At 41.8% G+C, this 144,179-nt stretch overlaps 6 protein-coding genes across 6 annotated transcripts in view; 4 read left to right on the top strand and 2 right to left on the bottom strand.

Annotated features, from left to right (window-relative positions):
* The window catches only part of LOC124280923 (forkhead box protein K2-like), a 23,923-nt gene extending 11,981 nt beyond the window's left edge, over nt 1–11,942 (top strand). Inside the window, exons 5-8 of the mRNA XM_046716916.1 lie at nt 1,938–2,146; nt 2,903–3,103; nt 3,681–3,964; nt 5,996–11,942. Coding sequence (XP_046572872.1) covers nt 1,938–2,146; nt 2,903–3,103; nt 3,681–3,964; nt 5,996–6,112 — 811 coding nt within the window. The 3' untranslated portion in view covers nt 6,113–11,942. The remainder of the gene's footprint in view (nt 1–1,937; nt 2,147–2,902; nt 3,104–3,680; nt 3,965–5,995) is intronic.
* Nucleotides 11,943–17,405: 5,463 nt separating this feature from the next.
* On the bottom strand, nt 17,406–47,536 carry LOC124280922 (coiled-coil domain-containing protein 33-like). Its single transcript, XM_046716915.1, is given in 22 exon segments — nt 17,406–18,403; nt 19,250–19,369; nt 19,700–19,804; nt 20,273–20,349; nt 20,988–21,147; nt 21,149–21,172; nt 21,752–21,840; nt 22,430–22,668; nt 23,348–23,520; nt 34,879–35,088; nt 39,091–39,162; nt 39,384–39,517; nt 39,828–39,960; nt 40,518–40,638; nt 40,990–41,081; nt 41,459–41,563; nt 42,238–42,347; nt 42,529–42,662; nt 43,776–43,942; nt 44,333–44,841; nt 46,245–46,556; nt 47,434–47,536. Coding segments are annotated over 21 exon segments (3,084 nt in total). The 5' UTR covers nt 46,504–46,556; nt 47,434–47,536; the 3' UTR covers nt 17,406–18,352.
* Nucleotides 47,537–53,186: 5,650 nt separating this feature from the next.
* LOC124280921 (tether containing UBX domain for GLUT4-like) lies at nt 53,187–84,393 on the bottom strand. The gene is made up of 18 exons (XM_046716914.1): nt 84,308–84,393; nt 83,855–83,913; nt 73,058–73,270; nt 72,524–72,605; nt 72,114–72,187; nt 71,266–71,749; nt 70,032–70,187; nt 69,569–69,615; nt 69,360–69,384; nt 68,866–68,938; nt 68,220–68,295; nt 59,662–59,810; nt 57,988–58,050; nt 57,096–57,148; nt 56,623–56,674; nt 56,134–56,206; nt 55,734–55,876; nt 53,187–55,465 (listed from the first exon to the last, which is right to left on the bottom strand). Exons 1-18 carry the CDS (start codon nt 84,383–84,385, stop codon nt 55,455–55,457), a joined length of 1,911 nt encoding a protein of 636 aa, XP_046572870.1. The 5' UTR covers nt 84,386–84,393; the 3' UTR covers nt 53,187–55,454.
* A 107-nt stretch (nt 84,394–84,500) lies between these two features.
* Nucleotides 84,501–114,907, top strand: LOC124280940 (centrosomal protein of 95 kDa-like). Its single transcript, XM_046716946.1, is given in 26 exon segments — nt 84,501–84,671; nt 85,120–85,180; nt 87,594–87,716; nt 92,819–93,040; nt 93,821–93,968; nt 94,215–94,288; nt 94,561–94,722; nt 95,238–95,332; nt 101,417–101,591; nt 102,449–102,614; nt 103,499–103,705; nt 104,244–104,361; nt 104,851–104,948; nt 105,233–105,415; nt 106,539–106,688; nt 106,729–106,774; nt 110,884–110,976; nt 111,255–111,360; nt 111,956–112,045; nt 112,170–112,342; nt 112,578–112,652; nt 112,902–113,054; nt 113,331–113,399; nt 113,401–113,465; nt 113,769–113,853; nt 114,027–114,907. Coding segments are annotated over 25 exon segments (3,090 nt in total). The 5' UTR covers nt 84,501–84,671; nt 85,120–85,131; the 3' UTR covers nt 114,192–114,907.
* A 1,100-nt stretch (nt 114,908–116,007) lies between these two features.
* On the top strand, nt 116,008–116,877 carry LOC124280939. Its single transcript, XM_046716945.1, has one exon. The coding sequence runs from the start codon at nt 116,008–116,010 to the stop codon at nt 116,875–116,877; it is 870 nt and encodes a 289-aa protein (XP_046572901.1).
* An 8,684-nt stretch (nt 116,878–125,561) lies between these two features.
* On the top strand, nt 125,562–143,371 carry LOC124280920 (DNA excision repair protein ERCC-6-like). The gene is given in 24 exon segments (XM_046716913.1): nt 125,562–125,591; nt 126,844–127,132; nt 127,541–127,640; nt 127,758–127,881; nt 128,038–128,143; nt 128,672–129,121; nt 129,687–129,855; nt 130,407–130,553; nt 130,703–130,855; nt 132,556–132,691; nt 136,576–136,746; nt 137,085–137,261; nt 137,828–137,944; nt 138,084–138,179; nt 138,584–138,736; nt 138,739–138,801; nt 139,221–139,331; nt 139,725–139,939; nt 140,077–140,278; nt 140,281–140,581; nt 140,880–140,999; nt 141,253–141,439; nt 141,995–142,079; nt 142,372–143,371. Coding segments are annotated over 23 exon segments (4,011 nt in total). The 5' UTR covers nt 125,562–125,591; nt 126,844–126,897; the 3' UTR covers nt 142,765–143,371.
* Nucleotides 143,372–144,179: the final 808 nt, after the last annotated feature.

The following is a 144,179-nucleotide window of genomic DNA, read 5'->3' as shown; positions in this document are numbered from 1 at the left end:
CAAAGGTAGATCTTCCAGTCCTGACAGTACTGGTCCCAGTGAGATCATCTGTCCCAGACAGCATTGGTCCCAGTGAGAGCTTCAGGTCCAAACAGTACTGGTCTCAGTATAATCTTCAGGTCCAAACAGAATTGGTCCAAGGTAGATCTTGCAGTCCAGATAGTTCTGGTCCCAGTGAGATCGTCTGTTCCAGTCAGTACTGGTCCCAGGTAGATCTTCCAGTCCAGATAGTTCTGGTCCCAGTGAGATCGTCTGTTCCAGGCACTACTGGTCCCAGGTAGATCTTCAAGTCAATATAGTACTGGTCCCAGTGAGATCGTCTGTTCCAGGCACTACTGGTCCCAGGTAGATCTTCAAGTTAATATAGTACTGGTCCCAGGTAGATCTTCCAGTCCAGATAGTTCTGGTCCCAGTGAGATCGTCTGTTCCAGGCACTACTGGTCCCAGGTAGATCTTCAAGTCAATATAGTACTGGTCCCAAGTAGATCTTCCAGTCCAGACAGTACTGGTCCCAGTGGGATCTTCAGGCCCAAACAGTATTGGTCCCAGGTAGATCTTCAAGTCAATATAGTACTGGTCCCAGGTAGATCTTCCAGTCCAGACAGTACTGGTCCCAGTGGGATCTTCAGGCCCAAACAGTATTGGTCCCAGGGAGATCTTCCAGTCCATATAGTACTGGTCCCAGGTAGATCATCTGTTCCAGACAGTATTGGTGCCAGGAGAGCTTCAGGTCCTAACACTTGTGGTCTCAGTGGGATGTTCAGGTCCAAACAGTACTGATCCCAGTGAGATATTCCAGTCCAGACAGTATTGGTCCCAGTGAGATCTTCTGTTTCAGACAGTATTGGTCCAAGTGAGATCTTCCAGTCCAGATAGTACTGGTCCCAGTGGGATCTTCAGGTCCAAACAGTATTGGCCCCAGGGAGATTTTCCAGTCTAGATAGTATTGGTCCCAGTGAGACCTTCTATTTCAGACAGTTGGTCCCAGGGAGATCTTCCAGTCCAGTTAGTACTGGTCTCAGGGAGATCATCTGTTCCAGACAGTATTGGTGCTAGTGAGAGCTTCAGGTCTTAACAGTACTGGTCTCAGTGGGATCTTCAGGTCCAAACAGTACTGGTCCCATGTAGACAGTATTGGTCCCAGTGAGATCTTCTGTTCCAGACAGTACTTTTCCCAAGGAGATCTTACAGTCAAAACAGTATTGGTCCCAGTGAGATCTTCTGTTCCAGACAGTATTGGTCCCAGTGAGATCTTCTGGTTCAGTAAATTTGCGTAGTAATAACCGTCTTAGATATATGTACTGATTTGTGTCCAAAACAGAAACCATCTTTAAACATTATGATGGCATGCTGTGGTTGTAGTTGTTGAATCTCAGCCATAATTTCCCTTGCCATTCTGAACAAGCATTTACACAAGTACACCTGAAGCAGCTATAGGGCATTGTTATACAAACAAATAACCAATTATCATTGTTATAGAAAACTTGGGATTTGGGATTAACAGGTTCAGAATTATAGGGTTATCAATGATGTCTTATCAATGGAATATTCCAGAGAACAAGCATGTCAGCTTTGTTGATTTTTGGTTAAAGTCTGTCACAATGTGGCTCTCAACGTGGATTTTTACTTGTCTTAGCACAGTTTTGTACCCTATTCTATCAGACTAGCCTGAAATTCAGAGACTGTTTTGATAGTAGATAGTGCCCTGTTTGAATGCCGCATCAAGATAGGAACTGAATATCATGCTGGTTACAAGGGGTACCTGAAGATGATGAGTCTTTGCGTAAGACATGCTTACCTGTTTTCATCTCTGAAGGTGTAAATTGTTCTTCATGCTGTGAACCATTGATCTACCCTACCTCGTCAGGCCTTGATTATTTACAGACATGTATGATGTAGCCTGACTAACTTACACACAGACTTGTTCTCACTTCCAGGTCAGCGCCAGCTTCCCCAAGCCACATGTCAGGTGCATTCACACCCGACTCCATGTCTCGGGAAGGTAGTCCAATACCTGAGGCAGCATCAGAAACTGAAGTGGCTCAGTCAAGTCATCTCCAACCACCTCATCAGCTGCAGCAGCCAAATCTTCAGTCCATCGCTGCTGAACTTAGATTTACTCAATCAGCACCAGGCTCTCCAGCAGGTGTGTGCAGTAATAAGGTCCTTTAGATTCAAGTAATAACACCACTCACCCCAATCAAACGTAATGTTGATATTTCATGAAAAGTTTGTTTGTCAAGCTAATGCTATTTCATAGAGATGGATACTGCTGGTGCTGCTTTTGCTTTTGTATGTTTATCTGACCTTGCTTTCACTCAACTCTCCCAGAGTGGAGATATAAAGATATATGCCATTAGAGATGTTCATTGTGAACATCTTGAGATATTAATTCTGTTATATATTTTGGGGTTTTCTATAAAGATTGAATTGATGCAAGTAGATAAAATAGTTTATTAAACTTGCTATATTTGTATATTTTCTCTTCTGAGAATCTAGACTGTAGTCACTGCTGAAAACAACAAACCTTTATGAACCATAACATATCTTGTGGCTCGACTTAGTGATGATAAAACAAGACATTATATACCAGTAGTTTATGAGTTTACATTGGATTATTTGACCTGAGATTGTACCCTAAAAATATCATTATGACTCCTTAATGTGAAAAACTCCTAGGAATCCTGGGTACAAGAGGTACATGCACAAACATTGTTTAGTAAATTTGAATCACTATAAGAACATGCAGTTCATTTTGTTGGATGCACAACCCCATACTGTTTTATCACAAAATATTTAGTGCTCCTAATCTCAATGAATCTTTGCACCCTACAACATTGCCTTTGTTTGCATTTACCCTGTATTCAAGACCCATGCTTAAGAGTGTATATGCATATTTCAGGGTCACGGGTGCTGTCACCAGTGACAGTGACAGCCAGCAATGGCACAGCCATTCACCAGCTGCCTCCCATCATCACCAAACCTCAGATCATTGTCTCCAACCCTGGACAGGTTATCCTTAATGGCCCAGCCATCGCAGGCACCACCTTAACAAATGGGACACACTTAGAAATTAAGAAAGAAAATGCTGACTTTTCTCAGGGTAAGGAAGCCATAGTACTTGGACTATGTTCATAAATGTAGGAACAGCATTGTTAGAGAGTGTTGAGATATGTTATCTGAGCTTTTGATGTTATAACATGGAACTCACGAGAGAAGACTATTGGTCCATCTTACACTTACACACAAATCTATCAGTGAAGTTTATTCATATACGCAATTTAAGCTGTCAGGATCTTCTAAATATTATTAAGTAACAAATATGTGTGAAACGTCAAGACTGATTTAGAGGAAATTCCACATTCATGGCATATTTTAGTATAGCAGTATTGGTCTAGTTAGAGTTGTTGGTTGGTTTGTCTGTTGTTTAACACAGCACTCAGCAATATCCCAGCTATATGGCCGCAGTCTGTAAATATTCAAGTCTGGACCAGACAGTCCAGTGATCAACAGCATGAGCATGGATCAATGCAATTGGAATACAATGATACCACCCGATCCTGTTAGTCACCTCTTACGACAGGCATGGGATGCTGACGGCCCATTCTAACCCTGATTTCGGGTTCTAGTTAGAGATTTCGGATAGTAATATATTCACTTAAATACCTCTTATTTTCCAGGTGCATCAAAGGCAGCATCACTGGTGACGCCCCAGTATGCTGCTGCTCTGAAACCTGTGAAGGTAATGGCTGGCCAGGTGGTCACAACTGGTCAGTCTGGGGTGGCCATGGCAGCAGTGTCTCAGGCTACATCAGCTGCCACATTGATGTCAACTCAGCCACTCACCCTGATATCACAGCCAGCAGTGCAGCTGGTCCAACCAGTTACAATGCAGGCTATGCAGGCACAGGGCAACTACACAGCGGGAGCACTGGCCACTGAGGTCAAACCTGGACAATATGTGGTAGGTAACACTGACTGCTAGGGCAAGCACTGGCCACCGAGGTCAAACCTTGACAATATGTGGTAAGTAACACTGACGGCTAGGGCAAGCACTGGCCACCAAGGTCAAACCTTGACAATATGTGGTAGGTAACACTGACTGCTAGGGCAAGCACTGGCCACCAAGGTCAAACCTTGACAATATGTGGTAGGTAACACTGACTGCTAGGGCAAGCACTGGCCACCAAGGTCAGACCTTGACAATATGTGGTAGGTAACACTGACTGCTAGGGCAAGCACTGGCCACCAAGGTCAGACCTTGACAATATGTGGTAGGTAACACTGACTGCTAGGACAAGCACTGGCCACCAAGGTCAAACCTTGACAATATGTGGTAGGTAACACTGGCCGCTAGGGCAAGCACTGGCCACCAAGGTCAAACCTTGACAATATGTGGTAGGTAACACTGACTGCTAGGGCAAGCACTGGCCACCAAGGTCAAACCTTGACAATATGTGGTAGGTAACACTGACTGCTAGGGCAAGCACTGGCCACCAAGGTCAAACCTTGGCAATATGTGGTAAGTAACACTGACGGCTAGGGCAAGCACTGGCCACCAAGGTCAGACCTTGACAATATGTGGTAGGTAACACTGACTGCTAGGGCAAGCACTGCCCACCAAGGTCAAACCTTGACAATATGTGGTAAGTAACACTGACTGCTAGGGCAAGCACTGGCCACCAAGGTCAAACCTTGACAATATGTGATAGGTAACACTGACTGCTAGGGCAAGCACTGGCCACCAAGGTCAAACCTTGACAATATGTGGTAGGTAACACTGACTGCTAGGGCAAGCACTGGCCACCAAGGTCAAACCTTGACAATATGTGGTAGGTAACACTGGCGGCTAGGGCAAGCACTGGCCACCAAGGTCAGTCCTTGACAATATGTGGTAGGTAACACTGACTGCTAGGGCAAGCACTGGCCACCAAGGTCAGACCTTGACAATATGTGGTAGGTAACACTGACTGCTAGGGCAAACACTGGCCACCAAGGTCAAACCTGGAGGATATGTGGTAGTAACACTGGCTGCAAGAACTGGCCACCAAGGTCAAACCTGGACGATATGTGGTAGTAGCACTGGCCACCAAGGTCAAACCTGGAGGATATGTGGTAGTAACACTGCCTGCAAGAACTGGCCACCAAGGTCAAACCTAGACAATATGTGGTAGTAACACTGGCTGCTAGCACTGGCCACCAAGGTCAAACCTAGACAATATGTGGTAGTAACACTGGCTGCTAGCACTGGCCACCAAGGTCAAACCTGGACGATATGTGGTAGTAACACTGGCTGCTAGCACTGGCCACCAAGGTCAAACCTGGAGGATATGTGGTAGTAACACTGGCTGCAAGAACTGGCCACCAAGGTCAAACCTAGACAATATGTGGTAGTAACACTGGCTGCTAGCACTGGCCACCAAGGTCAAACCTGGACGATATGTGGTAGTAACACTGGCTGCTAGCACTGGCCACCAAGGTCAAACCTGGAGGATATGTGGTAGGTAACACTGGCTGCAAGCACTGGCCACCAAGGTCAAACCTGGAGGATATGTGGTAGTAACACTGGCTGCTAGCACTGGCCACCAAGGTCAAACCTAGACGATATGTGGTAGTAACACTGGCTGCTAGCACTGGCCACCACACCTAGGCGATATGTGGTAGTAACACTGGCTGCTAGCACTGGCCACCAAGGTCAAACCTAGACGATATGTGGTAGTAACACTGGCTGCAAGCACTGGCCACCAAGGTCAAACCTAGACGATATGTGGTAGTAACACTGGCTGCTAGCACTGGCCACCAAGGTCAAACCTGGAGGATATGTGGTAGGTAACACTGGCTGCAAGCACTGGCCACCAAGGTCAAACCTGGATGATATGGGGCAGGTTACTCAGGCTGCTAGGGCAAAAACTTGACATTCATTCACGTCATTTTTATTGTTTGTTACTCTGTGAAGCTGTTTAATGTTAAGATGTTGGGCTTTCTTTTCTTCCAGGTGACCAGTGTTGCCCAAGGAGCACGAGCCATGAAGAGAGAAACGGATTCAGCTGATGGAAAATCTGAAGATACTGAAATTAAACGCGTTAAGATTGAGACCAGTGAAGCAAGCTAATAGAATAATCACAGATGGTGATTCAACTGTTTTACTGCTGGAAGTGGTTTTGAGGGACAGAGGATGAAAGCGATGCCATAGTTGAAGTTGTGCTTTTTGTTGGACTTGTGATAGGGACACTGATTGAACTGTGCAGTCAAGACTAGACAAGTGTCCTTTAAACAAATGTTTAGGTTAGGACAGGTTTTACTGTTGGGTAAGTCCACATCTTAATGAGATATGACTGAAAAGCTATTTTAATATGTTAGGAAGTTTGTAGAAGACAGTGTCACAAGTGATTAATGAGAAGGTAATATGATGACTTAGTAGCATTATCATCCAAACATGAACTACGCCAAGGGCTGACAGTAAAGTTGATTTTAAAATTTGGACAATCATGATAATAAAATACTTGAGCTTATACTAGAAGAAGATCATTTAGGTGCTTGCAGGGCTCAAAACTATCGGTATCAAAATTGCCATGTTTTGCTGCTTGAATAATAGGGTGAACATTGCGGCCCATTTGTTGGACTCCTCTGACAATTGTTAAGATTTTATTTAATTTGTGCTACATTCTATCAATAGCTTTATTTTATCAAGCTTGTTATGGCATGTTTGTATTTCGGCATCAGAGAAATATATATAGCTCTCTGAAGATAAACTGGCAGCATATTATTGCTCATTTGCCAAAAAGAATATTTTTTGCCCTGGTTTAATTTGAAGCTCTATAGTGACGGTTGCCCAGACATAGTCATTAAACTCTCGTTAGTTATGGTATGTGTAGCTTTTGAAGCTGTGATAATGCTTTAATACTAAGTTGAAATGGCATTTATTATTTGTTTCGTCCATTCTTAGGACAGTTGAGATAATAAGGTGTAGTAATAAACAGCTGTTTTGCCATTACCTTCATCACACATCTGCATTGATCATGTATCATGAGAAATATATGAATATATACATATATATACATATATATATATTATATCATACCATTTGTGAACACATAATCAGTGTAATCATCTCTCAACATTAGTCTCAGACGAAAAAGAAATGCTCTCTATTTTCTTGTCAAAGGATCAACGCAGAGATGTTGTCCTAAACTATTCTAAGACAAGACGCTTGGTTGGATTAAGAGTGTAGTTGAGAGTGAGTTGAAGAGAATTCTGCCTTCCGAAGTATTCCATAACTTAAATCTATTAATGTCTTTGTTGCCTGTTGATATTTGTTTTAGTGTCATTTTCTCCTTCGAGAAATGTCACTTTAAATTGTAAATTTTTTATCCTTACACTTTTGGTTGTTGTTTGCGCATGTAGTTTTTGTAAATACGACATATTACATGACAAACTACAGCTGATTGTTTTCTGTGAATTTATGACAAGAAGGTATAGATTGGTTTTGTTGCACACTGATCATTGCCTGGTGTTGAAGGAACGTTATTATATATTGAATTTCAATGATGACGGTACTGACGATAGGCTTTTTTAAAAATGAATTTGAAGACAGAAATTGATCAGTAAATTGACAGGCATGATATTTTGTCAAGTCTGTTAGCAAACAACATCAGGTGCGCTTGTCACAGGTCTGTTAGTGTTAGAACTGTTGTAACTCTTGGAGTGACATAACCTTACAATAGTCTTAGCACCAAGATCACCTTGTGCAGTGTGGATCCAGAAATGAGTAGTGACTGCAAAGATTGTCGTTTTGTCTTGCCAGCGATAACAATGTGTCAAGACGATATTTGATATGGTTACACATTTGTCACTCAGCTCTCATTTCACTTACTTCATACTCATCTTGCAAGTCTTGTACACACATGATCACAGTTCATTGTGGAACTGTGTCAACAGTTAGAATAATTAATTCATTCATGGGCATCACTGATCGTTCACCCAGTTCATGAAACTAGTGGCCCATAAGAGGTGTCAGTTCTCAACTGAAAGTCCTTATTGTTTGGCCTTGTGTCAAATAATATTTGTGAAGTGCTATTATGGTGTTAGAACTATTGTAGTTATATGTAGTGTAGAATTTCATTTGTTTATATTTGCCACTTAATTACCTGTCTGAAAATTCTGGTATCACATGCAGCAATTGTTGTGAACTTGTAGACAAGCAAATTTAACAGCTTCAGTAGTGTTTCCTGCTTTAACCAGAAAGTTCCGTGTAGCTGTTGAACATTGTAAACAGCAAACTGTATGTGCCATTCTGTCGGTAATTCTTTTATTTCATGGTTACTAACAAATTTCTGTTATGTCATCTGCTCTAGTAAGGGTTTGATGTTAGCAATAAGATGGTAAGTTCTTTTCTTTGGGGGATTTTATTTCAATTGTTTTGTTTTTTTAAAGACTAATAATTTTGAAAAATGGTCCTGTGGAAACATTTGTGTTTGTTAGTGCATGGTTATTGTATAGGGCTGTGTATCAGTTGTAACTGAACAAGTGTGAGGTAATCATATTTCCTTGCTGTTTCCAGAGAATTTTAACTTGTCTCTTAGATAATCAGCTTCACTCATTCTTGTTCTCTAAATCAGTAATCTGTTTAGATGGTGAACGAATTAATTTTCTAGAACTATCAACAGATTTTGCTTTGTTTTCTCAGGAAATTGATAATCCTTAAATTGGTTTGTCTCATTTTAAATGGAATTCAGTCTTATTTGATTCAAAATTGATGTAAACATGCCAATTGCCAGCTTTTTTTTTAATAGAAATCCTAACTTGTTCCTGATTTAGTGTTTTATTGTATTTTCATTATATTGTTACCTATATGACATTTATGTGTCTCTGATCAAAATTGTCCACACATGTCCAGTATGGTTTTAGTATGAAATATATGTGTATTTGTGTATACATGATCTACCTGCTTATACAGTGAAACCTTGTTATCTTGACACCTGTTATGTGCAGGTATGTAATTAGATATACATTGTTTGGATTGGCAAACAGTGATTACAAAACTCTTGATTCTCTCTGTTATTACTATGTCCTGGCTTGGGTTAGCATCTAACTTCATTCAAAAATGTGGGTGGTGCCATATTTACCCTATCAGTCCATCAATATGCGTTTTGATTGTCCATTCTGTTTGAACCAAGTTTATGTATATTAAGCCATTTTGGTCAGTGATTGTGTCAATGTTAGGAGACTTGTGTTTTCAGACATTTTCATAAATGTACTAGGCAAAGTATTTTGACTGAGGGTGTCTGGATAATTAAGGTCTCACTGTGTCAAGCATTTCCATTTTGTATTGACAACTGAATAATAAGATTTATGATGGAGAGTTTTCACATGTGCTTTCTACAAGGAAGATACAGTAAAAAAACCAAAACCAAATGCTTAAATATAGATCAAATAATAGTGGAATAATTGTTAAGAATAGACCTGTATTAGGAATTCGTTCAGATCTGCAAAAGGCATTTGTTTATATACCTTGGTAACCCAATATTTTAGGACCATGAAAAATTTAATAGATATTCTGACGTTTGTTCATCAGCAAAACTCCAGATATTATTTTATATTTTGCAGGGTGACCAAATCAAAACAGTTCTTTAACGGAAATATGTTCCTAACTTTGAAAGTTTTATCTAAATTGTATGATGCTCCAAGATTATTTATTTTCAACTGTGAGGAGACTTGGGAAAGGTTCAGTCATTGAGTGAAAGAAGACATCATTTGGTTCAAACCATTGCTAGTGTGTGTAAAGTCTGAAAACTGTTATTGACTGTTGAGTGTGTAACCCCTCGTTGAATACATGGCATAATATTACTGGTCATCTGTCACTCGTTAATGTGTACAATAAAAATTGACTTCCCACGTGCTGAGGGATTTCTTTTTTACTGGAATACATCTATGATGGTGATATTAAGGACACCTGGACCCATTTCCACAACCCGGTCTGAGAGTTAAGACTATGGTACTCTCATACACTACATACATACACTAGTCATAGCAGCACAAAGAACGAATGTGGAGTTGGGCCCTGGCATTTGTATTGTAATAAAAGGTTGACGCTGCAAAACTTGTGTGTTTCATGTTCAGGAGTTATCGTAGTACAGTTGTATAAAAGCATTAAATATTCATCCACAGGACACAACATATCCGTTCTCATACTGTTGAAACTTGTGAAGTATCTCAGTGTTTATTGTCAGTCCAAATGTTGATTTCATGCTTTTAGAATGCTTTTTTTCTATTTTGAAAAAAGATATCCTAGGAAGACGGGGTTTGCCCAGAATTTGGCATAATGGCAGTGATAGGAATGTGTCTGCAACTGCATTGTTTTCAGTTTACATAAATCACTAGTATTTACTCACATACCAGAACTGTTTACATAAATTACAAGCATTTGCACTCATACCACAACTGTTTTAGACACCTTGTTTGTTGGCTGTATATTATCTATGAAAGTGTAACTCTTCCTGTCTCGTTCGGTGTAGTATGGTGGCCTTCCCAGCACAGTTCTTGTGGTGTTACAATTGTTGCAGTTTTGTTGTTGTTGCATTATGACCAAGATGCAATAGATAATTGAATAGATACAACTGTCTTTGATGTTGTCGCTCAGACCCTTGCTTTGACAGCAGGGGAGATAACTCATGCCCCACCTAGGGAAGTTTGTTGATTGTATTTGCTAGTATCAAAGCTCACACAATATTACATAGAACAGCAGGTAGTACAACTGATGACACAAGGAGTTTGATAAACCAATGTTGTGTATCTCATGTTTTACTGGGTATGTTTTTAGGTTAATGTAATCAGGTAATGATTGAATCAAGATATTTCTCTCAAATCCAAATTCAAAGCAGTAAGGAAATGAATGGATGTTCTTTGAGGGATAAGTTATGTCATTTCTACCTTACATGTGATACTTATTTAATTCATTTTGGTAATAAATATGAAATATCATATGTGGGATTGTGTTTTAAAATTGTGGGGAAAAATACAACATTGCCTTTGTATTTCATGAGTTGGAACTGAAATAAGTTTGATAATATGGTCTTTGCTTCAAGAGATAGGTCTGAAGTATGTAAACATGAGCTTGTTGCCACACAGAAACAAGATACTGAGGAACTTTGGCTGCCATTTGGCACATCACAACAGCTATGTCCTGAATTGTGTTCAGTGTGTTGTGTTCACTTCACTTGTACATGTAGAAACTATTTACCCATCTCCCACTCTATACTTTGTAGAACATACAGACGTTCATAAGGACATTACAGACTGAGTAGTGTCACCATTTGATCAATCATGTATTCAACTCTTGACCATGAGAGTAGATTATATGGTAATAATGCATATAATGATATTTAGCTTTCAGTTGAACTAGACATTTTGATGTGATTTAATTTTCACATTACAGTCATATGGGATCGTTTTAGAAATGGAAACTGATACTTATCTGGAATCATGTACACACATTCGTTATCATTTCATTGTCAAATTTTGTACGAGGTCATTATGATTGACCTATTGTTTCATTTATTATTTTCTGTCAGTCTGTGATTTAGAATATTGTATGTGTTAACCAGTACAGCTGCCCACCCCCAGTTTCCAGTGTGTATAATGCAGATAGACTGTACATGATCTTTGTGTTCAAACATCATGTGGGGAGATTTGAAATTGTTCTAAATTTTCTACTACATCTGTGGCTATAATGTGTGTCAGCCAGTCTTTCTGTAACTTGCTTTCATGTACATAGACCCAACGCAGTCTTTGCATGTAGTTTCATAGCACCTCATGCTGATGATATGTTCAATACTGTATGTGTTTTCTGTTGCAAGTATGTGGAAAGTCAACTTAGCCATTTATTCAGAGCTGCCTATTCACAGGTGGCTTGTATAAATAAAAGTGTATTGTTTTAAAGTCCATACATGGGTTGTGTTCTTATTCTGGATAAAAACAATGAATCATCCTAATTGATGGGAGACTGGTCCTGTATATGGGATGGTTGCCATTGACTCAGATGAGAACACAGATATTGCAACAAGGTAGTAATCCGATGAGGAGGAGCAAGAGCCAAGCCTAAACCAGTCTGTCTTAACTTTTAACATGGAATGAAATGACCAGAAACAGGACAGGCTTTGATCAATATTAATCTTGACAAACAAATGGCTTTTGTTCTGATAAAACATTTATATTGTCCTAGAGGATGTCATGACAAGGGATCCTAGGTTATAGGAAGCCTGTGTGAAATCTTCAAGTACATGTAGTCAATACAACTAACTTTAATTGTACGGTATCTTGTTTTAAATGGATACTACAATTCGGCAGTGTGAAAGAACTAGCTTGTTTAAATCCAGAGATTTTAATTCAATGTGGAATGCCTGGCTGTTGACCTTGAGACTTCTATTTGGTGACGTCTCTAGGTTGCCTCTCCTGTGAGGTTGTGGAATACGTTCATTTAAAGGACTCACATTTTAACATAGCTGAAAAGGATATTTAATTTTTCTTGAGCATCAGCAGGTATCCAGGCCATGTTAGCATCCCATGATTCAGATTCCATGGCAATCTATTGCTGCAACCAAAACAGGTGAGGTAAACTGTCTCTGTAATATATGTTTCATTGCATGATTGTTGCTCAGTCCCTGACATGGTTATAACACAACACCTGATTTCATGGTTCAGACATTGTTATTACATGTCACCTGACTTCATGGTTCAGACATTGTTATTATCCACCACCTGACTTCATGGTTCAGACATTATTACACACCACCTGACTTCAAGGTTCAGACATTGTTATTACACGCCACCTGATTTCATGGTTCAAACATTGTTATTACACACTACCAGACTTCATGGTTCAGACATTGTTATTGCACACCACCTGACTTCATTGTTCAGACATTGTTACTATAGACCACCTAACTTCATGGTTCAGGCACTGTTATTACAGACCACCTGACTATGGTTCAGACATTACAGACCACCTTACCTCATGGTTCAGACACAGTCATTAAAGACCACCTAACCTCATAGTTCAGACGGTTTTTACAGACCTGGTTCAGACATTGTTATTACAGACCATCTGACTGAATGGTTCAGACATCATTATTACAACCCACCTGACCTTATGGTTCAGACACAGTTATTACAAACTACCTGACCTCATGGTTCAGACACAGTTATTGAAGACCACCTGACCTCATGGTTCAGACTGTTATTACATGCCACCTGACTTCATGGTTCAGACATCGTTATTACAGACCACCTGACTTCATGGTTCAGACACAGTTATTACAGGCCACCTGACTTCATGGTTCAGACATCCTTATTACAGACCATCTGACCTCATGGTTCATACATCATTATTAAAAACCACCTGACCTCATGGTTGAGATAGTTATTGCAGACCACCTGACCTCATGGTTCAGACACAGTTATTACAGACCACCTGACCTCATGGTTCAGACAGTTATTACAGACCACCTGACCTCATGGTTCAGATGGTTATTACAGACCACCTGACCTCATGGTTCAGACAGTTACTACAGACCACCTGACCTCATGGTTCAGACACAGCTATTACAGACCACCTGACCTCATGGTTGAGATAGTTATTACAGACCACCTGACCTCATGGTTCAGACAGTTATTACAGACCACCTGACCTCATGGTTCAGACACAGCTATTACAGACCACCTGACCTCGTGGTTCAGACAGTTATTACAGACCACCTGACCTCATGGTTCACAGTTATTAAAGACCACCTGACCTCATGGTTCAGACACAGCTATTACAGACCACCTGACCTCGTGGTTCAGACAGTTATTACAGACCACCTGACCTCATGGTTCAGACACAGTTATTACAGACCACCTGACCTCATGGTTCAGACACAGCTATCACAGACCACCTGACCTCATGGTTCAGACAGTTATTACAGACCACCTGACAAATTTGATTGTCTAATGCAATTCCCTATTTTGAGATGTATCATGTTCTCAGGCTTTATTCAGGTAAACAATTGACTGGACTTCACGTGTGTTTATGATGGGTACTACAAGTTGTGCAGTATACACGCCCCATTTTCAACCACCTGGTATCATCACTATTTGAAAGTGATTCATAAACACATGCTCATGACAAAGACACTGCTTTCAGCAGAGGTTGTTTATGTATGTGGAAAGGGTGCTGTTGCTTCTATTTCCCTGATTATGCTTCTAGCTTTGTTAAAACCACACTTCAGCCAAAGTGAGTAACTTCCACTAGCAGTAATGTCTACTCATTGCCCAATCCCAACACTCAGAAGCTTGTATCTTCACCTTTTGCTGTAGCCACACAAACAAGACAAATCAAATGGTAAAAATAATTTATTGAACACTGTAAGTAGTGTTTGCTACAAAATGTATTTGTTTAAAATATCTGCAGTTTGACAACTGGGTCCAAGTATACATGACTCGGGAAGATCACTGGACAGCCTTTCAGCCAATATGGATCCACCCTTTACAATCACTGAGTACTAGATATACAAATAATTATCCTTTAGCTGTTCTTTCCAAGGAGATTCGCTACCACAGAAAAGGATACAACACAGTTTGAAGCTATATACATTTAAACTATGAACAATATACATTAACAGATTCAGACTTCCTTAGCTAGACTTACCCACTGAACTCTCTATTCTTTTGTGTTTTGTAAATTCTTTAGGATTAACACATATCCTCTCAGGGAAATGTGTTGTTAATTAATATAGATGATAACAACCACTGAACTTTGTCCTGCCACCAAATATCCATGACAGGATACATCGGACAAATGCACATCGCTTGGAATGCCATATATTGTACATACATAGTTAACGTGCTTTCAAATCACTAAAATAAATTTCAAGGAAACCTATATCAATACTTTGTACAATGACAAATTCAGTTATTCAGATTGTTAACAGATATGCCATGAAAAAGTTGCTTGAGAACGGTATAAGAAGCTATACTGAAACGTCGCATCATAAGAAATAAAGAAGTTGTTATCCATAAAGTATTATACTTTTCTATTATCCATCAACTTCTAAAATGCCAATCAAACAGATATGCCATGATTTTTTGTTCATTATTAAATATTTATTATTATTGTCATAAGGCAGAGATACATCTGTGCACAACACATGATAAATCCATAGATTCATCAGGTTCAGCCATGTGTTACATTTCTACGTATTTACAACATATACAAGGACAATGTATTTACATAAGCACTCTATCATGCAGGGCATTAATGTACTACCAATAAATAGCGTGGCTGTACAATTACAAAAATATTAAAAATTAACAAAATAAAATCTGAAAATGATTCTCCAATCTAAGGAGATAAGTGTGTAAGAACATTGGACTATTTCTAGCTTTTGTTATCTGTTTGGTTTGGCAGTTGTTTTGGAGTTGGCATCTCTACTGATGTGAAACAGAATAAATACTGCAAGTATCAAGTATTATCAAACTGTCTGTCTGCCCTATAGCTATGACCCTGGCAATGGGTTCTTGCTACACAACAAGTAACAGTAAAACACAAATGTGAGTTGTTAGACACAGCATGTACCAACAGAACACAAATGTGAGTTGTTAGACACAGCATGTACCAACAGAACACAAATGTGAGTTGTTAGACACAGCATGTACCAACAGAACACAAATGTGAGGTGTTAGACACAGCATGTACCAACAGAACACAAATGTGAGTTGTTAGACACAGCATGTACCAACAGAACACAAATGTGAGTTGTTAGACACAGCATGTACCAACAGAACACAAATGTGAGTTGTTAGACACAGCATGTACCAACAGAACACAAATGTGAGTTGTTAGACACAGCATGTACCAACAGAACACAAATGTGAGTTGTTAGACACAGCATGTTCCAACAGAACACAAATGTGAGGTGTTAGACACAGCACGTAACAACACAAAAAGAGTTATTTTAAGGTACTTGTGGGACACACTGTCACCCAACGTTCCTCACGCAATAATATAAATGAGGAACACACTGTGTCACCCAATTTTCCTTACAGCACAACATCCCCAAGACATGGAGCAGCATGGGATTACATAAGTCATGTGACTAGGTGTGACATCACAGATTCCTTGTATTTTGATTGGACACTATTCACATATGTACATCTCCACATCTCCAATATAGACTAATGGCGGATGCTTATAACCTATCTATCAGACTCAAGCTCAATTGTCAGCTGTTTGTTTTCAGCTGTCATATTTTCTAATTCCTATCTTACTTCTTAAACATGAGAGGTGGCTTATCTTTCAGACTGTCTGGAAATAGCTACAAAAATACTTCTATAGTACTGTTGGAAATAGAAAAAAACTGTTTTTAGGCTGTTACTCTGTATCCCTAAAATTGACACAATTGCAAATAGCATATGTCGAAATAACCCACTTCGGCCTAACTGGGCGTTCAGTGGGATGCGTAATACGATATCCAGAAAAGCATGTTTACTCGTAAAATCGGGCAAAACTTAGAAAAAATACAAATAGCTGCTGAAAACAATAGATCAGACTATAGATGGCAATTAGGTTGCTCAGCCAGGTATGACGACGGACCGTCGACTCACCTGGCATGAAATGCACGTGCTGCCTACAGGCACAAGGGGTCATCTCAAAGATATTTTGTGCTTTTTCATGTGTGTTGACTATGTCTCATCTACTGATTAACATCTTACGTGTCTTTCTTTCATAAAGTTTATGTTGAGATATGTAAGAGAGTATGATACCCGAAAACCATAGAAACGCAACGTAGTATATGGGTGGCATGACCACCAGAAGATCGACAGGATTGGATATTATTTGTAAATTGTTATGACATGCCGTGTACCTCCCCAGTATAATTGCCCTAAAGGATTATCTTATCTTAGCTGGTATATCTATCCCCAAGCCCAACCCAAGGTTTTGCTTTTGAGGCGACCCCTCCTATCTGTTTCTTTTTATAGTGACAGTGAGACTGCATGGTAGCTACATCCTTTATAGTTTCGGCATAAAAGTTATTATTTTTTACGTCAGCTATCGTTTATAATGAATCTACGTCTAATTTCAAATTGGGCATTTAAAAAGTGTCTTTTGTAATACAATATCGTCGCACACTAATTTGCATAAAGCCATGGTCTGTTCCACATAAGTGTTTTTGGACTTAGGAAAAAAACACATTGCTCATTTCTGCACTAATTTCCCCTCAGTAAAGTCCTTTTTCTCCGTTTCCTATCTCCCTACCACTGAGACTGTAGTTTGGTAGAACTTAGTTTAACAGATATTTCACATTTTCACATATCAACTACATAAATTGTAGAGATAAATGAGAAAATACATTTTTTTTCTATTTCCGCCACCGACAGTACTATAGTTACATTTCTTCTCATGAAAGTTGTATACACATCCATACAGTTTATCCACCACACACAGTTAGGGGCAGACCATACAGTTATGGAGGGACCACACATTCAGGGATGGAGCACACCGTTCGGGACCCACCACACACAGTTAGGGGCAGGCCATACAGTTATGGAGGGACTACACATGCAGGGATGGAGCACACAGTTCGGGACCCACCACACACAGTTAGGGGCAGGCCATACAGTTATGGAGGGACTACACATGCAGGGATGGAGCACACAGTTCGGGACCCACCATACACAACAGACCATTTGTTGATATTCTTTGTACACAGACTATCAAATGAGCAAATAGCTGTCAGTTGTTAACGAGGAGAGATTCTGTATATTTCCTGTAGCAGACAAATATCATCTTCACTTGGGGTCATTGACACTTGCACTGGTCACCACAGCTCCATCCCCTGAGAGTGATCCTTGGATCAGTATATACTATCTGACCTGCACATGTATGGCACAGATGACAGCAAGTGTCTGATCCTGACCTGAGACTGATCCTTGTATAAGTATATACTATCTGACCTGCACATGTATGGCACAGATGACAGCAAGTGTCAATGGATACAAAGTAGCACTATAATGATAATAGATCAGTTTGGTGCTATTGGCAACAGCAGCTCTCCTTCTCTGAGACTCTAGTTTTATATTTAGAGGCACTGTATATTACTCCATTGGTCTTCTCAGCTTCCTGGGGAGAGTACACTGTGATGCTATGTCCTTGCATCAAATAATTCAGATGTCCACACCAGTTTTCTGCTGGATATTCTTCTTGTTGTTCCTAGCTACTAATCGAGGGAAAGACTCTGGTTCATAAAGTAAATTGTTTGAAATGAGATGAAGGAGCAGTGCATCTACACTCTGTACTCTCTGCTGGGACTGTCTGGATTCATCTCAGGAGCGGGTCCAACCGGAGCGTGCGCTGCAACCGCAGTTCATCCTAGACACAGAAACCAGGATACATGTAGACAAAACAGCAAGTGCTGCACCTTAATTACTACAGAACAAACTCAGCGTTTAGGGGGACTTATATATCGTGAAATATATATGATAAGGGACCGTTCATAATTTATGGCTAGGGGGGTCACCCATTTTGTTCTGGCGAGCTAGGGGGGTCATCAATTTTGTTCATAAAAATATGTTTAAAATTATGCTTAGAAATTATGGGTAGGGGAGGGGAGTCATTGATGTTGTACATGACATGCAGAGGGGTCACTTATTTTGTACATATATTTTAGGGGGTAGGGGTGGGGTGTCATTCACATTGTACATATATTTTAGGGGGTAGGGGTGGGGTGTCATTCACATTGTACATATATTTTTAGGGGTAGGGGTGGGGTGTCATTCACATTGTACATATATTTTAGGGGGGTAGGGGGTGGGGTGTCATTCACATTGTACATGCGTCTCCATAAAAATCATCATCACCCCCACTAGCCATAAATAATGAACGGTCCCTAAATGAACAGTCCAGTTGAATATAACACACATCTACAACATGGAGGCTGTATAAACCATGACCAACATGTAGCATTGTCTCAGCATAGCCAGGTGACTCTCAGTAAGGTGTGTGAGTGAAAGTATATTTCCCTTTTAGCTATATTTAAGCAAAGACAGCAGGTTTTACCAGGAAATGGGCTTCACTCATTGTACCAATGTAGGGAATCAAACCCAGGCCTTTGGCTTAATGAGTAAATGCTAAAACCATGATGCTACTCTGCGATGCTGTTTGTATGTCAAGACAGGATTTACAGAAACTGTTAGATATTGTTTAAGATTAACGTACAAGTGTGGGGTACTCATGGGAGACCAATGTAGCATTCCTCCCCAGGCCATGCTCTGCCTCATTCAGTTTGATAGAAATGTCTGCTCGTTCCCTTCCCCAGTTCCGAGAGTTTTCCGACAGCTGTAACAACAAACAAACAACTCAGGACCACAGCATGGGAACTTGTTGCCGCCGATCATTCCAGTAACTGTGACGTTAAGACAGAATGATACAAGTCTGACAACATATCTGAGAATTATTTCCTGTTCTATTAAAGTGGGCTAGTAACAGGTCTGATTGGTGGTAGTCAACTTACACTCAATGAAATTTTGAAACTTTAACTCAAAATCAGAAAAGATTTTTGTTTTTCTCAAGTCCATATCAAATCAAGTAGACTGAAGTTTCAGTAGTGTAACAGTTTTAGAAGTTTCAGTATTGAAGGATCTAACCTGTTCTCAGTTACAGTCTCACCTGCTTCTCAAGCGCCATGATGCGGGCCTCTGCACGTTCTAGGGCTTGGTACAGCTCCAGCTTCTCCAAGTCATCCCCACCACGGCCCGAGTTCTTCAGCTGCTCCTGGAGAAGAAGAGGTGACAGGAATGAGTGGGTAGTTTTGGAAGAACATCATGTATATGTTCACCATGTACTCAGAACACTGAACATGTGGTTGAGGAAGATAAAGATATCCTCAATATATAGTCTTTTCAGCAAAGGTTACCTGTAAAATATGGAGCTTACAAACCACAATAGATACGATAATTCATGCTCATCTAGGTCACAAGGGTTTACAAGTGAGTCACCCATAAACATACTCTCCACATTCAATCCCCAGACGGCTGCAAACATGTGGTCGATGGCATGAGCAATAATCAATGCCATTTGGCTTGATGACACTCAAGCAGCCTCATGATCTTAACTTTAGTTGGCTTTTATGATGAACTTTGGGTACTGACCGTTCTAACCAGAATCCCCACAAGGTTGATGCACGAGGAACTCATGATGTAGTTTCAGCATGATGAATACACAAAGAAGTTTTGTACAAACCTGCAGATCAAGTATCTGTTGCCTCAACCTCCGGTTCTCCTCTGCCATTGCACTGTTAAAGTCACCAGATACACCCTCTGGTTGAGGAAGAAACAAAATAAGTGTTTAAAAGTCATGAGTGATGTCCCTTTTTGATCACAGAGATTTTGGGTTAACTCTTCAGTTGAAACATTCTCTAATCTGTCCATGCTACAGGATTATAGCACCAAACATGAAACTGTTGCAGCCCCTTCATGAGGGGGCCAACTCACACAGTGTTGTAGACCTGACTTCATGGAAGGATAATGAGAACTCTATTAAATGCCTTTAGCACCCTGCTCCCTAACTGTCCTCCTGACCAACGTTTAGATACATGTGTAAGTAATGAGTACCCAAACTGAAAATTTACATGATGACAATCCAGATTTTCTTGTGTATATAACAATCTACCCAGTTAGATTAGATTTATTCACATTGGAACTAATTTTGTTCACTACCACTCTGTGTCTGAAAATGAATTAAAGGTTTTAATAGCTGATCCTATCAGTCAATATTTTAAGTCCAAAGGGTTCTTATTATGTCCAAATGGTAGCATTTATCTCTTATTCATAGATTCATAGAATAATCTGTTGCTAATGATTTAATATACTGTACACCATCAACTTGCAACTTGCAGCTTGTGCTATGTGATGACTATTACATGACTGAAGGATGTATGGTTTTCCAGATGACATACCTCCTTTACTGTTCCTGAGTTTGTATATGATACGTTCCAGCTTCTCGATGACGCGTTCCTGTTTGCGAATGGTCTCCTCCAACCTCTGCAGCTTTTGGATCTTCTCCTGCAGCCTCTGCAACAACTCCTGCTGCCCCGAGTGGGCCTGAGACATCCTCAAAGTACTCCTTCTCTCGGTCATTTTTCTACAACACACAAAACCACATCAAGGTTCCACCCACCTTTATAGCCAGTTTAAATATTCAGGTCACATACAGAACAAGTTCACCAAGTGCATGTTTGTATCGGGAATCTCTCCACCAACATAGTAGTATCACTGTGTACTGATGAAGTGCTCATGGGTCTGTCATATGACTTGTTTTTCATAATTCCAAAGAGCATTCATCAAAGTGCCATTAACAAGGTTCACCTGAAGTTCATGTTTTGTGAAGCAGTCTCTTCACTTTAGTATAATCTATGTATCTAAGTCACAACACACTGATAACAGGAGTAGGTGCAGTGTCATGCTTTAAAATTATGTTGGTGCAAAGACATCTTAATTCTATGGTACAGGTAAGTTGATACATCTTAGAGCTGAGTCTACTGTAACTCCATTACGTGTGATTAGTTAATGAAAGTTGTCCCCTGTTTCATGATCCTATAGTGAACAGCACAGTTTGTGTATTGATCACACACTGTAACAGAGATGTGTAGACGTTAGCCAGCTCTCATTCATAACAAAGAGACCAGAACAAGACAGACACTGCTTGTGTGGTACTACATACCTTAATGAGTTCATTCTGCAGCTGCTGCACCTTGTCCTTGTATGCCTTCAAGGTGGATGTCTGTGACACAAACTTCTCTCTCAGGGAGGCTGCCGAAAACAAACAGAAGTATTCAAACAACTATCACACACACACAATCAACACATGTTGGTGACAGACGATAAACTGTTACTTTTGAAGCATACCATTATCAGTTTTGATACAAATTTAAGACAAAGGGATATCACTGCATCACTTTGGATAGAATTATCAAATAAGAAAATAATACTAAAGCTGTCTTTAACAACTGGGGCTATTTGTCATAAAGTATGAGAATCAAAATAGTCTTGTTGGTAAGAGGGGCAGTGGGGTAGTCTAGTGGTTAAAGCATTTGCTCATCATGCCGAAGACCGCGTTCGATTCCCAACATCTGTAAAATGTGTGAAGCCCATTTCTGATGTCCCCGACCATGATATTGCTGGAATATTGCTAAAAGCGGCGTAAAACTAAACTCACTCAATCACTCACTCATAAGAATGTAGTGTGTTCACATCACCATGTGACCAGATATAGACACCCTCCCAGCGCTAGTGGAAATAGGCATTCTTTTTTCTGAATTTGGGGGGGAAGTTCCAAATAGTTCCCACATGGGCACATGCCACTAGTAAACATTGTGTAATTATTCAAGTCCCTCCTTACTATATCTAGATGTAAGGTCATTTTTGCTGAGGTTGTCCGTCACAGTAGCGTCTACGATGAGTTCTGTGGCATCGTTGTAGGTCCTTCCACGGAGCTGACTGTTCTCATTCTCCAGAGACCGCACCGTTTGCCTCAGAGTGACAATATCGTGACCCATACGCGTCACTGCCGACCGATAGTTGTCCACTTCACGCATCTGTGCATCTACCACTGTCACAGTGGGGTCATAGTCTGTCCGTCTTTGTAAAAGAGAGAAAAGTGTCATCTTATTATATCACTCTATATATTTATCCATCTTATACAAAATTAATGAACAGGTAGGAATTGGTTTTACCAAATATCTCTGAAAAGGCAAAATAAGGCATAAAACATTTTTGTTTTGTAATTGATATTTTATTACTGAATCTCTGTTACACTAGGTAGGGATAAAGGAACCAGGGAATTCCCTGCCCTCTTGGAGAATAATAAAAAATCATGAGGAAGGTTTCAGAGTTTTAACAAGATAGAACTGTCACACACACATGCATACTGAAAGAACACACAGTATAAACACACAGTACAAAAGATCCACATGAATAGTGATAAGCTGCTAGCAAACCTAAGATAGAATTTTCTCACAACTTTCATTCACACTTGACCTATGGTAAAAATTTTACCAACCATCATAATATAACATTATAAAGGATGGACATGGCTGAAAAGAAAAGAAGATTCAGTATTCTGAAATGAGTTAACTGCAGTCTTGAAACAATGAGTGGTAGGACATCCACTGCAAATAATAAGGCATAAAACTGGTAGATCAGATAAAGAAATAGTTTGGTCATAAGGGAGTTTGGTTACTGTGATCTTGATAACCTGTAAAATATGATGTAGATAGAAATGTGTTCAGATAGCAGGAGGAGGTTGAAGTAAACGCACCTGCTGGGGCCCACTGTTACTGTAGTACGCTGAGTTTGATGCTGAGTGCGATTAGACTGCGGATCTTTGCGATATGTACGAGATGATTTCTCACCCTCTTTGAAGATGTATTCATACTCTGGCAGAATGGATTCCATAGCTTCATAAGGGGGCAACTCACCATCACGGATTGGCTGCAGGAAAAAGAAAACATTCTGTGCATTGGCAGTGAAGAATAATGTGACATACTACCAAGTGTAATAATAACTTTCTGCATTGCTTCAATACTAGAAGTGCCCCAGTTCCAGAAATAGGGACTAGATGCTTGCCAATGGCACTAAGGTTGCTATTGGTGACAGTTAATAGTGCCTAAGTTCCTGCTCATTATGCAGAGTTTCTGATAATATTGCCCAGGTTCCTGATAGCTGACAAGACTACTTATTGTTCCCAAGTCCACAACCCCCACTCTAAATCTGCTCTTGGAATATGACATCATATTCAACAGGCCATATAATCTTTCATGTATCCATAGACAGCATATATCTATTTTACTACTCATATTTTCCAATAAGAGATTCTAAATATGCCTTTGCTGTTTCTATAAGGTTCCTCCAATGAGGTGATACATCAAGGGTTTCAATAACATGTGGCACCTACCCAAAATACCACAACAACAACAGCAGCAGCAGCAACATTACTTGTGTTTATTCACTACTTCTACCGTAGCTGTGGCTGGGTGTGATATGATCAATATCTCCCTGGTATAACATTGCTCGTAATTCCCTACTGCCCTGCCAAGTCATGTGTTTCTAATCATGCTAAGGCTCATTGTAGCCATATTGCGTGATGTACTGGGTCAGACACAATGGAGCAGTCACTAGGAACGCAATTAGAAATCTTATTGCCTGGGCGCCAAGAAGCTAATCAATGATGCTAGGTGATGTGCATAATTAATCTCTCATTTACACTTCATACTTGAAGAACTGCATCATGAAATTGTTATCTGACAGCACATCAAGCAAGGCTTTCTAAAAATATCATTTCAAACAAAAATGTAATAATGGACTGTTTTTGCCATGACAGCAAGTTGATATCTTCAGGTAAAACTATGTATTGAACTGATAAGTTTGTTTGTATAAACTTCATTCAAAGTTGATGTGGAGCCTGCTAACTGACAATTTATCCTTTCATCAGTAACTAAGAATTCACTGAGAACTAACACTGACTGTGAACAACGGGAGAGTCAACTGTCGCTATAAGTGATAAAACTATCATAACTGTCATGTGTATCCAATACATACAGCAATGGCTGGAGCTACCCATGGAATATTTAAAATGGCACAATAATTCCTTTCCAGCAAGGCAAACCAACACCACTAGAAACAAAGCAGTCAGTATTTAATATTATTCTACACTATCAGGTCAGTCATGTAATAACAATCACTTTAATTGTTATGTCAATTAATTCCCTTTTAATTGTGACTTTATATGTATATAATCCCAACTGCATATACCGGTATGTCATTCTCTATCTGACATTCACCTGATGAAGGGTCAATAAGTAGCCCTGAAACATTGTTCCATGATAACATCCAGCTTTGTAATGTGTATAAACACTCTTCTTATTTAACATACACATGTGGCGACATGACCAGTATAATCGTGTTAGCTGATTAATCCTCTTATCAGGTTAATGCTGTTCCCTTCAACATCAGATCAGTTGTATGTTTACATCACACACAATGGCAGAGCCCAGCACTGCTCCTGATAAGGGCTGGCAGAGAATGAAGATAATCATCTCGATGCATAATCATGTAGTTTTGATTGAAACTGAATCAAAATTGATAAAATTTCCTTTCTATAGAAAGAGAATAATAATGGCACTTTGCCATGGCTTATAAAACAAGAATAGCAATTAAATAGCAGTCATTCACGAAAGGTATTGGTTATGTCAGAGTGCTTTGAAATAAAAATAGATTTTGCGACAATATTCTTTAAAGACCATCACCAAACAAATAGAACATCATTTCATTTTCATTTAAAAACACTGTAGAATTAAATTCAGGGCAAATTTTTGTCTATCAGAATAAAGGTTCTGTACATGAACATGCAACACCAATACATGTTTAAAAGCAGACTGCTAAGAATGTAATAGAAGACAACGTACGACTTCATTCTAAAAGTTCAAAACAGTTTTCTTAAAGAAAGTACCATATCTTCAACAGTTATCAGGTTATACCCAAGATGTTTCCAAACTGATACATAAGAAAGCAGTTGGTGGACACGAACATTCCTGAAGAGACTTACCTCTGCTGTGTACGGTCTATAATACATGGTAGCCATATTGCCTAAGGTTGGTTACTGTCACTACACAAACACGACCCTCCCTCCCTCAGTCCGGATGGTTTGCTGCTGTACTGTCACAGTAGCAGACGGACACAATGGAGGAGGAAACACTAGCTCACATGTTGCTCAACACTACAATACCTACTTCCCACAAACAATTGATTGATTGCAGCGCAGTTCGCCTAATCTTTAATTAGATCTCTTCATGACCCATGAACTCCGGACTTGTTTACCCGGTTCCCCCTGGCAACCACCAGCCCTCACTACCTATGCAACAGGTTCCTGTTGGCTCAGTTCTGGCGAAGGACAATAGGGCCAGGTAGGACAGTGACTGGGCTGGTTAGGACAGGTGGGTACATAGTGACAGGTAAAGGCAACAACCAGGGGGAGCTTTGTTGGGGGACAAGGAATGTGTGTATCTGGACCATGAAAACACTCCAGCACAACTGTCCACTCATTCATGGATCACAGTGCTGGAGTATTCACATAATTTCAATGTTATAATCCAGAAATAGAAATGTTTCTTACATGAAGGTTTTGTCATGAATCTGTTGATCATGGAGTGCCACAAAATATGGTATCTGTGGTTACATAAAGCTTATGTGTTAATAAAACTAACTGGCTGATGAGCATTTGCAATGGCATTTATTGCTGTGCAAATATCAATGATATTACCTTGAAATAAACATGCTTATCACGCAGATGTTTCGTCATGAATCTATTAAGTATTAGTGCTATATACTGGCAGATACAAAGTCAGTATTATGGGAAATAAATAATAAAACAAATATTATTCTGATGTCCAGAGAAACACAGATTTATCATGACATAGTAACAGCTGCCATCTGAAAACATCAAATCAGGCTGAAACCAAGGCCCCCTGTAGCATTTCTTCAACCACACATTCAGTGGAAGACATATTGGGTGAAGCAGCACTCAAGGGAGTTCGGGGACTTTGTGCATCCAGTAAAGTCCTTGACACATGTGACACAAGTGATGTGATGTCCATGGGTCATGAGGATGAATAACTTTGACACAGTATAGTATACGGCATCAATGACACGGATAGAAATGCAATTTTTTCAAAGGGTGCCATAGGGCTCCAGACAGACAATGTAGGTGTGCCTTTGTGATGATCCAGTTAAACTTTAACAACAAAACAACACTTATGTCATTTCAATTTATTGTTGAATAAATCAGTAAAAATCAGGTAAACCTGCAAGGGACCGTTCATAATTTATGGCTGGGGGTGGGGGGATGGGGGTGATGATGACTCTTATGGAGAAGTATGTACAATGTGAATGACCCCCCTAAAATTTATGTACAAAGCAAGTGACCTCCCCTTCCTCGCATGTAACGTACAAAATCAATGGACCCCCCCTTCCCATAAACACTATCAAGACTGCAAAAATAGTTCAGCTTAATTCATCCCAGACTCACTACCCCACAAACTATGCTATCATCCAACACAGATGTCCTGTTATGCGCACTGGCATTCAAAATGGCCACATCGATGTTTGGCGGTGAGACTGCCGCTGATAAATAGTTTGATGGTGGCATATATTAAACTGTTATAGTGTCTGTGCAACATCACAGCTGTGTTATTGAAAAATGAGTGAATAATAATATCTTTACAATGTTACTTATGGCTGGATCATGGATTATTATATTTTAAACAGTATTGGCAGTAACAGACAATTTTTAAGTGGATGATAAAGAAATATTACTATAAAGTTGAAAGGTCTTGTATACACAAACTGTGTTATCAACTGACCCAAGTTTGGATGCTGATTCTGTATAATTTTGTGAGGAAGACCACTTCACCAACCACTAAGGACCCTTCCTTATGCGTATAACTTCTAAATGCCATTCAAAGATCAGCACATTGTGTGTGTTTACAATCAACACCTTCCACATATCCTGGGTTGACTGCACAAACACATTCTGTTTGAACTGGTCCTTAAATCAATAAACATCTTGCAGTGTGAGTTAATAGTTGTGTGGTGAAAGTCCAGTGCAGAACACTGAGGTAATAGTTGTGTGGTGAAAGTCAAGAGCAGAACACTGAGGTAATAGTTGTGTGGTGAAAGTCCATTGCAGAACACTGAGGTAATAGTTGTGTGGTAAAAGTCCAGAGCAGAACACTGAGGTAATACCAATGTGGTAAATAGTCCATTAAGAGAACACTGTGGTTGACAGACACACCGGTAAAAAGTCCAGTGAGAACACTGAGGTACCAGTTGTTCCACGAAAGTCCAGTGCACAACACCAGTGTAACAGTTGATTGTGACACAGTCCCAGTGCACAACACTGAGGTAATAGTTGTGTGGTAAAAGTCCAGTACACAACACTGAGTGTAATAGTTGATTGACAGACATCCACCACCCAGTGTGACAAGTGACTGACAGACAATACCACCACCCAGTGTGAAAGTCCATTGACACACACACCACCCAGGTAATAGTTGTGACAAAGTCCAGTGCACAACAGACATACCACCACCCAGTTGTGTGGTGAAAGTCCAGTGCACAACACTGAGGTAATAGTTGTGTGGTGAAAGTCCAGTGCAGAACACACTGAGGTAATAGTTGTGTGGTGAGATATATGATCAAAAATGAATTGGTGAGGTGAGTTATGTCACCAATCAAAATAGTTGCGTGGTAAGAGCTACAAGTGGTTGACAGACACACCACCAGTGGTTTTAAGTGAGAAGCATTAGACAGAAGTACCACCACCTTCCATGACAGACACATCACTACCCAGTGTGACAAGTGATTGACAGACATACCACCACCCAGTGTGAGACATGATTGACAGACATGGTTTTAGTGTGACAAGTGATTAACAGACATACCACCACCCAGTGTGACAAGTGATTGACAGACATACCACCACCCAGTGTGACAAGTGATTGACAGACATACCACCGCACATCCAGTTGACAGACATACCACCATTTGTGACAAGTGATTGACAGACATACCACCACCCAGTGTGACAAGTGATTGACAGACATACCACCACCCAGTGTGACAAGTGATTGACAGACATACCACCATCCAGTGTGACAAGTGATTGACAGACATACCACAGCACCACCCAGTGTGACAAGTGATTGACAGACATACCACAATCCAGTGTGACAACATGATTGACAGTGACATACCACCACCCAGTGTGACATACCACATTGTGATTGACAGACATACCACAACCCAGTGTGACAAGTGATTGACAGACATACCACCAGTGTGACAAGTGATTGACAGACATACCACCATCCAGTGTGACAGTGTTGACAGACATACCACATTGAAGTGATTGATTAGACATACCACCACCCAGTGTGACAAGTGATTGACAGACATACCACCACCCAGTGTGACAAGTGATTGACAGACATACCACCACCCAGTGTGACAAGTGATTGACAGACATACCACCACCCAGTGTGACAAGATTGACAACATACCACAATGATTGACAGTGATTGACAGACACCACACCCAGTGTGACAAGTGATGACAAGTGATTGACAGACATACCACCACCCAGTGTGACAAGTGATTGACAGACATACCACCACCCAGTGTGATTGACAGACATACCACCACCCAGTGTGACAAGTGATTGACCACATACCCAGTGTGTGACAAGTGATTGACAGACATACCACCACCAGTGTGACAAGTGATTGATTGAAGACAGTGTGATTGACAGACATACCACCACCCAGTGATTGACAGACATACCACCACCCAGTGTGACAAGTGATTGACAGACATACCACCACCCAGTGTGACAAGTGATTGACAGACATACCACCACCACCCAGTGTGACAATTGACAGATTGACAAGTGATTGACAGACAGACATACCACCACCACCCAGTGTGACAAGTGATTGACAGACATACCACCACCCAGTGTGACAAGTGATTGACAGACATACCACCACCCAGTGTGACAAGTGATTGACAGACATACCACCACCCAGTGTGACAAGTGATTGACAGACATACCACACCCAGTGTGACAAGTGATTGACAGACATACCACCACCCAGTGTGACAAGTGATTGACAGACATACCACACAAGTGATTAACCAGTGTGTGACAAGTGATTGACAGACATACCACAACCCAGTGTGACAAGTGATCTGTTGGAAATATCACCATCTAGTGGTATTAATTATGTGTCAGAGGTACAGAATCATACTTACAAGTCCTTTGACTGTTTTACCATCTTCCTTTTTCACTTTCTACAGACACATGATTGATGTCAACAGTGAATTTGTAGTACCACAATAAACAGAACTCAAGACAAGTAGCATGCCTTAGTATTACATAGCCAATGAACCAAGATCCCAGTGCTGCTTGATTCTGTAATTCTTATGTTATGAGGGTGTGTGACTACATATACTGAATAACTTTGAAAATGCGTAATTTATTTTAGTTCAGGACAAGAAAACATCTTTATGTACTGTTTATTCACATGACACAGAATGGCACTGTTGTATTTGACTATGTCATGTTGAATAACACGCAACACAAATTGTCCAACATTACCAAAAATGTGAATATGCATTTTCAAAGTAGATTATTTTAACATACATGTGGTTTGTTCAAAAGAAACATCTGCAGTACATCAAAGTTTGACTTGGAGTACTGTCATCAGTTATGTGTTATATGGCCTTCTGTATTTGTCATCATATGATACTCAGTACAGGCCACCACGTAGACCCAGTACAGGTCACACCATAGTCCTCAGTACAGGTCACCAAATAGTCCTCAGTACAGGTTACCACGTGGTCCCCAGTACAGGTCACCACATGGTCCCCAGTACAGGTCACCACATGGTCCCCAGTACAGGTCACCACATGGTCCTCAGTACAGGTCACCACGTGGTCCCCAGTACAGGTCACCACGGGTCCTCAGTACAGGTCACCACATGGTCCTCAGTACAGGTCACCACATGGTCCCCAGTACAGGTCACCACATGGACCACAGTACAGGTCACCATGTGGTCCTCAGTACAGGTCACCATGTGGTCCTCAGTACAGGTCACCACGTGGTCCACAGTACAGGTCACCACGTGGTCCTCAGTACAGGTCACCACAAAGTCCTCAGTACAGGTCACCACATGGTCCCCAGTACAGGTCACCATGTGGTCCACAGTACAGGTCACCACATGGTCCACAGTACAGGTCACCACATGGTCCTCAGTACAGGTCACCACATGGTCCCCAGTACAGGTCACCACATGGTCCCCAGTACAGGTCACCAAGTGGTCCTCAGTACAGGTCACCACATGGTCCCCAGTACAGGTCACCATGTGGTCCCCAGTACAGGTCACCACATGGTCCACAGTACAGGTCACCATGTGGTCCTCAGTACAGGTCACCACATAGTCCACAGTACAGGTCACCATGTGGTCCCCAGTACAGGTCACCACATGGTCCACAGTACAGGTCACCATGTGGTCCCCAGTACAGGTCACCACGTGGTCCCAGTACAGGTCACCATGTGGTCCCCAGTACAGGTCACCACATGGACCTCAGTACAGGTCACCACATGGTCCACAGTACAGGTCACCATGTGGTCCACAGTACAGGTCACCATGTGGTCCCCAGTACAGGTCACCACATGGACCACAGTACAGGTCACCATGTGGTCCTCAGTACAGGTCACCATGTGGTCCTCAGTACAGGTCACCACGTGGTCCTCAGTACAGTTCACCACGTGGTCCTCCGTACAGGTCACCACATAGTCCTCAGTACAGGTCACCACATAGTCAGTACAGGTCACCACATAGTCCTCAGTACAGGTCACCACATAGTCAGTACAGGTCACCACATAGTCCACAGTACAGGTCACCATGTGGTCCCCAGTACAGGTCACCACATGGACCACAGTACAGGCCACCATGTGGTCCTCAGTACAGGTCACCATGTGGTCCTCAGTACAGGTAACCACATAGTCCTCAGTACAGGTCACCACATAGTCCTCAGTACAGGTCACACCATAGTCCTCAGTACAGGTCACCACATAGTCCTCAGTACAGGTCACCATGTGATCCTCAGTACAGGTCACCACATGGTCCCCAGTACAGGTCACCACGTGGTCCTCAGTACAGGTCACACCATAGTCCTCAGTACAGGTCACCACGTGGTCCACAGTACAGGTCACCACATAGTCCCCAGTACAGGTCACCACATAGTCCTCAGTACAGGTCACCACATAGTCCTCAGTACAGGTCACCACAAAGTCCTCAGTACAGGTCACCACATAGTCCTCAGTACAGGTCACCACAAAGTCCTCAGTACAGGTCACCACAAAGTCCTCAGTACAGGTCACCACATAGTCCTCAGTACAGGTCACCACGTGGTCCCCAGTACAGGTCACCACATAGTCCTCAGTACAGGTCACCACATGGTCCCCAGTACAGGTCACCACATGGACCACAGTACAGGTCACCATGTGGTCCTCAGTACAGGTCACCATGTGGTCCTCAGTACAGGTCACCACGTGGTCAACAGTACAGGTCACCATGTGGTCCTCAGTACAGGTCACCACAAAGTCCTCAGTACAGGTCACCACATAGTCCTCAGTACAGGTCACCACATAGTCCTCAGTACAGGTCACCACAAAGTCCTCAGTACAGGTCACCACATAGTCCTCAGTACAGGTCACCACAAAGTCCTCAGTACAGGTCACCACAAAGTCCTCAGTACAGGTCACCACATAGTCCTCAGTACAGGTCACCACGTGGTCCCCAGTACAGGTCACCACATGGTCCTCAGTATAGGTCACCACATGGTCCACAGTACAGGTCACCACATAGTCCTCAGTACAGGTCACCAAGTGGTCCTCAGTACAGGTCACCACATAGTCCACAGTACAGGTCACCATGTGGTCCCCAGTACAGGTCACCACATGGACCACAGTACAGGTCACCATGTGGTTCTCAGTACAGGTCACCACGTGGTCAACAGTACAGGTCACCATGTGGTCCTCAGTACAGGTCACCACATAGCCCTCAGTACAGGTCACCACATAGTCCACAGTACAGGTCACCATGTGGTCCACAGTACAGGTCACCATGTGGTCCCCAGTACAGGTCACCACATGGACCACAGTACAGGTCACCATGTGGTCCTCAGTACAGGTCACCATGTGGTCCTCAGTACAGGTCACCACGTGGTCCTCAGTACAGTTCACCACGTGGTCCTCCGTACAGGTCACCACATAGTCCTCAGTACAGGTCACCACATAGTCAGTACAGGTCACCATGTGGTTCTCCGTACAGGTAACCACATGGTCCACAGTACAGGCCACCATGTGGTCCTCAGTACAGGTCACCACATGGTCCACAGTACAGGTCACCATGTGGTCCTCAGTACAGGTCACCACATGGTCCACAGTACAGGTCACCATGTGGTCCTCAGTACAGGCCACCATGTGGTCCTCAGTACAGGTAACCACATGGTCCACAGTACAGGTAACCACATGGTCCACAGTACAGGTCACCATGTGGTCCTCAGTACAGGTCACCACATAGTCCTCAGTACAGGTAACCACATGGTCCACATGTACAGGTCACCATGTGGTCCTCAGTACAGGTCACCACATAGTCCCCAGTACAGGTCACCACATAGTCCTCAGTACAGGTCACCACATAGTCCTCAGTACAGGTAACCACATGGTCCACAGTACAGGTCACCATGTGGTCCTCAGTACAGGTCACCACATAGTCCTCAGTACAGGTCACCACATAGTCCCCAGTACAGGTCACCACATAGTCCTCAGTACAGGTCACCATGTGGTCCTCAGTACAGGTCACCAAATAAGTCCACAGTACAGGTCACCACATAGTCCTCAGCACAGGTCACCACGTGGACCACAGTACAGGTCACCACATAGTCAGTACAGGTAACCACATGGTCCACAGTACAGGTCACCAAGTGGACCACAGTACAAGTCACCATGTGGTCCTCAGTACAGGTCAACACATGGTCCACAGTACAGGTCACCACATGGTCCACAGTACAGGTCACCACGTGGACCACAGTACAGGTCACCACGTGGTCCTCAGTACAGGTCACCATGTGCTCCTCAGTACAGGTCACCACATAGTCCTGAGTTCAGGTCACCACATAGTCCTCAGTACAGGTCACCACATAGTCCTCAGTCCAGGTCACCACGTGGTCCTCAGTACAGGTCACCACACGGTCCACAGTACAGGTCACCATGTGGTCCTCAGTACAGGTCACCATGTGGACCCCAGTACAGGTCACCATGTGGTCCCCAGTACAGGTCACCACATGGATCCCAGTACAGGTTACCACATGGACCCCAGTACAGGTCACCATGTGGTCATCAGTACACGTCACCATGTGGTCCTCAGTACAGGTCACCACGTGGACCACAATACAGGTCACCACGTGGTCCCCAGTACAGGTCACCACATGGTCCCCAGTACAGATCACCACATGGTCCCCAGTAAAGGTCACGACATGGTCCCCAGTGCAGGTCACCATGTGGTCCCCAGTACAGGTCACCACATGGTAAGTGTAAGTACTTTTCCATGACTGTGGAAATATGCATGTGGTCCCCAGTAAAGGTCACCACATGGACCCCAGTACAGGTCACCACGTGGTCCCCAGTAAAGGTCACCACATGGACCCCAGTACAGGTCACCACGTGGTCCCCAGTAAAGGTCACCACATGGACCCCAGTACAGGTCACCACATGGACCCCAGTTAAGGTCACCACATGGACCCCAGTACAGGTCACCACGTGGACCCCAGTTAAGGTCACCACATGGACCCCAGTACAGGTCACCACATGGACCCCAGTTAAGGTCACCACATGGTCCCCAGTACAGATCACCACATAGTCCTCAGTACAGGTCACCACATGGACCCCAGTACAGGTCACCACATGGTCCCCAGTACAGGTCACCACATGGACCCCAGTACAGCTGACCACGTGGACCCCAGTAAAGGTCACCACATGGAACAAAGTACAGGTCACCACATGAACCCCAGTAAAGGTCACCACATGGACCCCAGTTCAGGTCACCACATGGTCCCCAGTACAGGTCACCACATGGACCCCAGTTATCATATGGTCATCTGTACTGGTCACCCCATACTATCTGCTGTAATGGGCCTGTTCACACTGTATCTGTGTCTGGGACTTACCAGTATAGATTTTAGGGGCCTCCGCCGCAACACCCACTCGCCATTAGGTCCTTGGTCCTCTTCCTCCTCCTCCATGTTGTCAGGGGATTCTGGGAGGTCCAGCTTCAGCTCATCAGGGGAGTGTCGGTAGTACGTCATGGTCTCCGTGGGATGCAGATCAATCTCTGGCAGAGTGTTGATATTGCTGTAGGACCCCATGGAGTCAGGGTGCTGCAGAGACATATTCACTGTGTTACCACGACACATATTCACTATTACCACGACACATATTCACTATTACCACAGACACATATTCACTATCACCATTGACACATATGCACTATTACCACTGGCACAATTATTCACCGTATTACCACTGACACATATTCACTGTGTCACCATCAACACATACTCACTGTGTTACCACAGACAAATATCCACTGTATTAGCACTGACACATATTCACTGTATTACCACTGACACATGTTCACTGTATTACCACTGACATATATTCACTATTACCACCAATGCATATTCACCATTACCATCAACACATATTCACAGTATTACCATCAACACATATTCACTGTATTACCATGACACATTCACTGTACTACCACACATTCACTATTAACACTGACACATATTCACTATTACCATCGACACACAGTCACCATAACACGATTGACACATGTTCACTGTATTACCATGACACATTCACTGTACTACCACTCACACACATTGACTATTACCATAGACACATATTCACCGTAACATGATTGACACATGTTCACTGTATCACCATGACACATATTCACTGTATCATTGACACATGTTCACTGTATTGACCATGCATTCACTTATCACCACTGCATCACTACTGACACATGTTCACTGTATTACCATGACACATATTCACTGTATCACCACCGACATATATTCACCATATCATGATTGACACATGTTCACTGTATTATCATGACACATAAACACTGTATTATCATGACACATAAACACTGTATTATCATGACACATGTTCACTGTATTACCACTGACACATGTTCACTGTATCATGATTGACACATATTCACTGTATCACCATGACACATGTTCACTGTATCAACTAGTGACCAGCATATTCACCGCATCACTACTGACACATGTTCACTGTATTACCATGACACATATTCACTGTATTACCACTGACACATATTCACCATATCATGATTGACACATGTTCACTGTATTACCACTGACACATGTTCACTGTATTATCATGACACATGTTCACTGTATTACCACGACACATATTCACCATATCATGATTGACACATGTTCACTGTATTACCATGACACATATTCACTGTATTACCACTGACACATATTCACCATATCATGATTGACACATGTTCACTGTATTACCATTGACACATGTTCACTGTATCATGATTGACACATGTTCACTGTATTACCACCGACACATATTCACTGTATTACCATGACACATATTCACTGTATCACCATTGACACATATTCACTGTATTATGATGACACATATTCACTGTATTACCACTGACACATGTTCACTGTATCATGATTGACACATGTCCACTGTATTACCATGACACATATTCACTGTATTACCTTGACACATGTTCACTGTATTACCACTGACTCATGTTCACTGTATTACCATGACACATGTTCACTGTATTACCATGACACATGTTCACTGTATTACCATGACACACATTCACTGTATCATGATTGACACATGTTCACTGTATCATGATTGACACATGTTCACTGTATTACCATGACACATATTCACTGTATTACCACTGACACATGTTCACTGTATTACCACTGACACATGTTCACTGTATTACCATGACACATATTCACTGTATTACCATGACACATGTTCACTGTATTACCATTGACACATGTTCACTGTATTACCATGACACATATTCACTGTATTATCATGATGACATGTTCACTGTATTACCACTTCACATTGACACATGTTCACTGTATCACCACCACACACATTCACTGTATCACCATGACACACATTCACTGTATCATGATTGACACATGTTCACTGTATCACCACACACATTTCACTGTATCATGACACACACATGTTCACTGTATCACCATGACACATGTTCACTGTATCACCATGACACATGTTCACTGTATCACCATGACACACATTCACTGTATCACCATGTTCACTGTATCATCATGACACATATTCACTGTATTACCATGACACACATTCACTGTATCACCATGACACATGTTCACTGTATTACCATGACACACATTCACTGTATCACCATGACACATGTTCACTGTATTACCATGACACACATTCACTGTATTACCATGACACATGTTCACTGTATTACCATGACACACATTCACTGTATCACCATGACACATGTTCACTGTATCACCATGACACATGTTCACTGTATCACCATGACACACATTCACTGTATCACCATGACACATGTTCACTGTATCACCATGACACATGTTCACTGTATTACCATGACACATGTTCACTGTATCACCATGACACACATTCACTGTATCACCATGACACATGATCACTGTATTACCATGACACATGTTCACTGTATTACCATGACACATGTTCACTGTATTACCATGACACACATGTTCACTGTATTACCACTGACACATGTTCACTGTATTACCACTGACACATGTTCACTGTATTACCACTGACACATGTTCACTGTATTACCACTGACACATGTTCACTGTATTACCATGACACACATTCACTGTATCACCATGACACATGTTCACTGTATTACCACTGACACATGTTCACTGTATCACCACTGACACATGTTCACTGTATTACCACTGACACATATTCACTGTATCACCACTGACACATGTTCACTGTATTACCACTGACACATGTTCACTGTATTACCGTGACACACATTCACTGTATCACCACTGACACATGTTCACTGTATTACCATGACACATGTTCACTGTATTACCATGACACACATTCACTGTATTACCATGACACATGTTCACTGTATCACCATGACACACATTCACTGTATTACCATGACACACATTCACTGTATTACCATGACACATGTTCACTGTATCACCATGACACACATTCACTGTATCACCATGACACATGTTCACTGTATCACCATGACACATGTTCACTGTATTACCATGACACACATTCACTGTATTACCATGACACATGTTCACTGTATTACCATGACACATGTTCACTGTATTACCATGACACATGTTCACTGTATCACCATGACACACATTCACTGTATCACCATGACACACATTTCACTGTATCACCACATGTTCACACATGTTCACTGTATCACCATGACACATGTTCACTGTATCACCATGACACACATTCACTGTATTACCATGACACACATTCACTGTATTACCATGACACATGTTCACTGTATCACCATGACACACATTCACTGTATTACCATGACACACATTCACTGTATCACCATGACACACATTCACTGTATCACCATGACACACATTCACTGTATCACCATGACACACATTCACTGTATCACCATGACACACATTCACTGTATCACCACACACATTCACATCACCATTCACTGTATCACCACCACACACATTCACTGTATCACCATGACACACATTCACTGTATCACCACACATTCACTGTATTACCATTCACATGACACATTCACTGTATTACCATGACACACGTATTACTTCACTGTATTACCATGACACACATTCACTGTATTACCATGACACATCGTTCACTGTATTACCATGACACACATTCACTGTATTACCATGACACACATTCACTGTATCACCATGACACACGTTCACTGTATTACCATGACACACATTCACTGTATCACCATGACACACGTTCACTGTATCACCATGACACACGTACACTGTATCACCACCAAGCTGCGATCAAAGCGTTACTCTTGCTAACAACTGAAACTATTTTGCAGATGAAAGTTCTGCACTCTGCTAATTATATTTATGAAAAGAAATCGGAATCTATAACGTAATGCAAGTAATGCCTGGTTATCCCAGGACATGCTAATCCACAGGTTACTGCTGCCAATGAACTATGGTATATTATTCCTGTTTGTTCCCCATATCTTATGCACTTACATCAGTTGTAATCAGTTTGAGGATGAGGCCAACAGTTGGTGATCTGCCATCTTCTGTTAACATATCAGTGCCCTGGAAATAAACAGAAAATACATCAGATTTTTTTGTTGAAAACAACTGAGTTTCAGATAATCACATATGAAAATTGTGAGATTTCTACCATGAGCATGAGTTTTCTCTTTTCTTGGTATCAGTATATGTTGGTTCTGACAACAAGTTACTCATATGGATAGTACATGTTTATGCTGTAAATATTTAGTGACACTGTAAGGTTGTTTGTAATATGTGAGCACCTGTATTGGGAGTCCTTCAATGCGAAGCCCGTTCCGTGCCCGGTCTGCTGTAAGATGTGTGTACATCTGCTGGTCCAGCAGTAGGGAGGAAAAGCCAACCGGCGACTGAATCTTCCAGTAGTCATCATTCATAGCTGGAATACAAGCACACTGCCGTGAGAACAACACTCAGCCCATTATATAGCATTATATAGACTCTATGAACAATCTGCATATAACATATATATAATCACATGTCAGATATTAAAAATTATAATTGGCAATGAATCACATGAGAATATACACATATATCATGTGCATAATATATTATTACAAATTATCAAGAGAATATACACCTATATCATGTGCATTATATATTATTACAAACTACTTCAACCTTTTTCTAAAGAACTGCAGAAAACAAAGGATGAGTGAGTGCAGAAGACAACTCATGTGACAACTCACTTGTGTCAGCAACATAGTATTCTATGACAAGAGCAGCAGATGGTGTAAACATGGTGGCCTTGTCCTTCTCAGCAGAGAACAAGTATGGCTGGTTCCATGTTGGCTGCTTCTCTGGATGCCCTGGGAGGCTCACCTGAAGCAATGACCATCATGCTAGTGACTACTGGTGCTATTAAGTACAATACTGCCCTACACTACAGCACTTTTCTATATACTGTAAAGAAAAAAAAGTATACACCTAAAAACTGGATTTGACATCAAAATTTCACTAGGCTTAAAACAGTCGCTGAAACTGCACAAACGTAAATTCCAAAACACAAACTATGATACCCGTAACAAAAAGACACATTGAAAATATACATTTCCTCTTTGTTTCATTAGTTGTAACATTAAAACACAGGCATGTACTTTCTTCTGCCCAGCAGTTTTGACTGGAACCATTCTAATGTATTTATAGCCGATACTTGATTTGGGAAAGCAGTTGTCTTTACCTTTCATTATCATCATGCAGTACACGGTAATTAACAGCATGAACTTGAATTTGATTATACATATCGAGTATAACTCTGATAGAAAGGTACAAATTCAAACCATGAACATCTGTAGCTCACCAGACCTTTAAGTCATCTGTGATAAACAAAGACTTTCAGAAAGTCCTAACTATTGACAGAAATGGTGCCCTGAGCTGACCTGTGGGTATCCATGTTTAGATCTGGGGACCACACTAAAGGAGGACGGATGAGGGGATGGGAAGGTCACACTCGTCATACTGACACCAGCAGTCCGAGGGTGGGACATCAAGTTGTCAGCTCTTGAAACCAAACAAAATCAATATGAGATAGATTCAAAACCAACTTTGAACATTTCAGAGTTCTTTCTGATTTTCTCACCAGCGTGATAAATAAAAGCTCTCCATTATGTTAGGAAAAGAATAAACAATAAACTTGGGAAGCGTTCTTCTCAACCTTAAGGTTATAGATATGACAAAGTTAAATCCACTTGTAGCTCTTGCCTACAGTGGGTTGGATAAACACAAACACAGAACATGCTGCTTCCTAACCACCATTTTCAGCTGCAGATATTTTTATGGGATTACTCTCAATACTGACATCATTCGACAGGTCTCATTCCTATTTGTTTAAGTGTGGAAGGTGAGACTCACTTGTAGTTGTAGTAATCAGGCACAATCCTGGCCACCGCAACCAAGGGACCCGGGGGGTTCTGCACTGACCTCTGAACGGACCGCAGATATACCTGGAATAAATATACCATGTTCCATTCAATTTCAAGCCAACATCAATAAATTAATATTCTCAAATGATTTTTTTTTAAAAGAATTAAAATTAAGACAATTTATGGTAAATTTACTAAAGCCTTGGCACTTTTGTTGTCCTGTTTTCGGTGAATAACCAGTAATACGAAAATCAAAACCATATTAACATGCGCTCACATTTTGTATTCTGATAAATGACCAGATTTGTTTGCGATTTTTTACCCAATATTATGTTGGTCTTAAAGTAGGTATAGGCAAATCACTCTCTAGGATTTGTCCTATTCCTTAAAGTAGAGATTGCTATGTCTGACATGAGGCTGTGTCCTGCATGTGTGTGCTCCTGCCCTCCCTCCCTCACCTCCAGGCCGTGGTAGTTCGGGGATGACATCTCCTTGGGCAGCTTACTTAGCTTCCTCATCACAGAGGCGTACACCCTCACACCACTTGGGCTGTCTTTAGACGGCTGAAACATGGAATTGTAGACTGCATCATTTAAGAACAAGCACTGTAGCCCTTGAGAGTCATTCTGATCACAAACAGTTGTAAAATGAAATGATAAACTAGAGTATTAGCATGTAGGAATCAACTGTGATTTAGCAACACATCATGATCATCAAATACAAATGTATCTGCACTGAATTTCCTCAAAGCTTCATAGATATGCTGGGCTTACGCTAGGCCCTGCAAACACAATGATCTTGCACAACAACTCCAGTAAATCTGGGTTAAATAATGGACAGTTATAGGACAGGTTTCTCTCTAACTCCATTAGTTGGTTTCAGTGTCAAGTCTGTTCAATGGCAGAGGCCAACTGAACACCATGGTTCATCAGTTGTCATAAAGTTATGTGAAAATACAATATGATGAAGAAAGCACTATTAACACAGGGTAACCAGTAATTGAAAGAGTGACTGTTTCTTTAACACCGTATTCGTCAATATTCCAGCTACTGGGGTGGCCTGTAAACAGTGGAGTATTGACAAGGCAAACCTATGACTAAATGCATGAATAATGATCCGGGATGACAACATGCAGTCATCTGTTTCACTGGGATGTATTCTACCCCGGGGTCCCGACAGTGGAGTGAACTAGAACCTGTAGCTGGGTTACTACAGTGAGTGGATGGCTGCTACTCACCACCACCATCTCCATGTGATACTGGTGGAAAGGATGCAGGTGACCCACAGGGATCTTGTAGTTGACCAGGGTCTGCTTGCTGACACTGTCTCCAACCGACAACACCATGGCTACAACAAATAACAGCAGGTCAGCCTTTGTAATTTCTGCAGACTCTGATGTAAGAAAAGGGTGTGCTTTAATTAAATCAGCAAAACTGGTACCTACTCTTGATCAAAATCATTAAATGGGAAGACTGTTTTATAGTTATGTGGACTCCCAAGTTCTTGAAACTGCAATACATGGACCTACTTTCATCAGGAGCTTTATTCTCATCCAGCTCTAAAGAGAGACGCTCTTCCCACGTCGGGGCACTTGTGGGACGGATGGTGGCATGGGTTCTGCCCTGGGCTCGGACATGCCGGTCATCTTCAGATTTGGTCTTGCTGGAAAATAATTTAATTATTACTCTGGCTGGCAAGATGTACCTGGGCCTTGTATGTAGATTTTAACACTAAAACAATTTTATAGGCCAGTGCATGTGAAGGAAACAGTTGACGGTATTCCCTGCGTGCACTAACATTCTGCAGCTACCCTGTTGTATCTTATGTTGACTGTCATGCCACAGAATTTCTAAATTGAAAAGACATTGAGGCATAGAGCACAACATTACTGTACTTCATTAAGGCATATTAAGGCACAACATACATTGTAGCTGTTCTCATATTGTGGCATAAAGCACAACATAACTGGTCTCACATTGAGGCATAAGTCACAACAGAGGTGTTTTCACATTGAGGCATAGGGCACAACATACTAGCTCCACACACTGTACTCACATTGAGGTATAGGGCACAACATACTAGCTCCACACACTGTACTCACATTGAGGTATAGGGCACAACATACTAGCTCCACACACTGTACTCACATTGAGGTATAGGGCACAACATACTAGCTCCACACACTGTACTCACATTGAGGTATAGGGCACAACATACTAGCTCCACACACTGTACTCACATTGAGGTATAGGGCACAACATACTAGCTCCACACACTGTACTCACATTGAGGTATAGGGCACAACATACTAGCTCCACACACTGTACTCACATTGAGGTATAGGGCACAACATACTAGCTCCACACACTGTACTCACATTGAGGTATAGGGCACAACATACTAGCTCCACACAGTACTCACATTGAGGGGCATAGGGCACAACATACTAGCTCCACACACACTGTACTCACATTGAGGTATAGGGCACAACATACTAGCTCCACACACTGTACTCACATTGAGGCTATAGGGCACAACATACTAGCTCCACACACTGTACTCACATTGAGGTATAGGGCACAACATACTAGCTCCACACACTGTACTCACATTGAGGCATAGGGCACAACATACTAGCTCCACACACTGTACTCACATTGAGGCATAGGGCACAACATACTAGCTCGAGGCATAGGGGACAGCATACTAGCTCCACACACTGTACTCACATTGAGGCATAGGGCACAACATACTAGCTCCACACACTGTACTCACATTGAGGCATAGGGCACAGCCCGGTTGCCTTTGTTAGTTGGGGGCACACTGGAAGCCCCATGGAGGATCACATCAATCTGTTCCTTGCCAGTCTGAGACACATGGCGCCACCCCGGTCCCATACTGAACGTACTCTGGTCTCGGTTAGGCAAAGGGGACTCGGCCATCTGGAGAGTATGAGCTATTGTCAATTTTGAACTAAAAGGGGCTATAGTTTTTGTGCCCTGTGGAATCAGGACATATTTTGTATGGAAGCTAATATCTACATTTATTTGAGTTAATATCTACATTTATTTGAGTTAACTCATATTCAGACAGGCACTGCACTTGGCCTGTTGCTCCACAGTACTTACACATATAACATACACATGTACAGCATTAGCAGCCTTCCCCATGTACAACCCAAATACTTCATGTCATTATCACAGACAAATTTACAGTGTGGAAATTGCATTGGCAATAATCATTGCAGAAGGCATCCCAATGTTTTGTCATCAATAATGTCAATTACAGTAATATATTACTTGCTGTTAATCCTGAATAAGCGATTAACTCACTTGTCTTCCATCGGAGAGCGGTGGGGGTGGGGGAGACTGGGGAAGTGTGATATTGAGAGAGAGATTGTCCCCCCAGGAACTGACAGGGGAAGCACGTCTCGGAGGGGGAGGCGGTGGTGTTTCAACTTTCACTGGCCGGGGAGATGGTCTGACTACAGGTTGAGGGCGTGGAGTAGGTCTGGGTGAAGGGGTAGGCTCTGGCGACGGTCGTCGATCGTTTCTCTTTGGTGTTGTCACTGACTCTTTCAACGCAAATGTGCATCGTAACCTTCCACAATGCATCTGGATATTGTCTGTTTTGACGGTTCGGAGAAGTGACACAATATCTGTATAATTGTACATATCGTCACCAGTCTTGACCTTGAGATTGATCCGAGGAGCATTAGTGCGAGGGTAGATGGCAAACTTCCCCTCCCCCACCTTTTTCCCCATGTCATTGTCTTTCTCTGGCAGACTGAATGCCTCAATGAGCAGATACACATCATGGTTCTTATCATTCTTACAGAAACCTAAAACAAAGAAAACAAGAGAGGCAAATAGACATAAATACCAGATCTGAACTGATCATGCATCAACATACATCTTATTAAAATAAAAGCAATTATGACTCTCTCATGGAAAAGTTTATGCATCATTTTAGGCAGGTACCATAATAGTGATTTATACATTTATTATGTTCACTCGTGATATTTTCCGGTTCTCATTAATATTCACTAGGGACAGTGTAAACTCTGAGAGAAGTAAAGCTAGTTTGGGACATTAATGGTTTGTGGTTTACACTATGTTGGGTGTAGTATTATTGGATGACAGCATAATAAAAAATCACATTAACAAAATAACACCATAACCAGGCAGGCAAAGCAAGGTAACACTTGAAAACTGGATTTGACCCAAAAAAAGTTACAAACCTTACCAAAACATTACTAGGCTCAAAACAGTGACCAGAACACTGATTATTCTATGTTCAAGTTTTGGCCACGATCAAATATGGGGTTGTACTTTCTTGTTACTGTCAGCTTAGTCAATACAAAAAATGAGTTTTCAAATAAAAAATACATACAAATTAGGGCTTTGTTATCTTATGTTAACTATATCCAGACAAGCAGGGTGAAGTTTTAAGGATTTGTATTTACTTCATTAGAGTCATTGATTCAACTTCCATTTGACCATACCTTCAACTGACAGTGAAGCTCTCCAACACAATCACTTATGTTTACCTTGCTCTCAAGCTGTTCAACTAAAATATCTTGTGATCAACCGGTGGGTGGGTGTCAAGAGCATATCAAACACACACACAGCCAAACACATGCACAGCATTAAGGCAATATTTATTGCAAAGAGTTCCCAATATTAACAGGAAAGCAAACCACTCATGACCATGTATGTTTTCAGATCTGCTCACATCACTCATGAACAGTATTCATTAGAAGTTTTCCATCTATCTCAAATTATCCTTTTTCCCAAACATATATAAATAACATGCATCTTGGTTGTGAATGTCTATGAACGTGATAATGAGACATCAAGATAATTCAACAGACAGAATTTTTCTTCCCTGTATTTTGAATTTAAATGTAATTGCCTGATCTCATGTAACATAAGTTATATTTTGGATTACACTTTCTTAGTAAAGTACAAATTCTAGTACTTTTTTTAGTTGAGCCCCATCCGGATTCGAACTCACTGCCTGATCTCAGTTCTTACTGAGAGTAACAAATATGCTCATCATACCTCCATTAACTGTAATAATTCTTTCACTGGGATTAAATAAAATCACTTTTTAAATATAAAATCTTAGATGTAATATAACCCTGTGTTTATATTGGTGAACAGGAAATGACAGACATTATGCCTTTCACCATGTTCACTACCATTATCTAGTGTTTGGTTATTCAGAGAACATAACACTCACCTTTAGGAAGCTTAAATGAGAAGAATCTGTCATGGAATGTACAGAGTTCAGCATCTGCAGTCTGCTGGACCACATCTGTTAAACCCTCGTTTTCATAAGTGTAATCATCATAGGGTGGCTTCTTAATACGGATCTGTGAAAAGTTATGTGTATGAAGACTCTGAATTCTCAGCTTGAGGAAATATTTGCCCATATGGTTGAACTGGGCATCATGAATCTCCACATCGAATGTCAACTTCTTCTGTTCGATGGTTGCCATTTTGTTCCTTGTTTTTACTTTGCAATCTTCAGTTCTCTGCTCTCACCATTGTACTAGAAATGGTAACAAAAGCAATGATAAAAGCAGACGATCTTCCCGATGTGAAACCGAGGCATGACGAACCCGAACCCGTCTCTATGCACATACATATTCCGTCATAAACACTGACCGGCCTATGTAAACGTCACTGAAGAATGCTCGTTTTTCAAAAGAGACACCAGTTGAATGGTTCAGTTGGTTTAGCTTCCACTCCAGCATACAAATATAGTTATCAGTACGACTGCCTTTTACTTCACATGTATTGCAAGGAGCCTATCAGATTGGGTTTCTCAACACCATAGAAAGTTATGTGAATGCAGACAATAGCTGGTGCTCAAAAGCAGCCTGTTGTAGGCATGGAACCCAATCATTCAGATCACTGTCAATAGAGCCCCACCTATTCATCAGAAAATTAAACCATAAAACATATTGTAGGGTTTGTATATTGTGACTTCTTCATGGATCAATGTTTATCTCCACAAGGAGCGTATTGAATCCTCAATCAAAGTCAACAACGCTATCAAAAGTGATCAATAGGCACAGCACGTTCCCCTTGACTTCGATCGTGAAAGGGAAGCCCAGTCATTCTCGGACAGACAAAGGAATAGGCTTGATCGAGGACATAACGGCATCATACAACCAACTCATTTATCGACGTATTCGGTTCGAGGTGACACTCAGCTCATTAAATTACAAAAGGTTATTTTGTATCCACAAATCAGTATACATTTTTTGTACATATTACTCCTGTAAAATTTAATATTTTTTCAGCGTCGTAATATTGCTGAATCGTGAAAATTTCGATATATACCCTGATATGATGGTTTACATGCGTTTAATTTACCATGAAATTAACCATATAAGCCAAAAGAGGGCTATGAAAATACAGACCTTTCTCATTTTCAAACTGCTACATATATCACTGTATATTATTTCAATCATGAAAGTCACAACTTGAAGATGGCAGAGAGCTTTGACTCCTGGTAAGACTAAAGTTCCGTGGCGCGCCATTTTGAAAACGTCAGGTGACTGTCACGTGTTACAACAGTCTGTCACGTGCATACTTTTACTACTGCTGACTAATGCAAGTTTTACAGTGGGTTTACTCACTTTTTAAAAAAAATGTGAAGGTAAAACCCACCGATCTAATACAAGTACTGCTTAAAGAAATGCTGAACTGTTTTGACGTTAGTCACTGGACACAACTCCTCCCCTCAGTTTAATTTAATGTCTCCAATCGCAAAAACTGAAACAGTGGAAGGCTTCAATTCTGTGAACAAAAATGAACCATATATAGGAGTTCTGTTCCCGAACAAAAACCTGCCTACGATACATTAAAAAACATCTTATATTATTATATTGGACACGCCAAAACATATCAGAATACCACGACAAAACAAAATGGTACCAGATCAACATTTGTCTAATTTGTATGCAAAGTTTCACAATGTCATGTACAGCTTATGAGCTAAAGGGAAATGGAAGCGAAGCTGGCCATATTTAACCTGAGGAATCTTACATTATATATCGGTTCAAACGAGATATCGAAGTGCGACATTTGAAACAACAGCTTGGATATCCAACGACTAAACGGACATTCCGAAAAGCAGGATCCCGTAGTTTCATATTTCATGTACATGGCGACAAAACGCTGCGAAACATCAGGAAAAGCTCAGGTGGGACAGAGAGTGAGTGATATATCATACAGATACAAATATTAAAGTGTCGCTCGTTTCAACAGCTACATAAGAATACACCATGTTTTCACTGTTAAAAGTGGTGTCCAGCCTACGACTTCTGTACCCTTTCAACCTCATATACAAACTATGTCAATGAACGTTTACTCTACTGCAGTACCATTTGTATTTTCTGTAGTTTGAGCGATGGGGTATTAAAATCTCTCTCTCTCTCGTCACGCGATCGATGCCGCACATGGCCTGTCCTGGTGTCCCTTCGCCCTTCCTGGAGTAAAACTCACTCATTCACTCGCCTCAATAGTCACTGAAGCGTATGTAAAATATACGGAAGTACAAGAAGTGGACGTGTGAATAAATGTCTTCAGCGATAAACATCAATATCTGTTCGTCAAAGGAATATGTAGAAACATTATTTGTGTTTGCCCTGGATTAGGCTTATATACTGAGTCAAAAAAGAAACATCACATTCTTTCTTCAGGGCACTATAAAATAACAAGAGATGGTAAGATGGTTAAATTGTTATTATTTCATTGCTGAGATCTGTGTGATGTACTCGATACACTGACAGTGCCATAATCAGTTCCATTAGGCTACACCGCCGTTCCAAAACATGGGTATACAGAATGTCAAGTCACAAGAATAAAAATGCGAAATTTCTCAGTTCAATATCGTGTATGGCCGCCCCGCGCATTCACCACTGCCAAACACCGTCTCCTCATCGACTGCCTGATGCTTGTGATTACGTGGTTGGGGATTCTGCGCCATTGCTCTTGCAAGACAGCGCCAAGTTCCTGCAAATTCTGAGGTTGGTTCCTAAGACCACGAAGCCTTCTCCCAAGTGCATCCCAAACGTGCTCTATTGGATTAAGGTCAGGGGACCTCGATGGCCACCAGTCCATGACGTTGATTCCAGCGTTTTGAAGGAAATTTCGTGTCAACATCGCAGTATGCGGCCGAGCATTACCATGCTGGAACTGTAGACCTGGGCCATGAGCCGCCATGAAAGGAACGAGTTCAGGGGTGAGCACCTGGTCGCGGTAAGCAGCAGCTGTGAGGTTTCCACGGATGACCAGAAGTCGGGAACGGTTGTTCCCACAGAAATCACCCCACACCATGCAACTTCCGCCCCCGAATCTGTCGACTTTCTGTACACAACATTGGGCATACCGTTCACGACGTCGTCTCCAGACTGCCGTCCGCGAATCTGAGGGTAAACCTGGATTCATCGCTAAAGACGACTCGATTCCATCTCTCTGGGTCCATCGGAGGTGACGTTGGGCCCACAGCAGACGTTGACGTTGATGAAACGGCGTCAATATTGGCCCACGATATGGACGTCGAGAATTGAGATTGGCAGCCTGCAACCGATTTCGAATGGTCTGTGAGGACAGTCGACCTCTAAACATCTCAGCCCTGGTTCGTGTAGCCGGCAGAAATCTGTCACGTAGGTGACGTAGGACGATTTGACGGTCTTCTGCTCGTGACGTCACACGTGGACGACCCGACCTTGGGCGATCAGACGTGGTGCCAGTTTGTTGTAGACGACCTCGCAAGTCATACACAGTACGACGGCTGCATCCCATTGCTCTTGCGACGTCAATAACTGATCTTCCCGCTTGCAACATGCCAACGGCACGTTCACGTTGCACATTTGACAATCGTGGCATTTCAAGTACCGTTAGAACTGTGGTTTAAAAGTGTTTTTTCAATTCTTGAGGCCAATGCAAACACGTGCATATGAAGAAAACTTCGATGCGAAGATCACGTGATCGACTGCACGTGCAAAACCTGATTTGGCACTAACGTCATTTGCACGACGAATCGATGGGTTTGAGTGGGTTTTCCTAACGTTTTTCTAGAGTCGAAAGATAGGGATCCCATTTCGGATACATAGATGTATCATCAGAGAAAAATTATTCATTATTTTTCAAATTACATTTTGTGAAGTTTCTTTTTTGACTCAGTATATATTATGATGCGACGTTTCGGTATAGATTCTTATACCGTTGTCAAGCAAGAGTGACCGAAACGTCGCATCACACTATAATAAAGAGGTTGTATCTATAAAGTATCGTACCTTTCTTATTATTCATCAACTTCTAAAATGCCAATCAAACATATTATGTTCACGCTCCCAAGAATTGCATTCACGTAATTGAAATCAAATGTAATCGAATCGATCTTCAACCAAATCGAGCTGATTAACAATATATACATTAACTTTCTACATTATTAATGGGTCTTACATGGCGGGTTTTGTATAACTTAACTCAGGATTCAGCGATCCAGCAGGAACAAAATGATACATGTATATAACTTTCTAAAAAACTTAAAAGATAATCATTTCTAGTAATTGTTGCATGGCAATAATGAAAGACGTTGGAACACACCACAATCAGTATCAGTAGATGACAGATGACAGATGACCTCTAATGATCTTGCTAAGGGCTAAGAACGGAATTTAAAATTGACGCAGTTTCTTTTTTGACTCAGTATATATACTCAGACGCAAAAGCCATTGTGACATAGAACTGTTCCATTGTAAATTCTGTGAGTGATGTTTTGGTTTTGAACCAGACAAAGATTGTGTTAAAATGGTCGAAGAATTGCAATTAAACAGTTGTTGCTTGATTTGCACTACACGTGCAAGAAGCATGGCCTATTCGAGACAAATGGCCTTCAATGTGCACTCAAGGATGCCTAACAAGAACACGCAACTCATTTCCACTCTACGTAGTTCAAGAAGTCAGGAAAACTCCCCTATTCGACGTTCTGGAATAACATCGACAAGCCATGCCTTGGGGAAAATAACAGATGGAGAGCTATAGGTAGCAGTCTGATACCTCGCAGCGTTGCTCGAGGATTCAAAGTCTATAGAAACACCATTTTGCACTTATGGCTACGTTTTAAGCAAAACAATCAAGTTATAGACCGTAATCGTCGTGGTCGTAGAAGAGTCCCATGGGTTCGAACCTCGCAATACCAACACACGTTCCAGCCTGCAACCCTTTCAGCCAGTGCCTTACCTGGCAACAGAGGTGTATGTTCGACGACGTCTACGACATCCGTGCAAGACATCCTACCCGACGGCAAATTCTGACGCCAGAACATCGATCTCTCCAGTGGAGGAGACAACACCTGCGATGGGGAGCATGTTGTTTAATAATAATAATAATAAAGTGCATCTGTACTGCGCACAATCCAGACATAAAGCCTGCTCAAGGCGCTACAACGTAACGTTAACAGTATGGAGTAGAGATTTGAATTTGATAGGAGTAAGTGAGTCAGATGCATTGTAGAGAACAGGTGTTTTTTGGGTCGCCGTTTTTAGCAATATTCCAGCAATATCACGGCGGGGACACCTGTAGAAATGGAGTGAGTTGCTTAACACATTGTACCCATGGGGAATCGAACCCGGGTCTTCGGCGTGACGAGCAAACGCCTTAACCACTAGGCTAATGGTTACTACTAGGCTACCCCAGAATTTGATAGGAAGGTAAGTAGAAAAGTCAGATGCATTGAGAGAACAGGTGTTTCAGACCATGTGTTCTGAAAGGGTATCATTATGCGTGTGGGGGCGTTATGATCGTTAATGTTAGTGTTTTGCATGATCTGATTTGTCGCCCACTGAACACGTCCGCGATGAAATGGAGAGATGTTAACGTCACCCGAAATCTCCAACGCCGCCACAGGAACTCCGTCAAATCCTTCTTCAGATCTGGCATGATCTTCCCCAGGACTTTCATCAACTTCTACTGGCCTCAACGAGGCGAACGTGCCAGACTTGCATCAATCTACGGCGGACACTCTCGCCGTCCTGACCGTGTGAATATGCCAGGTGTGCTACTTTCATGGACTGTTGATTATTACCATTCTTTGAAACATTTGCTTCCGCGTAATAAGATCATTCGTGACAGAAAAAGTTAAACACTGATACTGTTTTCCTGTTTGCGAGTCAGAATAACGTTTGCCTTTGAATCTGTGTTCGTGATTCAGTTACTGTTCGTTCGTGAGTGGACAAACGATTCATAGTTGGCTTAACAGATGGAACCTGCATGTCCGTCCACTTGTTATCCCACGATTGATGCACCGTCAGATTACTGCAAGGCGTCGTTGGTGTCAAGATCAGACAAACTGTAACTGTGCAAACCTAGTGGGTTCTTTACGTGAATCAAGGTTTACTTTGGACTTCCTTAACATGAGTTTGAGAGTGTGTCGAAGAGGGAATGAGCGTTTTCATGCCGTTAACGTTGGACAGAACGATCTTTTGGAGTGGCTCAGTAAAGGTGCAGGGTGCGATCACTGTGACAGGCAGAACATACATGTTTATCATGGACGTGTTACTGGGCACTACTACAGTGACAACATCCTGAATTCACACGAGGTGTCATTTGCGCTCCGACATGGACGCCATTTTGTGTTTCAGGATGACGACGCAAGAGCACACAAGGCTCGTATTAAATTGTTAACAACAGAACATAGACACCTTAACACGTGATATTAATGAGTTTGACGTTCCATGGTAAATATATCTGTCGTCATCTGACATATAACGACTAACACAATTCTAAGTCTAAGTCCTATATTTCTGGAACAAGACCGGGCTTCCACTGAAAGGCTCGAATTCCATGTATTCTCCCAGACTGATCACTGTAGCACTGTGTTCACGTTAGACAACAAAATGTCTGTAAATACCATCAATTTTAATTTGCTTACACTTCTTTATAATCAACTCTTACCGAATTTTTTTATACCTGCGTACACAACACTGTGTGGTGTGCCACTTGATTAACTGCAGATTCACACCAAATAAATAATTAAGTAAAATATGTTTAACATGCACAATTTACTTCAGATCCAAACCGTAGACTTCAGAAGTACTTGTTAGAAGAAATAAACACAAAGACAACTTGAATAACCTTACATCATGACGAAAAACATAGCAAAATCACATTAACATTTATTAACAAATCAGGTTTTGTACATGACACATTACTGTCTTTTAATATTGCATCATATTCATTATCCCATCACTAGTACCCAGTCACCATGTGATACAAGCTCATAATCTTCAAGGTTAAGTCAAGAGTCAGCATCCCTCTTCAAACATCAATATTATCCACATGTCCACAATGACTGCCTGTCTTAATAATTCTCATAGCTGTATGACCATAGCTCAGACTTTATTCACAGCTCCACACCATACTAGAATTGTTGCAAATTAAATTTTAAAAGGAAATTTAACAGTTCTGTGTTATCATACTTATACCTATTAATTTATCCTTAAATTGAATTAACCTAAAACAAAGGTGAAACGTATCTCCTGTAAATAATAATGTGCTACCCTGATCCATGTTGAAATGTGAAGCTGTCATCTCAGTATGTGTTAAAGGAATGTCAAGGAACATCATAATGCAGTATTGCCATAGGCAACTGTTTTACCAAAACAATCATAAACATCTTTGTCATCTCAGAACACTGTGACACAAGTAAGGTACCTTTCTTAATTATTACTTCTATATTTGTCTGCATTAAAGGACACTGAAAATACACTGAAGTCAGTTTCTTATTAACAGATGAATAACAATTTCAGTGGCTGCTACTTATAGCACTAAAACCTGTAGACAACTATACAGAATCAGTGACATGTTCAGCACGATCAGGCAAGACCTTCACTCTGTCAGCGTACAAGGAAATAGTTATCCAGGAGTGAGTGTCATATTGTTCTTTTCTCTCTACGGAAACAGTAAACACACACAAAATACTTCTTGGTCAGCCAAAGAAATGCCTTAGAATCTTTTTTATATATACTAGGCACAAAAAATAAAGGAACCCCTTGACTTTGTGAAGCATGTATAATTTAATCAGCACAACTGTACGGTAAGTATGTCAGATATACTTCATAACGAGTGTGTCCACCATGAGCAGCAATACATGCACGCCACTTTGCAGGCATGCTGGACACCAACCGCTGAATTGTCGCCCTTGGAATCACGTGCCACTCTTGCTGCAGTGCTCTCCCTAACACATCCAGATTTGCTGGTGCAGGCTCCCTGAGACGCACTCAACGCCCTAACACATCCCACAGTTGTTTGATAGGGGATAGATCTGGTGTTTTAGCCGGCCAGGGTAAAGTTGTAACACCTTGTTGTTGCATGAAGTTCACGGCAACAAGAGCTCTGTGAGGACGTGCATTATCGTCCTGAAACACAAATCTTCAACCTGGCCTGCGAGCCACTGGAACCATGTGTGGCCGTAAGATCTTGTCCATATACCGCTGGCCTGTCAAATTACCCCATACAAGAATCAAATCACTCCTCCTGTTGAAAGAAATTCCTCCCCAGACCATGATAGAGCCGCCTCTATAAGAATTGTGTTCCTGTACCGTGGGTCTCCCATAACGCTCTCCTCGGCAACGCCACTTGTCCATCCGTGAATCACAAACAAAGGTGGGATTAATCACTAAACATCACATGTCGCCATTGCCGGTTCCCCTCTTCTAACATTGCTGAGCCCACTGATAACGAAGACGTCTGCAGTTAGCTGTCATCGTCACGCCTTTGAATGGATGTCTCCTCGACCGGTCCTCATTTTAACACCCCTTGTCTGACGGTAAAGGTTGATGAGACAGGAAATGACGCTTTTGGACTTCCTGAAGGACCGGGCAACACTATTCTGAGATTGTCCACCCTTTTTCATGCCAATGGCCTGCCATTTCTGTGCGTTTGTCAGATACTGTCGAGGTGGCATTTTCACAAGAGATATTGGGACACATTTACTGTCAGTTTTATAGGCTAGAATGCACGTGTATCATGTAAAGGTAAACTGGTGCTGACTGTTGTGTCAGCCGTAAGTGATTTCCGATCTGGGTTCGAATGCAATCAGCTTGTAACTTTCATGTAGCATTGTTTCAACTAAAAATTCCATTTGGGGGTTCCCATATTTCTTGTGCCTAGCATATCTTGAAATAATGTGCATCGAATTATGGCTGAATATGGAACTTGTACAAGTATTCCTGTAACTGTCAAAAGTCTTCTGCAAAACCTGTCTGGAACATGGCATCATACATGGTACATCTCACTTCTGTGGTTCATAAAAGTGATCATATAGCACTGTGCCCGGGATGGAGGTAGTGATTCCGATTGTGTAAGTACTGACATCAGCAAAATCTGTAACCACCACAGACAGTGGGCAGGATGATAACTATTACATTGGTTACTTCTTGCCTGCAACAGAAACGTTACTTTGTTATAAATTCTGTTCCAATAAAATGGCTATGACATGCAACATTTACCATTCATACACTGAGTACATCAGGTCAGAGGTGAAACCAGTACACCAAAATGTGAATTGTCGTAATTCATTCTACGCCCTTAACCAAATGTGTGTATCAATAGTATAGTGGTTAATTTTAATCACACTGAATCAACGAAGAGTTAAAGTTTAGTGAGATTAACCCTATAACCAACAGCAGTGTTCACCAGTTCCACTGACCAAGTTTCAGCCACTTGGGAGCTTTCTCTCCAGACTTTGCCCCAGATGATGACCTTGTGCTAGATGACTCTGTTCGGGATGTTGTTGCTGCTGCTGACTTTGGACCAACTGTTTCCGAGGAACCTGGCTCACAGCTGGGAAGGCTGAAAAGGACAAGGACAAGCATATACATTTCTATCCTTTATCTCAAAGTTATATTGTAAGATGTCAACTTGTATTTGTTTTCAAGCATTTATAATCCTCTCAAAACAACTTCTCATGGAAGTCATAATTAAATACTTGCTTAAGTCATTTTCAAATTTAGAAATTACGACGTTGACCCATATCCCTTAGTTCACGTAAGTTTTAACCCTACTACACCATACACAATACAGGCAACAGAGTTATCTGCACATTTTACCTCTTGAATGCCAGTTGCTCTGCCTGTTCTCGGGTAGAAATCTCGGCCCTTACACCGCCTGAGAGATAGTGATCTGAAGATAGGACATATATCTGATATCTCACACCTTACATCATCAGCAGCACACATGTCTAACATTGGAATTCAAACTTCCCAGTTCTAGTTATTAAAGATAGAACTAATGGCTCTTGCTGAGATGACTTATATTTCACCAACAATAAGACCAATAAAGCAGTAGAGGCTTAATGTTAAGTTTGCACTACTGCATTCATTGCTTAGGAAAATACTTCTGAATTTATGAAAATATTAATCTCTAAAATCATCCAATAATTTTGTATTCCCAAATTGTCCTTGCTTGAGATGCTAAATACATACCTCAAATTAAATATATTGATCAATGATGTCAATGAAGTCTATTATGAGCTGGTTCAAGAATGTAAAACAAACAGCTTATCATTTTCCAAATGTCAAGCATATATCAATATGTACCTTTGGCAACATCACAGCCGAAGTAGATACGTGTAGCTGGGACAAGGTGAGCCTACAGGACCAGATAAAGAGGTATCACAAACAGTTTCTTCTCCTAGATCTCTCAGCATATAATCATCAAAGTAATCTTGGTTGTCTTGTGTATTAAAGATGGGCAACATAGTCTGATGACACATGTATATGTAGAATTTTGAATCCAACAAAGTATTCAAATAAATCCATATGCAAACAAAACCATTACTCAAAACCATGTTTGTCCAGTAACCCAGGCTTCTGGTCAGTTACTCCTGGCAATGTTCATACAGAATTTAAATCTAATACATGCTTATGACAGAATGTTATTTGCCAAGGTCCCCATACTTTAAAACAGACTTATGACAGCTTTATGTGACATGGCGCACAGGGGTTTCATAGCCTAATCTGTCATATCAATAAGTGTGTTGCTCAGGCATTGACTTTCGTGATATCCTCACCTCTATGAGAGTGGAGCTCCTGTCCTTAAGGACACTCTTTGGAGGTGTTGTATCTGTAAACAAAGCCATGTCACATGATCAAAACATAAATATTCCACATGCTTCTCACACAATACTATGATTCTGTATCTTGTTTAGTGCCCTTTCCACAACACACATTTACCAAATAATTGTATCATTATCATCAGTGATGCAAAGTCATTGTTGCTTCAGGGTGTTTCAATTAGCTTGTCGAGAGAGAGATCGAGAGAGAGAGAGAGATCGAGAGAGAGAGAGAGAGAGAGAGAGAGAGAGAACAAAAAAGAGAGTGAGAGTGAGGTTTTATGTCACTTTTAGCAATATTCCATCACTGTCACGGAGAGGGACACCTGAAATAGGCTTCACACATCGTACCCATGTGGGGTACACAAGTCCTCAGTGTGATGAGCGGACGCTTTAACCATGGGGCTACCCCACCTCTCACAAGAAGCTGGTTGTGTTTGGTAGTTATAATTTACATTGTGAAATAAGGATTCAGCTATGAAAATTCAAACCTCAACCTTCTTATTTCAATATTAGTTACGTTTTTATGCTTTGTCATTTAAATATTTGTCAACAGAGCACTGATACTCACTTGTTACTCTGGTTTCAGGAGAGTATCATAGTTCAGTCAGAAATACACATTCCCTGCTTCCACGCACTAGTTTCTCATGGCCTCCGGTGACAGATGTAAGGTTCTGTCATGACCAATCACTTCCAGTAATAAGTGACCAGCCCTAAATAAAGTGTTCCAATGCACACACACACACACGCACCTAAACACTAACACAAATCTAACTGGACAATAATCTACTATAATAAACGTCCATGTAATGTAGTGGTGAAGAAGCATCCGTATAAGGTGATAACTTACAAAGGTAAAATGGGGTCGTTTTGTCCTGAAGATGTTCTTTTACAAACTTCTGAACAGCAAACACTGCAAGAACATAACACATGTCATTAACTACACCATGTCTCAGACCATGTTAATCGTATGTGATGTCACAGTCACAACACTCAGACTAGGACATCAACAGGGATATATTAGAGCATAGAAGTTCTTGTTTTAGCACCATGGTGATATGGAATGCAATGAACATGTGACATCCACTTGTAAGTCAGAACAATGAGTGAGCAAGCATTGCTTTATGCCACATCAGCAATTTTGCAGCTATTTCTGATGAGAAAATATAATAATAAAGTTAACACAATAAAAGTGATGTTGCAAATAAGTAAAATCTCAGTCAAACATAATATTTGTGGCGGTGTATGGTCCTGTGCGCAGAGCTCAGGTCACAATCAGTTGCAGCTGAGCAACATAAGGCAGAGAGCCCTTGGATGGGTGACCGTGTTTAGTAGCTTGACTCCTGAGAGTTTCTTGGACTTCATTCCTGCCCCACAATGAAGCACATGTAATACACAAGGTCTCACCTTAGGCAAGTGAGTTTGTTCAAACTTGCCTCTGTCCACCTAGCAGTAAATTGGGTACCTGGTATGATACGATGGTAGTCTGAATTTGAACATTCAACGCCTGACAGTCGACTGGTTGTATTCTCCACAGGGAGTGTTCTGTACTTGTTGACCAGGGGTAATATGTCAGCACTTTGAGCATGCAATGTGCATGGACAAAAGCACAATATAAATGGACTATTATTATTACTATTATAATATTTAAGGGTAATGGACATTTTTTCATACAGTTTACTTTGTCTTAAATACGCTAAATTCAAGTGGTCAGAAACTGTTTCAGATAAAGTAGGAACAACATTATAAAAATGTTGACTAATAAGCAAAAAATCAAATAATTCAAGCAAAATGTGCTTGATATTAATGGGTCTATGGCAATGGTTGAATTGCAGTGGATCTTCTTTTAATAAAAGGAATGTGTACAGTAATCACCAAGTCCTACCCTGCCATCTAATCACCAAGTCCTATCCAACCATCTAATCAACACGTCGTATCCAACCATCTAATCAACAAGTCCTACCCTGCCATCTAATCACAAAAGTCCTATCCAACCATCTAATCAACAAGTCCTATCCAACCATCTAATCAACAAGTCCTATCCAACCATCTAATCAACAAGTCCTATCCAACCATCTAATCAACAAGTCCTACCCTGCCATCTAATCACCAAGTCCTATCCAACCATCTAATCACCAAGTCCTATCCTACCATCTAATCACCACATCCTATCCAACCATCTGATCAACACGTCCTATCCAACCATCTAATCACCAAGTCCTATCCAACCATCTAATCACCAAGTCCTATCCAACCATCTAATCACCAAGTCCTATCCTACCATCTAATCACCACATCCTATCCAACCATCTAATCAACACGTCCTATCCAACCATCTAATCACCAAGTCCTATCCCACCATCTAATCACCAAGCCCAAGCCTACCATGTGAACACCAAGTCATGTCCAACCATCTGATCACCAAGTCCTATCCAACCATCTGATCACCAAGTCCTATCCAAACATCTGATAACCAAGACCTCTCCAACCATCTGAAGACCCACATCTTATGACACCCACTGACCAGTTTCCCGGGGTCTGAACATCCCCTGTAGCACCAGTTTGTCGGGGAACTGTACCCGGATGACAACCTTCTTGTACTTGCTGTATCTCTCCTCCAGTCTGGCCTGCCTCATGGACTGTGTCATCAGGGGGGCGTCGGCCACGTTTTCCCTGCAAAACAGGATGTACTGATGAATGTAGAAATTTAATGTCATTTACAAACCACATGAGTCATTTCTCTCATGCTTAACAAAACTTAACCAAACCCACAGGGGTTTTCAATTCTTTGAAGAGAATCTTCCTTGAGGTACATATACAGTACAACCAGAAATTATTGAGAATTTAAAGATTGAATTTTTTTAATTTTTTTTCACTCATTACTCACGTATTAAATGTGAATATTAGCAGAACATAACTCCAGATTCAAAGACAGGTGAACAGTTAGTATTTTGTCAAGTCACCATGGGCAGCAATACAGGCTTCAATGCGGCGGGGCATACTACTGATCAAAGAAGTTAGAAAGTCGTGGTCCATGCTGTCCCAATATCGGACCACCTCTTCTTTCATTTCAGCAATAATTTTCATTTTTCTTATTGACACTTTCCTTCATAAGTCCCCAAACATTTTCTATTGGATTTAGGTCAGGGCTATAGCTTGGCCAATCTAATAATGTCATATTTTGGGTCCGAAACCAGACCTGTGAATGCTTTGAACGATGTTTTGGGTCGTTGTCCTGCTGGAAAATCCAAAAATTTCCATAAAACACGTGAGCAGATGGAAGTAAATGTCCCTCGAGAATATCTGTGTACCGCTCACTGTTCATATTCCCTTCAAATACACAGAGGGGCGTTGCCCCTAACACAGATATGCCACCCCACACGTTAAATTTCGGACTGTACTTTGAGCGCTGAGACAAAGGTTTTTCAGTTTGTTTGGTCCAGAAATTCAGTGTATTAGGAAACAGCCACACAGAACTTTCATCTGAGAAAATCACATTGTCCCAGTTAAAATTTCTATGCTGTAAGCACCAGTTCAACCTCCACTCCTTTTGTTCAGGTTTCATGATCGGTGATGGAATTCCTCGACTTTTCTGCCAACCCATTGCATGCAGCTCAGTTCTAATTGTCTCCTTACAGACAGCCACAGTTCCTCTATCAATCATATCCAGCCTTAAGTTTTCAAAACTACTTCGTTCGTTTTTAGAAACAAGAATACCAAGCCGCCTCCTGTCACCGACAGTCAATTTTCTGGGCCTACCTGCGCCTCCCTGGTGCTCAATGCCATATCCATTTGCAATATCTTTCAAAACACGATAAACAGTGGACAAAGGGATGCCTGTTATACTTGAAATCACTTTAGCTGATCTGATGTCCTTGTTATAATACTCTAAAATCAACTTCCTCTTCTCTAAATCATCCATACTGAGGATCACTGAAAATGTCGTCTGCTAGCAAAGTAAACAAAGGGGGATAACTCTTCACTAACTAATGAAAAAGGATTAACGGAGTTGTCTCTCTTGAATAAAACCATGCACTTGATAGCTGGTCAAGGTTGTTTATACTAGAAATCCAATCAAACATATTCCTAAAATTCTCAATAATTTCTGGTCATACTATATGCATTTTCTGAAACTGAAAATGTCCTGTGACAGTTGTAACAATGTCAAAGAATTCAAAACCCCCTACAGGTTTAGCTCATTCTTTTTCAGAAGAGATCTTCATTGGGGTACATCTAGGCATTAACAACAACTCCCCAAAACCAAAGTCTCAGGAGGAGGGAAATTCTGTTAACGAATTTATTTATTTTTAAATCGCGAAAAAACATAGCCGAACTAGTGTTGGCTCACCATTACACTTTCACGGTCGTGTGACGTGCGGCTCGAAGTGAGGCATGCCAGGTTCGTACTCATTTCCGTTCTTAAATTGTGTTAATAATATGGAACGCTTTATAGTATTCACAAATCACACACCCTTCCACCCCTACCCCTCTTTTAGGTGAAGAGAACGTAAGGGCCGCACATGCAGTCAGATCCGACTAACCCCGATAGGGTGGTAAGGCTACACGATTGTAGTGCTGTGAGCCTTCAGTGGAATGTCAATAATACCCATCGACCACAGAAACAATACCAATGACGAGACACTGCCCACTGGAGAGAACTGAATGCCCGAACTGAACATGAATGTGTGTCGAATTGGTAGTGGCGAATGAAGGTGCTCGGCCGGCTCCAAATAGCCGCAGAACAAATCTCTTAAATGGGCAGTGTCGCTGCATATGCCTTCAAAATGGCAAGTGCCCTCACTGAATGAGCCTTCAACCCCTCAGGGAGAAGCTGACCCTTAGCATTGTCAGCCGAACAAATGATGGAAACAAGCCAACGCAATATAGCAGGAACCCCAGCCCTCCCGACACCGTAACAGCAGAACAACTGGGTACCTGAACGGATCCCTTTCGTTCATCTTGGGGACATCCAATGGGTGGATCAGTAACCGATGTGGAAGGCTGGGTAAGAGTAGGAAGTTCAATAGGAGCTGTCATGAGAAAAGCATGATTGATCTTAGGTCGGTAAATATCTGGGGGGAAATTATTGTATGAAAAGCTGTCAGTGCCCGGTTGGCTGACATCACATGAATATCCCCGACCCTTCTACCGGAGGTCACCACATCAACAACTGAAGGGAGAGAGCCGAAAGACATGAAAAGGCAGGGCCGGACAGCGAATCGAGAACAATTGACAAATCCCAAGGTGGGCTGGTTCGCCGAAGAGCAGGTCGAACCCTATCCAAGCCAGCTAGGAAGTGCTGTACGAGAGTGGGCTGCCCCAGAAGAGCACCATCGATAGGGGTGTGAAACATGGAAATAGCCTTGGAGTATCCACGAAAGGTAGAGGCCTCAAGACCCTCCAATCTACAATCTCCCCATCTGTATACCAGCGGGCCCACCTATCCTCATATTGAACATTTGTCGAATCCCGCCTTGAGCCAGAATTGTGTCTGCAACTGCTACAAGAATTCTGTGTGCCTGCAGGTTAGACCTGATAAGAGGTCAAGCCACCCATTTACTCTGACGATTCAGGTGCGGCGCCCCGTTCTGAGTGAAAATGTCCGTCCGTAAATGTAATAGAACAGGAGGCTGAGGCAGAAGACAAACCACATGGCCCCGTACATGATTCTTGCAGCTCTCGAATACCAACCTGACTGCTTTCAGTTCTAACACGTTGTGAAGGAGGGCAGTGTCCAGACACCAACAGACACCACCCCCCAACCAGTGAGGGATGCATCTGTCTGAGCTGGTGCCAGGAGTACCAAGGGATCCTGAGAGATTCCTGACATCGGGAGGGAGCCCACAGACTCGCCAATGGTTGCTGTAAGGGCTCATCCTCAACCGTGCCCGCCATACCACATTAACGCTCACCGCCATATGACCCAGCAAATGGAGTCATGTCCACCCTGGGGCCTGGGCGGTGCAAACATTCAACTCTTCCATCCACCATAGGAGATGGGGATGGAGCGCCGGAGGTAACGTGACCTGAGAGAGAGATTTGCCCACCCTGATGTGTGGAGCCAGGAACAACTGCAAAGGTCGAAGCTGCAATTGACCCCTGAGGGTCAACACCTGGGCCGACGTAAAAAAAAAACAGGAGCTCCTGCCATTGACGAAGAGTCCTGGGTTGAGACAACACAAGGGGAACTAACCGCTGGATCTTGCTGAAACGGTCCCACAGCACAAACAGTCTGTTGCGCTCGGTTTCAAACACCGCCCTGATGAACTGCAGGCGGAGTTTAGGGACTAGCTCTGACTTCTCCATGTTGATCCAGCCAGCCTAACTGGTGAAGTAGCTGCATCGTGAACCCCATGATGTAGGAGGAGTGCACGATCGATCCGAGCCTGGATACAGTCGTCGATGTAAGTTTCGAACAATATCCCCTTGCGATGTAGGAAGCTGGTGAACGAAGAAACTTGCGATGGTCCGGGAAGATCGGGATGTGGAGTTACGCATCCTGTAGGTCAAGGCTGACCATGTAATCCCCCAGTTTGATGATAGTCTTGAGCAAAGCCACCGACACCATACGGAAATGAGGCGGATGTTGTAGGAACATCTTGTTGAAGACCTTCATGTTGAAGATGAGTCTCAGTTTGTCGGAATCCTTGGGAACCAGAAAGATTGGATAATAAAACCCTGGGTCAACAGGATTCGGGCCCAGGGATTCGATCGCAAATTTCTGAAGAAGCGTGGCTATGGTGGATCGTAGCACAGTCGTTTGACGAGGAGGATACATCCTGTGCTCCGGAGATAGAGTGAGAGAGGAGAGTTGCCGAATGACTGGAAGTTGAAACCCCTTGGACAGAGTAGAGAGAACATAAGGGTCGTCCAAGATGGTCCAATTGCGGCATAAATCCCAAGTCTTCCGCCTACTGGGGAGGTTATGATGGGTACGATTGGAGGCGGAAGGACCCAATCTTGCTCTGATGTCTGCAAGTCACTGCTTCTGGGTCCTTGCGTGGAGGACTGCTTGGAACCAGAAGTTGGTCGAGAAGCAGTGAACAACTGGCGCTGACGGTTGGAACGCCCTCTGTTGGACCTTCTTCCTCTAAAGGAAGTAGAAGATCCTGAATGAAGATCTGGGTTGGACGGCACGTAGGTAGCTGGCCGCCGTTGACGCAACAAATCCTCTACTTGCAACCGCTGGAATTTCAACAACTCCACAGAGACCTGCAAATGAGCATCCTGCCCAACCTTTGCAGCTATGTCTCTTATAGCCCCGTTAAAGAGAGATCTGCCTGATCAAGGCTGACGGAAAAGATCTGTCCGTGAGGTAGGAGAAAAAGTGGGCCAGCTGATCCAAGATGGTCTGGAACTGTTCCTGTAACAACACCATTGAAGCTTGTTGAGGGGTAGCCGCATGCGAGACAGACATAGCCACAGCTTCAGTCGCCGTCAAAACCAAGTTGAGGGGCGCTAGGATCCTCCGAATGGCACCATCCAGGTGCGACAACTCACGGTCTTCAACCAGAAATGGAGAATAAGCTCTCTGTTAAGAACCTAAAGCACGATGTCATCATCCACAGGAGGCGAAGGAATCAACGTAGAAAACCCATGAACATGAGAAGAAGCCAAGTTAACTCTTTCAACACCAGTCAACCAGAGGCATTTACTGCCATGACACCGAGTTCCCAGAGACTCTGAGGTCATAGATGAAGCCTATGTTTATCAAGGAAATTATAAGCTTGTAAAACGTTATTGCTACTACATCCCATACACCATTTAAAAGATCTAATCCTACTGTTGATAAATATGAAGTTTATTTTTATAATATTATTCAAATAATACAACTACAACTTAAATAAAATTAATTTTTAATGAAAACTCAAGCTTACATTTATAACGTCCAGATAAACCACGAAAGAAGCAAAAACTATGGCGATTTTTTTCCATTTGTGACATGTCATAACATGCCCGTGCCTTTTTCTTTTCTATTTTCATTTTTACGTAATCAGAAAACTATTATAAAATATTTCTTAAATAATATGTATGGTCGCCTATTTCCGATATCTGTGGCTTTCCTCGCCGGTAACATGACATAACAACGAAAATACCTCCGCTTTCCGTCGTTATGAATAACATGGGAGGCTTAATGGTCTGATGTCGGTATCGCTCGAAAGCTCTGAACATCAACAATATCACTGAACCCTTGCCAAGAGTATTTTCACAGTTGTAAGAAGCGATTTTATTGGATAAAAATTGGTTTCTAATGACGCTTTTTCGCTACAGTCTGCTATAAGGGTCGTGATTGGTCAAAATCAGACACGTGACCTAAGGCAGCCAATCATATTACGGCAATGGATGACGTCCTCGTAAACGAAAACTTTTAGATTTAGACGAAAGTTTTGGGGAAAATAATGCTATTTTGAACATATTAAGCAAGAAATCGCTACCTATACGTAAATTATGGAACTTATTTGACGTATCGTGGTAGGTTATGACCTGTGACAAAAATGCTTCATGTATATATTTTCGCATTAAACATCGTGTCCGAGCATGAAGATTGAGGCGGCAAGAGCCGGGATGTCACTTGTCAGTGACTTGACTTACATTACATGATCGCACAAAAAGATGGACATAATAATTTTATATGTACGTTTGACAACTTTTATGAATGTTGTTGTTGATTTTATTCATTAGTTTATTCAATTTATTTAATGAATTCCTCGAAACATCGTTACTTTGCTCTTTGACAATGTTATTGTGGACCCGCTGCCAAAGCATGTGTCCGAGAATCGTTGTTTTCAAGAACATTGCGAAAAATAGTTTATAATTTTAATTCTGCTGATAATATATGATAAATTTAAATTTAATAAGTGTTTTCAGACATTGTGAAATGTGATAGATTTAATATATGAATCGTAAGTCAGGTAGGTTCCTAAAATTATGTCTGATTTTGACGTGACTACTGCCTGGCCGCTTTAGCGGCCTCCGGTGTCTGGGGACTCATAACGTTGTGGCCGCTTAAGCGCCCTGCGGTGTTGAAAGGGTTAAAGCGGTGTGCTGCGAACCCATCCTTAACCTTCCTTAAGTTGTCAAATACCTCATCAAGAGAAGCCGCAAGTTGAGTAATGCAGGGACGAGGTGGAAAAGTGATAGAACCGAAGTCACCCAGTTTCATATCAAAACTAGTTAACAAGTCTGAGGGTGAACTGCTACGATGTAGTCGAAGGCTATCAGCAATCCAAACTAATACCTGAGGTGTGTCGACTGCATCAACGCTGAAATCTGAAGCCGGAGTGCCTTCTGAAGTAGGAGAGGGCGTAGCTGATTGAGCAACTTCATCCACGGACTGCAGTGGAACGGTCGGAGGGGCGGTTGGCTGAACAGTTGAAGCTGGAGCTGGGACTTGCCGGCCTAAAGCCGAGGCCACAGCCTGAACGATGGCATCAAAGTCAAAAGGCCGAGACGCAGAACTCTCAGATGACGGATCTCAAGAAACCGGTAAAATAGGTCTGGCCGAGGTGATCAACGTAGTACTCGAAGTAGGAGGCAATGTAGACCCAGAGGCTGGCATGGGTGGATGACCTGGCAAAGGCGGCAAAGGTGGCGCATTGAAAGCAAGCAGCGCTTCGACAGTAAGCGCTGAATCAGGAGCAAGCGGCGCTCTGACAGTAAGCGCTGAATCGGGAGCAAGCGGCGCTCTGGTAGCAAGCACCGAACCAAGCTGGCGCTCTGGTAGCAAGCGCCGAACCAAGCGCCGATCTGACAGTTAGCGCTGAATCGGGAGCAAGCGGCGCTCTGGTAGCAAGCACTGAACCAAGGAGCGCTCTGACAGTTAGCGCTGAATCGGGAGCAAGCGGCGCTCTGGTAGCAAGCGCCGGACCAAGCAGCGCTCTGGTATCAAGCGCCGAACCAGGAGCAAAGGGCACATTGGTAGCATGTGTCGCTCTGACAGTAAGCGCCGAACCGGAAGCAAGCGGCGCATTGAACTATTCGTAGCTTCAGAGATAAGCGGTGTACTGGAAATCGGCAGTGAACCATAAACAGGTGGGACGGCATATGAAGCAGATGTAGAAAGCGCCACACTGGAACTCAACATCATACTTGTAGATATCACAGGAGGGTATGAAAGCGCCGAACCGGGACAAAGCACCGAATTGGAGACAAGCGGTGCAAGGTTAGAAAGCGTAGAACCAATCACCGAGCTGGAGAGCGCCGAACCGAACATATCCGCCCCCTGAGAGTGAAGGTTGGCCATCAAACCAAGCGCCGCACTGGAAACAGTCGGCGTAGGATCACCAGGATTCTGAGAAATTGTCACCAGAGTAGATGGAAAAGACTGGCAAGATGAAGTAGTTAAAACTACAACTCTAGTTGGCGAACGATCCTGAATCACAATAGCAACAATTCTGAGCAATCTGCACGCCTATAGAGATGATTGACAGGTGCTGCTATCAGAGTGGGGGCAGAGGTCAGGTGGTCAAAGGCCAGGTAACTTTTAATTCAACTTAGCCTACAGCACGTTTCCACACATGGTCGTAGAAGAAGAAGAGAGGTGCATACCGTGAGATAGGATAAGTTTACAAATTGCATATATATATATGTACCCCAAGGAAGGTCTCATCTGAAAAAGAATGTGAGTGAATGTATGTTGCCCCAGTCTGTTATGTTCGTGCAACATGTACATTACTGCATCCCCGATCTTGTGTAGAACACAAACTATTATCATAATAAGGAAGATAAGTTAGAGCTGCATAGACTTACATAATAAACTATGATTGAGAATATACTCTGCATGCCTAGCCACACAAAAGAAACTGACATCCATTATACCTGCCTAGCAATGAGTGAGGTAAATGTATTTTGGTAGTTTGTGTTGGTATTTTGCTAATTCTGTGATTTATGTGTATAAATCCGACACAAAAGATGTCAAATAGCACCTTCATTCTCTCATATTATTATAGTTTGACTGTTTTTAGTGGCATATACCCAGTAATATACAAAAGACGGACTGAGCAGATTAGCATCGTCTGTACCCACATATAATACCCGGTAATCCTTTTCATTCACTTCAGATAACAAAAGACAGTGACTTACGCATTTTTCTGGAGGTCAGTCATCATTTTCCGAATGTCCGCATCAGTCACTTCAAAGAAGTCATCAGGTAGATCATCTGTGAAAGGAGTCTAATTACTGTAACGTGTAACCATAGCAACAGCACCTACAGTCTGTGAAAGGAATCTAATTACTGTAACTTGTAACCATAGCAACAACATCTACAGTCTGTCAACTCTTCATTTATTAGTTTGTATTGCACAGGCCAATTAGCATTTGATAAGACTTAAAATGGACCCACAGACAAGTAGATTATCTTTTGGGGGCACCTTAATTTCGATTGTTTTGACAATAAATCTGTTAGATTATCTTGATTTGACGACACATGTCATATTGACACTTACATTCAGTACAAACATCTAGGACAACAAAGAACTCTCACATAACATCACACAAATCCCTTCTGCCAATGTAAACAGTGGTATCTAGCCACGGCCACTGTATTGTCTTCTAATACATCATATTGTTCAATCTAGGCCAAAAGTGTTGGCGTATACTGGTCTTTCAGAATAATCTGCGACAGTGTTAAGTCTAACAACGACCATTAATTGCAAGTTAACTAAGCTGGAAGAACCATGGAAAGAACATTCAGTACAGGTTTACGTAACAAGATAACAAACCCCCCTACCATCAGTCTGCCCAGGCTGAGAACTAGTAACTGGCTTGTCCAAATCGAACAATACAGTTTCTCTGTCACAAGGCTGAAACACAGGATAAAGTTGGCAATGGTTCACAATACTTCTGATTATTAATATCCTTACACATTTTCATGAATTAATACAAATCATATTGAAGTTCAGATGTATCACTGCATCATATCATCATTCTAGAGGGAGTAAAGGAGATTTATGAAAATAAGAAAGGCAAAAGTTCAAATTTCTACTTGTGGCATTTTGTCATTCCAACCTGACACAAGTCAAATTGATGTTGTAAAACTGTTCAGAGTATGACAATGAATACAGCTATATTTGTTGATAAATATATGTATATGTATATGCATGTATAGTTTTGATCTTTTAGACTGCTGCTTAATAACTACATCAAATTATTTAATTACAAATTATTAACTATAAAAATGAAAATACCACCAATATCATTATGCAAACAACATGAGCAACATACCTTGAACTCCTCTCGGTCCACGTCACTGAAAGAAGAGATTTGGTCAAAACAAATTGTTCTTTGATTTGCATCATTTTTAATTAGACTCGACTGATGTACAGAAATCTTAAATCTCCAACTTCAGTGAACATTATCATTCACAAGACACAGCATGGAAACTATAAACATAATTTGTTATGATATTTTAAACATGCTACACATGATCATACCTTAGTTCATTAGAGTAGACAGATTTCCCCTTGGAAGATTCTGGGAACTGTAATTAGACCATGTTGAAAAATGACGATAGTAGACAGACAGGCAGAACATTCAATTTTTAAGGCCTCAGGCCCATACAACATATATAGGAATTTTGGTATAGATTTAAGCATGCATAATACCGATTGCATTGAAAAATATTAATAATGCGGAATTAATTGTGTTGCTTTATAACTTTACTGAGATATTTTGCGACTTGTTTAATAGTCTTTATGTTTTCCGTAGACATCAGGTTTACGAACTTGTTGAGAGTTGGTGAATGGTGAGGGTCGGTGGAAGTAGTCAAATTATGATACCCTGAACATCAATTCAGAAATCACGGAACATATTAAGGTCACAAAGATGATCATATGAAATTGATTCGATGTTGATTGTGAAGTTAAAGAGGAACAGAAGTTATACTAGTTGTGTCACCTTGAAATCTGCAAATTGTGGTTGTGGCAGTGCTCGTGGCAGTGCTTGTGGCAGTGCTCGTCTGGGTCTAGCGGCTGCAACATTCTGACTTGATGGCATCTGTGCTGACTCCCCCATGATACGCTGCATCATTTTCTGTGCAAGGGCACGGGCCAACTAGAGGGAGACATGTGACCATGAGGTAACAATGAGTGAGAGAGCATGATTTTATGCTGCTTTTAGCAATATTCAAGCAATATCACAGCAGGGCACTCCAGAAATGAGCTTCACACATTGTATTCATGTGGGGAATTGAAACCGGGTCTTCAGTGTGACGAGTGGACACTTTAACCACTAGGCCAAATAAAAAATGTTGTGGTTCCGATTACACCTCTTTAAAATTTAGGGTAGGTAGGTAGCAATATTTGTTGACATTCGTTTTAGAAGTATGGTACAAACTAATAACAATTGTAATTGTTTATTCAATCAAGCTTGTGGCCATCATGTCAACTTTCTCTATCAGAATGACCAATGTCCGGCGGTGCCAGGAAAATAACAATGGTATCTGAAAGCTTATTTTATTCATACCGCTTAAAAATAATAGGGTCAGCACCAGAATTCAAGGGTCGGTCAGGTAATCGTAACCACATTTTCTTTAGGCCCTAGGCTACCTCACCAACCATCAGCAGGTAGAGTAGTAGATCAACATATTCACACACAATGCAGCATGTCACATACACCCAGAAATACAAGTTAACACACCACAAGAAAATACTAGATATCGTATGTCTTTGCTTGGACTATTTCCGATTAACGTCCAGTCCTTCTATAAACACATTAATGCTGAACGCAAGGCAAGGTAGCAACAAGCATAATCATTTAATGTCTTTTGGACAGAGATTGACCCTCCCAAGCTTCCACTCTCTGGGTAAAGGCTCTGTCAACATGACCATGAAGGAGATGACCTGACGAAGAGCATCTCTGCCAGTGACAGGCTCAAGGTAATAAGATCTTTAGAGTAAATCGTATCCAGGCACACTGTAGTCATATGTAACCAAGAAATTCAATTATGTATCATACTGGGGTTTTTTCAATTGGCATTAAAACAATGATTATGATGTATAAAAAAATGACATTTTACATAAAATATTCTGGTGTATTTAGGTATAAACTCAATCAATTGGGCTCATTTGTCTATTTCTTGAATTAATAAGCAGTTCTAAGAACAGCGACTAGAGGAGTCAGCATGATTTACCTGTTGCTGATCTGGCGGTAGATCATTGAAATCATCTGGTGTGAAAATCTCCACTCCTGGTATGTTCATACTCCGCAGCTGCTCTATGCTACTCTGTCCACTTGCACGATCTTGATTCTGGCTCCGTACACTGTTCTGTCCTCTGTCACATATTGTATTGGAATCACTAGTATCTCCAGTGGACACAGACATCACAGATGCAGCAGTGTCTACCTCCATTGCTTCCTGACCAGATAAACTTGCTTCACTCTTTGTCTCCTTATTATCACAAATGTCTGCATCCATATTGGTTTCCAGTCTCTCTGGGATGGATCTGACGTCACCTGATGGCACTAATGTCTGACTCTCTGATGATGAACTTTCCTGCATTTCAGCATGTTTCCTAGCTGCTATTTCTCTAAGACGAGCCTCCTTTACTTTCTCCTTGTCTGCTTTGGCTATTAACCCTGCTATAACAGAATCTTCAACTGGTCGATGGACAAGCCTAAAAAAGTAACATTCAAATGTCATGTGACTGCTTGCTGAAGGGGCTGGTGAGGGAGACAGTGGGACTGGTCTTAGGATTGCTGATCAGGTCATAAAACATTTTTCCTGCTCCACCAACCCCCATTCCCTGATATGCACATACAAGTCAACCAAGTCAGCGAGCCTGACCACCTGATCCCGTTAGTCGCCTCTTATGACAAGCATGGGATACTGAAGATCAATTTTAACCCGGATCTTCACGGGTAGAGTAACAAATGACCAATCTTTAAATAGTCGAGAGTTTTCTTTCATAAGTGTTGAATAAACTTTAAAGTTATACATCCACATCAATAAACACAATCCACACCAAATCTTTACCCTACCGTATTACAGCCCTGCCTGCTGTAAGTCCCAGTTTACGTAGCGTTGTGGACTGCAGAGCACACTCACCAACCACCTGGTAAAGAAAGCTAGTATTTGAATAAACCCCAAACAAATCAAAGCATGCACTGGTTCCATCTACTGAATAGAAAGACTAATTTGAAGTACTGTATATATACTACTTGTAACAATTATAGAACACAATCCATTGGTTTCACTAATGATTCTAACCATGAAATTAGTCATTATCATGACAACAGCTCAGGTTCTTTCATCAATCATCAATCCAACTTAGTTAGGATGGCCAGAGGTTCAGATACTTGAATGAGTTATAAGTCTGTCCAAATTGCATCCCTCCAGCTAACAAGAGCACACTTAATATAATGATTCTATGACAAACTGGTTCACTGACCTCTTCTGTCATGTAGATACACACTGGATGAGTAGGTGGCGTCCGACTATCGTCAACAACAGTCAGCTTGCCTGCATGCTCGCTGAAATGGGAAATAGTACCCAAATAGGTACAAAATAAGTACCCAGACACCAATATCCAAAATATTTTTACATTTTCATAGCAATGTACTTGTCATAATCGTAAATGTTCATAACATCAGAAAACAAATGTGGTATTATTTGAATATACTTACCCACACAAACAAAATAACCAAACCAACATTGTTAAAACAGACACCTGATATTATATTTAATTAGACTGATAGTACGGAGTTCTCACCATGACTGTATCAAGTCCTACGTACTCAAGGGTCCATCTCCCAAAATAACATTATGTCAATAACTATCACCAGTCTGTGTAAAAGTATGGGATTCATGACATTCGTAACTTCATAATCAGTTAGTGGAATGATGTTAGGTCAAGTTGGTGAAGCAAGCACAACATCACACCCAGTGTGTTCGAGTTATTTGTCCTTCAATTCATTATACTCACCAAGACTGTGTCTCCCAGTGTTGAAGAATGTCCCACAGACTTGTACCAGGAAGGAAAGAATTCTGCAGCCTCTGACCTGATTCCAGCTGCAGAGCAATTCCTACATTTTCCTCTGCCCTAGACTTTTCCAGTTTTTGAAGTTCCAATTTTGCATTGTTTGGTAGGTTTGCATATCGAAAAGAGAGGCTCAAATCAAGATCCTTCCTGCCATGCCTATCAAGGAAGTTAAATGATATGAAAATGTCACATTACATACAAAAAATGTAATTTTCTGAGTAAAATTGATATTTTATACTTATCCTGACTCATGCTCTTTTGCTTGTCCCCTTCCTCTTGCGAACATAGTGGAACACTTGTATCTCCTTAATTGAAGCTCCCTTCAATGTAAAATCACTAATTGGTACTCACCCACGAGTTACCTCCCCTGCCGTAAGCTCGGGAACAGGTGTCGCCACCCTCTGGCCTCATGCTTCACTCTCTCCTGATTTTGCGAGCCCAACACTTGAATTTACAGGGAAATCCAAAGTGTTATGTGGGGAGGATGGGAGGGCTAACCTCATGAGTCAGGATAAGTATAAAATATCAATTTTACTCAGAAAATTACATATTTTTCCTTATCCTGACTCATGCTCTTTTTTTGTAGAATCCACGGAGAGGTGGTGGGTAAACAGAATACTTTGGATTAATTAGTGATTTAAGTAAGTGATATTGTAATAACCCCTCTGAGGGAACTTCATAAGGCATTGAGACTTAGGATATTTCCTTATAATAAGCCATAGATATATACACTATAAGTGGGGTATTACCTTACTAATATACTGATATATCAATATATATATATAAACTGCTACTCTAACGTGGCTGTACACTGAATATAACTCAGTATGAGCTTAAGGTTGAATAACCTAAGCTAAATATGTACATAGCCCTAGAACTCCATGGAGTTATAAGCTAGTGAATATATGTATCATATATCTAATAATCTCGTAAGGGTGAATATTAACGCCCTCACGAGGGACTGTCAATTGCTGAGCGAGGACCAAAGGACCGAAATGATGAATGCCAGAGGCGTCCTCGGTGGTGATATCTCTGAGATAGTGATTAGCAAACACCATGTTAGATTTCCAAAAGCATCCTTCCATAATTGTATTCAATGAACAGTTACCATGAAGGGCGAGGTGGATGCCAATGCCCTGATTTCATGAGGATTTGATGCTGTTGGAGGGTCCAGTCCTGCTGCCTTATAGGCATTAAAATGACAGTTCTTATCCATATTGATATGGTGAGTGCGAGAGACTTCTGTCTGATTTGTAGGCTTATAACGGGATGAACAATCTTCTGGCGATCTTAAGCCTTGTTTTGGAAACGGCGTAAATAGATTATGAGAGCTCGTTACTGGGCATAGAGATAAGTCCAATGTATCTTGAGATCCAAGAATTGAGGATAAGCGAGGGATGTGAAATAACCTGTCTGGTTGACCTGGTAGTTGATTTTTTAGCGATGAAATCCCATCTTAATCCCAGGTGCGCTGTCTTTGATTTTCATCAAACTGTATCCTCTCATAATCTAGAGCATGAATTTCAGATATTCTGGCTGCCGTGGCTAGCGATAACAGGAAGACTGTTTTCTGTGAGAGAAATTCAAACGTTATGCGATTCCAATGGTTCGTAATCCTCACTTGTGAGGTGTCGTTAAAACTACATTCAGATCCCAAGCTGGGGCGTGGAATTTCCGCTTTTGGTCCTCCAATCGGAAAGCACGAGTAGTAAGGCCAGTAACTCTGGTGTTCTTGTTAATTTAACACCCGTTCTCATAGAAATCACCAGAACTAAGCTGCAAATATATGTTGACAATGTCGGAGCCTTTTAAATGTTTGTTTTGCGTGTAAGTAACACAAATAGTCTGCCACTTGAGGATCGTAGCATCTCTCAGCTAATAAAACCCTTGTTTGTTGCATAATTTTTGAAACTTTGCCACTTGTCATTACAAGTTCTGGCGTTGAGTATCGTAAGGCAAGCGTGACTGCTTTTGCCGCCCTGGTAGAATATCCTCTCTTGTTTAAACACATTTTAATACAGTCCATACGTGAAGTTTGAATACTTCTGGGTTTCTGTGCACCTGTTTGGTGTGAGGATGTATTAACAGGTTTTGCTGGCGCTTGGGTAGTTCTAGTGCCGGTTGACCGATATCTTGTATTAAAGGCGGAAACCACGTTCTGGCCGGACCAATAGAGCGACCAAAGTGAGTTGTAGGCTCTGCGCTTTGGTTGATTTTCTGTAATACTAGAGGTATTATTGCTGGGAGGCGAGCGGCGACGCATTGAGGCCTTCCCATGAAATGCTTAGAGCGTCTGTTGCCCATGCTTGTGGGTCTGGCACTGGTGACTTACGAATGTCGGTAGTTGATTGTTGAACCTTGTGGCGAATAGATCTACTAGCGGCTCCTATTTACTTGATTATCTGTGCAAATATCTCTGTATTGAGCATCCATTCTGTCGGCGACGGTAGATGTGGCTTCGAGAGAGTCGCCTGCTAGTATATTCCTGGCTCCGGGAATGTGGCATGCTTTGACATGTAGATTTAGATCTTGGATTAATTCGAACAGTTGAAAGGTTAAATTCAAAAGGTTCGGCGATCTCGTTGAGCCTTGTCTGTTCACATAAAACGCCACTGTCGAGTTGTCGGTATGTATCATCATCAGGTGCGCATTCTGTAGAATGTTGCTCCAATGTCTTATGGCGTTGATTACAGCTTTCATCTCTAATGCGTTTATGTGGAGTTTGCTTTCTAGCTGAGTCCATAACCCTGATGCCGTCCGGTTGGAGAGATGAGCTCCCAACCTTGGAGCGGCAGCGTCTACATATAGATGGGTCTTGAATTCCTGCTCTGCTAAACAAATCCCTTCGCAGACATTCGATTTCTTTGTCCACCATAATAGATGAGGTCTGAGATGTATCGGTAGACTGAATGGTTGTAGGTGGCCGAGATGTGTATTGGAGACTAAGACCTGTAGCGGACGTAACTGTAATCTGCCTATGACTGTCAAGTCTTGGGCTGATGTTAGAAGACCTAGTAAGCTCTGCCATTGTCGAGTGGTAGCGGTGACAGTAGAGCTGGTGGAATGATCTGTTGGATCTTGAGCCAACGGTCTTCTGGTAATGCGACTATCACGGTTGAGATTGGTGATAAATCAGTTCCTAGGAATTGCAGATCTTGCGATGGTACTAGGTCCGACTTGTGTAAGTTTACTAACCATCCCAGCTGTGTTGAGTAGCTTTATGATGTAGTTTAACTGTAGTTTGAGATGCTGTGGATCTTGATCTACTTGTATCCCGTCGTCGAGGAAGAACGCACTCGCGTAGCCCCTTGACGATGTAGATAGATAACAATCGGTTTCGTTATCCTCGCGTGAATAACCATGGGGCTGATGCTATTCGAATGGGGAGTACTTTCCACTGGTAATGTAACCCGTCCTAGCGTAAACCGAGGGTATTTCCTGGATTCGGGATGTATTGGGATGTGCAGATAAGCATCTTGTAGATCTATACTGCCCATGTAGTCCATGGGGCGAATCATCTGCGTAGCTGCGGTAGATGTAGCATAGTGAACCTGGGTGGTTTGTTTAAGTAAGTCTTGTTGAAGAAGCTCATGTTGTAAATGAGTCTGTATTTCTCCTTGGAGTTCTTCTTGGGTACTAGGAAAACTGGGGAGTAGAAACCTGGTTCGATGTTTCCTTGCTCTATTACTTCTATGGCCTGCTTGGTTAGGAGTAATGTAACCGCCTCTCTTAACTTTAGTAGTTGTTGTGCCTCTACCTCGAACTTGTGAGGGTTGACTGTTAGTGGAGGCTTGGCCTGTAGTGGGATACCCGGAATCCGGCGTTGAAGAATGTTGGAGACATAGGTGTCTTGAAGTATTCCCCAGTTTTCCCAGTGTAGTTGAAGACGCCCACCCACTTGTGACGGTTGTACTGGAACGGCTGGGGTGGAAGACTCCAGTCGTTCGAACCTGTCTTTCAGCGCTTATAGTTGGGAACCTCTGGGTGTCCTGCCTCGTCCTGACCCTCCTCTATAGTTGCCATAAGGGCGTGAAAAGAATCTCTTCCCCTGAACTGGCAATCTTCCTGTCTCTAGCTCTTTGTAGGCCCGTGAATTTAGATCTCCCTGAGTATCTTTGTGAAGTCTGTCGAATGACACTGGCTAGCGTGTCCATCGATTTAATCATCAGGACTTCTCTAGAATCCTTGGTGACTTCTTTGGAGACTGTGTCTATTTCACCGTCAAATATGGATGGGGAAGACCACGGGGCTGTATATAGTGGAGCTGTAAAGTTCTCACCCCAGTTGCAGGAAGCTAGGAGGCCTTGACGACGACGAGCTAAGGTCAGTGCTGCTGAGACAGACGTCAGATGATCTGTTAAAAACTGCTGGTCCTTCTTTTGCATCAGTAGGGCCGAGTAAATCATTCTGTCATCTTCAGAGGTCGTGTTCCGAAATCTGGAGATAAGTGTCTCATTTATTGTTCTAGATCTATTTAGACCGAAGAACATACGCCTCGTCATGGTTTCTATCTGAACCAATTTCCGATCATCAATCTTGTAGTACTTGTTCTTGGCATCGGAGATCAGCTTATAGTTCTCATCGATGTCTTGGCTTTGAAGAAGGGTTCCATATTATGCGTGGAGAACTTCTTGGCTGAAATTTGGCAGATGTGGCGTCTGAACCTTTGTGGCTTTGTTAAATGCTGTATCTAGGTTCTGAGGTACCGCCGCAATCGGGTCGATTGGGGTAGTGTAATAGCATCTGCGCCATCTTCTTTCATCAGATAAGTCTGCCTTTATTGCCACTTTGGAAGGTGATGAGATCTAGATTATTGACCATCCAATATCTTATCTCTGCATCTGAGAAAATAATTCCTCCATCATCTTCCATTCCATCATCATAGATAAGAGGTTGTTGCTCTTCTGATGTAGGGCTGTGTGGCTCTATCTCTATATCGCTTGGACGCTTGTGGAGATCTAGTTGTAGGCTTATGTGCAGACCTGTGAGGTGATCGACGTGGTGATCGGCGCAGGTGATCGCCTTGGTGATCTATATCGATAGGTTGATCCTTCTTGGCGATCTATGAGGGGACTGATAGCTTCGCTAAGCTCTTGTGTAGTCCCTTGCTGATCTTTTAGATGAAGACGATCTGGGTTCAGGTGTCCTTCAACGCGCTTCAAGCTTCAGAGAGCGCCCGGGTCCTGGGGAACGATGATATGACCTTCGCCGGCTTGCGGTGGTCTGGTGATCAGATTCCATATCTGAGTATGACGCCAAGAAGGTGATGATTCTTCCCGCCATCGCCAAGGCCTTCGCGAAGGCTGTACATCTGGGTCCTTCGTCGAGGTGGTCTGTGACTTCCTTCGCGAAGGCTGCATTGTCGTGGCTGCTACGCTGACAGATGGTGCCCCTGGGGTGCTGTTCACGCTGGAGCCTTCGCCGGCTCGGACCCTGGGATGGCTGCTTCTCCAGTCTATAGTGGCCTTCCATCATAATCATGATCTGTTTCATAAGATCGCTTTGGGATGATCTGCGACGTAGTAGATGGTGCCCTTTCTGCTGTGTTAGCTGTGGGGCCCTCAGCGATCTCGCCTGACATCAGTGTAGAGGCATCAGGCTGCTTGTTGATCTCTGCTGACGCCACTGTCGCTGTCACTGGTCGCTTCTTGTATGTATGTCGGGTATGATGATCGGCTGGTCATCGAGGCCCAATTCTGCTGCTGGAACGATCTCGCCTGAGAAAGTTCTCGATGACTTCGTAGATTTCCCTTTGGAGGAAGACGCTGCCCTGGGGCACGGGTCTGCGCTGAGAAGACGCTTGAGGCCCTCTTTGGACTTTGTCTCATGCATGACTGGATGTCTGGAGAGGCCGGTCGCTTCTTAGAGGTGACGGACTGCATCCCACGCCCCTCTTCCGATGGGGTCTCAAGCAGAACACCAGACGGGAGGGGATCACTCGACAGCAGTTGACTGGATGGGCAATCCGACGATCGGCCATGTCTACACCTAGTTTATGCGACCTATCTGCAACACGCCTCAAGACGCAAAGATGGTATTTATCAAAGGCAGAATTGGTTAAATTTATGCAGTAACTGCAACGCGGAGTCAAACGCACAAGGCGAGTACAACTAGGGCATACCACATGATCCGCATGGCGAAAAACGTAATCTACAAATAGTACAGTTTTTCATCAATGTAAAACTAGCTGAACAATCACTTAACTCCACGTGAATAAACAGTAGAAATAATGATTAATTATTAATGCAAATAACTGAAGGATACTAGCTATACCTTTATAGTAAACTATAAAAGGTAACTAACTAAGAAAAACCAAAGGATATAGTGTGTAAGGAGACACAGGCGCTTCTCACATCCTGCTCACTGGGCTAAGAAGGAGAGTGAAGCATGAGGCCAGAGGGTGGCGACACCTGTTCCCGCTTACGGCAGGGGAGGTAACTCGTGGGTGAGTACCAATTAGTGATTTTACATTGAAGGGAGCTTCAATTAAGGAGATACAAGTGTTCCACTATGTTGCAAATGTAATTTTTCAAGTAAAATTGATAGGATTTTATAATTTATCTGACTCAAATGATCTTTTGCTTATCTCCCTTTCCGTTTCGAATGGAAGTGGAACACTTGAATCCCTTGAAGTTCCCGACGCGGACGTAAAAATACACTCACCCACGAGTTACCTCCCTTTTGCCCTTTTCCCGCGCAAACAGTCATGTGACCAGCCTTACTTGTCACTCTCTCCTGATTTTCTGCCCATGCACTTGGATCTGCTGTGAAATCAAAAATGTCTTCAGTGGGGAGGTTGGGAGGGCTTCTCGTCAGGATAAGTATAAAAATATCAATTTTACTTGAAAAATTACATATTTTTTCTTATCCTGACTTATGATCTTTTGCTTATAGAATCCGACGGATTGGTGGTGGGTTAAGCCACTTCGTGGATTCATCAGCTGTCCTTAGATACGTCCTGTATCCCCCCCATGGGAACTGGGAAACGGCATTTCCGTGATCCTCTTCTTCCAACTTCCGTTATAACTCGGGGGAACCACTTTCTTGTCTTACCTCAATCTCAGACAAGTTGAATCATGTTGATTCATGTGGCTACAGATAAACTAGTATCTTCTTATTACTAGATATCTTATAACAACCCATAGATTATGATAAGATCTTTATCATAAATGAGTTGCGATCCCTTCACGTACAGGTAAGATCTTTACCCGTACAGGGTCTTTAATCACTCATGCTAGCCTGTCCTAGACTGTGCGAATGGACTTTCAAACTAATACTTTTTCCTTAGTAAAAGTTATCAACAAGTCAACGTGATAAAGGGTGAGATTTTCCAACTCAGTGCCTTTGAGGAACCGTAAGTTGCTGTGCTACATCGAGAGGCCCAAATTGGTGAATGCCTGAGACGTCTTCAGTGGCTATGTCTCGGAGGTAGCTCTGAACTTCTTTTGCTGGTCCTCCAGTTTAAAAGATCTCAGCAGAGCAAGTAATTCTGGTACTTTTGTCAACTTGATGCCTGTTTTCATGGTAATCACTGTACTGATGGTGGCGAGGTATGTAGATAATGTCGAACCTTTCAGATGTCTGGTCTGTCTAAGATGACACAGGTATTCCGCCACTTGAGGATGAGTAGCTTTCATCGCAGTGAAGCCTTTCTGCCTTGCATAAGTCTCAAACTTCAGCCACTTGTCATCATACAGGTTATGAGTAGATCTGCGTAACGCTAGTATTACTGCCTTGGCTGCCCTGGCGGAGTATCCTCTTTTCTTCAAACATGTCTTGATACGGTCCACACGTGTAGCTGGAACGCTGTCGGGTTCCCGTGGACTTGCTTGGTGTGCAGATGTATGAGTAGGTTCGGCCAATCTGGTAACTTGATTGTTGGACTTCCGAGATGTTCTATTAGGTCTAGGAACCATACTCTCGCTGGCCAGTATGGCGCGACCATAGTCAGTTGTAGCACCTGTGTCTGTTTGATCTTCAACAGTACTTTCGGTAGTAATATCGGGGGTGGAAACGCATAAGCATTTAGTCCTTCCCAAGATATGCTCAGTGCATCTGTTGCCCAGGCTTGAGGATCTGGAACTGGTGAGACAAACGTCTGTAGTTGTTTGTTGAACCTCGGGGCAAACAGGTCTATGCAAGGGGATCCTATTTCCATTATGATAATCCGGAGCGCTTCTGGTGAGACAAACGCTTCTGGATGGAGCATCCATTCCGCAGGTAACGGGTGTAGTGGTCGGGATAGAGCGTCTGCAAGTACGTTCTTGGCTCCGGGTATGTGACACGCCTTTATCCAGATGTTTGCTTCCTCCGTGATGTGAAACAAATGGAATGTGAGCTGTAGCAGGCTTGGAGACCTTGTGGATCCTTGCCGATTTATGGAGAATGCCACTGTAGAGTTGTCCGTGTGGACCATCAGCATTTTGTTGTTCAGTGAGCTCAACCATAGTTGCAAGGCGTTGATCACGGCTTTCATCTCTAGCAGATTGATGTGAAGATGCTGCTCTATTTTGCACTACGTTCCTGATGCAACTTGATTGTTGAGATGCGCACCCCAGCCTTGTATCGAAGCGTTTACGTACCAAAGTAGATACCTCTTGAGGTTGTCTGGCAGCAAGATTGGGTTGATGTTGTCTAGATGTTTTGTCAGGAACCATTGCAGCGGTCTTAGTTGTAACCTTCCTGTGCGAGTCAAGTCCTGCGCCGAGGTTAGTAGACCGAGTAGAACTTCGGAGCCGAAGATATTCCAAACGGTAGGACGTTCCATTGGAAGTGCTGCCCTCTGATACTTTCGTAGATAATTTCTTGATTCTGGATGTATGGGGATGTGTAGATACGCATCCTGTAGGTCTATGCTGGCCATGTAATTTGCTGGACGGATGAGTAGTCTGAGTTGAGGTAGGTGGATCATTCTGAACCTCTCTACAACTCTTCTATCCTCCTCTAAGATGACAGAGTCGTCCGACTGTGGAGACCTTTGCAAAGGTGTACGTTCGCCATTGTAGTCTTGAGACATAGTTCTATGAGGAGTAGGTTTGCGCAGGTCCGTAGGTTCGCGCAGGTCCGTAGGTTTGCGCATGGTGTCGGTAGATGAGAGGCTTCGCCGAGCCTTCGCTTCTTTCTCGAACCTACGTTCCAACATGGCCATCATCTGGTTGGTGAATTGTCTCATAAATTCGCCCCGGGTTGAAGTTCTGCGTTGGTTGAAGCTGCTGCGGTGTAGATGAAGCGTTCGTGAACGCTGATGAGTTCTTCGCCTCAACTTCACTCCGTTGAGAAGTTGATGGTAGTTCGTCAAACAGCTGGCCTGCTGTGACCGTTGCAGGGGACGATACTAGTAGTTGCAGAAGTCGATTGAGTCGCTGATCTCGTAGGTACTTCGGGTAGAAGTAATGGGGGATGATCAAAAATGTCTACTTCATGCGAAGGTAATATCTCTTCGTTGAAGGATTTCTGCTCCGTTAACTTACTAGCACGCGCAGATTTACCCTCTGATCTGGTAACAGATGCTTTCTTCTGCGATGTAGAAGAAGATGACGTCTTTTTCTTAGCCTGAGTCTGAGTCAACTGCGTTGTAGCCGATCTCTTCTTGGTCCCTGTACCAGCAGACTGCCCCTGCAACGTACTGAACATAACACCAGTATTATGAACTTCAGCAGTAGCAAGCAACATATGGTTTGTAGGCTGATCTCCTGTTTTATCAGCCGTGACTTGAGATGACTTCCTCACCCGATCCATGGCACATATAGATATAAGAGAAATATTGATTAAATTGAAGATTTGATAAATCAACACAATAAGTACAGCGGAAGCTGGAAGAACATGGTTTTGTGCACGAAGGGCACTGGGGGTGAGGATCAGCCACAGATAACCTGTGTCTGCAAACACTGCAAGATTTCATGATATGTAAACAAAGTTACATTACGATGAATTTATGACATAAATACAAATAATTTTTACAATTTGTTTAGAAATAATACATAGTAGTTATTGCCAAATCCATATACAGCATAATTTTGAAGAATAGGACCTAAATAAAAAGCTGTATAAGGGACTCCAGTGCTTGCCCAACCATCTGCTTGGGTGAAAAGGGGAGAGAGTGACAAGTAAGGCTGGTCACATGACTGTTTGCGCGGGAAAAGGGCAAAAGGGAGGTAACTCGTGGGTGAGTGTATTTTTACATCGGCTTCGGGAACTTCAAGGGATTCAAGTGTTCCACTACCATTCGAAACGGAAAGGGAGAAGCAAAAGATCATGAGTCAGGATAAGAAAAAATCTATGCATATTGACAACAAACAGCTATACATATATATACTCGATGAATTCTTGTTACTTTAAGAATGTTAAGTTCCTAAAATGATTATATCATGATAAATGTGTGTTTCATCAGTTGTGAAATTTCTACACACCATTTTACTAACAATTAGACATATACCGACTGTTTTCTCAACAATCTAGTGCCAAAGTCAAGTCCGAATCTAAACTGGGGAGCAAATTTTGTTTCCTTCTGGGAAAGATAACTTTCTCTTCAAGCAAAATGAAAATAATTGCTTGTTGCAGGAGATGTGATCAAACTTGTATCATAAAAAGTTCACACTGAACATGTAGATAATATAAGTGGTGTATGTACAGTTGATTTTAAAGTTAAGTTACAAAACAAAACTCAAATATATTTCAGCATTACTGGTAAGAGGCTATAATATATTTAAATGTATCAGACTGGTTATGTCAGGAGCTTACACAAGTTTGTAGTCTTCTGCTGGAATGAAGCCTTGCTTCTTGCATACGTCTTCAAGTACCTTGTGTTAGAAAAAATCATATTAATATGACATCAAAAGATATTGCACAATTTGTCACACACATTTTCACTATTATTTTTTTTAGCATGACATGACAAAATATTGCAATTTTGAAATATTAGGTTAACATCATGATTTAGAGCAAATACTTTGTGCTTGTGACCATAAGTCTTGAGTTACGTTTGACTGTTCCTGAACTTTAAAGATAAAAATATTAATTTACGTGAATTTGTTCTAAAAATAATTTACGCATCCTATCTTTGTTCCGCCACTGAAATAACGGAAACTTGTCAGTAGTTGCACATATAAATTCTGACAGAGTTTGTTGATAATGTCGTTTTGACAACAATGGTGTATGTTTCCGGAAATGTTGGCACTACGGTCCTAAACTCACTTGTAAAAGTTTAGAATTAGGTGTTATTTTAACATTTTGACGTCGCCCATTCGGGCAAAGCACTTGCACCGTCGCCATTACTTTTCTTAGAGTTATCTGCTCTTCTCCTAGTTTGTTACACGTTTGTGGATTGGCCAATCGATTTATCGGACCCAATGGGATGTCTTGATTTATAAAGCTTTAAACAAATCGTAAACACGACAGAAGCGGTACTGTTCGAGTTTGTGAACACACATTTCTGCATGTTTTTTGTTTGAAAAGTACTATTTTCGTGAATCATCGAACGAAAACGGATTGGACTTCCATCTTTGGAAGAGGGTAATTAGGCGGATATGCATATGGAATAACTCTGTCGAAGGATTAAGTAAATATCATTTTTATTTAGTCCACGACATGTGTCAACTTGCACCCAAACCAAAATTTTCAGTGTATCCAACGTCGTTCGTTGACGCTCTCGTACTAGCCTTGTGGTTTCCAATTGATTGGTTTGCTTTGATTTAAGTATTCTCATGGTAATACTGTCTTGTTGATTTTGTTTTCACCAATTTGTCAAAAGTCTTGAAAATCACTCTCTCGCTCTACTTTATTTTGATATCGACATGGGAATTGATTTTAGATTTTCTTTTCCAACATCAACAACTTTCCATTGACCCATGAGCTGCCTCAAGTGCTTACATGTATAAGATGTAGGTTCTGTTCAGGATTCATGGCATCGCAGTCTCTTGATTTTGCTCATCACTGTTGCTGACATTAGAATTAATTCTGTATTTTGACCCTTTGATCATACATTAATTTATTCATCTCTATTTCAGTGAACCGAAGCTATGGACAGCTTTCGAGGTTCTACCAGTGAACTGACGGAAGCAGGTACTGGTAAGTATTTTATCAATATTTGTAAAATCCAGCTATCTAATTGGTCAGTTGCTTGTGATGTTTGATTGAACCAGGTAATAATTGACAGTGAGACCTGTTCTCATCACTTGACAACATTATATAATAATCTAATAACTATTGGTCAAAGGTCATGGTATATAAACAATGCATTGCTGTCATATAAAAATGAATGCAAGTCAATCAACTGGCTGTACCCTTATCATGAACTTGTAATGGTTCATATGATGTTATCTCACCATGATAAACTGAGTGAATGCCACCTTGTGATGCACAGGTCGGCTGCATGAATTGCTGATTGTTGCGTAATGGACAAACTTTCACATTTGAATTACCATACAGAACCAAGTAGAACTAATATAGTTTTACAGATATATTTCACCAAAAATAAGATGATGATAAATTTGTTACATTGTAGGACATTTACGTGATGAACATATTGAAGGATTTCTGTATATCACTCAAGTTCCCAGCCAATAGTGTACAAGGCTTTTCTGCTCGTAAACTGATGACACATGTAACTCAGATCTATGTAACATATTACATGCTTCATCGTGATCATATTCACATATGTCATGTGGCTTTTATGATGTATGTTGTCGTGATTATTGACTGCAAAGCATCACATGCATAGAGAAAGTTTTCCAAGGCCGACTTTAAGTTTATCAAATGAGAATGTAATATTGAATGATACCATTTTTCTCTTTTGTTTCACGTACTCACTAACTCTGTCATGTTTCATACATGTCAGTAACAACTATGAGTTGACTCACTTTGTTACCCTGATAATTTTCATATTTGTGAATATATGGCATATATTACAGTCAAGCAATGCTGAAATTATCACTATCAGCCAGTTATCGCAAATCAGGCTTTTTCCTCTATTATCTAAATTTTTGTTTTAACACATTAGCAAGTTATCAAATTAATGGTCAAACACACATTTACGTCATCCTTGTGTTAACTGATCTGTAATGCATATACACACTGTTACATGTTGACTACCAACTTGGAGCAAGTGAACTCAGAAATCTATGCACTAAAGAATTCATTGTGAAACCAATTATACAATTAACAATTGTATTATAAAATGAAGTATGTTTACACAGGGTTTTACATGACGCGTGATTCCTGCGTATTTGATGCAACAATTTTGTAAAAGACTCTAAAAATATTATCATACAAGTCAAGCTTGACGCAAGTTTTATGAGTTACCCTGACAATTCAGTTCAGAGTCAATACAATCGATCTGATAAGCAAACAATGATAGTTTTCGTGAGGTCTTCATTAATTTAGATATTTCTTTCAATTCATGTTAATAACTGTATGTTAAAGTGAATAAATCACAAACCTGATAATTTGCTCACTATACTCGAGTTTGTTATGACTGAACTGAACTGTGAAAAATATACTGTTTATTAACTAACATAAATGAGAATACAACACAAAACAATAAAATCTTTGCCTTTTGATATACACACATAAATATTATGCTAAATTTTAATGACTCCCAAATATTGAGAATGACTCCCAAAGTCTGTGTAAAACCCTGTTTACAAATCAATGTAAATTACTGCAAGGTGGTTACAATGGCAGGACGCAGTAGAGTAACAATTTAAATGGCAGCATAAAATTATGCTGTTAATAGCAGTCTAGTGAGTGTTGATAATGTTACCTAGAAGTGACAATGGTTAGGCTTTAAAAAAATGCCTGAGCTGAGTTTTTTAAATAAAAATATGCTCTTCACAACACTACTGGTCTTGATGTAAAGAGAGATAGAGGGGCATGTGCCTGACCTCTTACATTGTGTGAATACCTTCCAGAGGGTTCCAGCCCGTGAAGATCCGGGTTAGAATTGATCTTCAGTAACCCATGCTTGTCGTAAGAGGCGACTAACGGGATCGGGTGGTCAGTCTCGCTGACTTGGTTGACACATGTTATCATATCCCAATTGCGTAGATCAATGCTCATGATGTTGGTCACTGGATTGTCTGGTCCAGACTTGATTTTTTACAGACCACCACCATATAGCTGTAATATTGCTGAGTGTGGTGTAAAACTAAACTCACTCACTCCAGAGGGTTCCATGCTGTGCTGGATTAGTCTACAGATGTTTTGAGAAGATTCCAGGTTACAGCACATTCCAAAAGCAGTAACTTCAACACCACTGTTTAGATTAGATAGTAATACTTTCTTGACAACTAATTGTTTTCAAACACAATTATATCATTGTTGAACATTAACTTTCTCTGCCTTATAACAATATATATGGTGTAAGAAGCAACTTGTTGTTGTATGCTTGACTGAAGGTACACATATAAATTATCTGACTTTGTTCATTATGTATGTTTCTGGTTGGAAAGCTGATCACCTGACAGAATGTTTCCTTTTTCAGTGTCTCTTGCCAACAGGCTGCTGAGGCAGTGCAACAGTTCAAGAGTAGTTAGGTGTGTGGAAGACATTACTTCAACAGTCGTGGTTGATCTGTTCACAGGCTTCCTTGCAGAAACACCCCAAGGTAATTTTACTGTCTGGTCCCAACTTTATAAACCAAATCTATTCATGATATGATGGTTTCCGTGACAGGAGTGAAATTCTATAGGTGAAAGAAAAAAAAAATCAGTTGAAAAACAAGTGTACTTGAGTCATGTACTAAGTGAGTACTAACATCTGTTTCTTATTCACTTTAAATTTGCTGATACAGAGTTAAGCAATATTTACTCAATAACTCTGTTTATTATAGAAGTTATTTACTTTTGTCCTGAAAGGACTGCCTGACTGAGTTTGGTTTTACGCCGCTTTTAGCAATATTCCAGCAATATCACGGTGGGGGACACCAGAAATGGGCTTCACACATTGTACCCATGTGGGTATTCGAACCCGGGTCTTCGGCGTGACGGGCCAACACTTTAACCACTAGGCTACCCCGCCCCATCCTGAAAGGAATGTATGGAAGAGTGATTGAAAATTCTTGAAATTACACTAGATGCTAAGTAACACTAATGACAGTGTGATACAGTATGATTCTTTTAACAGCGTTAGTCAGATTTTTAGATGGTAGATATTTGTGATAAATGAGATTTACCATTCTTTTTATCCCCCCGGCATGTAATGCGGGGGGATATAGTCGTCGCCTCATCCGTCTGTCTGTCCGTCCGTTCATCCGTCCATAATCATTTTGTTCCACAGCATAACTCCAAGACCATTCGATATTTTTCACCTAAAATTGTAGATATATCAAACAGAACCTAAGGTGGAGCCTTTTGCTATTTACAGTTTTTTTGCATTTTTGTTTTCTCAGTTTCCATGGAAACGTTTTGGACTTAGTCTTAAAGGGAGGGGCAGATCTTGAAGGGTGCCTTTCGTTTCGGCAGCATAACTTAGTCGGAAACCGTTCAGTATTTTTCTGCAAAACTTGGTAGATATATCAAACAGAACCTAAAGTGGTGCCTTTTGCTATTTACAGATTTTTGTGATTTATTATTTTCTTGGTTTCCATGGAAACGATTTGCACTTAGTGTAAGATCAAGCTGGACTTCAAGTAACTGTCAGATGATTTGTTCTTTCAAAGATGTGGGGGCCGGGGGGATATGTCATCTTCTTATGACTCTTGTTTAGAAAAGATCTTCCTTGGGGTACATATATGCATTTTCTGCCACTGAAAATGTCCTGTGACAGTTGCAACAACGTTTTAATAAAAATATTGTACAAAATAAAAAGTCTTCTTTATTTGTTATATGGCCCCCACCACGTGGGATTACCTCCCTTACCACACATGCGCGGCCAGCCAGGTACAACCCTATTCCCAAATCATCTTTCCTTCTGCTATCCTTCGCACCTGCACTCCCACGGCGAGCTCCTCTTCTGGGGCGCTGCCTAGGCCCCACTCTTCCGGTTGGTTGTGACCATTAGGCAAGAGCAGGAAGAGGAGCCATAGTGCCAAGGGTAGAGGCAAAGGGCAGAGTGGTGCTGGTTGCCCGACCTCCTGCTTGGGCTGCTGGTTGCCCCGGTAGGTTTGTCTCTGCCTCATGTGTGGCACGAGGAGACCCATGCACTTATACCAGACGCCCCTGTGGGTGGTCGTTTCTGTTTCTTACAGAATGGGACGGGTGACGTCCAATCCTGGGGTGCTTTCCACCATACGGTTCGGCGTAGATTCTCATGGATGAAGTTCCGGCTCTGCTGGAAAGTCTGCCATAGAGCGTGTACCCATGGACAAAAACACCTGGGCATGTACTCCACATACTTCTCGTACCCAAGAAGGACAGTGGCTTCCACCCCATTCTCAACCTCAAGGGGTTAAATCGCACGATAGAGGTTCCATCCTTCAAGATGCAGACACTTCGCTCAGTGATCTCCTCAGTTCAGCCCATCAATTTTCTCACGTCAATCAACCTAAAGGATTCGTATCTTCATGTACCGATACACCCCTCATTCAAGAGTTACCTCTGGTTCTCTTACAACAGGGTTTGTTATCAGTTTCGGGTGTTCCCCTTCGGCATATATCCACTGCTCCAAGGGTGTTCACCAAACTTATGGTGGTGCCAAAGCAAATAGCTCGGAGCAAGGAAGGTGTTGTCACCCTTACCTGGAAGACTGGTTGCTGCGAGCACTGACTCAACCAGCGAGTCTAGATTCTACGCATGTGGTGCTAGATATTCTAGTACGGCTGGGATGGATTGTGAACCTTAAGAAATACGACCTGGTACCCTCCCAGGATCTGGTTTTCTTAGGGTCCTGATTCACCACTCACGAGAGTATGGTATCCCTATCGCCTGACTGTGTCATGCGTGTACGGGAGATGGTGTCTTCATTCCCCTCATGTCCCCAGGCCCCAGCATGAACGTGGCTCCATTTGCTGAGTCTTATGGCGACAACCGTCGATGTGGTGTGGGGGGCACAGTTGAGGATGCGCCCTATACAGCAAGCTTTGGAGAGCATGTGGGCTCCCTCAGAGGATCTCAAGAAGTCTCTCGTAGTTCACGAGTGGTTGTCTCCTCACCTTCAGTGGTGGACAGATGCCGGGAATCTCTCCAGGAGGATGCCATTGGTACTCCTGGCACTGGCTCTCTCTGTTCAAACAAATACATCCATCACCCGCTGGGTGTGTGTTGTGGGCAGTCTGTCAGCTTCCGGACGCTGGTGTGAGTCCAAAGCACTACTTCACATCAATGTGTTAGAATTGAGAGCAGTCAGGTTGGTATTTGAGAGCTTCAAGGAGCATGTGTAGGGCCAGGTGGTGTGTCTGCAGTTAGACAACTGCACAGCTATGAAATACGTCCTGAAGCAAGTCGGCACAGTGTCTCAAGCAATCCTTCAGGAGACGTGGGAGTTCCTACTCTGGTGCGACAGGTACGACTGTCAGTTGATCCCGGTATATCTCCCTGGGTTTGAAAACATGCCCGCACGAGTGGATGCTTGATCAGAGAATATTCAGGGTTATTTCCCAGTTGTATGGGTCGTTCAAGGTGGATCTGTTCGTGTCTGGCAGGACAATTCAGATATCAGTGTTATTCTCTCATATACCGGACCAGAGGCTTCGGACGCCTGCCTGCTGGATTGGACGGACAGGGTATCCCAGCTGTCCACCCAGCCAGCTCATCTACTTGTGCTACAGGCACCTCTTTGGCCGTCGCAGAGCTGGTTTCTGGTGATTCTCAGGTTTCTGGCTCAGCCTCCTGTTCTATTACCTATACAGCCGGACGTTCTCACTCAGAATGGCTCGCCACACCTGAATCCACAGATTCTGGCCTCTGTCAGGCCTAACCTCCAGGCACACGGAATTCCTCCTGCAGTTGCAGACACAATTCTGGCTTCGGGGGCAGGATTTGACAAATATTCAATATGAGGATAGGTGGACCGTGTATGCACGCTGGTGTGCTGATAGGGGGATTGCAGATCCCTTTTCTGTGGATTTAGTCTGGGTTTTGGAGTTCCTTCAATCCCGTTTGGAAGAGGGTTTGGTAGCCTCAACCATTCGTGGATACTCCACAGCTATTTCCTCGTTTCACACCCCTGTCGATGGTGCTCTTCTGAGGCAGCACCCTCTTCTGCAGCACTTCTTAGTTGGCGTGGATCAGGTTCGACCTGCTCTTAGGCTAACCAGACTACCTTGGGATTTGTCAATCATTCTCGATTGGCTGTCCGGTCCTGCTTTCTAACATCTATCAGCTATTTCCATTCAGTTGTTGACATGGAAAACAGGGCTTTTCTTGTGACGGTGACCTCCGGTAGAAGAGTCGGGGATATTCATGTGATGTCCGCCGACCCAGCACTGATGTATTTTCATGCTGATCGTGTCAGTATTCACCTCCTGGGTAGTTACTGCCCTAAGATCGATCATGCTTTCCAGGTGACATCTCCTATCGAACTTCCTAACTCTTACCAAGCTTCGACATTGGGGACCGCTCTTGCGAGTGCTCACCTGTTGGATGTCCACCAGACCCTCAAGGTCTATATCAAACGAACACAGGATATCTGTACAAGTACCCAGTTGTTTTGCTGCTGTGATGTTTACATCACTGTAAACAAACAATTTCATGTTGGCTCGTGTCTGTTATTTGTGCGGCTTATGTTGCTAAAGGTAAGCTTCCCCCTGTGGGGTTGAATACTCATTCTGTAAGGGCGGTTGCTACTTCGACAGCATTTGCCGCAGCAATGCCCATTGAAGAGATCTGTTCCATCGCTATTTGGAGCAGGCCGATCGCCTTCATTCGCCACTACCAACTCGACACGCATTCTAAGGATCGTGCTCGGTTTGGTCACTCAGTTCTCTTCAGTGGGCAGTGTCCTGCCACCCTGACCGAGTGAGTCTCGTCATTGGCATTGGGTGTTATTGACATTCCAATTGAAGGCTCATGACACTACGATCTCATAACCTTACCACCCTATTGGGGTTGGTTGGATCTGACTGTATGTGCATCCCTTATGTTCTCTTTATTTACAAGAGTGAGGGGTGATATTTGAAGGCTATTTTGCGTTCTCTGCTTAACACAATTGAGATTGGAAATGTGTCTGAAACCTCCCTTACAGTCACCTCCTGGTATGCCTCTCTTTGAGCCGCACGTCACGTGACCAGGTAAGTGTCAAGGTGATATACCGCTCGTTCGGCTATGTTTTTTATCTTTTTGCATATTAAAATGGTTTTGTCCGTCGTCCGCAGTGCTAACAGAATTTCCCTCCTCCCGTTCAATATTTCTTCAAGACTTGGTCTCTTGGGAGTACTGGTGCCTTTGGTTGTTTGTGTTTATGCATATGGCAACAAGTTCCCTGAAATTGGTGAAGGCAGATCTCTCTCTATACACACCTCTTGACATAATCTAACAAACTTGTAGAGTATTTCAATTCTTTGAAGAGAAGTTTCCTTGGGGTAGGACCTCCCACCTCCCCGCTATTCTGTTCACTGATGTGTATCGTCAGCAGAAGGAATGATGATTTGGGGATAGGGTTGTACCTGGCTGGCCGTATATGAACCCCTGGCATATATGAACCCCAAGGAAGATTCTCTTCAAAGAATTGAAAACATCTACAGGTTTGGTAAAACATCTCGAGCTGAAAGTTCTTAAAATTGTCAGCATCGAACAGTTTATCCTGTATTATACGTGATTACTTTTTCCATAGGGCTTATCGCCAGCCCCATCACTCAAGAAGATGAGACCCACAACTGTCAGGTCATCATTGATCAGCTGGCTGCCAACCTCCACACCTCACTGTCGCACATCCGTGGGCGCAGCATCGTGGAGGGGGATGCAGTTGTCATACAGAATCTCCTGGAGATCATTGCCATGCTGGCTGACATCATCCTCAACAAAATAGACAGCGACTTCTCCACTGACCTAGATGGTAAATACTGTTATCCTCCCCACTCACCTTAGTCACTGATCAAAACTGTTAAGACACTGACTTTTATTTATGTGCTAGCAACTTTGGTTGAGGTCACTCAAACACCACTTTGTTTCTCTGAGGATGTTAAGTATTTTTCATGAATACTTTTAACTGTTAATGGTTACCATGACTACACAGATGCAGTGTCTCAGTTTCATACATAGGACTAATAACATCTACATTCGGACTGCATATCAGCACAAGATCATTCCCCTTTAACATGTCTACTATATTTATATCATGTATATGTCCTTGTTCACTGACCGCCTCTGTGGTGTAGTGGTTAGAGCGTCCGCCTGGAGAGCGTAAGGTTGCGGGTTCGATCCCCGACCGAGTCATACCAAAACACGTTAAAATATGGTACATGTTGGTCCCTGCCTGGCGCTCGGCATTAATGGGTACAACAAGGACTGGTCGGCTCGAGTCAGTATAATGTGTCTGAGTGGGGTATTCATGCTTCACTGCAGCATGGTATCTCAGTGGGCTAGCACTATAAAACCAGCTTAAGTCTGGGCTAGTACAAGCAGCCACACATACACACACACACGCATGCACGTCGTCATATGAGGGAAATATTCTCAAGCACAATGTTAAACCCAAATTCACCTCACCTCACCTTGTTCACTGATACTATTAGCATTTTAGCTCATTTTGTATATTTTAGACAATTGTGTAACTGTAACCGACATAATTAGTGCCCCTTTACATTATGTCTGAGACGTGTGTAACGTTTGTCAGATACTCGGAATTCTGGTCTCTTTGTGCCGTCCCATGATGTGACTGATGAGTTGTCAAGTCGTGAAGTGAGGTGGGATCGACCGTCTCGGCTCACACAAGGAGCAACACACACAGATAAACCAGCAAAAATAACAGACCTATATACAAGGTAAAGGACTGTCATGAAATTACAAGAGTAATCTTTATAGTTTTGATAAACATCAATTGACAATTCAGTCGTATAAAAAAGATTAAAACAGCTGCAAGTATTTTAGTACAAGTAACCTTGTGCAAATGTTGGATGTTATTTCATCATGTATCTGTTTTGATCATGATGCTCGATAGTCAGGAAATAGTGATGAGTAATGGAAGATGAATCCAATGTTTGTGTACACTGTTCATGTCAACTCTTCAGACACTCCCCAACTGATGATGAGGTTGCTTCCATTCCGACAGGATCTCCTATACCTCTCCTTGCACATAGTAAAGGTGAGAATATAGAGCCATGAATCTTATCAAAGAATACTCCACAGGCATGATTGACCAACTGGCACCTTTTGCCATATTTGTTTGCTATGTCTTCTTGAATATATAACTATGATAGTTTTACACTAAATGCATCATTTTCATGTAATTGTGTGACATCTCCAGAGAGTAAATGCATAGCATTGAATCCTTACACTGTGTCGCACGTGTTCTTTGTGAATGAAGGCACATGATTATAACTAAAAGAGTTACAGTGTTAAGTATTCTCTTGGCAGGGGCAATGTCTAAGAAGCTGTATGACAAAACCTCTGACCTTCTAGAGAGAGCAAACAATTTACTGCTACGGAGTCAGGAGCTGAACCTTCAACATGGAGCCTCATCACGCAGGCTGTCTCCGCCTCCCACCCACATCAAGGAAAACACATGGGTATCACCAGGTCAGTAAACAGGGGTGGGAGTATGTTTTTTATAAACTGGATCAGTCAGTCATATCACAAGTGAAGTAAACATGTGAGGATATTAATTGTGAATATCAAATCTGCAATAAACATGGTAAGAATGTTGAAACTTTGTGTTAGCCAGTCATAGATCACGAAGCATACAACTTTATGGATTACAACTTCTTGTTTATTGCTTGGAGCTTTGTTTCAGTACATTATCAAGGTAAAAGTCAATATAAATGGTGTAATAATCGACTCTGAAACATAACTCTGTACAATAAACAAAAGTTGTTCGCCATAATATTGTGTGAAATTTCAAGAATGCTGACCAAACAAGGAATAGATCAGTATCATGTTGATTCCATTCAAAGTATAAAGAATGTCTGGTGTTGTAGTGAAGAAAGGTTTTCTTTCAGCATTTTCAGTTAGTATTTGTTATAATGAGGAAGTTTAGCAATCATTTTACAATGAATGACATTCAACAAATTTGTATTGATGTGCTCATTATTTAGGCCGACTTGATTCAACTGAAGAGCTTGTGCAAGATGCACACAGAATACAACAGCGTCTTGATGATACAGATGGACCATTGCTCCAGCCTTATCCTGTAAGTCATCATGTTTTCAAGATGAAAGGCAATTCCTCTATGAGTTCTTGCTTCCCTGAGATTTATCTTTAAGGGACTATGATTCTTTTCCAGAAGAAGTCCTCCTTGGGGTACATATAAGCATTAAAATGTCCATTTCAAATCCTACGACAGTTGTAACTATATTTTTCAATAAAATATGTACAAAACAAAAAACTCGTTTTGTCTTGTGAGACCACCCCTACAGGGCCCCACCAGACCCCCTACAGCCAAGAGCAGGTAACTCTCGCTGTCTACCTCGTACCTCACTTTTCATGCTGTCGTTCTGTTGAATAGACGTGTGTGGTGTTCGTTTCGAGTTTGCTCTCCTACCGATACGATGAGTGTAAAAGAGTCTCAATCTGTATGTATGGTTCCTTTCTTTACGCACGGGCGTTAGATGGACTTCATATGATGATATTGTCATTCATCTTTTGTTGTAACTTTGTCATGGGTTCTCTGTTTTCCAGCCTTGTGGCAGGCAAAATGGCAGACCGCGTGATCGTGGTTTCCTTTGCTACATGTTCTTGGTAGCTTGTGTAGGAAGTTTATATATTATAATTTGCATATTATATGGTTCAGGCATGCCTAAATTCTCTAATTTTGATTTTCAGCTAATTTGTGGTCAGTCGCACGCAGGTGCGGCTAGCCTTTTTCTGCTTTGCATTGTATGTTTAGTATTTAAATGGCTGTAGCTTGTAGCATTTAAATATCGCCCGTGCGTTTTATTTATTGCTATTTACTTGTGTTTATATGTTTGCTGCTTCACAGTTCCTGCTAGTAACACTGGCATGGTTCTGTTTGTTGCAGTTTAAGCCCTGTGCGTTGTGCCGTGCACACTACCGCCACAGGATGGTCATAAGGTGTGCCTCCGGTGCTTAGCCGAGGACGCTCACGACGATCAAGTATGTTCATAAAAGCACCCTTGCGTCAATATTCCTGTTACATTATGTTGTGTTATGTTTCTTATAGCAGCAGCTTAAGATCGCCGGGTGACTTCTCTTATCTCAGACGTGGTTTCCAGACTCCGAGAGGAGACTGGGTACCCAGTCTACGGTAGAGATTGCAACGGCGCATCAATTGGGGGAGGTCCCGACCCCAAGCTCTGGTTCCAGGAAGGGTCCGACCTCCCGGGGATGATCGGACCGATCTTCGGCTCGGGGATGCTCTGAACCTGGGGACTAGCACCGACCCCCGTGCGGCTTCTTGGCCTGATGTCTATCTGAGGCTGTTGAGTGTGACAGAGCTGCCGGTCAGCTCCTAGGTCTCCTGGCCTGATGTCTATCACCCTTTGTGAGGCTGTTGAGTGTGACAGAGCTGCCGATCCCCGGCCGAGAAGCTCAAGTCTCGGCCTGATGTCTATCAACGCCCAGGCCTAGGTCTGATAGTGCCCGATGTTGACGCCAGAGGTCTACCCGGGGGAACCCTGCATTGCCAGGCTACACCCGACTGGTGGGTTCGTATATGTATCGAGCAGATCCCCCGTGCTATTAGTAGGTCTCGCCTGATGTCTATCGTATGTGGCCGCTTAATGTACGGAGCTACTGATCACCTCGTACCGAGGTGCACCTCGTACACCAGGGGAACCCTGCATTGTCAGGCTACTCTCAGGTGTTTGGATGTATGTTCGAACTCGAACCGCCAACCCAAGTATGTATATATATATATATGTATGTATGGGTATTTATATAGCACTATAGGCTATCTTTGAGTATATGCTCAGTGCGCTTTTGAGAGTACTGGGGACCCTGATTTATAAGGCTACTCCTACGCGTCTTGGGATCGGGGTTCGGTCTAGAACCGCCGAGCTTCGGCTCCGCTGGATGCTCTGAACCTCGTGGAATAGCACCGACCGGCTTCGGCACTGGTAGGGCGCAGATTCCCCGCGCGCCGGTAGTTCAGGTCTGGGCCCTGATGACTATCGACGCCTTTGACCACCTCGGTCACCCGGTGTGTCGACACCGAGGCTCGGAGGTCTGTCTGAGTGCTTGGGATACCTTGATTTATCAGGCTTCTCCCATGTGCCTTGGAACGGGGTTCAGGCTCATACAGTGGACAAGTCAAATTGAGCTTCAGCTCTTTTGCTACTTTGAACTTAATTAACACTGAGTAGGTTAGTCCCTGAGGCAGGTGTGAGATAGAATCGCGGCTGTGTTGCCTCAGGTGTTGTCCAAGTCAAATACCCGAACCGTTGGAGTTCTCTTCCTGAGGGAAGCCTGCTTCCAGCAAGGCCCTCACACTCTACCGTGTCAGTCTGCCGTTCTTTCCCCTTAACAGCTCAACGCTGTATGCTCCACTTGGCGCATCTCTCAGCTCTGCTGAGGGAGCTGGTGGAAAGGGGAAAATCATTGGTGACTCTGGGCTCTGACAGGTCAACTCTCATCTGGCTAGGACTGCATTGTACATGTGCCAGCCAAATGATGAGTGCGGTTATGGGCCTATTCGGCCGGGAAGTCTGTCGATCTTCTCTTCTCGTTAATCCTCAGGTGCCCAGGCACAGGCAAACATTATGTTGCCGACTGCAGGGGTTTACTGTATTCTGCTACAAACCCTGATAGAAGTGTGACACACACCAGTGTCGGCTTCCCAGGAGACGGCTTAAAATACTCCGTGCTGAGATTCAGTCTCAGGAAGGCAAACCATCAGGTGGTTTCCAATGGTCAGGAAATGTGGGGCTTGACTCCATTTATTTCCTTGTTGCCATTAAGAACGGAATGTTCATACCCATTCTCATCTGAGAGCTGAACAAGTTAATAGAGGTACGGTCCTTCAAGATGGAGACACCACGCCGGTGATCTCATCTGTCATCTGGCACATCCAGACCTCGAGATATTGTACCGACGTTCAATCGACCTGATTTCAAGATTTCTTGTTCCTTCTTTTGATGGACGCCGCTACCAGTTTTGTTTGCTCCCCTTAGGCTACATTACGGCGCCAAGGATGTTCACCAAATTGAGGTTTATTACAGCCCAGATAGCCAGATCGCGAGTGCCGGTGTTGTCACCCGCACCTAGGCGACTGGCTCATTGTGGTTTTAGAATAACTGTTTAGTCTGGGAACCTCACGATCAGTGTTGGTCACTCTTACGAAACTGGGCGGATTGTCAACCTCACGCAGTCAGATGGACAGACGCGTGAGGCTCTCTCTGGGGGCCCCTGGAGACACCGCTGTTCAATCCAGCCAGATACATCCCTCCCAGGGTTAGGGAGATGTTCTGGGTGACCTGCGGTCTCTTGATGACGGTCACAACCTGCACATCAATGTGCTGGAATTGACAGCAGTCAGGTTGGTGTTCGATCCCGCACGCTGGGATTCAATTACCTTTCAGCCAGACATTCTCACTCTGAACGGGCACCACATCTGAATCCTCGGATTCACTAGTCTGGCTTGACCTCTGTCGGGTCTAACACCCAGACACGCGGAATTCCTGCAGCTGTTGCAGACACAATTCTGGTTTTGAGGCGGGATTGACACCCGCTTCAGTGTGTTGATAGGTGGGGCGACTGGTGTGCAGATAGGGGATTTCATAATCCCTATTCTGCGGATTTAGTTCGGATATTGGAGTTACTATAACCTCGCTTTTGTTTAAGAGCCTTATGACCTCCACCATTCCCCGGTACTCCATGGCTATTTCCACGCTTCACACCTCGCTTGATGTTGGTCTGCCTAGGCAGCATCCTCTCGCATAGCCATTGCCAGCTGGCATAAACAGGGTTCGACCGCCTCATGGCGACCCAGCCCACCTTAAAATGCCAATTGGCTGTCTGGCCCTGACTTTTCAAGTATATCGTCTCTCTCATTTCACTTGTTGACGGGAAGACGGCTTTTCTTGTGGTGGTGAGCTCTGGTAGAAGGGTTGGGTACATCCATGAGATACCCACTGACCTGACACTGACAGTATTTTATACTGATCATGTCCATATTCGCCTCCCGGATACCTACCACTCTCAGTTCGATATTGCTTCGACTGCTCATATCGAACTTCCACCCTTTACCCAGCCTTCCACACCGGGACCGATCTTTTCGATTGCTCACCCGTTGAGTGACTATAACGAATCGAACTAAAGGGATCCGTGATGGGTACCCATGTATTCTGTTTGGTGGCGGGGAAGACTGGGGAGTCTGCTAGCAAGCGAACTTTATCTCGCTGGCTTGTTTCCGTAATTGTTCGGTTACAATGCTAAGGTTTACCTTCCCTGAAGGGTTGTAGGCAGACTGGGTAGGGCGGATGCTGCTTTGTTGGCAATACACAGCGGCACTGCTCAATGAAGAGATCGGTTCTGTCGCTCTTTGGAGCCGCAGAACACCTTCATCGCCATTACCGACTTGACACGCATTGTAAGGATCGTGCTCGGTTTGGTCTTTCGGTTCTCTCCAGTGGAGAGTGTCCTGCCACCCTGACCAAGTTAGAAACTGGTCATTGGTATCGGTTCTGTGTTCAAGGTCGATATGGTTCATATCACTACATCATTATTAGCCTTACCACCCTTCGGGTTGGGTCGGGTTTGGGTGTACATACATACGCCGTCCTCTTCACTTAAAAGAGAGAAGCGGGGGCCGGTTTTGAACGCTTTAACCAGTCATATGCTATTATTCCGCCTTATGACGGAATTGGGTCTGAACCCACAGGGCACTGTTTGGTATGCCTCTCTTTGAGCCGCATGTCACGTGACCAGGTTAGTGTAATAGTAAGCCAACACATGTTCGGCTACACTTTTCGCTATTCAGATGATTTTTGCACGCTAACAGTTTTTCCTCTTCCCCGAGACTTCGGTGTTTGGGAGTCTGTGTTAATCAGCACTTTGGGTGATGGTGATTTACACTTACCTACCTCATGCCGAGAGTGTTTTGGGGTGTTTTATCCTGTTTTCACTGCATAATGCATGGCGCTTGTACTGCGCTCGATTTCCTCAAACTTTTTAGCGAGGGCTAAGAATTTCTCTGGGTTTTATCGAGGTCCCGGCAAGCCCTCTTCCAAACAGGAGGGTGCACTTTTAGCATTATTTTGCAGTACTTATTAGCTTTCGACTCCTGGGTTATTGGCTTTTAGTATGCTTTCTACGCTTTCCCTACCCTTATACCTCTCCTCGCCACACTTCTCTGGTTGGGGTTATTAAGGTTGGGAGTTGTTTCGCATGTCCCCATACATTCCTTTCCACTGTAATGGTTGGGGTTGGAGTTATTATTCATAATTGATTTGAGCCAATTGACGTATAAGCTTGGGCTCTCTATTTCCTTCCTAGCCACGCCCCACCTGATTGACATCAGCGGTCAGGTGGCTCGGTAAGTGTGTTTTTCTATTCCCAGTATCAGTTGCAGATTTCACTCCACCACGGGTTTAGTTGTTGCCAGACAGAATGCCACTCCCATCTCAAATATCTTTGGGGGTCTGTCTTATGCTGATATGTACCCCAAGGAGGACTTCTTCTGAAAAAGAATTATACAAACCTGTAGAGGTTATGAATTCTTTGAAGAAAGTCCTCCTTGGGGTACGGCCACCCGCCTCCCCTCATTCTGTCTGATACGTTCAGCATGAAAAGTGAGGTACAAGGTAGACGGCAAGAGCTACCTGCTCTTGGCTGTAGGGGGTCCGGTGGGGCCCTGTAGGGGTGGTCTCACAAGACAAAACAAGTTTTTTGTTTTGTACATATTTTATTGAAAAATATAGTTACAACTGTCGTAGGATTTAAAATGGACATTTTAATGCTTACATGTACCCCAAGGAGGACTTTCTTCAACGAATTCATAACCTCTACAGGTTTGTATAAATTTATGGTTGATTTAGTTCTATATTCTCCTGGCAAACCCATGCTTGCCACAAAAGGCGACTATGCTTGTCGTAAAAGGCGACTAACAGGATCGGGTGGTCAGGCTCGCTGACTTGGTTGACACATGTCATTGGTTCCCAATTGCGCAGATCGATGCTCATGCTCTTGATCACTGGATTGTCTGGTCCAGACTCGATTATTTACAGACCGCCACCATATAGCTGGAATATTGCTGAGTGCGGCGTAAAACTAAACTCACTCACTCACTCACTTTTTGAGTGCTTCTGTTGATCCACAGAAGCCCCATGCTGACATTGCATCCACCTTCGACCACCTTGGGGAGCGTCCCAAGAGGAGACAAGATGGCCCCAGCACAACTGCAGAGGCTTCTAAAGATAAATCCAGTGGTACTGTGACTCAGCATCGCACCATCACCCATCATTTGTACCATCATTACCCATCTTGTGTGTCAGGTGTGCTTAACATGTCTTGTTTTTGTCTTGTCTTTTCTTGTTGCTTTATGGTCTGTGCTGTGTCCTTTCTATGTGTTATTCTGAAGTATAAGCTTGTGTACTCCTTGGCTGAAAATATGTCTTGTCTCTAGAAATAAACCCAGGTTTTTGCGTAATAGCAGATAATATTGATTTGGTAGCTAAATGAATACCATGGAGTTGGGAATCTAGGTTAGAATTTGTCCCCAGTCACACTCGGTTGCTTTATTAATTGTATCTCATCATATCCAGGATGGCATGGATCAATGTTCACAATATCAATCACTGGATTGTCTGGTCCAGACTTAATTCATAACAGACCACCATCATATAGCTGGAATATCGTGGCCAAGTGTATATTTTCTGTAGCAGAAAGTCTGTATTTTTATGGATGACTTTATCTATTCTGTTTGTTTGGTGGTGGGGCAGCCTGGTGGTTAAAGCATCTGTTTGTCACCGAAAACCTGGGTTGTTTTTCCCTCACATGGGTACAATATGTGAAGCCCATTTCTAGTGTCCGTCATCATGTTATTGCTGGAATATTGTTGAAAGCTGAGTAAAACCTTACTCCCTCACTCACTCTTCACTCAATAACTTCAGGCTGTTCTGCATCTGGTAGTATCTGGTAGTATCTGACATCAATACATAATCCCTCTTAGAACCTGGTCAATTGTGATAAATGTTATGTTTGGAATTACTCTTTCTTACTGAAGTACATATTACATTAAAAATGTTTAATCCGAAATATTGTATTTGTTACCTTAGTGTTTGACAGTCACTTGAATCATTGTCTTTGTAAAGCAAGATGTCAGCTGTTACACATATTCCTCTCTATGTAGATTTCTCAGCATCAGCTCCCCTGCCAAGTAGGCACCAGACACCAGAGAAAGATCGACTCAGGGCAACAGTTGGACCTGTGGAGTACTCTGACCAGCAAACACATGGCAGGGCAACATCAGGTGCAACCAAAACTACATCTACAACAGCTACTGCTGGAACACATAGGTCAGGACAATATGCCATTGGTTATTACTTCAACATTTGTCATGTAAATACATCGTATGAGAAGTTTATGGTTATAGCGTTTAGTCATAAGATTCAATCCATTTAGGATTCAAGGGTAGAAATGTCTCCCATTTCCCATGTTTGGTGACCCCAACAGCTGTCAATATGATTATACATGAAAAGCTAAGACTTCCTCCCAGCTGCATCTGGCACAGTAACTCCAACAGCTGTCAGTATGATTATACATGAGAAGCTAAGACTTCCTCCCAGCTGCATCTGTGGCACAGTAACCCCAACAGCATGGCTGACCATGGTTTGTCTGATTATTCACATACTGTGCTACCGTGGTTCAGCTTGCTTTCATTCCTGTCGTTAAATATTAATGTGCCTTGACAGCAAGGGTTGACCATGCTTGCCCTTTTTTTACTTTAAAATGATTACCTTGTTTTCATAGCTATGTGGCTGTAAAATTGCTGATGCGATGTAAACTTTTAACTCACTCACTTTTTTTTAACTCAACTTCTGCACGTTTTTGTACCAACCTGCACAACAAGTTGTTCTTTCTCTGACTAGGGGTCAATTGTTCTGCCTTCAGTCCCTGTCTAGGTGAGGACATCAATCTCAACATAGCCCCTACTGCCTCCTGTATCAACCTTGTAACGCCTCTCCCCTCAAGGATATCGCAGGCATCAAGTGCTTTGAGGCTGCAGCTTGACTTGGGCTTGACCCTGCAGCTGCCCCTTTGTTGATGACTGACCCCGAGCTAGCTCATCCCTTAACCTTGTTTAGGCACTACATTTTTCAGGGATAAGAAACACTGTTGTGTAAGAAGTATCTCAAACCATTCTTTTGTAATATGGACACATTGATACTTTCCATTCCAGTTCTCGTCCTCTAGCGGCCAAGGGTCTAGCCTCATCCTATACAGATCTCCATAGTCTGGTGTCACAGACAGCAGCGTATGTCCGTGCCGCTGTCCGAACCAGCCCCATCAGATCGAATTTGGAGCGAGATGCCCTCACCGACTACAGGACACCCCTAGATAGAGACTTGGTGCGAGACTATCCCACATCCAGGAAACTTGGCTATGGGTATGTATGTTTATCTTACCTCACACATAAATGTCGCTTTCTGATTGGCTGAGTGCTCTTCTATTATTTTCAATGTACCCCGCTTACAAGCGAGTAACATTTCAATGTACCCCGCTGTCAATGGCAACTCTTCGTTCGTGGTAGTAATTCTTTATCTCAAATAACATTGAATCACGTATGATGTACAGAAATTACCGATGTTTTGCGAATGCAAATCGATGGAAGGGAGATAACTCTAAATCTGTTTTTCTTCTCAGCAAAATCTAGCAATGGCTACAAAAAAGATTTGTACCCGTGCTTCAAACAATTCAAAATTAACATTAAGGTGTTGTAAGATAAATATAAATACGTTTGATAAAAAGGGCTCCCTTGCCCTTCGAACATAAACAAACATCATCGAGGGTACATCAACCCATGCACCCCTCGTGACCAGTGAACAACTTATACTGTATGGCAATCATGGTGTATGTTGACAGATATTTGCCCCTGATGCATCAATGTACATTTCACTGTGTCATGTATAGACTGTTTCCTTCAGGGACCCAATTACAAAAGCCCCAGACACGGAAGATCACCACCTTGCACATGACCTGAATGCTGCTGCTAAAGATCCTACTGCTCCGAGACGAACAGATCTCATTCGCTCAAGACTTGCTGTGAGTCACAGATTGCTATATTTCAATGAGAAATATCTCAGTTCTTCAAGCCTCAGTAAATGACAGCTGTAACAAACTTTTATCAGAACAGACAATATATTCTATTATCAGAACAGGACAAAATATATTCTGATGTTTAGTCAAGTCATTGTAAGTATTTTTCCTAAACTTGTGAGGAAAATCATAGATCACCCTGATTTCAAGGTGCTAAGGTTGCTTTATGGACATCAATGGAGTCATTGTAAGATATTTCCATATGTTTCCTTATCCTGACTCATGTCCACTTGTGACCTTGGTGCTAAGACACTTGTCCATCATAAGTTCCTGTACCTAAATATTCAAGGTGCTAAGGTTCTCACTCTCTTTGTGGACATGATAACTCGTGCCATGGACTTAAGCTGTTGGTACATATGGGTTCCACTATGTCATGAATTCAAAGTTATGAGTCAGGATAAGCTATCAATTTTACTCATATTTTTTTGGTTTTAGGTTTCACCAGGCGCAGCTAGTAGGAAAGTGTCCTTCCTTGATGACAATTCCTACAGTAGCAATGATGTTAGTCGTGAGAAACTCGCCAGAAACACACGGTAAATACTGCTTGAAACTGAGTCATACATCTTTACATAACTGTTGTCTACTGAGCACCCTCCCAGAGAGTGGGAGGTCAGTGGTTCCCTAGCTACAGCATATCAGAAACCACTGGAAAATGGTCCTTGTAACTTTGCCTGGTGCTCTTCATTGGGTTGACCAAACTATGGCTGGTCAGCATGGACTCAAGAAGTGACTTGTGCATATAACTATAATTTCCACTAATGATAGATTCACTTCAGATACATGGTATTGCTGTCATGATTTGTCTTTTCTCATCCAGGGGTCAAAGTGATGAATCAGGCATGATTCGCGTTGACATCAAGCCTAAACGGCGTCCATTGCCAGCCAAGTCATCGACTGTCCCAACTCGGGCCGGGGAGAAGTATGGCAGCTACACTGACCTTGGCTACCTCAGTGACACAGAGTTGGAGAATGGCAAACAGGATGACCGTCTCAGGAGGAGGTGAGGACTTCATGGAATGTGCATCAGATCATGTGATGTGTTACTTCCTGTTTTCTTGTCACTACAAGACCGCCTCTGTGGTGTAGTGGTTAGAGCGTCCGCCCAGAGAGCGGAAGGTCGTGGGTTCGATCCCCGACCGCGTCATACCAAAATACGTTAAAATATGATACTTGTTGGTCCCTGCCTGGCGCTCGGCATTAATGGGTACAACAAGGACTGGTCGGCTCGGAGTCAGTATAATGTGTCTGAGTGGGGTATTCATGCTTCACTGCGGACATAGTATCTCAGTGAGCTAGCACTATAAAACCAGCTTCAGACTGGGCTAGTACAAGCAGCCGCACATACACATTCACCTTCTTGTCACTACACAGCCCTCTGTATACTCTACAGTATTAGACAGACCCCTGTAAGCTGTGCTGTATTAGACAGACCCCTGTAAGCTGTGCTGTATTAGACAGACCCTTGTGAGTTGTACTGTATTAGACAGACCCCTGTAAGCTGTGCTGTATTAAACAGACCCCTGTAAGCTGTACTGTATTAGACAGACCCCTGTAAGCTGTGCTGTATTAGACAGACCCCTGTAAGTTGTGCTGTATTAGACAGACCCCTGTAAGCTGTACTGTATTAGACAGACCCCTGTAAGCTGTGCTGTATTAGACAGACCCCTGTAAGCTGTGCTGTATTAGACAGACCCCTGTAAGCTGTGCTGTATTAGACAGACCCCTGTAAGCTGTGCTGTATTAGACAGACCCCTGTAAGCTGTGCTGTATTAGACAGACCCCTGTAAGCTGTACTGTATTAGACAGACCCCTGTAAGCTGTGCTGTATTAGACAGACCCCTGTAAGCTGTGCTGTATTAGACAGACCCCTGTAAGCTGTACTGTATTAGACAGACCCCTGTAAGCTGTACTGTATTAGACAGACCCCTGTAAGCTGTACTGTATTAGACAGACCCCTGAAAGCTGTACTGTATTAGACAGACCCCTGAAAGCTGTACTGTATGAGACAGCTGACTGTATACTGTATATGTTATATGTTCATTAAGATGAAAATGTTATTGGTTGTATTCATGTACAAATTCTTTCATGACAAAATGAATATACTGAGTGGAACATTGTCATAGGTTCCATAGAATGATTGACAGTGCTGTGACTGGGGGCAGCAGGAAGCCGTCTGCTGGCAACAGGAAGGCCAAATCTGCCGCTAAGCAGGTGCGCTTCCAGGGTGGAAAGCAGAAGACGAACAACTTCCAGCATATTGTCCCAACCAAGCAAACCTAAGAAACAATCAAGAGGGGTACTTTTGGACACTAGAAAACATTTATTGAAAGAAAACAAAACACAGAAGAAGAAAACTCAGGTTTGTTGATATGTGGTAGTAGGAGATGCTAAAAAAGTAAAAGCAAACTTTAGTTGTTCTTTAGTAGAACTTTAATGTATTGAAATATTCTATCTTTTGATAGTGAAAGTACCATGCTAATTAATTCTTCTAGCATTTGTGTTGTGAAATGCAGTGATAGGTACATGTAAGGACACTACGGAGTAGACGTCTGCAAGAGTGTGAGTGTGTGTCCTGCAGGTCCTGAAACAGGTGTACAGGAGAGTGTTTGCTGCAGATCTTGAAGCCATTGTACATGAATATGTTTTGCTACAGATCCTGATTGCCTGGCCCAGACTTGATTATTTACAGACTGTCGCCATATAGCTAGAATATTGCTGAGTGGGGTGTAAAACTAAACTCACTCATTCATGACTGACCCCGAGCTAGCTCATCCCTTAACCTTGTTTAGGCACTACACTTTTCAGGGATAAGAAACACTGTTGTGTAAGGGGTATGACATTAAACAACAGAAACTGAAGCCGATATATATGTGAATGTGTGTGTGCTGCAGATCCTGATGCCGATACATATGTGACTGTGTGTGTGCTGCAGATCCTGATGCCGATATATATGTGAATGTGTGTGTGCTGCAGATCCTGAAGCTGATATATATGTGACTGTGTGTGTGCTGCAGATCCTGAAGCCGATATATATGTGAATGTGTGTGTGCTGCAGATCCTGAAGCCGATATATATGTGACTGTGTGTGTGCTGCAGATCCTGAAGCCGATATATATGTGAATGTGTGTGTGCTGCAGATCCTGAAGCCGATATATATGTGAATGTGTGTGTGCTGCAGATCCTGAAGCCGATATATATGTGACTGTGTGTGTGCTGCAGATCCTGAAGCCGATATATATGTGACTGTGTGTGTGTGCTGCAGATCCTGAAGCCGATATATATGTGACTGTGTGTGTGTATTGCAGATCCTGAAGCCGATATATATGTGACTGTGTGTGTGTGCTGCAGATCCTGATGCCGATATATATGTGACTGTGTGTGTCCTGCAGATCCTGATGCCGATATATATGTGACTGTGTGTGTGCTGCAGATCCTGAAGCTGATATATATGTGACTGTGTGTGTCCTGCAGATCCTGATGCCGATATATATGTGACTGTGTGTGTGCTGCAGATCCTGAAGCCGATATATATGTGACTGTGTGTGTGCTGCAGATCCTGAAGCTGATATATATGTGAATGTGTGTGTGCTGCAGATCCTGAAGCCGATATATATGTGAATGTGTGTGTGCTGCAGATCCTGAAGCCGATGTATATGTGACTGTGTGTGTGCTGCAGATCCTGAAGCCGATATATATGTGACTGTGTGTGTGTTGCAGATCCTGAAGCCGATATATATGTGACTGTGTGTAAGCAGATCCTGAAGCCGATATATATGTGACTGTGTGTGTGCTGCAGATCCTGAAGCCGATATATATGTGACTGTGTGTGTGCTGCAGATCCTGAAGCCGATATATATGTGACTGTGTGTGTGTTGCAGATCCTGAAGCCGATATATATGTGACTGTGTGTGTGCTGCAGATCCTGATGCCGATATATATGTGACTGTGTGTGTCCTGCAGATCCTGATGCCGATATATATGTGACTGTGTGTGTGCTGCAGATCCTGATGCCGATATATATGTGACTGTGTGTGTCCTGCAGATCCTGATGCCCGCGGATATATATGTGACTGTGTGTGCTGCAGATCCTGGAAGCCGATATATATGTGAATGTGTGTATTGCGCAGATCCTGATGCCGATATATATGTGACTGTGTGTACTGTGTCCTGCAGATCCTGAAGCCGATATATATGTGACTGTGTGTGTGCTGCAGATCCTGAAGCCGATATATATGAATGTGTGTGTGCTGCAGATCCTGATGCCGCATATATATGTGAATGTGTGTGTGCTGCAGATCCTGATGCCGATATATATGTGAATGTGTGTGTGCTGCAGATCCTGATGCCGATATATATATGTGACTGTGTGTAAAGTGCTGCAGATCCTGAAGCCGATATATATGTGAATGTGTGCTGCAGATCCGAAGCCGGATATTTATGTGACTGTGTGTGTGCTGCAGATCCTGAAGCCGATATATATGTGAATGTGTGTTGTGCTGCAGATCCTGATGCCGATATATATGTGACTGTGTGTGTGCTGCAGATCCTGAAGCCGATATATATGTGAATGTGTGTGCTGCAGATCCTGAAGCCGATATTTATGTGACTGTGTGTGTGCTGCAGATCCTGAAGCCGATATATATGTGAATGTGTGTGTGCTGCAGATCCTGATGCCGATATATATATGTGACTGTGTGTGTGCTGCAGATCCTGAAGCTGATATATATGTGACTGTGTGTGTGTTGCAGATCCTGATGCCGATATATATGTGAATGTGTGTGCTGCAGATCCTGAAGCCGATATTTATGTGACTGTGTGTGTGCTGCAGATCCTGAAGCCGATATATATGTGACTGTGTGTGTGCTGCAGATCCTGAAGCCGATATATATGTGAATGTGTGTGTGCTGCAGATCCTGATGCCGATATATATGTGACTGTGTGTGTCCTGCAGATCCTGAAGCCGATATATATGTGACTGTGTGTGCTGCAGATCCTGAAGCCGATATATATGTGAATGTGTGTGTGCTGCAGATCCTGATGCCGATATATATGTGAATGTGTGTGTGCTGCAGATCCTGATGCCGATATATATGTGACTGTGTGTGTGCTGCAGATCCTGATGCCGATATATATGTGAATGTGTGTGTGCTGCAGATCCTGAAGCCGATATATATGTGACTGTGTGTGTGCTGCAGATCCTGAAGCCGATATATATGTGAATGTGTGTGTGCTGCAGATCCTGATGCCGATATATATGTGACTGTGTGTGTGCTGCAGATCCTGATGCCGATATATATGTGAATGTGTGTGTGCTGCAGATCCTGATGCCGATATATATGTGACTGTGTGTGTGCTGCAGATCCTGAAGCCGATATATATGTGAATGTGTGTGCTGCAGATCCTGAAGCCGATATTTATGTGACTGTGTGTGTGCTGCAGATCCTGAAGCCGATATATATGTGAATGTGTGTGTGCTGCAGATCCTGATGCCGATATATATGTGACTGTGTGTGTGCTGCAGATCCTGAAGCCGATATATATATGATGTGAATGTGTGTGCTGCAGATCCTGAAGCCGATATTTATGTGACTGTGTGTGTGCTGCAGATCCTGAAGCCGATATATATGTGAATGTGTGTGCTGCAGATCCTGGATGCCGATATATATGTGACTGTGTGTGTGCTGCAGATCCTGAAGCTGATATATATGTGACTGTGTGTGTGCTGCAGATCCTGAAGCCGATATATATGTGAATGTGTGTGTGCTGCAGATCCTGATGCCGATATATATGTGACTGTGTGTGTGCTGCAGATCCTGAAGCTGATATATATGTGAATGTGTGTGCTGCAGATCCTGAAGCCGATATATATGTGAATGTGTGTGCAGATCTGCAGATATATGTGGAATGCTGCAGATCCTGAAGCTGATATATATGTGAATGTGTGTGTGCTGCAGATCCTGATGCCGATATATATGTGACTGTGTGTGTGCTGCAGATCCTGAAGCCGATATATATATGAATGTGTGTGCAGATCCTGAAGCCGAGGATTTATGTGACTGTGTGTGTGCTGCAGATCCTGAAGCCGATATATATGTGAATGTGTGTGTGCTGCAGATCCTGATGCCGATATATATGTGATGTGTGTGTGCTGCAGATCCTGAAGCCGATATATATGTGAATGTGTGTGCTGCAGATCCTGAAGCCGATATTTATGTGACTGTGTGTGCTGCAGATCCTGAAGCCGATATATATGTGAATGTGTGCTGCAGATCCTGATGCCGATATATGTGTGTGTGTGCTGCAGATCCTGAAGCTGATATATATGTGAATGTGTGTGTGCTGCAGATCCTGAAGCCGATATTTATGTGACTGTGTGTGTGCTGCAGATCCTGAAGCCGATATATATGTGAATGTGTGTGTGCTGCAGATCCTGAAGCCGATATATATGTGAATGTGTGTGTGCTGCAGATCCTGAAGCAGATGTATGAGGAAGACCTAGAGGACCTGGAGGAGGAGTTCCGGGACCAGATGTCCCACGGCAGGAAGGAAGCCAAAGAGACTGTAGGTTCTAATCATAATGTCTCTTTTAATAAGCAAATATTAAGATTGCTTTTTTAGCTGTTGAAATACAAGTAACACTGGTTATTTGATTTTTGTATTCCATTAATTTCCTTTGGTCAGCATTGTAATGTGTTTTATGAGATTGTGTTCAATAGGATGACATCTCTGTGGGGTTCATAATGGTGCTCTTCATACTGTCAAACCATGTTAAACCCAGTTTACTGTGTTCCCGGTTACTGTACCCGTCACTTTGTTGTGAAACTTTGTTAATGTTTCAGGAGAATGAGTTCAAGAAGAAAGTGCTAAAGAAAAATAAAGTTGGAGCCACACAAAAACCAAAGGTACAGCAGGAGATACCCAAAAGGTCGGAGGTTACAATAAAAGGTAAGACATTATGTGTGTGATCACTTTGTACTGACATTGGTATAAGGTCACTTAGTACTGATGGGGCGATGGGGTAGCCTAGTGGCTAAGGCGTTCACTCATCACGCCAAAGGCCTGGGTTCGATTCCCCACAATGTGTGAGGCCATTTCTGGTGTCCCCCTCTGTGATATAGCTGGAATACTGCTAAAAACCCTACTCACTCACTCACTTTGTACTGCTGTCCCCATGTGTCATCTTTTCATACTGACATCCATGTATGTGGTTTCTTAGTACATGACACTTTGTCCAGACATCCTTACATGCAATCACTCTGGACTGATGTATGTTGTAAGGACCAGAAGAGTATATTCTAGTGGTACAGTATGTTAAGTCAGTGTATGAAATAAGGACCGCCCAAGACGGTCTAGATTTCTGATGGACGGTCTAATTTACATGTTTAGATGTTCCATACATCTGAGTCAATTCACCATATTTGGTCTGGTTAAATCAATTTTGGGCTGGTAACATTTTGAAGTTACCAGCCCTCATGTTTGGCTGGATTTTTTGGCTTATTTCATACACTGGTTAAGTTCATGTTACTGCTCTCTCCTACAGTGGTGCCGACCAAGAAGTCTCGGACCAACAAGCCAGCTGTCAGCACCAAAGTGAGGAGACACAGTTCTGGGGCAGGGGGTCGCCAAGAGAGCAAGTAAGTAGGCATGGAGTAACATAAAACAGAAATATTTGAAACGATAGCAGAAGCACTCATTTGAACTGTCATTGGATGGTTTATGATAGTTTCTGAATTTGCTGTTTGGTTTGTCTACAGTGAGTCTGACAGAGGATGAGGACTTGATGCCTGTACTACTGGAGGAGTTCCCTCACCTATACCTGTCTGAGCACACCTGGCATGAGTTGTGGAGGCGAGGTATCTCACAGATCGAACAACTCACTCGCACATATGAGGAAAACAAACGCAAGAAGAGTCTAGCTCAGAAACAGGTTTGTATTTCAGTATGTCATTTGTCAAGAAAAAAATATTAGTAACTTGTCTCATGGTTCTTTCAATTTTGATATGATGTATAACATTGTCTATTCACAATATATCTGGCTGTATGTTACCAATTCGATGAGTTGTATGTATTTGTCATGAGTGATATGAATAGGTTTAAGTGACTTAAGCCTCATTGATCGTTTTGTGGACATGAACATAAAGTGTGTGTTTGTGTCTGAGCAGGTGGAGGGAGCAGAGAAGAGACATGAAATCCTGACAAAGATGGTGCAGAAACAGCTGGAGCACTCCAAGCGGCAGGTCAGACCAATATTCTCACACACCCACACACCCTGAAGCTATTAGTCATCCCAACAAACAACTGTAGTGTATTTTTTTCAGTACCTATATTTAATGTCTTCACATTGTTTTTCAACTCAACATTGTCAGTCAGTGTGGTGAATATCCTCGGTGTCAGCCTATTGTACTCATGTACTTTATTTAATGCAAGCCAAGCCATATAGTGATTGCTTATTTGGCCACTTATTGTAACCTTTTCTCACATGGTAGCAAGACATAAAAGACCAGCGCATTCAGTCTGCATCAGTACAGAACAAGATGCACGAGAAGCGCATGCAGTCTGCACGTGCCCGCAAGTACTACAATGAATATCAGGTCCGCATGAGATCCAAGATGTTGAAGAGAAGAACAAAAGAAGAAATGGTAGGTTCAGGGATTTTACTTTTTGTTGCTATTTGATCCCAATGTTTCTTGTATTACACTTAATCAGCTTGTCATCAGTGCAGCAGCATTGCTTTCAGCAGTTCAGTCAATTAGATTTCAACTTTGGAAACATAATGTTTGGCATATTTTATGATCAACCTATAGTTAAGCAGCCTCATTAATTAATTTTTTTTTGACCATGTATATTCCCAATAACTCATTTCTCAATGCTTCTGAGGTAGGTCTCAATCTTCTTTGTACAATGTGGCGTTGCAGATCTTCAAGAAACTGTTTGACGAGTGCCTGGCCATTCAGAAGGAGCGGATCCAGGAGGTACGGCGATACCGCCCGGGAGCAGCGCTCCAACCATGCTGAGCAGCGCAGCAATGAGATCCAGTCCATGGAGAACTAGTATCCTTGACTTGATAATGTTCCTTGACATTGTTTCTGCAGCTGTACATGGCTGCATGACATTGTAGGTGATACAACATCTTAGAGAATTGTGTCTAGAATAAACTCAAGCATGTAGTTGACCCTTCAAAGTAACATGATACTCTGCATGAAATCAGACCATACAGCCTGCAGGGGTGATCATGATATACAAACTTACCAGCAATCTTCATCAAAGGGTCACTTGGTTCATTCTTCCCAAAGTTGTTGTGCTTTGTTGTTAGTGTAGCCCTGTTATGGGTTATTTGCCCTTGACTATGGCAGCTACGAGGACCAGTTCTCCATGCTGGCAGAGAAAGTTGCACGGGAGAGGACCGAGACAGAAATCAGGGACAAGGCTCAACAAAAGGTGAGGAGGGAGATGTTAGTCAGTTTCTGTTGCCCTCTTAGCTTCTCCTCTGAAACAGTATACCCTGTATGACACAGACAATTACCCTGCCCTCTGTCCTTTGAATCACAGAAATACTGATATTTGTACCTGAAACATGCTGTCCTCACGGATGAATATTCTTCCTGCTGCAGGTGCTTGCTGAGATGAAGAAGGAATTGCGGCGCCGTATGGAACAGGAGATAAAAAATTATCAGGAACAAATGTTCCGAGATGAAGATGATGCTTATTTCCGACAGTTGGACGCAGACAGATTGCGACATGGTCTTCACCTGGCTAAGTTCCAGGCTCGGGTCTGAGATCTGCTACTGCTGGTGGTGCAACTACTGATATAAGTGCTGGCCTACCCCCAAACCTCTGCATGTCTGTGCCAATAGTCTCACATATGTCGAATCAGTATTAAAGCTCATGGTCACACCAGAACACACATACGTTCAACTCATAGTCTGTATTGTAAGCCGGAACATTGATGCTAAAATATGTGATGACTGTCAACGTGCATGTGATCAGCAGCAGTGTCAGGATCATCATGGCTAATGTGTGATGATAAAGATATTCTTGAAATGACAAGCAGGATGTTCGCAGGAAGAAGTTTCTATGTAAAGTAACATGTCAACCATCAATGGTGCTCACCCATGGTCTGAGTTGACTTGATTTGTCTGTGGTCTCAGTACTGTGGACTGTTTTTTGTGAATCATAATAGAATATTTATAAATAGTTTTATTCTTGAACTTCATTGTAGAGCCAACGACCAATGTCTGCAGTAGGCTTATTCAGTCATGACATCCTACTGCATAATTTTTCTGTGATATTTTCTGTCCCTCTTTTGTAAACTATATTTGTACAGTTAATCAGCATGTGTTCATTTTATTGTATACATTGTCAGTCTCTGAATGCATAAAGATCCCATGAAATATTATTTATACACTGAAATTTGTGTGTTTGTAGTTCATTGTAAATTTAGCAAAAATATTTATTTGTAAATATTTCAGTAATAAAAACGAAAATAACTGTATAAAAGAGAGTCTGTTTCTGTTGTTCTTGAAACATCAACTCAAAGAGGTATCTCTCATACGTGACGTCAGTTATTATGCGAGGTCAAATGTCATATTTGCACTGATTATTACTATTAGTTGAACTCTCTGCAAAGGGAACAGAATCAAGTGGATTGGGTGGTCAAGTTCAGTGACTTGGTTGATTGCATGTCATCGTACTCGACGTCATGTTTCACAGTGTAAATCACTGGATTGTCTGGATCAAAGTCAAGACGGACCACTGCCATAAAGCAGACCACAGGAGTTCAAATCACTGTTTAGATAATCATTTTTATAAATAAAATAAACATCTAGACTTTTGCAATCGTATATTGTTTTTATATGTTATGATTAACATATATTTCAAATTTGAACGAAATCGGTGAAGAAATGATTTTTTTAGAAACTTCTACCGCTTCAATCATTACATAAATTACACAAATTTCAAATTTGAAGGAAATCGGTGAAGAAATGAAGTTCTACCGCTGTGTACTTTATATAATGAGTGAAGCGCAAGAATTTCTAAACAAAATCATTTCCTCGCCGATTTCGTTCAAATTTGAAATATATATGTGTTAATCATAACATATTAAAACAACTTGATACGATTACAAAAGTCTACATTGTTATTTTTAAAAATTACTGTCCAAACAGGGATTCGAACCCCTTTGTTGCAGAGTACGCGTCGAACAACAACCAAACAAAACCCTATTTGTAAAGGTGATGGATGTATTACGTGTAAACCTGCTGTGCAGCATGATTATTCAATCGGGAATGTATCTTTAGAAAACCCTACTTGATTGCCGAACACCTATTGCTTCGCGGATTATTTGCATGTATCTAACAAGTGTTCGTTGTTGATTAACATTCACACACCGCACCCAGTCACTTAACCCTGCATCCACGCTGGTCAATAACATTATTCTAAACACTTCTACACGAACGACCGCCACCCTGCCACCCAAGAAATGGCCAGTAGGGAGTGAGTCCCACCAAGAGAGTCCATGTCTGGTTATGGGCGGCAGGGCTGGTAACTGGCGGACAAGCTGGATCATTCAGGTTCGACAACTTATGTTCATCCATGAATATTGGTCACCATTTCTACGCTGATGACACTCAGTTACTTGATTCCTTCCTGCCTCAGAACGCCCACACTGCTGTCTCTCATATGGGTATCTGCACCCGCAACATTCAGTGTTGGATGAACACAAACATGTTGAAAATAAACACAGACAAGACAGAAGCCATGTTGATTGGTACACGTGATAAGCGGAACAAGGCAAATGTTTCATCTCTTAGTGTTGGACAGTCCCAGGTTCTTTTCACTGACTGTGTTAGAAATCTGGGAGTTATCCTGGACAATGACCTGTCAATGGATCAGCACATCACTATGACCTGCAGAGCTTGTCACTATCATCTCCGGAACATCGGCAACATCCGGCACCTGCTGTCTACTGATACTGCCCATATGCTTGTCAGGAGTTTAGTGTTATCCAAGCTGGACTACTGTAATAGTCTTTTATGTAACATCACCAATGAACAAATGTCCAGGCTTCAGCGCATTCAGAATTCTGCCGCAAGGATAGTTACACGATCAAAGAAATCTGTGCACATCACGCCCATACTGATGAAACTGCACTGGCTACCTGTTGATGCACGTGTTCAGTATAAAGTGCTTGCACTGGCTTATCAGTGTTATCACCAATCAGCGCCTTCCTACCTGTCTGAACTCACACAAGTCTACCACCCATCTAGAGTCCTCCGATCTGCCCAACAACATCTCTTCTCTGTTCCAACCCCACGTCTGAGACGATTTGGTCAGAGATCATTTACTTACAATGCCACCACTCTCTGGAATAAACTCCCAGATTATCTTAAAGGAATCCCTACTCTGCAAATGTTCAAAGACAGTCTCAAAACATTTCTCTTCACTCAGTTCTATAGACTCTAATCATTTCTAGCCGCTATCTCTTAACCTCGTGATGTCAGAATCTCTTATGTAGCGCTATGAGCATACACTGTGTGTCTGGATTTGGCGCATTATAAATGTACTTATTATTTATTATTTATGTCTCATGAATTTTGGGTATTCTATGGGGTTTCATGTGTTTGCTGGTTTCAGGGTTGTTTTCTTAATTTTAAAACCAGTTGATCAGAATCAGCAAGAAAGGTTTTAACCAGACCCCAGTGTCTGGAGAAGTCATGAAACATGTTCCCTTCTCATCACCTTTGAACCCAAATGTTCAGAGAAGCATGTGAATATTTTTGTTGGCTTGGTTGTGATTGCAAGTTTTGAGGAAACCGACAAGAACCACTAGTTAAGGTAGATACAATCAATAGTAGACTATACATTTTAATCTAAAATCACGTACACTCATAAATGATCAGTAAGTACAATTACAATTTACATATATATCAATCAAGAGCATTTAATGAACTTGTGGCATATTAAATAAAGTAAGCATTCAATGTTATAGCACTGATTATATAATCTCGATACAACATTGAATTTGAAATTCATCAGCAACAAATGGAAGAAGAACAGATCTCGAGCAACGAAAGTACTTTTCAAACTTCCATTTTGAAAAATTATGCGCAGTTTATCAACACTAGCCGTCTGTATCCTACACATCCTTGCGGATGGGAGGAAGAACCCTCTTCCTCAATATATCCAGTTCCCTCTTCCTGTTCTCTACAGCCGCCATTTTCCTGTAGAGCTTCTCCGACCGGTTCATCTGACGCAGGATCTTCCTCTCAGCAACTCGTCGCCTCTTCTCCTCCTCCTTCCGAGCGGTCTTCCTCCGAAGATCCAGGTGTTCCTCCTTCTGTATGCCAGCGATAATCATCTTCTCCTCTCGAGACCACGGACTCTTCTTGTGAGAGTTGTACTGACATAGGCGACGTGGGGCTTGTCCCCTGGGTTTGTCTGCGACTAGGGGGACCTCGAATGCCACACCCCCTTGTCTTCTAAGTGTCGGAATTATTCCTTCCTCTTGTAGTTGTTTCATGACTTCCTCTTCGGTTGCACGTGGAGTTTTGAGAAATCCGTGTAAAATTATCTTCTCCAGTTGTTCGTCCATGTTTGGACCGGTCTTATTCTTTGTTAATCTCTTTAGAAAGGCTGAAAATTTAACGCCCATTGATGAAGACACCTGCACCTATTACAAGCACGTCTTCCTCGCGTGGCGCCGACATTAAACTGGAGTTTCACGTGACGTAACAATAGCATGACGTCATCCTTCTTTTATCTGGAAACGGAATCTGGTTATCTTTATTTAGGTGTTTTATTTGGCGGCATAGATGTAAATGTAAGATGTAAGAGAATATACCGCGCATTTTGTTTATTTGTGCAGTTAACGCCCTTCAGAAATGTAACATAACATAAGGATATAATTAAAGAAGAACTGATTACATTCCAAATTGAAAATATACTTGATAGATCTAATCGGATGTTAATAAATTACATCATTTGTGTTTTGTCCAACTGGTTATCGTAAAGAACACAAATCACACAAAGACACTGCAAGTCCTCGTGAACGGGCTACTTGAGAACGCTTGATATCTTTTTTCTTTCTTTTTGGGGATAAATTAAATAAAATTGCCGGGTTGAAAAAAACAGAATATAAGTCTTTGAATGCACGAATTCGGTGACGTGGCCTAACTCTCAAGTCAGTTTCAAAACCGCCATGAGTGCACTGCCGTCAGTGCCTCTTCTCTGCTTTTCTGCTGTCATAACCGACTATGACACCAACATATCCAGCTTGTTGCAGGACTCACAAACTATCCGAGGGTGAACATTTATTGAAAACTATTGGAGACTGGACATGAGTTGAAAACTACATCTGTTCAATAATCAGATTATTGGAAGCTTTCATTGTGGTCGCGGATGATCAATCTTCAACTAAAATACACTGACTTTGTTATACACACATGCACATACACATACACATACACATCATAATTTCTGTCCCAGTTCCTCGTGATACGTGTTTGCTTTCCGTTGAAAGGAGGTATAATTTGCTGACCTAACTAATGTAAAAACAAAATGTCATTTAGATCGTTGTCAAATGTAACAAGTGTTGTATGTTTGGATGACACCTTCTTAATCAAGTACAAATTCCCATCCGGAATTCAAACCACACTCATGAGTAGCACCAAATCGCTAGACTTGCACACGTCTCTCAGGTAATAATTACTAGTTTAAATGATAATATTTCTAAAAAAACTATAAATATTCCTCAAACAGACTGTCTCCTTAGTGTACTGTCCGCTTATCTAGACCTGCCTCTCTGGAGACTGAATTACTATACATCCAAGGGTTCAGCACTCAGTACAGCCTTGGAGCAAGCAGGGATAATCTACAATACGTTATATAGTCTCCCTGGAGCAAGCGATCCGACTTACTCAGCCACTGGGGATTGCACAACAATTGAAGTACTAACTTCTCCATTAGCCAGTGCATATGACATGTTACATTGACATTTAGTCCAAGAAATTAAGTTATGTAAACATATATACCTATCAATAAGAAATAATAACACCAAAAAAGGAGCCATGGGGATGGCCTAAAAGTCGGGCCGGGCCGGGCCAAGGCGGGCCAACTATATTATTGGCTAATAAACCCATTAATGAAAACCATGCCTACAATTAATTAATGCAACAGACACTCATGATAATAATGATCAATCGGAAGCCACAAACGCGTACCATAATAACTTTATTACGAGTAAACCGGCTAAAACTCAGGAAGACGAGAAGCCTGTGAACTGACTGACCGAGGTTACGTCTAAAAGTGGAATCGTTAAACGAAACAGGATTTATAACGTATAAATACTTCAGTCAATTCCGATACACATTTCCGTCGGCCCGAAAATGTTTTTACATCTATATCCAATCACATACCACCCCATAAATTCATTATTCGTCGTATTTAAAGCATGCCCACCATTAAATGATACGATCTCTTCCCCACGCTCTCAACCTTATCTCGGCCACAATTGTTCGGTCCGGCTTGGCTCGAGCCGTCAAAAGCAACTTAAACGTAACACACGTATCTTGAAATGTGTTTAAATCAATAGATTGGTATTATATCTACCTAAATATCACTTTGTAATGTTATAAAATGCAACATGTAAAGAAAACTGCTCCGTTAAAGTGAAGCCCTTGTCTCTCATTTTTCAATCAAAAGTGTTTAGTCTCTGTTCAGCCCGACTTGGCCCGTGCTGTCAAAATCACCTTAAACCTCACACATGTACCTTGAAATGTGTTTATATCCATAGATTAGTATTATATCTACCTAAATATCACTTCACAGAGTCTCAAAGCGTAGTGTTTGAAGCAAACACGTTGCTGAAAGTGAAGCTATCTTTTCTACATATTCTCAACAAAGACAGTGTATCACAAGCGTTCGGTCCGCCTTGGCCCGGGCTCTCAAAAACAACTTAAACCCCACACATGTATTCTGATTTGTGTTTAAATCAATAGATTAGTATTATATCTACCTAAATATCAATGTGTGATGTTACAAAATGCCACATGTAAAGATAACTGCTCCGTTAAAGTGAAGCCCTTTCCTCTCTCCATTCACAACATAGCCTCAGTCAAAAGTGTTTAGTCCCTGTTCAGCCCGACTTGGCCCGTGCTGTCAAAAACAACCTAAACCTCACACATGTATCTTGAAATTTGTTTATATCCATAGATTAGTATTATATCTACCTAAATATCACTTCACAGAGTCTCAAAGCGTAGTATTTGAAGCAAACACCTTGCTCAAAGTGAAGCCCTATTTTCTATACACTCTCAACAAAGACACAGTATCACAAGCTGTCGCTCCGGCTTGGCCCGGGCTGTCAAACGCACCTTAAACCTCACAGATGTATCTTGAAATGTGTTTAAATCAATAGATTGGTTTTATATCTACCTAAATATCACTTTGTAATGTTATCAAATGCAACATGTAAAGAGAACTGGTCCGTTAAAGTGAAGCCCTTTTCTCTCTACATTCTCAACATAGCCTCAATCAAAAGTGTTTAGTCTCTGTTATATCTCTGATATTTTTGGTTTAAACATATTTTTATTTCACCAAGGCAGAAACCTGGATTGGCGAACAAGCCTAGTGGCTTATATTAACGCCTCTCCAGTACACTGTTCAAAATTAATAGCTGGATACATAAATGAGATAATTTGACAACAAAAGAATAATACAATAACATATATATGATTGAGAAACAAATATGTTCGTTCTGGTGTTGGTTATGCCCAGCAACGAAATGGCTGCCGCAGAAAATCACGTTATATAAAATTTGTCTTACACTGAATATATACGTTGAGGGGATAATCACTGGAAGCGGTTACTTTTAGAAATAAACTGATGTAATGAGTTATTCTATGCGCCGTTACCGTATAAAGCAGTTTTAACATCATATCCTTGAATATAAAAATACACAGTTGTTATTAAAGTTTGATAGTTCAGACATGTAAAAAGGTAGTGAATAACGTCTTCATTATAATAACCACATGAGCACCTGGGTGTGTCCGATATATGCCGATTATATATGTCTGCGTTTAGATCACTACAGCCGAGCTTGAGGCGACAATGAATGATTTCACAAAATCTAGTTCCAAAATTCAAATCAAAGTAATTGTGAGTTTCTGTTGTGTTTATCATGGTTTTAAATTGATTCAGGGAAATAGCGTTAACAGCTCCATCAGGCAATGAATTCCACGTCATAATCGCGCTCGGCAAAAATGATTGAGAATATATCTTTGCGTTCTACTATTCTACGTTCTCTATTAATATTTTGAATGGAAGTACTATTTCTAAGATTATAGTTACTTTGTTCGAGTACTCTACCTGGTACAAGATCGTTCAAATAATCAGGAGTCAGACGATGATACATTTTATAGTTAGTCTTTAGAGCGATGTCGTCTTTCTTTCAGTGTGCTATAATTAGCTTCCCTGTATATATTTTATCGTGACTGGTGCCACGAACCGCACCGCTTATAGTTCTTAAGGCGTCTAGATGTAAATTTTCAATAAAATCGCCTGTTCAATCGTACAATTATCCCATATATGACAGCAGTAATCAAATAGTGGTAGGATAAAGGAGTTGTATAAAGTATTAAGCGTTTTCCGAGATAAACGATATTTCAAACTTCTCAGACAATTGATCATTGGACTAATTTTCTTTATCATGTCACCTATATATACTTTCCAAGAACAATCGCTTTGAAGAGTTATACCTAAGTGTTGATGGTTATCCACTTCTTTAATAATTTCACCATTCATATATATTCTGATATATTTAAATCATGTCATGAATAGCTTCAGCCGGCTATCTATATCTGTGGCATGTTCTCATTTCGCCTACATCCCAATTCGCCTACAGTCTTAAAACCAACATTTCATGATCTGTTGACTGTTGATTACGCAATGGTAAACTAGTGGCACCCCTATGATCTAAAAGTGGTCTATTCTAGTTGGAGTAGTTGAAGGACAAAAAGAATGTATTTCTGTTTTTTTTGTGTTATTTACTTATGCTGTTATTTGTCATTTTCCGATCACAATGATATTCACATCATATCACATTAGTGTTAAGGAAGTTAACTTGTGCAGATGTCCATTTAGGAGATAAAGATATTGTGTTGGAAAATTAGAGGTTTATAACGATATTATAATAGCTCTGAATTTGAATTAAAACGAACGCGTAGAGTGAGGTTTCAAATAAAAAATTTAGAGCTATTATAATTTTATCTCCATTCTACCATAGCCGTGTTATTAAGACTAAAAAAGTAATACATACTGTATTAGAAAATTAGAGGTATATCACGTGATTACATACCTCTGAATGCCCTTGATTAACCAATCACAATCCAGTATTTACTTCAACGTGGTAAGGTGACCAGCCGCGTCGAGGACCTACAAGGGTGATCTTCAGAACAAATGTATTATGTTACCTACGAATACATAAAAATACCAAAATAGTTCAAGCGTTTTGAACATTTGTGATGTGCTTTCTTTGAATATAAATGCCAGTTGAAACTTAATTTGGTAAATAAAATGTAATGATTTTAGTTCAATTTCTATTTCCATCAGTGAAAATGACATTGCAACTTTCCGACATTCCGACATACACCGAGACAAAACAAAGAGAAATCCTTAAACTGGTTGTAAACAGTCTTTATTTACATATCCTATACATCTAGATAAACAATTTCCAAACTGTTCGATGTTTTTTTGTCTTCCACCCAAAATTTAGTTTTTGATGCATTTTCAAATATATTTGTACTTACCGAAAGTTCCACCTGTTGTCTCCCAGATGTATAAGATAGATATGTAACAATGATTTGTTTGTGACAAGAACACCAAGTGTATCTCACTTACACCAAACAAACGTACCAAAATGGTTCTATTTTCGTAAACTTGAGGTTATAAAACATGAAAAAACCATGATATGGGTTCACATATTGTGCATACAGAACAACAGTGAATTTGGATGTTAGGCAACATACAATCCATCTAATCACAGGATATACAAGGTATGATGTTTTGGGGTGGGGTGGGGGGTCACTTTTGTATTCACATGGTATGATGTTGGTATTTGTAGGCAAGTCAGAAAACCCATAGCATTTCCAATTTTGTCAGTGATTACATGCCCATCTGTGAAAAAAGTGATGAAGAAACGGTAGAGGAATCAATAACACGGAAGGCGGAAGGCCTCTGACAGGTAATTAAGGGCAACAATGGAGTGTGTTAATTGAATCACAACACCCAGTTGATTGCAATTAGACAAGGGGCAATTAAGCAAGCTAGATACAGGTGTAATTAACAGGTGTATTAATTTCATTAGCCCTAGCAGAGATAGACTGAACACTGGGCTTCATTTTAAGCAACGCGTTTGCTTCAAATACAACGCTTTGAGACTCTATAAAGAGGTATTTAGGTAGATATAATACTAATCTATGGATTTAAACACAAATCAGAATACATGTGTGCGGTTTAAGTTGTTTTTGAGAGCCCAGGCCAAGGCGGACCGAAGGGCTTCACTTTAACGAACCAGTTATCTTTACATGTGGCATTTTGTAACATCACACATTGATATTTAGGTAGATATAATACTAATCTATGGATTTAAACACAAATCAGAATACATGTGTGGGGTTTAAGTTGTTTATGAGAGCCCGGGCCAAGGCGGACCGAACGCTTGTGATACTCTGTCTTTGTTGAGAATATGTAGAAAAGATAGCTTCACTTTCAGCAACGTGTTTGCTTCAAACACTACGCTTTGAGACTCTGTGAAGTGATATTTAGGTAGATATAATACTAATCTATGGATATAAACACGTTTCAAGATACATGTGTGAGGTTTAAGGTGTTTTTGACAGCACGGGCCAAGTCGGGCCGAACAGAGACTAAACACTTTTGATTGAGGATTTTGTTTTCCGAGGACTTTTTTCCTAAAATCTTTGGGAATGGAGAGAGAAAAGGGCTTCAATTTTACTTTACTTGATGAAGTGGTATTTATGTAGATATAATACCATTTTGTGTTTCATGTGTATTAGTAAATATAAGCATATGCATACGCGCTGGTATTGTTTACAATGAAAACACATAAGAATTTTTGTGTTTGTGAATGCATACCTTGTTTGATCCTTTATAACATATTACAAAAGGTTGTGACTTAAAAGATTTCTTTTAATATATATAATCATGTCATATTTTCCCATTGACACTCGCCAATATCCACTTCTCTTTAACATAAACATCCTGTGCTGATTCAGCATGAGACAATAAAGGTTAATTAGGGAACCCCAGAAAAGCAGTCAAAACACTGTCACTTCCTGCCCAGGACCCCAGGATGTCACACGCTAAGAGAAGTAAGCAACCTTCCCACATAGACATATCAAGGAAAACACATAACAACAAGACGGTGTGTTTTCTACTGGAATCTCGGTATGTAGTTATTGTTGTTGTGTGTTTTTTCATCGTTAACTATACATTTTCAACCAAACTATGCTTTGTGAAGGCAGGAAGTGTATCTACCCAAATGTGCAGATTTCGTTTTAATATTCTGCAATCCATTTTTAGTATTACCCAGTGGTCCGGCCCGACTTTTAGGCCATCCCCATTCGTAGATCTGAGTCTTTAGATTTGCCTACTTATATTAGACTTGAGTTCGACTCCTTTTCGCAAGGGTCTTAATAAGACACATTTCGCGTGTCAAAACAGAATAGAGATATCGCAGGTGCAACTGCTCCCAGCAGCCCATGTTTGTGACTATAGAAGCATCGGAATCACACGTGATTGATGCATATTGCTAAGATATTGCTGAGTGAACTGTTATTTAAACCCATTAGACTTGTAAATGGAGAATTAACAGGACCTATTGTTTCTTCACAAAAGATCATGTTTTGTCATATGAGATTTACACATTGTGTGTACTTTTCACGATGCTGTCCAAAAATCATATGATTAAAATAATCTTTCGAGAGCTCCCAATATTTCATACTGTAAAATTCCTTATTTCGCTTTGTCACTGAGTTCAGTGGGTCCTTTGAGGAATCGTTCTAAAATTAGTCATTAGAAATGCCGAAGTCACGTGATGGTTACTAAATATAGTACTAAACAAGGCTTCCCCAGTAAATACAAAGATGGCGACGTGCGAGGTAAGCACTTCGCATAATGGGTGAAAAGTTTGCTTTTACCCGACGTTACAAATGTTTTTGGAAAACATTTATGTTTACCAATCGCTTCGTCTACCCGAATTTCGGGTCACCATTTGAGAAAATGTGTAATGGTGGTCCTGTTTGCGGTAATAAACTGAAGGCCAAGTCGAAGTTTGTCATGTTTGTTTGTTGCGTACGAATGACCTGAACGGCAATTCACCAAAACTATATCCGAGTATGTATATCGGAGTTAGCCCCCATATTTTTATGTCATTTCATATACTATATTTATCAGAGCAGTGAGTAGAGAGTTATGTCTTCTCAAACTACAGAAAGAGAACAATACATTTGTTTTCATTGGGTCAACGTGGAACAGTGTTAAACATGACATTCACCGTGTATTTGTTTTATGCGTATCCCCATGAGCTATACCTGATCCCGTTGATAGTAATATTCTGGCTATTTCGGAGCAAGAAAATAGAAAAATTACTTGAACAGATAAACCAGAAGTTGTTATCCATCAAGTTGTTATGTAGTACTCACAACTTCTGAACGCCAAACTGTTAATTTGAAAGGAGATGTTATGATATACAGAACTGTAACCTAAATTCGTGGATAACCTTGATTCGTGGAAATTATCATGCTATCTCGTAAATTAAGTCTCGACTGACGTCACAAAGCGGTACTTTTGATGTACATACAATGCTATGCCTCGCTGATGAAAAAGTTCCAAATCTCTGCATTACACGCAAGTACACTAAATATGATTGTCCAGCACTGAGATAAATAGTCCCAGATCACTAATGCCACCATTACCAAATTTTATTTTTACAAAATGTCAAGTAAAAAAGATACTGTTGGCTCCAACCTTCTCACTTTTTGATGTCTGCTTTCCTTGGTGTCCATACTTACTGCAGTGGGATGTCGTACATTATAGTATAAAGTAACCGACTACGTAATCCACGAAACAAGGTGACGTCACATTATGGGGCACGCGAATGAGTGATGATTGAAAATGGCTTCGGTAAACAAACGTTTCATTCACGAGTGGAATATGAGGCATTTTAAATTTGCTGAATCAATGAATAAAATAAGCAGTGCGTATACAAAATGAAATCATGCATTTAAGATATGAATTTCGCCGCACTTCCCTTATATCCACGAATCAAGGTTATGCGAGTGTATATGACATGATTAATAGCATAAAAATATAGCTTTTGAACGTTAGCATTTCCTATTGTTTGTCTTCCAGATGAGAAATAACGAAGTGAACTTTTTGTAATGTAAAGAAAGCAGTGAAGCAAAGATGGCATCCGCTGCAACTGGATTGGGTGGCCAGAGGGCTTCCATTTTGATAGAACCTGAACCAGTAGCAGGACCATCCAGTATGGCTGACGACAACATGGATGAAGGGGAGGTGGCTGAGGAAAAGATGGGCTTCCACGTCAACACAAAACTCATCCCCAAGGCTCTGCTGGAAGAACAGTCAGAGCTAGAAGGGCTTGGACTTGGTGTATTCAACCAGCAGGAGTTTGAAGATGGTATGTGTACATTTGTATTACAGGATATACAAACCCCATACAGTTGTATATCCAAAGTGTGTTAGCACACACAAAATTAGCATTGATATGATTAGAACATTGGAAAGAGTTGGTATTTAACAAATAACTACTTAAAGCACAAAAACATGTCTATTTTTATCCTCGTTTTCGTTTACTTACTTCTTTGATCCTGGTTTTAATTTTCAATAGAAATTTCTGAGAACAAACTGCAAACCATTTACATGAATGTCAGCAAATGGTCTTATGAGTAAACTTATACTGTCAGTGTTTAATTGTAAACTATTACTTAATACAACTGTGCTGTACTAACTTGAATTGTCAGTACAGAAGGTACGAAGATGAGCATGATGAGGTTATACATTCCCCTGTAACAATGTTTCTGTGCAGGTGTGATGGCCCAGGTGGACCAGGCAATGGCGCTGGAAGAAGAGGAGAGGTTACGCCGAATTCTCACAAAAGAGATGACAGCTGTTGAGGATGACTTCAAGTGAGTGCTGTGTTTTGGACTTTTGAATTGTTTTGGAATAATAATTGTATTTCAAAATTAATACTGTGGATGAAAATAAACAAATATTAATAACTTATGATATTCATATAATTCCAGAATGGCCAATCAGGAATTGACTCATATCAACAAAGTGATGGCATCAATGCCTCAGTCTACTGAGGGAGTGAGTCGTGATGTGAGGCACACAATAGAAGCTATTAAGAAACAGAGAGACAATAAGGTAAATGTACCTTTAAATGGCAGTGCCTTAAGATATCAGTTCTGAACATGTTTAAAGACATGAAGAAGTCTCTCATGACAGAAAAAGACTTTACATGGGTTGATAGCTTGATGTAAATCTCATGTTGTAATGCATATTTTGTTTTCATGGTAATAGATGAAGCATCTGAAAAAGTTGGAATCAAGGAAGAGCGTATTGCAGGCAAAGATGGACAACGTGAAGTTTGATGCAGGTGTGCTGGTAGCACCTCTGGGACAACAAGGTGATTGGTTATCACACAGCATCAACAATTTCAATGAAATGGCTGCAATATGCTGAAACCAGTGATGGAATATCACTCACTTTAGGACTGAGTTTAATCCTTTCAAAAGAGAGTATCTCTTTGCTTATAGATACCGGTTGTGAATGTTAAAGTGACTAATTCACTCTGGTGAAGCCAGGCAACATTGGGAAGGAGCTGACAGGGAAGTGTTGTTATTGTAGCAGAGTTGCACACCTTTGACCACAGGGCCTATATTTTCGAAGCTCTCTTAGCGCTAAGATAGTCGTAAGTACCATACATTAACATTAACTTACGACTATCTTAGCGCTAAGAGAGCTTCGAAAATATAGGCCCTGGAGTCTTGAACAGTTTGTGATGCGAGCTGCCAAAGCTTACTTTGGCCATGAATCGTTTTGGGAGCAATTGAAGATCACTTTTTCTATTGATTTAATAAAGTGGCTAATTGAATGTTGCACCTTTGTTGATTCTCTAAAACTAACCATAAGTCAATGTTGTATGGATTTTCAGGAAAAGATCTTGAAGCTGGTATGAAATCTGGAAAGACAAGGGAATCAGAGAGAGACAGGATGATTAGACTTGGTCACATGACCCCCTTTGGAACAATTATCAAGAACAAGAAACAAGCCAAACCGCGACCATCCACTTCGCCAAAGGATAGTGCAAATAAGAAGAAACATAAACTGTCTGCCAATGGTAAATTGAGTCTGAGTCAAGGTGTTGATGGTCTGTCTCCATTGAAGAAGAGGAAGGGTGAGAAGACCAACATGTTTGATGAGAGGGACCACAAGCTGTATAATCGAGAGACTGACTACACACAAGCAAAGTACCAACGTCGAGGGAGAAGGGCTAACGGGAGTGGGGAAGCATCATTTGGAGATGAAGAGAGCGACATGGCTGACAGTGGTGATGAATGGCGACCATCAGGACAATCCATTGAGGATGAGGATGATGCATTAGGTAGTGTATGAAATGTCCACTCCACTGTTAGTGTGAAACCTTTATCATTTTGTTTTTGTTCACTTTTGACCTATATTAATGAGAAATGTTGCTCTGAATTCTTTGGTGGATAGCACCAAAAGTACAGTAACCTTTATCCTGATTGTCTAATTATTAAGTTCATCTGACCTGAGATCTTCATCAAGCTGTGATTGTATTATTTAAATACCTACATGATACAAAAGATGAACATCTTACAAGCAGGCCATGGTGACTATATGTTGTAAAGATTTCTTGCACTAAACATGTCTTTCCAAACTGGAAGTGAGATATTTTACTCTGAAGTGCATATTGGTTTTGGGATGGCACATCTGATTATGTTAACTGTACCATCAACAAGTACCATCATTGTTCGTCTTTTGGTATGGCATGAGCAGGGCTCACACCACCGACTGTCTGCTCCACAGGCCAACAGTCTATCTTCTACACCACATTGGTTGTGTTCTTCTCAAATATATTGGCCATTGGTTGATTAAAACTTTTTAACAGTTTTATATGTTTTATAGGTTCTTAACTGCTTTTGTAGAGCTATTAGAGAGGAGGAAGGAACGGAAGTCATTTCTACCTGAGAAGCATGTTCCCCCAGCTTATGATAATGGTGTCTCGAAGCAACCGACGCTAAAGGTTAAGAAAGACACCAGTATCCATAAAGCCAAGGACGATGGGGATGAGAGATACTACCAGAGGAGATTGAAGTATGTGTATTTATCTCAATGTATATGTTCAAACTTTGATAACAATCTTCACAGTTCTTTTGGCTTTGTGTGTTTGTACATACAGTAATTAATTGACATGCAGGGAGTCAGTCATGACAAGAAGAGTATATAATGTCCTGTACTTGAAAAAAACATGATCAGAGCTGCCTGGCTAGCTGAGTTGAGTCATTGACTATTGAATAGTTATGAAACCTGCAGTTTAGGTTGGATGGTTTGTATTGTACACAGGATGACAGAGAATACCACAGTGCTCTGGGATGCCATTGTATTGAATACCACAGTGCTCTAGGATGCCATTGTATTGTACACAGGATGTAGGGGTTGATGCATATACTCAATTAGTGATATCTGACCAGAGAATACCACAGTGCTCTAGGATGCCATTGTATTGTACAGAGGATGTAGGGGTTGATGCATATTCTCAATTAGTGATATCTGACCAGAGAATACCACAGTGCTCTAGGATGCCATTGTATTGTACAGAGGATGTAGGGGTTGATGCATATTTTCAATTAGTGATATCTGACCAGAGAATACCAGAGGACTGAGCTGCTGAAGAAGTTCGAGCGTGAGTCAAGGCTGGATGCAAGAGGGGAAGATGACAATGACTCTGAGGAGGATGAGGAGTTTGATGGAGGACTCCAAGTGCCAGGAATTATCTGGAAAAACCTCTACCAGTATGTTCATAAATATTTATTTTGATACAAGTATGTTTCATCAATAACATGTGCAATACTTCAACATCTGCAAGAGTAAAAGTGACAGAAGTATTTTCTTGCATTTTGTGTCAGATGTCTGGTAATGCTTTCTTCTTATGCTCCCCTAGGTACCAGAGGGTGGGAGTGCGATGGTTATGGGAGCTCCATTGCCAGGAGGCTGGTGGTATTGTTGGTGATGAGATGGGACTGGGGAAAACCATTCAGACGATCGCATTCCTGGCAGCTCTCAGATATAGCAAACTACGCAACAAAAACTTTCCGTAAGTTAACACATCACTGTAACATATGTTGATAATGAGAGTGACAGCAGGTGCTATTTTTCATGTCAATAACAAATTTAGTGTCGACTGTTTGTTGACTGAAGGTGTATGTTGATCTGTTTGTTGACTGAAGGTGTATGTTGATCTGTTTGTTGACTGAAGGTGTATGTTGATCTGTTTGTTGACTGTAGGTGTATGTTGATCTGTTTGTTGACTGAAGGTGTATGTTGATCTGTTTGTTGACTGAAGGTGTATGTTGATCTGTTTGTTGACTGAAGGTGTATGTTGATCTTTTTGTTGACTGAAGGTGTGTTGATCTGTTTGTTGACTGAAGGTGTATGTTGATCTTTTTGTTGACTGTAGGGTATATTGATCCTTTTGTTGACTGAAGGTGTATATTGATCTTTTTGTTGACTGAAGGTGTATGTTGATCTTTTGTTTGTTGACTGTGTATGTTGATCTGTTTGTTGACTGAAGGTGTATGTTGATCTGTTTGTTGACTGAAGGTGTATATTGATCCTTTTGTTGACTGAAGGTGTATGTTGATCTGTTTTTGTATGTTGATCCGTTTTTGTGTATATTGATCTTTTGTTGACTGAAGGTGTATGTTGATCTGTTTGTTGACTGAAGGTGTATGTTGATCTTTTTGTTGACTGTAGGTGTATGTTGATCCTTTTGTTGACTGAAGGTGTATGTTGATCTGTTTGTTGACTGTAGGGTATATTGATCTTTTTGTTGACTGAAGGTGTATGTTGATCTGTTTGTTGACTGTAGGGTATATTGATCTTTTGTTGACTGAAGGTGTATGTTAATTTGTTTGTTGACTGTAGGGTATATTGATCTTTTTGTTGACTGAAGGTGTATGTTGATCTGTTTGTTGACTGAAGGTGTATGTTGATCTGTTTGTTGACTGAAGGTGTATGTTGATCTGTTTGTTGACTGTAGGTGTATGTTGATCTGTTTGTTGACTGAAGGTGTATGTTGATCTGTTTGTTGATCTGTTTGTTGATCTGTTTGTTGAGGGTGTATGTTGATCTGTTTGTTGACTGAAGGTGTATGTTGATCTGTTTGTTGACTGAAGGTGTATGTTTTGATCTGTAGGTGTTTGTTGACTGAAAGGTGTATGTTGATCTGTTTGTTGACTGAAGGTGTATATTGATCTTTTGTTGACTGAAGGTGTATGTTGATCTGTTTGTTGACTGTAGGGTATATTGATCTTTTTGTTGACTGAAGGTGTATGTTGATCTGTTTGTTGACTGTAGGGTATATTGATCTGAAGGTTTGTTAGGGTATATTGACTGAAGGTGTATGTTGATCTTTTTGTTGACTGTAGGGTATATTGATCTTTTGTTGACTGAAGGTGTATGTTGATCTGTTTGTTGACTGTAGGGTATATTGATCTTTTTGTTGACTGAAGGTGTATGTTGATCTGTTTGTTGACTGTAGGGTATATTGATCTTTTTGTTGACTGATATTGATCTTTTGTTGACTGAAGGTGTATGTTGATGTTTGTTGACTGTAGGTATATTGATCTTTTGTTGACTGAAGGTGTATGTTGATCTGTTTGTTGACTGTAGGGTATATTGATCTTTTTGTTGACTGTAGGGTATATTGATCTTTTTGTTGACTGAAGGTGTATGTTCATCCGTTTGTTGACTGTAGGGTATATTGATCTGTTTGTGAACTGGCTCTGCCTGCAGATGTGCTGGTCTGGGTCCGTGTGTGATTGTGTGTCCAGCAACTGTGATGCATCAGTGGGTGAAGGAATTCCACAAATGGTGGCCTCCATTCCGGGTTGCCATTCTACACTCATCAGGCTCATACAGTGGCAAGGAGGTAGGTGTGCTCAGTAGGGCATTGTGATACCACTTGATGGACTTAACTTGACTGCCTTGTGGTCTTGTAGTTTCATGTCTGTGCCATACTCCATAAAAAGCATTTCACCTCACTTCAATTCACTCACAGTTCTCAACACCGTGTACTTCTGAACTATCTCATAAACATTTCAATGAACCCCAGAATTCCTTACAAATAAATCTTGGTAAAAATATTGGTAAGTATTAAATATTGCAGAATGAACAGCTCTCAATTGTTAATAAGACTACCAGAAAACTTTCTACAATATTGCTATTTGTTTAACTATTTTCTAAAGATGATTTATGCATTAATAAACAGAGTATTTATATGTTTATTGACTGATGAATAATTTTTCCTTATCCGGACTCATGCTTAATTGCTTGTCTCCTTCTTCTTGCGAATGATAGTGGAACACTTGAATCCCCTTTTGAAGCTCCCTTCAAAAAAGCGGACGTAAAATCACTCACCCAGTGTTATCTCCCTTTAGATGTTTTGGCGGGAAAATCCGTCACATGACCCCACATACTCTTCACTCTGTCCTTCTTTGCCCTAGAGGACGGTTGTGAGAGCTCCTGGGTCCCCTATACAGCGTTATATCCTTTCATATTTAGGCCTTTACTACTAAATTAGCTGTATGCGGCATTTAGGATGATATACCAACAATATGGTTTGAAATTTTGGTCTAAATTATCTGTATATTCACATTGTTGACATGGTTTTTCATCTTGTTTGCAATTGATGAAAACTTGCATTCGTTGCAGATACCGATTGTCGATTGCTGATCTGCATTTATTATGTCCTAATTGTACTTCTACATGTTCTTCCAGCTTTTGCTGTCAACTTTGTCAGCATTTATCTGAAATTGAATTTAATAATTATTTATATTCCATTCTTAGACGTGCCAAGGACAGGTCTAGACGGCTTTTACAAGTCATGTCTAAACTGAGTGATTGCGCTGATAACCGTTTATTGCTGTCTGCTGACATTCACCATTCCAGTGATTTACCGGTTGCTACTATGGAGCATGTTGCTGTGGCTGATGGTAGCTCTGGCTCCAGGAAGAGGTCGTCAACATCAACTATAACCTCATCACAGTCTAAGAAGACTAGGGCATCGTCTTCTCAGAAGAAGAAGTCGTCTGCAGATAAGACTCCAGCGAAGTCTTCCCATGGGGCAGCGCACAAGACGAGGTCCTTTGCTGCAGAGATCATCCCGTCAGACGAAGTAGACGTATATGACGAGCCACCCATCCTCATTCCTGAAGTAGCAGTGAAGAAGACGAGGTCTTCGTCTACAGTAACTTCAGCAGTCATCTCAGCGCAGTCAGACGTTCTATCAACGCAGACATCAGATAGAGATGGCAGGTCTTCACAAGTGCAGCAGTCCTTGGGAGAAGCCTCAGTACTCTCAGATGCGTCGTCCTCATTGCAGCAGCAGCAGCCGTCGTCACAGAGTTTCTTCATGCAGCAGTTTACTCAGCAGATGTTGGACCTGATGGAACGGAGGTTCGCGCAGGAGAAAGCTACGAAGAAGGCCCCATCTACGACGAGCCTGCATGAAGGACAAGCAGCCTGCAGATCGCATCCCGCTGAAGATAGTAGCCTGCGCGAAGGAGGAAACCTACGTGAAGGATCACACACTCGACGATGTTCCACATCTTCACGAGAGCCTGCCAACATGGACAACGATGAATCTGCAATAGATATTCCAGAGGAGCCTTCGTGCAGGAGCAGAACCAGACGTTCACCGGAGCATCACAGATCATCCTCCTCAGATACAGACAGCCATCAGGAGCCTGCGCGCAGGCACCCTACATACCGTAGAAGAGAATCTTCACCTTCACGAAGGCACAGAGATACGTCTCAAGACTCCAGGGAGGACCCTTATCCGAATCAGTTGCCTGCGCGCAGGTCTCCACGAAGGTCTCCACGCAGATCTCCACGAAGATCTCCATGCAGGTCTCCACGCAAGTCTCCACACAGGAAGGAGACACAATGGCAACGATCTCCAGAACAAGAAGCCTCTAGATCTGAAGATGATGGCGGAATCATATTCTCCGATACAGAGATCAAATCTTGGATGGCAAATGGATTGGAACTTGCATCACCTTCTAAAGAGGATAATGAAGCATTCACGTATATGATGTCAAACGAGGACTTTGATACACTTACCCTTCCACCCATTGATCCTGTCTCGGATGTACCGGAGAACCTCAGCACAGCCTTTATGAAGGCAACGAAGTTCAAAGCGTCCGCCACTCAACGCCAAGAAGTTCCCATTCACCACATGGAACCCTTCATGAAGGCCCCAGAGATAGATGAGAACTACAAGAGCATCAACGACTCCCGATCTAGGACTTATAAAGTAGAGGATTAAAAGTTGGCACAACTAGACACAACTATCAGATGTACCTTCTTTGGTCTAGCCAGGTCAAGAGCCATCAATGAAACCCTCATCGCGAAGTTCAGAAACTCGACCTCTGAAGAAGATAGAATGATCTACTCGGCATTGCTGACCCAAAAGAAAGATCATCAGTTTATGTCCGAACATCTGGCATCCACATCAGCGGGCCTGACGCCTTGAGAAGACAAGGATTGCTGTCTTTCTGTAGTTGGTCAGCATCATCTATCTTCACAGGGGAAATTGAGGACGTGGCCAAGGAAGTAACGAAAGAGTCAAGGGAGGTAATGATGATCCACAAGCATGGGCAACAGATGCTCTAAGCATCCCATGGGAAGGACTAAACACTTACGCATTTCCACCTCCAGCTCGAATACCGCAGGTGTTGCAGAAAATCAAGCAGGCGAAGAAGCTGCAACTGATTTTGGTCGCACCCTACTGGGACTCGAGCCACCACAAGCCTCTAATCCTCATGAAGTAAGAGCACTGGCGTTGACACTTGCTCTACATGGAAATTGCTCTATCTCGACAATTATGGAAGGCTGCTATTGGAAGTCGGAGACGGTGTTTGCCAACCACTACCTCAGAGACATTCCTACCGAGGATGTCTCCGGTATCCACCAGTTTGGGCCTCTTGTTGTAGCACAACAATTGACGGTTCCTCAAAGACGCTGAGATGAATCTCACCCTTTATCACATGACTTGTAAAAGCCGACACTCAGAGAGTTGGAGCTTAGAGTCCGTGCGCACGTCTAAAGATAGGCTAGCATGAGTGACAGACCCTATACTTGTAAGGACTTACTTGTATATGAAGAAGGGTCACTTATCCATTGATACGGAAATCAATCATGAAGTCGTATAAATCCACTTTTACTGTCAGGAGAAGCGGTTCCGGAAAATCTGACATGTTGTGGTCCCCCCAAACTCATCAGAGGAAGCTGGAAGGAAGGATCAGCATAATACTTTAAGAAGTTCCCACAGGGGGGTATGCAGGACGTAAATCAGCATGGAATCCAGAGTGGCTTGACCCACCACCTGTTCCGTTGGATTCTACAAGCAATTAAGCATGAGTCAGGATAAGGAAAAATATGTAATTTTTGGATTAAAATTGATATGTTATACTTATCCTGACTCATGAGGTAAGCCCTCCCAACCTCCTCTCATGGCACTCTGGATTCCCTGTAATCCAGGTGTCGGGCGCTTAATCAGGAGCGAGTGAGGGGCATGTTCAGACATGTGACGTGGTTTTCCCGCCTGGAGAGTCACAAGGGAGATAACACTGGGTGAGTGATTTTACGTCCGATTTTTTTAGGGAGCTTCAAAAGGGGATTCAAGTGTTCCACTATCATTCGCAAGAAGAAAGAGACAAGCAATTAAGCATGAGTCAGGATAAGTATAAAAAAATATCAATTTTATTCAGAAAATTACATTTTTAATCTAAACATTACATTTTTGTGTGACAGCAAGACTTGGTGTACAGGGTGGTGCGGAACCAGGGGGTAATAGTGACCTCCTTCAGCACCTTGGTCATCCACCAGGACATCATACTGCCCTACAACTGGCACTACGTAATCCTGGATGAGGGACACAAGATCCGCAACCCAAATGCACAGATCACGCTTGCCTGTAAACAGGTGGGGGAAACATGAATCAACATAAGCATGAGACCAGACAATTATTAAGAAGACCAGTACTTAACTACTTGTCTCCTCAAATCTAGTTACAGTATATGGAACAGTCTGAACTAAACTGATTGGTGTCTGATGTGGTATTATGCTTGGTATCTATCAAGGAAACTGTTCCAAATGTAACCAATTGAGGATTGGCAAACAGTATAGTGTAGGAATTATGTCAGTCTTGGTTATTGTTTTTCATTTTGGCAAGAAAGTTTTGAAACTTGTTGTACTTGAACATTGATAATGCAGGATATAGCTGGACTGTTTTTGTATATTCTTGTGTGTGTTGCATCTAGTTCCGCACGCCGCACCGAATCATCCTTTCCGGTTCCCCGATACAGAACCACCTGAAGGAGTTGTGGTCTCTGTTTGACTTCATCTTCCCTGGCAAGCTGGGCATGCTGCCGGACTTCTTGCAGCATTTCTCTGTGCCCATTGTGCAGGGAGGCTATGCCAACGCCACCCAAGTCCAGGTGAGAGCAGTCTTGTCTTTTGAGGAAGTATGTGTGTTCATGGATAGAATTGCACAGTATTTATTGTATACTGCTATACTCCAATATGCTTTTCAAATGACAGACATTGGTTCTATTTTTTTCAGTGTTCTGTTGAATTTGGTAAATATAAATGAATTCTAATAATTTTTGTTTTTCATTTGTATTGCTCAGCAAAAATCTACACAGGCATTATTCCCTATAAAATTGAACATCAAAGTGGAGGAAATACGTAATATTTGCTCATGTTAGTTTTGCTGTATCCATGACTACAATATAGCTCCAGCTCTCTCTGCTAAGTTTGACATGTTTACAATCAGATGGGGAAATTCAGAGCTTTGGTACCACTTTAGTTTACAAAGAATGTAAACAGCTGGCATTACATCACAATATAGATAACTGCGCTTCATTAGAAAGAAAGGGAAAGAGAAATTCTTCACACAAGTAATATTTGGTCAATGCCCCAGGGCCCCATTGGTGAAATTTGTTCAGCCGAAAATGCTTTTTAACATTCTTGGGAACATGATCCATTTGTACTTGTAATACAGGTTGAGACAGCCTACAAGTGCGCCACTGTCTTGAGAGATACCATCAATCCATTCCTGCTCCGCAGAATGAAAGCTGATGTCAAAGTTGGCTTAGATCTACCTCAGAAGAATGAACAGGTAATCACATTGAGCAGTTTCAATATTAAACAAATACCGATGTGATAAGAGATGTTTTATTTGCCATGTTTATGGAGGAGATTTTGCTGTTGTTCATGTTGTTGATGCTGTTGTCCATGTTGTTCATGCTGTTGTCCAGGTGTTGTTCTGCCGGCTGACAGATGAGCAGAGGGAGGTATACCAGGAGTATCTTGACTCCCGTGAATGTCAGGCCATCCTTTCTGGCAAGTACAAGGTCAGTCCCACTCCCAGTCTACTCACATGATATGTTAGTACTGTGTAGTATCTTGACTGGTTTGTTCACAAACAGCTGCAAGTGCAATTACTAGGCAAGACTTAGAACTAAAGAATATGAATCAGGATGTACTCTTATTCCTAAAAAAGATAGAAAACCATTAACCTGATGCATCATGGTCCTGGTACCTTATGTTCTATGTCATTCTTGGACCAGCCACATTCATTGATATCTTGAATATCTTTTAAAACTCATTGTACACGAGGGACATAGTGTAGAAAATTTTGTCAAGAATAAACGCTGGAGATAGTGTCATTATGTATTCATACTAATGCTGTTGTCATTACCGATCCGAAAACCTTGTTATATACGTCTGTTTTATTTTTTTCTGAATATATTTTCAGATATTTGCTGGGCTGATCACTCTTCGGAAGGTTTGTAATCATCCTGACTTGTCAACAGGCGGGCCTCGGATCTTGGTGGGTGAGGATACTCACGGGGATGAGACGCTCGACTATGGCTACTACAAACGATCAGGGAAGATGATAGTAGTGGAGGCGCGCTTCTCAAGCTGTGGCAGACGCAGGGACACAGGGTCTTGCTTTTCAGTCAGAGTAGAACGGTGGGTGTTAGGACAGAGCATGGACATGATCTTGCTGTTCCTAGTAGTAGTCATTGCAATACGGGAGGCGAACTGTTTGTAGTGACATGAACATCCAGGTTATGGGAGGGTAGTGTCCATCAATCCATCACTGGGTTGTCTGGTCCACCGCCATATACTGTAGCTAGAATATTGCTGAGTGCGGTGTAAAACTAAACTCACTCACTCACTATGGGAGGGAGGACTGTTGTATTGATGCTTTTGTAAGTTTATGCATACAGAATAACAGAATATTAGGCTGATGCTATTAACTATTTGTACCATGTGTTGAGATCAGAGTGCAGCACATGTCATCTTTAGTTGCTCAAGTGTGAACACATGTATGATGTCAAGTGAAGAGTTTGTTATACTGAAGGAAGTTATAATGTTTTGTGTTTTAGATGCTGGACATTATGGAGTTTTTTGTACAGAAGCAGATGTATTCCTACCTCCGTATGGACGGTACTTCACCCATAGCTTCCCGGCAGCAGCTCATTGACCAGTTCAACAAGGTAGTTTTATGATGGAACTGTAAGGGGAGGCCTGTCTGTGAGGGGAGGGATACAGGAAGGAAGCATGCCTGCTGAATGTTATTCTTTATGTGTAGTGTGACATTACATTTGAGAGACAACATAAATAGTTTCCTTATGAGGCATGTGTTTGCATTTCTCCGTGGTTAGAATAGTTGAAGCATTTAAAAAAAGTTGTAGTATGGTTGCATATTCTAAGAATAAGATCAAGTCTTCGCTCCACTTCATAGCATGCTGGCTACATAGTTGCATTTTGGAGGAGATTTGCTGACATTCCAAATCTCTTTTTCAATAGCACAAATAGCAGAGCATTATAAATCATTAAATATTTTTGTATTATCACACATAATTCTCACTAAGTGTTTGCTGTGCTAGGATCCGTCCATCTATGTGTTCCTGCTGACAACCCGAGTTGGGGGTCTGGGTGTGAACCTGACAGGAGCGAACCGTGTAATCATCTTTGACCCCGATTGGAACCCCAGCACTGACACACAGGCTCGGGAGAGAGCATGGAGGATCGGACAGAAAAAGCAGGTCACCATCTACAGGCTTCTCACATCCGGCACCATTGAGGAGAAAATATACCACAGGTAACAATGTACTGTTTGATGTGATCCTCTCCACATTTCTGTTTAGCTTAACTTGTAAAGCCAGATTCTTAATTCGCAGCAGGTGTGTAAGTGGGTCATATCTGTTTGTTTTATCTCATGTCGTTTCTTGGTTTCAGACAAATCTTCAAGCAGTTTCTTACAAACCGTGTTTTGAAAGATCCTAAACAACGTCGCTTCTTCAAATCCAATGACATCTATGAACTATTCACCTTGACTGACCTTGGAGATGGTGAGGGCACAGAGACCAGTGCCATCTTTGCTGGGACTGGGTCAGACGTCACGGTCCCAAGGCCGGTCAAAAACAAGAGAAAGAAAAGGCAAAAGTAAACAGGTTTGATGAAATGAAAAAGGAATCTAAATCCTCCAAAGAAGATTCATTTGAAAATACTTTTGACACAGATGAGATTCAACGTATGCGTGAAATGGCCAGGATGTTAAGTCAGAGGATGGAGAAAGATAAGAACAAGACCAGAAGGAGTGAATCTGGCGGAGACATGAATGGAGCTGCACATACTACCTCGAAACAAGACAATGATCACAAACCACCCTTCTTAAAGGACACACTCAGGAACAAAGATAAAAAACATAAGAAAAAGAAGAAGAAGAAGAGTAGAGATGCCAGTGAGTGATGAAGTGATTCCGTAACTGTTGTTACAGGGGCTGTTTTATGTTGTAACGTTAGTAAGTCCATCACATGTTTCTGGGGTACTTAGGATTATGTAGGAAAGAGAGAGAAGTCTACTTTCACAGATATAAAGAATGCATCCATTAGGGAGAAGTATTCACTTCACAAGTTTTGATGTATGAATACAGATGTTTATCAGTATATGTAGCATTGTTCAGAATGCAATGTGACGTGGCCAGTCTAACTGATATATTGGCAGAACTATTGTACATAAGCTCTCATTGTGTGTTGCAGAGTTTGAAGGGGAGCGGATCCCCCACCTGGACCGCAGGAGTGACTACAAGGACAAGGATGGAGATGCAGAGGAGAAGAAGAATGACGACTATGTGCTGCAGGAACTCTTCAAGAAAACAGGTGATGTAAACAAACTCTGTTAAAACAGTTTTATGAGTCCCTTCTAGTTCAAATCAGTAATTATACTGCTTGAATCATCATTGACCTTTTACTTTTGTATTGAGGTTATTTTATTTTGAATTTTTTTGTCTTATCAACTAGATCTTTGGCATCATGACTAACTCATTTTGAATAAGAGAGTGCTATATGATATATACACAGTTCAGGAGATATATGTGTTAAGGTACCGTACTGACTTGTGTCTTACATGCAGGCATCCAGGGTGCGTTACAGCATGACAAGATCATGAGCTCAGGACGACCAGACTTTGCTCTGGTGGAGGCTGAGGCAGAGAAAGTGGCCAAACAGGCAGTAGCTGCGCTGAAGAAGTCTCGATCTCAGTGCCACTCTGCCCTGGCCGGTATCCCAACATGGACAGGGCAGCACGGTGGAGGAGCCAAGTGAGTTTGCATATCATAACCTTTCTCACAGAGTGCATTTCATGTGTACATGGTAATGATCGTTCAGCATTTAATCGATATGCCTGCAAGAAATAGCTAGGATATTTCCATATTCACAGTAGACACCCTCACTTCTGACTATGTGAAAGTCTGAGGGTGTGGCTGAGTTGGGTTATTACCCTGCCTTGAACAGGATTCTATTTAATTCAGTGTGGCATCTAATGTCAGAGTAAAGTACCAAATATAGAGGTCTTAGACACTTACCGCTTTTGTGAAACAAACAAGCAAACAAACCTTGACTTGATTAAGTCGAACCAGTTTTTCAAACCCATGATCTTAGGATTTCACATAACTAAGGGAAGCAACTCTGCATCCAAAGTCATTGATATTGACAAGAGAATGGCAGTAAAAGACATATTCTGTTATATACTGTTGGTAACTTAATGATCATGAAATGAACATTAAATATAAAGCTGATGAGCTTGTGTTCATTAACTTTGATATTGTCTGATGATCACATAATGAATTAGTCAATATCAGAGTGTGTGTTTTCAGACCTAAGTTTGGAAAGAAGAAAAACAGCCTCCTTGCTGATAAGATCAAACCCATGGCGGCAACATCGACTGCTACTGGATCTAAGGTGAGTTCCAATATAAGACATGCATAGGATGGCATGGGAGAACAGGACCATGTATTCAACCCCTTGTACTGTGTGATCACCAAATGGCAGTTAGGTTGGTATTGGCTGTCACAGAGCGTAACACAAGCTCACTTGGATTCGGAAAATGTTATAAATTGCTATTTTGTACTGAAATCTATTATCTATTCTTTTAGCAGAATATTTTAAAGAACTTGTTGTGGTGATGTCAAAACACCATAAGACAGGCTAGAGTATGTTGTGTTTTGTACACTATATTATTCCTGTATTCCAGATGCCAGACAAGTCTGATGAAGACAGACTATTTAATGGTAGTATTTCTGGGACAGTGGCCCTGACAGCCAATGCAGCTGTGATGTCGTCCGACGACCTCCTGTCAAAGATGAGATGCAGACACAACCTGTCAAAGCAGGGGGACGAGGATATTGGCGGAAACCCTGACAAAGTCGACACAAAAGACCTTGACCTTATGACTGACATTCGGAACTATATTGCATTCCAGTGTCACGTTGATGGACAGGCTGCAACACGGGAACTACTCGATCAATTTGGTCCTCGTTTGCCAAAAGGGGGAGCTGCACGTTTCAAGGCAATGCTCAATCAGATCTGTGACCTTGACAAGTCAAGTGGTGTTGGAATATGGAGACTTAGAACTGAGTTTAGATGATGATGAGCTTTTGGGTATTTTCCTTCGCAGGATTCAGACTAAGTGGACCATGAACAGTGCAAACTGGAAGGACGGCAGCTATTCACACCTTCAGATAGTGTTACTCATGATGTGTCAAGAATTACACTGTATAATGATGCTGCCCAATGCAAGACTGCAAACACACTTGTGTGCACGCACACACACACACAAGACAACATGAAATGAGACATAGTCTTGGAATAAGTCTTTTTAATATTGCCTGCAATGGTGTTTTAATATGTTACTTGTCAGTGATATAAGCTGACATATCATCAGATACTTTGTAAATTTTCTCAGTGACCTCAGGGGTATTGTTATTGATACAATTTTCAGATCATTGATGTTCATCTGCAACCAGTATGCTAGGGAGGTTATTCCTTGGTGTCTCAGATTCTTTCCTGTTCTTTATCAGGTATCATATAAGTTGACAGAAGTTGTGGTTTTGGGAACAGAAAAAGTTGTTTCCTTAGTAGTGAGTAACAGGTAATTGTTCCACATTCCATTGTAAACCTGAAGGAGTGATTGCTACTGACAGAAGCACATTGTGAAATAATTGTTAGTGTCATTTATTATATTAAATCTCTCTGAAGCTAAAAAATAATTTTGTTGTATTAAGCTCAAATTTAATACAAATGTTCTTCATATGTGTGTATCACATCCAGCTGTGTGCATTGATGCTAGCTTAGATGTATATACATCATATAAGCTAGTCTCTCAATTCGGGCATCTCTGTCCCTGGCAATACAGACAGCTTGAGCTTAGATGTATATACACCCGACAAGCTAGTCTCTCAATTCGGGCATCTCTGTCCCTGTCAATACATGCACAGCTTGAGCTTAGATGTATGTACACCTGACAAGCTAGTCTCTCAGACTAACACATTAGTCATCCCTTACACTGGCACTTCAGGGAGAGACAATATGATCTACTTAGTCATGGTTGTAGTACTGAGGTAACACTCACAAAAATAGAAGTTTTTACTGACTTATGGAAGACTCAACAACTGCACTTCCAGAAAAATAGATTACCATGGTAACTAATACTAGCTACTTTATTGAGAAGTGTGAGAAAATGGTGAAATGTTTAATCATTATGATCAAGACCTAAATACTTGTACCGAGTATATGTTGGTGATTTATAGACAACATATGATAAGGGAACTTTATTGACACAAAAGTCTGTAGAATTCAAGAAAAGAGTGAAATGTTCAGATATTACTATGAAAGTTATCAGAAATGTTCACATGAATGACAATGAGACATGCACAGATGAGGTTAATGTGTGATTTTAGTTGTTTTCAAGAAAGATTTTCATCAGATGATTCTTGGGTAGATGCAGACTGAACTAACATGTTAATCTGTGTCACAGACTTCTGCATAGTTGCATTTGCCCTT

The sequence above is a fragment of the Haliotis rubra genome, unplaced genomic scaffold, assembly GCF_003918875.1.
Source record: "Haliotis rubra isolate DU_JTF1 unplaced genomic scaffold, ASM391887v1 Scf276, whole genome shotgun sequence".
NCBI lineage: Eukaryota > Metazoa > Mollusca > Gastropoda > Lepetellida > Haliotidae > Haliotis > Haliotis rubra.
This window is presented reverse-complemented; position numbering and strand designations above follow the sequence as displayed.

Bases quoted from the DNA above. Each gene is read 5' to 3' on its own strand.
- LOC124280921 (XM_046716914.1), bottom strand. From the start codon at position 84,385: ATGGCGACGGTGCAAGTGCTTTGCCCGAATGGGCGACGTCAAAATGTT. The intron at 72,606-73,057 runs GTGAGTATAATG...TTCCCATTTCAG, and splicing joins CACTGGGAGACACAGTCTTG to CGAGCATGCAGGCAAGCTGA. The intron at 68,296-68,865 runs GTAGGGGGGTTT...CTCCTTTCACAG, and splicing joins TCAGCCTGGGCAGACTGATG to ATGATCTACCTGATGACTTC.
- LOC124280939 (XM_046716945.1), top strand. From the start codon at position 116,008: ATGAATATTGGTCACCATTTCTACGCTGATGACACTCAGTTACTTGAT.